The sequence below is a fragment of the Dendropsophus ebraccatus genome, chromosome 10 (genome assembly GCF_027789765.1).
Source record: "Dendropsophus ebraccatus isolate aDenEbr1 chromosome 10, aDenEbr1.pat, whole genome shotgun sequence".
In the NCBI taxonomy this organism is placed as follows: domain Eukaryota; kingdom Metazoa; phylum Chordata; class Amphibia; order Anura; family Hylidae; genus Dendropsophus; species Dendropsophus ebraccatus.
The window spans coordinates 50,254,313-50,398,491 of record NC_091463.1 but is presented as its reverse complement, the minus strand read 5'-3'; the positions used below and the strand labels follow the sequence as shown (position 1 = coordinate 50,398,491).

Here is a 144,179-nt window from a genome sequence, read left to right as displayed (position 1 = left end):
ACAACTTGCTACATACTGGATGACCCCAGGACCTGCCTAAATTAGGAGGCTGATCACCTCCACTAAAACACGGTAAGTCTGCTGATTTTTTTATAAATCTGTGGCTTATGCGTGTATTAGACGGTCCTTGGGAAACTGGGTGTGGCTATATCGATCCTTTAGATCAGGACTGAACGGCCAGTTTTATTGTCCCTGTTGTACTGACCCAAGAACCCTTATTGTGTATATGTATATATATATGTGCATACACAGCCGTACCGACTGACCATACCCTGGGTTGGTGGAAGTGGTTTCCCTTAGGAACTGTGTGACTGAGGACTCATTGTTGGAGGACTCTTTTGAGGTGAAGACTCTTGGTTAGAGGACTCTTGGTTAGAGGAATAGTTACAGTTATCGGTTGTTCATTTTTACTGTGTCAGTGACATTTTATATGTCCAGGAACTGTGAGGGACCTCTGGGGATTATTAAGTCGTGCTCCACACTGCGGGGGACGTGGGACCCTTGTTGTGTATAAATTGGACCCTACATTGTGGAGGACGCGGGATCTCTACAGGTAATCTCTACAGGTAACCGCCTCCTGTTGAGACCGATAGATTAGCTACGGTAACAACACGAGGAGTAGGCTGACGCAGGGAGACTGGGCGCGGTGTGACGCGGAAGTAGGAAATTCACTCAGTTGCTCAGTTTTTGGGGGTTACTGAACTCCAAAGGGAAGATTATGACTGTATTGAATACTCTGTCTGAGGAAGGTTGTGATATTTATTTTTTGCTGTTTTTTGTATTTTTACGGGGGTCAGCGAGCATCCTGGACAGTGTGTGTGACCTTTTGGTCTCACACGCAGGATATTTTTGTACACAGGATAGCATTCGGTGTAATCCGATATTCACCTTGTGAAACAATTTGGGATTAGCCCTGATTGAATCACGGGGGAAGAAACAAGCTGACACCTGGACGGCGATGTAGGGGAACCAGTCATAGTCCCCTGCGGGGAACAGAAACCAACAAACATAATGAAAGGCTTACGATTTTTGTTTAAGCCAAAAGTGTGTCTTGAGGGATACAAGACTCCAGTGGATTTGGTGGTTTGTAGAGATAAAAAGCTGATGGATTTGTGTGGGATATATGTAATTGGAATATTGTAATGGAAAGGGAAAGGTTAGTGGATATTTATATCATGTTGAAAACAATCTGCCCCCACCTTATAATGGTAGCAATCCCCAGTGCTGAGAGTGTCTCCATTGTGGCCAGCAAAACCCACCCACAGCTGAGTATTGTGTTTCTTGTAGGAAGGGACACCCCTTAGGGTACACCCACTAGGCCACAATCTACATGTCCTCTTGTTTTAGGGGAAAGTGGGGAAGTCCCTAGTTAATATCAAGGGAGAAAGTAGAAAGGTGTCTGAACTGTCTCTTTAGGTAGTATAGTGGAAAATGGAAGCTTGTATGGAGTTGTGAATCTGAATGTTAGAAAAGCTTAGCTCCTTAGAAAGCTGGGTTGCTGGATGAGGTAATATCTTTCCTCTGTGTTTTGTGTTCTCAGTGCAGGGTCTGAGGCTGATTTATTGCCTATGTCTGTTACATGGAGTTGGTGGGGGTAGTGCTATTGCATAGCAAATGTGTGTATTTTGTGTTGTGAGTAGTATGTCATTCTACAGAGTCAGACACATCCCCCTGCTCAGTAATATCTTTGAGGTCTGGAGTATATAATGATTTTTTTGGGGGTACTGCAGTTGTGTGTTATTTCTGAGAGTTGCAATCAGATTGTGTAAGATTTTTACAATTCTAGTCTCAGGTTTAGAATGTTTGAAAACTAAACTAAAAAATAGTGACTGCTGCTTTATCTCCGTAATGGAAAAGTTTTGTTTATTTGAGATAAAAATAAAAGTGAGATAAATTAATGGGAAAGACCAGAGTTGTATTGTGGGGACAATTTTGTTGTAGGGCCCTTAGAGCAAGTAAGTTGTTATCTGTGAAGGGATTTTTAGGGTTAAAGAGAGACTGTTTAGAGGATCTGTGTTTTTGGCTCCATTTTTAGATCCTGTGACCTGTGTATTGGCTTCTGGCTAGGGAGTTATTTTTGAAGCTGCCTCTGTAATTCATATGGCTAGGAAACATGAGAAAAAGAATGTCAGAATACACAGAGAATTTCTCCATAACAGACTGACAGGTGATAGAAGACCGAAGCAGCATTACATTTATTAAGGAGAAGATCAGGAAAATGTATAAATTAGGTGAATCTCAATATTTGAGTAGAAATGCATTCAATGATGTAATGAAACAGGGAGTTATCAGGCCTGGTATAGGTATTGGCTAGAAGTAGCCCAGTACAGGAAGGGTCATGATTTATTGGCAAATGACCTGGAGTAAAAAGTAGTTATCCTATTGTTAGCAGTAATATAGAAGAATATGCTAATTAATTGTAATTATAATTTGACCCTGAGAGAAGAGAATTATTAGTTATTAGTTATTAGTATAACAAATGTATGGTTTAGGGTTATATTTTTCTTCCCCTAGAATTTCCTGTGGAAAATTTGAAAGTTATTAATAAGTATTGGAGTCATTCCTCAGATGTCAGGAAGAATTTGTATGTACAATGTTTCTCTATTGTATCTATTACTTTTCCACATAATATAGCATTATTAGATTATTTCCGGAATCACTCCCAATGGCTAAATTTTATAATATGTGATTCTAATGTTATTCTTTCTCGTTACAGAGTCTCTATGTAAAAGAATATGTGCATCCTTGTATATAATGGTGGATTGCAGGGGCGTTGCTAGGGTCCTAAAACATCCGGGGCCCGGGCCCTCTGAGTTTCTCTCCCCCATTTCTCTCCCCCATGCTTTTCTCCCCTGTTTCTCTCCCCCATGCTTTTCTCCCATTTCTCTCCCCCATGCTTTTCTCCCCTCTTTCTCTCCCCCATGCTTTTCTCCCCTGTTTCTCTCCTCCATGCTTTTCTCCCCTGTTTCTCTCCTCCATGCTTTTCTCCCCTGTTTCTCTCCCCCATGCTTTCTCCCCTGTTTCTCTCCCCCATGCTTTTCTCCCCTCTTTCTCTCCCCCATGCTTTTCTCCCCTATTTCTCTCCCCCATGCTTTTCTCCCATTTCTCTCCCCCATGCTTTTCTCCCCTCTTTCTCTCCCCCATGCTTTTCTCCCCTGTTTCTCTCCCCCATGCTTTTCTCCCATTTCTCTCCCCCATGCTTTTCTCCCCTCTTTCTCTCCCCCATGCTTTTCTCCCCTCTTTCTCTCCCCCATGCTTTTCTCCCCTTTCTCTCCCCCATGCTTTTCTCCCCTTTCTCTCCCCCATGCTTTTCTCCCCTGTTTCTCTCCCATGTTTCTCTCCCCATGGTTATCTCTCCTGTTTCTCTCCCCTGTTACTTTCTCCCGTTTCTCTCCCCCATGCTTTTCTCCCCTGTTTCTCTCCCCCATGCTTTCTCCCCTGTTACTCTCCTCTGTTACTTTCTCCCCTCTTTCTCTCCCCCATGCTTTTCTCTCCTGTTTCTCTCCTGTTTCTCTCCCCTGTTACTTTCTCCCGTTTCTCTCCCCCATGCTTTCTCCCCTGTTACTCTCCTCTGTTACTTTCTCCCCTGTTTCTCTCCCCCATGCTTTTCTCCCCTGTTTCTCTCCCCCATGCTTTTCTCCCCTCTTTCTCTCCCTCATGTTTCTCTCCCCATGGTTATCTCTCCTGTTTCTCTCCCCTGTTACTTTCTCCCGTTTCTCTCCCCCATGCTTTTATCCCGTTTCTCTCCCTCATGCTTTCTCCCCTCTTTCTCTCCCCCATGCTTTTCTCCCGTTTCTCTCCCCCCTTGCTTCTTTCCCCCTGTGCTTCTCGCCCGTTTCTCTCCCCCCGTGCCTGCTCACCTCCTTCGAGATCGCGGCTGCTGCTGTCCGCCTCACCTATCGTAGCGGCCGGAGGTGCTCCTACAACTCAATCAGCTCAGAGCGGGAGCGTGGGGCCGCTGCGGTGGGCCGTGGCGCACGCATTGATTGGATACGTGCACCACGGCCCACCACAGCGGCCCCACACTCCCGGTCTCCGCTGATTGGATGGAGGAGCGTGTCCGGGTGCTGCGGGCGGCCAGTAGGTGAGGAGGAGGAGAGCAGCAGCGGCAATCTGCGATCCGGATGCGGCCATCAAAAGAGCCACATCTGGCTCGCAAGAGCGGGGCAGAAGAGATCCGGGGCAGCAGGCATTTTATTCGGGGCATGAGCCCCGAATAAAACTGCCTAGCGACGCCACTGGTGGATTGTAAATAGTGGCTTTGTGTTAGCATGCAATGCTTTATACTATGTTGCTAATATGTTGCTAATATGTTGTACTAATATAACAGAATGCATTTGATTAAACAATGTATTGTATCTACCAAGTCTTGTTGCATGATATTTTAATTCCAATTTAGTGTGAGCATAAAAGCATGGGCTTAGGAGGTGATTGATGGAAACAGGATGGCCTGGAATGTCCTGAGATAGATGCATACATTTGTGTCCATGTTTTCTCTTTTATGTCTATTTTGTCTTTAGAAGAATTTTTTGGGAAAGGCCTATATATATATATTTTTGTTCACCATGGAAGGATCAGAATATTGAGGAACAACCAATACACCGAGACTTGTTGGATCCATTAAACATCTATTTTTTGGGACTTTCCTATGAAAATACTAAAAAGTTGCAATGCGCATTTTTAGATGGTGGAAGTAAATGTAAAAGTTATCGATGATAAATGAGTGACGTGTTGTAGCAGCTGCTCAGTAAGGGGAATGTATGTGTGTATGTGTGTGTGTGATGTGACAAAATAATTGAAACAAACCATATGACTAAGGAAAAAGTGTCTTAGTTGTTTCCAGGAGGAAACATAGGGGAAAAAATATTAAGTGCACAATGTTTTATTCTGTGACATTATAGTAAAAACATTGACATTTATCCGGATATACATAAAGATACATTTCAGAGGTACATGATGCTTTAGATACAAGGGAGTAATTTTAATCATGTGGTTATAATGATGTCATAATCAGAATTTGGAGTTGAATTGTTAACTAAATTTTGTTTTTATTTCTACAGGACTCTTTATGGTGGGATTTCAAAAGAGTTTACATATAATGACACAGATGCAGTGTATATACCTACAGGCGTATAATTATTGGATAGGTGTATGGATAAGTGCATGTATACATATACACACAGCTGTATGGTCATTGGGAATATCTGATTATTGTTAGTGGGTCCTTGTTAGTATACTTCCCATCACTGATGTCTCAGATTACAGTAAGACAGCTGCCAAGTTCAGCGAATGTTTCACATAGATCAATCTGGGTTTAAACACCACTCACTGATACCAATTTGTGGGTAATAATGTTAAAAACAATATAATGTGGGAATATTAATAAAAATGACATTTTATGTTGTGACATTGTTTAGGTAAATAAAAGACTTAGTATATACATTGGAATAACACATGAGCACAAACATTAACAAAACAAGGTCTATAATAAGCATATTGTTCTATTATATAGAGAATAGTGTTTTTAGTCAAAAACATTCAAATGATGTTTTTAAAGTAATTGTGGTAATGCTTCTTCATTGAATGTGTTTACAATAGCTTGGATCTTTCATATTATTTCCGTAACATATTCATTGAATGAAACATTCTATCTTAATAATGTTGAGAACATCTATAGGTATAAGGTTTCCAGTACATATTTAGACTTGTGTAAAGACAATTTAAATTACTTTTGAAAGGCCATATCTTATTGATTATCTTATTGATTAGGTTATTGAACATTTTGGTAAATGAGGTTTTTGATATGGAAGTATTTAAGACAAATAGAATTCTATGTTATGGTACACTGTGATTATCATAGGATAGCAATGATTACCAAGTTTTTGGTATAGGATAGGGAAGAAAAGGAAGAAAAAGAAGATCTTCAATCAAGACATCAAAGCTTACAATTCTTTGCAAAGATTCTTGATATCTGATGTTTCCAAACTCCAGCAGATGACCAGAAGCAGGAGAAAGAGACTGGCCTGTAACTTTATCCAAGCGAAGCACTTGATATGAGAACATGAACCATGGACAGTTTTTTCTATTGTTTTGTTTAGACAACAGACATGCTGAGATCTCTAGTACTACATCTACATCGCTATATTATCATTGAACTTTCTTCAGGCCATCTATCCTGGGACTATGCCATCTTCATGAGCAACATTTTCTGTAACCTTATCAAGCTAACTACAGATGCCATGACCTGAGACCAAGTATGCGGCCTATGAGGGAAGTTGTGTATGGTTTTTTACAGTCTACAACAAGTTTACAATGGACTTTTAAAGATTTTGTTCATTTAATTGAATCTCCTCAAGTGGTCACGATGAGAGAGGAAAGCCTATATCTATATAAGCTGAATAAGAATTAAAGACGACCCTTGCAGAGGTTTCCTATGAGAAGTCAGATGAAATGTGAAAGCTGCTGTTCATCAAGGGGGGTTTCAAGGATTTTTAACCCTTGGTTTGCTCTTCCAGAGGCCTAGCAGATGTTACCTCACAGTTTCAACTCCAGAGAGACAAAGAAACAAAGAATGCTTTCCATGCAAAGAAAGTGAAGTGTATGGCTGCATGAGGAATAATCTATGGACATTAGCTTGTTGTTTACTTTTTTATTATTTGGATGAACTTTAAGAACTTTAGCAATCAAATATTTAATTAATAATGAGGGAGATCTATAAGTTTGTTATACCAAGAAGAATGAAGTCATCTGAACTACTAAATTTATCATGGCTCACAATGAAGACAAGAAGGTGCATTTTTAGATTAGGTTTAGGTAGTATTCTATTGTTTTGTGAAACCAATCACAGTTTATCATAACACAAATATTATAAATCATAGTATGCTTATATTTATGCTCCTTATATAGACAGGTTATTATGGACATTGCCATGTGTATCCATGAGAGGAGATGAAGAAAGAGGATTCAGTAATGGTTTGCTTCTAAGGTTATTGTTCATTGAAAAATCTTAATGCTTTGAAGGATCGATACAATGTATCTCACCCTCATGAGGGGGGAAATGTTAAATATGATGGGTTGATTTTACAATGAACAATTGGATTGTATTGGATTGGAGTGCACGTTTATAAACTACTGATAGCATTTTAGTATAGCACTATTCATAATTTCATATGCACTATTCATGGTTTCATATCATATGGAGGGTAGTGTTGCTAGTTATAAATACGAACATAGTATATAGTACGATATCTATACATATATAACTGTAAACAGGTTATGCAGACATATAGAGGTATATTTGTCATGGTCACATATGTGTAGACGCATACACATAATTATAATAAACACACCCAAACATGACATTCACAGACATTGTATTTTGTGTAATTGAACTCTTTTTAATTTTCCTATAAGTCTTTTGATTTGTTTTTAAGTCCAGTTATGACCGCACCGGTTTCTGTCAATAGCAACAGACAAGATTTAGGAGAGGAAGATGAGGGGTTTTGTTTAATAATGATATAAGATTTTGGGTGAAAGATAATTTTAATGTGATGACTCTAGATATTGGGGAGTTGTAACATTAAAGTAAATGGGAAATGATTATGATTCCGATGATATTCCCTCTCTTAAGACGACCAAATATTATCAAGGTTGTAATAGCATAAAATAGGATTTAGGGATAATTTAGTGGGAGTCCCCTGGTCCTGGGAAGTCCAAGTACAAAGGGGGGTGACCCATTAGGGGTCTCTCGTCTCAAAATTGGTGAAACCTCCTTTACCCTACCCGCCTGGGACCAGACGGACTCAAAGGCCCCAAGGGATATTAGGGAAAGTTTATGAATTGCAATTGTTTTTAGGGGGGACTGTGAAGGTATATAATAATATAAATATATATCAAAAACCATTGCTATTCCTTAACTTCAGTCTTAGCCCAATATATATTTAGCATATGGAATCTGCGTGTGAAGGTTTTTTGTTTCTGCCATGCTGCTGGACAACAGACCCTCTTGTCAATCAAACTATACCATCCTGGATGTATTGAGAGGAGCCCTGGCCCTAAATGGAAGTACCAGACCTTTACTGTGAAGTCATGAATATACAAAGAACTGTGCCCTGTCTCTGGACTGTAGCCAATGAGAACTTAACATGTATATTCTTGTCCATTTTGAGCCCACCCTAAACTGTATAAGACCCCACTGTATTTGCAATAAAGTGGTGCACCCTGCTGAGAGAGGAGCGATACCAACGCACGTGTTTGGTGTTATTTTCTCACTGCCGGCCTCAGCGTTATAATTTGGACAGGGATGGTCATTCGAAGAGGGGTGATACAAATCACCCAAATCACCCTTTCAACGGAGGTTCTGAAAACTCATTCACATTTGCCAGCAAAAATGTTGACATCGTTCTCCCACCAATACACAGGCACACTTGGTTTGGCTGAGCATGCATGCATTCAATATGTTGCTGCCAGACACGTCTGACCCCTTTCGCTTTCTCTAATGGCTGATTTCCAGGGTCGTATGTGTGAGTATGTGTGAGTATGTGTGAGTATGTGTGAGGCTATGTTCACACAGTGTAAAAGTACGTCCGTTGTTGCCATCGGCAACAACGCCCGTACTTTGTACGGTGTGGAACACTGCCTATTCTTCTATGGGATCCCAGCCGGAGCGTATACACTTAGTATACGCTCCGGCCGGGATCCCATGCGGAGCCGCAAACAACTGACATGTCCTGTCAGTTCACACAATGAAGCGCCAGGCCCTGGCCTCTTGCTTCATTGTGTGCTATGAGAGTGGGATGATCTTTTCAGAGACTGGCCGTTTTGTGACCCGCCGGGTCGCGGAACGGTCAGTCTCATACTAACATAGCCTGACTGTGTATTTGTGAATGTGTTTATATGTATGTAGGTTTTTCTATTCTTGGGTGACTTCTACTATACATGCATGGCTAATGTATACTACATAACTATGGAACAGGTTCTGGAGCATGGCTGCTATCTGCAGCTAAAGCTAGGCTTACACTTGTGCACCTTGTCGCAGTGCTCTGCAAAGTACCATTTATTTTTAAGGATCTGGAAGAACAACAAAATCCTGAAAGCAGTAATTTTTTGGCTGCTCAAGTGTAGACCAAATAGAAATCATACAAATCCCATTAAAGTTAACCGTTAACGTTAAGTTAAACGTTACTGCTAGGGGAGTTCAGAGGGGGTCGGCGACCCAACTCTGAACTGCCACGATCCCGGGTGCTATATGCAGCCTGAGACCGCAGCTATTAGCAAGCACAGTCCGATCACCATGCCCGCTAATTAAGTACTTAGATGCAGCCGTCAAAGTTGACAGCTGCATCTAAGTACTTGCTGTAGCCCTTCCCTGGTGGTCTAGTGAGCGGATCACCCCCCCCCCCCCCCCCGCAAAGCGATCGCAGAGGGGCAATCCCTGTATCCTCATCCAGTCGGGGTCTGCGCTGTAATGGCGCTGATCTCGGCTCGGCACTCTATTGCTTTCGGCTGCAGCATTTGTTCAAATGGTTTCTGTCAATAAGCTCTAGATAGAACTTAACAATACTCCTGGTCCACCTGTTAAGGTGTCATATGCATTAAGTATGTGCAAGTCCTTTTTTTTACGCAAATCTCCTTTCAAGGTTTTGTACAATAGGCGCAGATACAATACAATACAATAGGCGCAGAAGGTCAGCCTTAATGACAACAGCTATCTTATTCAGGAAGAAATAACAGAATGCAAATCCTTATGGCAAATAGGAAAAATGAATAAGTTCATAAATTAAATTATCTTAATTTGTAAGATCCAGCAAGATCCAGAATCTTGAAATGCCCTACTGGTATAAATAGCAAATGTCAATTTTTGTTAATATGATAACTTTATATTAATGTCATACATAATTTAAACAGGCGAGATGCTTTATGCTTCATCTATATAACTCATCTGTCCAGATCATTTGAAAGGCTGAGTTACGCAGTGTAAAATGAAAACAAGAAACAACAGTAAAATAGATATATAAAGGCAGACTGTTTTATCTAGTAATGTTCTTAAAACATCTATAGCAGGGGTACTCAACAACTTTTAGTGTAGGTCCACTTACTGGAGGTCTATTATCAGGTGAAGGTCCGAGCTTAACATCAATAGGAAACGTGTTTTGTTACTTTTCACAAACGTTCAACAATTTACATACAGAATTGATGCTTATTAGTGGGAAAACTGGCGTTTTTTCTCTCTCACCAGCACTTTGATATTGGGTACAAAGAGGGTGACTGCCCTAGTAGTATATAGCCCCCCCTGTTGCTCCCCCAGTAGTATATAGCCTCCGTGCACTCTCCCCCAGTAGTATATAGCCCCCTGTGAGCTCTCCCCCAGTAGTATATAGCCCCCCTGTGCACTCTCCCCCAGTAGTATATAGCCCCCGGTGAGCTCTCCCCCAGTAATATATAGCCCCCTGTGCCCTCTATCGCTGTAGTATATAGCCCCCTGTGCGCTCTCCCCCAGTAGTATATAGCCCCCCTGTGAGCTCCCCCCAGTAGAATATAGCCCCCTGTGAGCTCCCCCCAGTAGTATATAGCCCCCCCTGTTGCTCCCCCAGTAGTATATAGCCCCCCCTGTGCGCTCTCCCCAGTAGTATATAGCCCCCTGTGAGCTCTCCCCCAGTAGTATATAGCCCCCTGTGCGCTCTCCTCCAGTAGTATATAGCCCCCTGTGAGCTCCCCCCAGTAGTATATAGCCCCCTGTGAGCTCCCCCAGTAGTAAATAGCCCCCTGTGAGCTCCCCCAGTAGTATATAGCCCCCCTGTGCACTCTCCCTCTGTAGTATATAGCCCCCCTGTGCGCTCTCCCCTTGTAGTATATAGTCCCCTGTGAGCTCCCCCAGTAGAATATAACCCCCCTGTGCTCTCCTCCCAGTAGTATATAGCCCCCCAGTAGCATATAACCCCCCTGTGCGCTCCCCCAGTAGTATATGGCCCCCCAGTAGTATATACCCCCCAGTAGTATATAGCCCTCCAGTAGTATATAGCCCCCTGTGAGCTCCCCCTATAGTATATAGCCCCCCTGTGCGCTCCCCCAGTAGTATATAGCCCCACAGTAGTATATAGCCCCACTGTGCACTCCCCCCAGTAGTATATAGCCCCCCTGGTAGTATATAGCCCCCTGTGCGCTCTCCCCCTGTAGTATATAGCCCCCTGTGAGCGCCCCCAGTAGTATATAGCCCCCATGTGCGATCTACCCTTATAGATGACCCCCAGACAAAAAAATAAACGAACCACAACTCACTTAGCACCTTGTTCCCCGCTGCAGCTGTCTTCTTCTTTTCTCCTGTCGGCCAAGCCCTCGGCTGATACGCACTCCCTGGGGATGTCCCGGGAATTCCCCAGCAGAGCGCACACCAGTGACCTCAGTGTTCGCCGCTGGCCTGCACTTCCGGGAAGTTCAGGACGGCGGCGTACACTGAGGTCACTGATGCGCGCTCTGCTGGGGAATCCCCCGGACATCCCCAGAGAGCACGTATCAGCCGGGGGGTGGGCCGACACTGACCCCAGCCCCACAGGCGTGCTGAAATCTAAGGACAGTACGCCTATGGGGTGGGAGGCATTGGGGTGGGGAGCGGACACATGGGGATCTTCCCAGGACGGGGCGGTTGGGAGGTCTGACCAGGGTTCCCGACAGCTGGCCTCCGCGGTCCGCCAGTTGAGGACCCCTGATCTATAGAAAAGCAGCTGTCAGTGCGCAGATTGGCCCCGATTTACTAAGCAGCTTAAAGCCAGCATTTTTGTAGGATTTTTTTCCCCCTACATATTTATAATTTGTTTAGGTTGGGTTTTTTTAGACCCAGTTCAACAGTTCAGAAATCTGAAAAGGGGTGTCTCATTTGTATTTGTCTGACATATTTCCTAAGGGTTTTCCTACAGTTGCATTTAGCGCATGCAAAGAGTCGCATGCCAAATAAAGCCAAAAACACTAGGGGTAATTATATACCTAATTGGCAACACAACAATCTTAGGGTCCATTTACACAAAAAGATTATCTGACAGATTATCTACCAAAGATTTGAAGCCAAAGCCAGAAACAGACTATAAATAGAGATCAGGTCATAAAGGAAAGCCTGAGATTTCTCCTCTTTCTAAATCCATTCCTAGCTTTGGCTTAAAATCTTTGGCAGATAATCTGTCAGATAATCTTACTGTGTAAATGGACCCTTAGTAAATCTGGGCCAGTGAGCACAATAATGGCACTAACAGCATAATCAGAATTAGCTCTAAAGGAGGGCAAAGAGGCTTTCCTGAGCTTGTGAGGTGCAGCAAGCTGTAACACCTCCTTACTCTCCCCTCCCATACCTGAACCTACTTAGGACTCAGCGTCCAGGTGTCAATAACGCAAGGAAGGGGGAGAGAGGAGGCATTCTAGTTTGCAGTTATTCAATGGCTTGAAAAAGCCTCTTTGACTCCTTGTACCAGAGAATAAAAGCATTGTTCTAAACTCTGGAAGCACAGAAAGATATATGAAAGGCACTACGAGGGAGATTTATCAAACTGGTGTAAAGTAGAATTGTCTTAGTTGCCCCTAGCAACCGATCAGATTCCACTTTTCGTTCCTCACAGGTTATTTGAAAAATGAAAGGTGGAATCTGGTTGCTAGGGGCAACTAAGACAACTCTACTTTGATAAATCTCCAGCAGTTTAGAATGTGAATTACAACTGACAGATTCACTTTAACCCCCAGACGACCCTGGACGTACCGGTATGTCCTGAGCTATGAAGCGCGCTCCGGAGCGGAGCGCGCTTCATAGCAGGTGGGAGCCAGCTGCAATTAGCAGCCGACACCTCACCGTTAATGACACGCTGCAGCGTGACATTAACTCCTTAAACGCCGCGGGGCGTCCCGATCGTTAAAGCGGACCGCCGGAGGTCTCTCACCTGCCTCCGCGCGGTCCGATCGGCGCGATCGGCGCTCTGGTCACTGAGCCTGCACAGGCAGGCTCAATGAGCAGAGCGCCGATAACACTGATCAATGCTATGCCTATGGCATAGCAATAATCAGTGTAAGGGTACGTTCACACTTACCGGATCCGCAGCGTATTTTCTGCTGCGGATCCGCTACGGATTTCATTTAAATAACTGAACACAGCATGAAATCTGCACCATCAAATCCGCTGCAGATCTGCTGCAGATCTGCTGCGGATCCTGTAGGTTTGAACGCACCCTAAAAAAAGGAAAGTTATGTATGTACAAGTCCCCCAAAGGAACTTAAAATGCATAAAAAAAAGTTAAAATCACTAACACACTACCCCAAAACCCCTCCCCCAACAAAAGTTGACATCACCCCCATTTCCCATGATATAAATTAAACATATAAAAGTAAATTAATAAATAAACATATAATATACCGTAGCGTGCGTAATTGTCCGATCTATTAAAATATAACAAGCGTCATTGCGAACGGTGAACGGCGTACACGAAAAGAGGGAAAAAAGTGCGCGGATTACCGATTTTATGTTACATTATATATAAAAAAAAAAATTATAAAAAGTGATCAAAACGTCCGATCTTCACTAGAGATCATGGCGGAAAAATTGACACCCCATACAGCCCCGTAGGTGAAAAAATGAAAACCACTATAAGCATCACAATAGCCCCATTTTATTAATATTTAATTGCCAAAAAAAAGGATTTCATTAAAAAAAATATATATATAACATTAGAGAATCTGTGTAAACCTGCATATGGTTGTGTTCGGACTGACCTATAGAATATGGTATCTTGTCGCTTTTACCATATAGTGCATTATGTAGACACAGGAACCCCCCAAACGTTACCATATTGCATTCTTTTTCACGATTTCACCTATTTATATCTTCATAAATAATATATTTGGGATTCCATCATACATGTTATGGTAAAATGAAAGATGCCATTACAAAGTACAACTATTCCTGTAACAAACAAGCCATTACATGGCTTGTAGATAAAAAACTGAAAGTGCTAGAGCTCTTAGAAGGGGAGGAGGGAAAAACGAAAGATCAAAATTTGCGCGGTCTACTGGGTCATTTTGGGCCTGGTCCTCAAAGGGTTAAATGCATAAGTACATTTAAAAAAAGGGTATGTATCTTTTAAAGTGTACTTGTTCATTAAAAAAATAAAATTGATATGTCCTAGGAACAAGGCATTTAAAAAAAAATACAAATCCAAGGGGTCATCTTTAACCTCTTTAAAGAGATTCATAAATCTTGTTTGATCCAAAGTTTCCACTGATCTATGGACAACAGGAATTTGTTACATGGACAACAGGAATTTGTAATCTACAGTAGACTCTCCATGTCCATCAACTATTGTGAATATAGACACAGGACTGAGGGACACAGGGCACTGGAGGGACACTGAGCATCCCTCTGCCATCATCCTCTCCAGCAGCCACAGCCTGCACAGCTCTGGGAGTCGGGTCTTGACATCACTATTTTATCCAGGAAGTGAAGCCTTCATGCAGTAGTAAGTGCAGAGAAAAAGCACTTTATGTGCATTTCCCTTAATAAGTGTATATTGATGATTTGTATAACTTTTGGGGGACAATAAACAGAATAAACACAATTTATGGCCAAAAGCATACTCTCGGTCGTACCTTACGCCCTGAGGACCAAGCCAATGTCCCAACAGGTGTAGTCATTACAGTATGTAAGCTTAGCCTAAAGGTTACATACCGAGTCAACTAATATGTTTAAAAATATCATCAAAATGCATAGGCTAGAAAAAATATAAAGGAAATCCATAAACTCTGTAAGTGATTTCACCAATTTGGAATACATAATTTTTTTTGAAACATAAATTCCCTTTTAGAAAATCTTTTTGCTAAATTATTGAGCAGCTATAACAAACTAGTCAGATGCATTTGAGACTCATAATGGATACTCTCTATTTAATTACTTGCTATATTGTATTCCAAAATGACACTAATAATAAAATGACAGCGTAAGTCTGAAGGCCTTCCAGTGCCATGGTAAAAATCATATTGTTTATGTCATTGCTTGGAAGCTATGATCCAATCCATTGACCAAATACTAGATAAGGGTTTAAATTATACATGCAGGACCATTCATTATGCACTTGGGTTGCAGCCACCAGCAATTAATTGATTTGTAGGGATATCTACCAAAGCCATTGTTAAGATAAATAAGCAGTCTCTTAATTGCTGTGCTTGTTGAAGAGATAGCAAAAATCACTACATAGCCAGACATCACTGACAAATATCCCGTGCTGAAAAAATTGGCAGCAGCGGTTCCATCTGTCATTTATCTGCATATATTACTAGGAAAAGCAAAGGACCCTGAGGCCGCACATAGTCACTTTTTAGTTGGCTTAAAATACTCCATCTGAAGGTAATATAAACAAGTTTTTAGGCTCCACATAGTCCTGAGGTGGTAGCATGACTTATTATATGCAGAATAATATATGAGTATTAATATTTACTACTTACATTGCCCCTGAAAAATTCTTAAAACTTTATGGGGGAGATTTATGAAACTATTGAAAAGTAAATTGGTCTTTATTGCCCCTAGCAACCAATCACAGCACAGCTTTCAGTTCTCATTCTTAAAAATTGAAAGTGGTGCTGTGATTGGCTGCTATGGACTTTATTTAACTTACTGGGTGCACTCATTGAATACCACCAGCAAGGGACAGTAGAGTGGGAGTGGGAGGCCTAGGTAAGAGGAACAACATTGGAGGAAAAACAGATCTAGCTTACCGTACTCACTGCCACTTCCTAAATGGCAACTCATCAGGTTGCTGTATTTCATGAACATATACAAGTATAATAAAAGGCATGCAGCACAGCTAATATACAATTGGAAGAATTTATTGGTGTGAAAGTTAGTGTTTCACAGTCTTAAAGGGAACCTGTCACCCCCCGTGCCGGGGTGACAGGCTCCTGACCCCCCAGTTAGAGCCCCCTATACTCACCTAATCCCACCGGGTCCCGCTTCTGGAGGTGGTCGGGTGATGAAGATCTCAGCCGCTGCAGCCCGGCGCGCGCTGAGAGATGAGTCCAACACCCATAGAGAATGACAGGAGAGTCCAGCGTTCCCTCATTCTCTACAAGCGTTGGACTCATCTCTCAGCGCGCGCCCCGGGCTGCAGCGGCTGAGATCTCCGTCACCCGACCGGATCCAGAAGCGGGACCCGGCGGGATTAGGTGAGTATAGGTGGCTCTAACGGGGGGTCGGGAGCCTGTCACCCCGGCACGGGGGGTGACAGGTTCCCTTTAAAGGGGTTATCCATTTAGCTAGGGGCGGCAAGAAAATAAAACAAAAAAAGAGATACCTTATTTGGTTCCATGGGGCTCCTGAGACATCATCTAGTCCCCTCTTATGACTCTGCTGAGAAGGTTTTGTTTTGGGTGAAGATTGGTTTTTCACAGTCTTAAAGGGGTTGTCCATTTGGCAAGGGGCAGCATGAAAAGAAAACAAAAAAAAGATACCTAATTTGGTTCCATGGGGCTCCTAATGAGACATCATCTAGTCTCTTCTTATCACTCTGCTGAGAATGCGGATATATAGCAGGGGTACCAGCGAGCTAAGGCTTCAGTAGATACTTCCCAGAGAGAGAGCAAACAAAACCAATGTACTGCAATTATGGTTAAAAATGCATCGAATTGAGAAAAAATTTTGCCCTATTTTATCATAGGAAAAGGATATTGGGCAAATCATTACAACATATCCCTAAAAGGAAAAATCTTCCCCAAGATCAAAGTATATTTTTTGATCAAAACATGAGATTGTGTTGTTCATCATGACAATATATTGTGCACTGAATTTTTTTTTTCACTCTGCATATAATCAGGAATACAACCTTGTACATCACATTAATTGTACCAGTGAGAAGATCATCTATCATGCTACATGAAGTCTCATCTACATCAGAATGACACCCAGACGATTGAGAATAAGGACTCTGAAACACATTAGGGACATGAAAAGGGGCTAATGCCTCAGCAGACAAAGGTGATTGGACCTGTGAAAAATCTATTCCCAGACACTTTATCAAGTAGCATATGGCTGATCCTACCAGCCTGAAGGTCCTGGGTATTGATCACATGAGCCCTGGAGTTCAAGGTGGGGATGTCTTCTACAAAATGAGACCAAACGGATTGATACTCTCAATTTGGTCTGTAGCTGATTCAGAAGTTTATCCTGCAAATTGTACAAAACATTTTCAATAGTAAATCTGGGCCAATGTGTCTGAGTAATAGCTGGAGGTTCTAATTTAAGGACTTCTCCTGGGATGGACACAGGAGCTATCATCCATGAGGGTAGACTATTCCTCTGTGTTCCTGTGTTTTCTTCCATGACAATACCAGGTTAAACAGTGTTTACTAAATCTAGCATAGGGATTGAAAAGATTTGCATTTACACATCCACATCCAGGATGATATTGTACTGCTTTCTTATGCATTCATTTCCTCTGACAGTAAGGTTTTCCGAAAAGATTTGGAAATGTGTTTTCTGTTTGAGGACATTCTACATATTTATGTGAGTTTAAATAAAAATCAACAAATTATATTGCTTCGGGTGCATTTTAGTTAAGCATTAATTTGAAAGCAGTCTGAAATGGGGAAGGAGAGCAAAGTCATCACGTTGAGAGGCAGGAAGTGGTAGATTTGGAATTAAATGCTTTTACACCAGGGACAAAGGTGACCTGAAAAGATAACTGGGAAAGTCAATTAGCATCTGATTTATCATCGCATACAAATCATTATACAGCTTCAGCCTTTCCGAGACTTGAGACTTATAAAGCTATTTTCCTTCTTTCAATATTTGTTCTATTTTAGGCTACCAGATTCTTATTAGGTAAATAGGGAAGTGTAGGCATCAGTATACTGACTACAGGCAAGGGCATAGCCATAGGGTTTAGGGCCCTATTCCACCGGACAATTATCGTTTGCATAATCGTTAACAATTAACAATCTCAAACGACCTCTATTGCGAAAGACCTGAAAACGTTCACTCATTTCCATGGAATGATAATCATTACTTATGATCATAATTGCGATTGTTTTTTCTTCGCTATTTCTTCGCTATTGTGTTCGTATCTATTGCAAACGACCGAACGATGTCTTATTCAATGCGAACGATTTGCGAACGTTTTGCAAACGAGCAACGATAAAAATAGGTCCAGGTCTTATAAAGCGATCAACAATTTCTCATTCGGTCGTTAATCGTTAACTGCATTTCAACCAAACGATTATTGTTTAGATTCGAACGATTTAACAAAAATCTGAGCGATAATTGTCCAGTGGAATAGGGCCCTTACTGAGAGGTTACAGTTGCACACAAGCCCTGTTGTCTCAGGCCCCAAAAAGTCCCTTTGGCACAAACACCAGTATAATAAATGACTCATGGTAGGTGAAGTACTTTAACACATTTGTATTGGTGCCCAGGCGGTAGACGTTCTGGCTAAGACCTTGTATCTTTAACAGGTAAAAGTTATATATATATATATATATATCATAGTTCATCCAAAAATAATCAGGACACCTTGATTGATTTTCCAAAAATATTTCTTTGTTGCTTTTTCAATGTAAATACATAGTAGAATAACAAATATACAAAAGAATATCACCACAGTGCTCGGGAAATGAAGAGTCCGGTCTTAACGCTATGGTGCTGGTAAAGTCCACATGTCCTGTGACACTCTCATTTAGAAGAATTTAGAAGATTACACAGGTAACAGTAACTCTGAGAGTACTCTTTATATATATTCATTCACTTTTGTTATTATTACCGTTACACTATACGTCACTATTAGAGATGAGCGAACCTGGAGCATGCTCGAGTCCATCCGAACCCGATCGTTCAGCATTTGATTAGCGGTGGCTGCTGAAGTTGGATAAAGCTCTAAGGTTGTCTTGAAAACATGGATACAGCCAATGACTATATCCATGTTTTCAACATAGCCTTAGGGCTTTATCCAACTTCAGCAGCCACCGCTAATCAAATGCTGAAAGTTCGGGTTCGGATGGACTCAAGCATGCTCGAGGTTCGCTCATCTCTAGTCACTATACTTAAAGGGGTTGGCCACTTTATAGTAAAATTGCTCAGTGTAGAGTATTAGTAAGTGTAACAGCTCTCTGCGTACCTCATAGAGCTAAAATCAGACTCTCCTCCTCCAGACTGGGCTGCCCTGCTCTGTGGTGTTTTGGTCCATAAGATTGCTTACATGGAGGAGCATGTGACCAGGCCCCGCCCCCCAGTGTCCACCACTGAGCCTGTATATGTCTATGGAGGACACAGGGGACAGGCCTGGTCACATGCTCCTCCATGTCGGCCATTTTATGGACTGAAACAAAACAGAGCAGGGCAGTACAGCCTGGTGAAGGGGAGTCTGATTTTAGCTCTATGAGGTACACAGGAAGCTACTGTCAGAGTATATTTTGAGCATACTTACTAATACTTTGTACTGACCTATTTTACTATAAAGTGGCCAACCCCTTTAATTAGATGTTCTCAAAACTCACAAAAATAGCACAAAGTTACACATCTTATTTAATCCTTTAGAATCTACACACTCCAGTGAATAAATCCAAAATGTTTCTTTCTGCAGCAATTTTCTCTTTATTTCATTTGCATTAGACCCATAGATTTCTTCCAGTGCTAGCCATTTGAGATTACATTGGGGGACGGTAGCAGATCATTGCTAGGCTGATCATTTGTGTCTCAGCCTGTTTCAGCCTGTACGAACCCGAACCTCGGAGGGTTCGAACCATCCCTAAATGTTGACTGATTGCTGTCTTCTATTACACAAAGCGATTATTGGCCGAATTCGGCCGATAATTGCTTCATGTAATAGGACCTTCAACATGTAATCACTTAGTATTTTAGACTTTTGGCTCATCTTACTGAGTAAATTGAAGATAGGAAGAGGATTGTTCCACAACTAGGCAGATGTTCCATTCAGGGGTGGCAGGCCCTGTAGGATCCATAATTATAGACATATTGGCTGTCATTTAGTTCTCCCGGAATATGACAGATGTAGACATTGCAAAGTATTACTTTGAAGGGACTTGCTGTATAAACGCCAAAAAAAAATCCTTATTCCCTGTAGCCTTTTAACAATGCAAATATTCCAGAAGACAAAATACAGAATATTAAGAAATGCAGCACAAAATCCATCATGTTTGTTAAAAATACAAAGAAGTAATTAGCAACAGTCTCGTAGTATAATGGTTCTCACAGCCAAGGTTAGCACAGTAATTACAAGAATAAGGCTAAACCTTTAATTCACACGGCCTTCTAAAATATTCTAGATATTGATTGCTATATCTGCTCTAAACTAAGCGGTTTTTATATGTCATTTACTCACAAATGCGAAAATGGGCTATTTGTGGAAATCTTAATTTGAGTCTGCAAAACACTTATGGCTTTCAGGGGTAGAAATGTTCAGTGAACTTTAAATGAGCCCCCAGATGTAGTATGTGCATTAAGACAATTAGCCATTTCTTCGTCAGTACCATGCAACATATTTGCTGCTAGTCAAAATATTTTGCATTATGAATATGTTATTTGATTTTATTATTTCACCATTCTTGTTTCCTGTGAGCTAAATGTGCAATTAGAAATCTTTTCTGGATATATAAAGCAAAATAGTTCATAATGTGCACACTCAGGCTAGTATAACATAAAAAAAAAAATTCTAAAATGAGAAGGGTGTGCAGAATTTCAGATCTATAGGGGTTAAAGAAACATGGTCTCTTTTTAGTAAAGTATAAAGAAATACTATAGTCTTAGTTTTTTTTTAGTATGTCACGCATCTCCATTGAGTTCATAAACTCTTGTCATGGACACCATAGCTAAAGACCCTGCTGTGATTCTTACATGCGCCATCGGCACGGGGCGCAGATATATTTCACCTATTGACATTCTGCATACAGTTAAACATAGCATTGCCTGTAGCCCTATGCTTTGTTTCCCCATCTGTAAATATTTGGGATGTAAACAAGCACAGCATTGCCTATAGCCTCCCTCCATAAGATCAGGGTTCAGAAAATAAAACACGGTTGAGCACATCCTATCTATATAGTTCTGCCGAATGTTAGTAATGTGGCTTTTTGCTCTTAGGAAATCTTCAGAATTTAATTGCAGTGGCCATTTCTGTAGATCAATGCACATGAAACTCTATTTATTTGAGGTCCACCTAGATACATATGTAGGGAATCAACTATAACTCCTAATATACAGTAAGTATATAGTCATGTGTAATCCTTAGGTTTTTGTTTCAGAAGTAGGGTTATCGCTTGAACTTGATGGACTCTTGTCTTTCATTCTACCCTATTAACTATGTAATTATGTACCTACGTAAGTGCTAAGAAATTGCATACAGAATGCTATAAATCATGTTGTTGTTTTTTTTAATTGTACTGTACATTATGAGTAGCAGCTGGCAAATGTGATTTGAGAACGGTCTTTCCTTTTCATAAACAAATCTCATGAAGCCTGGTAATGCTGATCACTTTGCAGTCCACAGTTAGGCTCTAGGCTATGTTCACACTACGTAAAACTAAGGCCGTAGTTCTCGCCGCAGAACTACGGCCGTAGTTTTGCCGGGTGGGACATAGCCTTGTGTGCAATTGGATCCCGGCCGGAGCGTACACACATTGTATACGCTCCGGCCGGGATCTGTGCGGCGCCGGAAAAAACTGACAGGTCAGTTTTCTGCGGCCGGAATTCAGTGAATTCCGGCCGTAGAAATACCTGTCAGTTCACACAGTGAAGCAAGCGGCTCCGGCCGCTCGCTTCACTGTGGGCTATGGGAAGCTCTGATGCAGGCACGCGCTGATGCGCCCGCATCAGAGCCCTGCGGCCAGAAAGAACATCCGGCCGGTACTTAAGTACCGGCCGAGATGATCCGGCCAGAGGAGGCCGGGTCACGGAACGGCCGGTCTCATACATAGTGTGAACATAGCCCTAATCATATAAAAAAAAGTGAATGTGGGAACACAATTTAAGGACCATATTAGATGATAGGATTCCATCTGTAAACTAGCGCAGGCAAAAACAGCTGTGCTGCCCATTTCTGCAATGAACCATTTGATTATCAGCTAAACAGCAGCTAATGACCTTCCAGCAGATTGGAATGGCCCAATCAGCTAATAAGCTGAAAATTACTCATATTACATAGGTTTAGCTGATAATCGTTTTATGTAATAGAGCTTTTTAGCTTGAATGCTGCATTGTTTTTTTGTTTTGTTTTTAAGATAGATACAGAGACATATATATGTTTTAAGAAAAATGTGTTGACTTTGGTCATGCTGGTATGAAGCTATATAGTTTGCAAGATGCCCATACCAATTACCAACTAGTGACTGGTCACTGGCTTACCACTCATTTCTCCCTGCCCTGGCCAAAAACAAAAATGTCCAAGCAGTACTCTATGTTCTGTGCAATCAGCAATAACATATAATACTGTTAAGGAACAACTCTGGTGAAACCAGTTATATAACTTTATAATGTGTGTTAATCAGCTTTCCAGCCCCTTCCCCATGTAATTTTTTTTTTCTTGAGGGGTAGGGCTATATGTTGAAACATATGTGAAAAACACCTGTCATATGTGAAATCCAACCCCACCCCTGCTATGCCATATAATGAGTTGAGCAGACTAAGGCTAGGTTCATACTATGTAAAAACAATGACCATATTTCATAACAGCGGCTATAATGGTCTTTGTTTGCACAACCACGGCCATTGTTATGAAATACGGCCGTTGTTTTTACATAGTGTGCACCTAGCCTAAAAGTGTATGAGCCTAATAGACAGCACCCATTTTCTGCAGATACCAATATGTGTACAATAGAATTACTGGAAGCTCTCGTTAACAGTTTGCTCATTTTCACATTACACAAGACAGCAACTTAATGGGATGCGATATTCGATCGAATAGTCGAATATCGGGAGCTATTCAAATCGAATCCAATCGAATCAAATATTTCAATATTTGCTCATCTCTAGTTAGATCATATCCAGTGCTAGGCTCACAGCCTAGACTGCTCAGTACTGTTCTATACTATACTTTATACTAATACTGCTGCTTCAAGGGGGTATGCATGAATACAGTGAAGAGCAGGATCACGTATTCTGTGTGTATGCAGTATAAGTATATAGGAGACTTCATAGCAGTTAGTCTGTACCCACTAGCTCGGGATAAACAAAAACTAGAGGAGAAGCCTGTAGAGTTGAAATCTCATAAAAACTCCATATACCGTACATGTTATATAATGGCCAGAAATAGTGCTGCTACTTATGTACATGCCCAGCAGCTTATCCTGAAATGTTACCTGAAACAATAGAAAACACCACATAACAATAGTAAACTCCAATACATATTATCATGTAAACTGATTAATTGAAAAAATGTTCAGTTATTCATAAAACACCTTTAGGCAATGTTGCCACAGCGTCTTTTGGGACGGCCATCATTTTAGCATAAAAAGACGGCTGTCTATTGATAATGACAGCCACAAATAATGATCATGAACAATGACTTTCTCCAAAAACGGCCATCATTTTAACATTGTGGAAACATAGCCCAAATAAGTTTAACAGACTTAGTATTTTTAAAAGTTTTAAAACATACAAAATTGTTTTAAGGAAACTTATAGTTCCTCCTGTTTCCTCCTGTAAAATTAAGTTGTATTGTGGATTGTGCAATGTTACATCAGTCCTCCAATACCTTTTTCACACTGTTTCTCTTTGTGATTAATGCTCTTTGTATGGATCTTTAACGCCTTCCATGTAAGTGAAGTTCCCAAGAGTCTTTGTAAGTTTAGAGTACCTGTCAAAAATGTGATGGAGAAAATATCTTCTGAGCGCATTAAGTACTAGATGTTGGTCAAAAAAATCTATAGTTCTATGTGATGGCAATAGAGTGCACATTAAGATGTCTGAGAGCTTAACTCTTGTCTTTCTTGTTACAAGTCCTCTGCCAAGAATATTGAAATAAGTGTAATGAATGACTTGGACAACCAGCCTTCTACTACAAAATGATATAAAATCAACTAAATGATAGTGGACTAAGAAGAGCTGCATGATAATGCTATACTACACACATGCCAAATGGCTACTTTGGCAATGTACAATATCTGCAAGCCACTAGATCAGCATTTACCAGTCAATTCTCAAGTACAAATCAAAACAGGACAATGAACAAAGGATTTTCTTATTTTACTTAAGTAACCTTTATGGAGGTTAATATCTATATGCCTGCTGGAAGAGGAGTAATTTCAATCTCCTGGGTGTCAATGGAATATTTATAAAAGTCCCACAGCATAATGTAAAGCGGACCTGTTGCTGGTTGCTAATATGAAAATGAAGCACAAATGCCCAGGCGGCATTTCCCAGCATGGCATGAGCCCAGGGTTATGCCTGCCCTTCCTAGGGGAGGAGATGGGCTGCTAACCCAGAACTCCCCCTGTGCACGTGAGCCTTATTTACATATTAACAAGCAAGCTGCCAACACGTCCGCTTTAAAGTACTGGTCCACTCATATGGGCCAGAAGGACCTATGGCTTGGTGCAATTGCAATCTTTGTATGTGTATACATATGTGCCAGCTTCCTAAATTTCAATTACATACAAAAAGTGTACAAAGGTGAATTAAACTAGCAAAAAGCAATAAAAGTTATGGCATGCTACTACTTGTGATCAGTCACAATAAAGTCCGTATGTGTAGCCTAGGTAGTTTATAAAACATATATAGTACATTAAAATACTGTAGCTAGCACTCCATGGAAGGCATCACAAAGTGATTGTATCACAAACCTAGTCATTAGATCTGTCTATTCACTTTTTTTGCCCCATTTTGGAATGCTGATGTTCACTATATACCTATAGTGCAGAATTCTGCCAATGGATGGGGAAGCATGGGCACTGCGGCTACACAGTCCCAAACACTGGAAACTGTGACATTTTTTAAAATAGGAAAGTAGAAGGAAAAAGGTAAAGTTTCCCAACACCATGAAGATTAAACAACACTTTATTTAATCATCCATTAAAAGCAGGGTATGCACATCCATAAAAGAGATTTCATGCTAGCATTAAATGGCCTTAATGTATGCACGTGCCCTGCTTTAATTGGATGACTAAATAAAGTGTTGTTCAATCTTCATGGTGCTGGAAAACTTTACCTTTATTTCGGTTTGCTTGCACACTCACCTGGGAATTGGGCTAGCACTGCATCTCCAGGAATAAAACCTCTGCAATAGCCACGGCATAAGACAGGTCAGTAAGCTGAAAAGTAGATTTGTTTTTATCATAGGCAGTATTAAAAAAAAGTTTTTTTTTTATGTCAACTCATACAGTTAAAGTTATAGGACTCATCAAGTTAAATATTTTTAATACATTATTCTAGTAAACTTGTCTTTCCCTCCCATTGTTGACAGCTTGTTGTCTAGGTTACCAACCAGCACTCTGCTCTCAAAGCAGTGAACTGGTTGGTGTACACAGCTTAGGAGCTGAGCCCGTGCTATACTGTCTGCACCCACCCTATCAGTCCACTTCTAGGAATTTAACCCTGTGCATGCCACAATCAATTTTAAGTGCAGCATGCACAGAGAGTTCTCCAATCGGCAGCCTCGAAGCAAAGAATGGGGGTGCGATCGGTTACTATGGCTGCAGTTCAGTGGAGCACCGATCTTATTAATCAACGCTATGCAATGCTAGCAGAACCCAAAGAGGCCTGTGCTCCCTCTCCTGCCACTTCTGTATCATGACAAGCAGAGCGATTAGCTCTGCACCCATTACACAGCAACCAGACCTGACCAGAGGAGGCCAGAGCAGGAACCAGGAGAGGTGACACCAACCCCTAGAACTACAAACCCCATGTGCTGTTGACAGTTCATAATGGGAGTTGTAGTTTTGTAGCCTGTGGCCATCTAGGCTGCAGAACTACAACCCCATAATATCCTGCTGAGGTCATAATAAGAGTTGTGATTCTGAAACAGATTAGAGGATGATACAATACAGTGGCGCCTTGGATTACAAGCATAATTCGTTCCGGGACTATGTTTGTAATCCAAATCACTCTTAAAGCCAAGCAAATTTTACCATATGAAACAATTGAAATGCTGACATTTGGTTCCACACCCCAAAAATAATGTTTTTTTTTTATTCTAAATTACAGGTAAAACAAATGAAACAGCTGAAAATGTGATATTATAAGTTACTGTACAGTAATGGAGAGAATGGGAAACACATTGACTGACAGAGACTGCAGGGGGCATGAAGGAATGAGCAGGACAGATGTGGGCACATACATGCAGCACTCTCTGTCCGGGGAGAGAGGGGTAACAGAGATTACCTCCACTGTCCCCTGATGTAAGCCTCAGCCTGAAGTGGATCTGCTATGATTTGGAAGGTGAGGGAGACTTCCTGGGTCAGAGTACAGGGCTGTAGACCCCGCTGTGCAGACTATGCCCCTCCCCCACTCCCCCTTCCACCCAGTACAGGGAGCTCTTAAACCAAAGCAATGTTCTTAAATCAAGTTACAATTTTGAAAAACTGTGAGCTCTTAAACCAAAACGCTCTCAATCCAAGTTACTCTTAAACCAAGGTACCACTGTACATGAGGGGGGAGACAGTAGAACTACATCTCCCGGCATGGTGTGTGGTAATTTGTAAAACTACACTCCTGGCATGTCATGTGTTAATCTGTAGAACTACATCTCCCAGCATGTGTGGTAATGTGTGATGGTATGCAGGACTACATCTCTCAGCATGGTGTTTGGTAATGTGCAGGACTACATCTCCCAATATGGTGTCTGTAGTAAGCTGTAGAACTACATCTCACAGCATGGTGTGTGGTAATCTATAGAACCACATCTCCCAGCATGGTGTGTAATAATATACAGGACTACATCTCCCAGCATGGTGTAAGGTAGATGCTTTTCAGATGCTATCTAATTAGGGGGAGGGCTATTTAACAGGGGGTGCCTATAACATTGGGGATACTACACACTGGGAGGGCTGTTACTACCTTGAAGTTACATTCTGGGGCTGTGGATTATAGCTACATGGGGTTACTATCTACTGGATGCCTACCTATATGTGGCCATCTATACAGGGGACTACACAGAAGGGAGCATCCTATAAGGGAACTAAACAGAGGGGGGGGGGCATCTATAAGGAGAGCTGCTGTTTTACTGTCACCACATGATTGACTCTATTAGGGCCCCGCTGAGGCTCTGTCGCCCAAGGCCCCACAAAAACCTGGAGCCGACCCTGCTTGCTACGCACCTCTTCCTCATCCAGCGGTTCAGCCAGATGGATTTTTATATACTTTGCAAGAATACTTAACAACAAATGTCCTTTCAGAAGAGTCATCCACAAGTCTCCAGCTGTTTGGCTGTCTGATGGATAAAGTAATAGTTCATGCGGGAATATTGTGTTATATGTCAAAATGTGTGTCAGCAAGGTCTTTCCCTCAAATCAACTTCTCCATTGACATATATCCAGATAGACATAATTAAAATCTTAAAGAAAAAATGTAAATTACTTGAGTTGCTCCTGAAGTTTACCTTTTAACCCTTTTAATCACCAGAATGAAGACAACATATGTCATTCTGAATTTCCATGGTACATCCACTGTAATGTATATCGGGGCTGCTAACCATCCATCGGTTTTGCATAGCATCAGGGAAAGCAAGTGACATAGAGTTTCTATTATTATACACAGTGACACATGAGTGAAATACAGATCTGGGTACTGATCAATAATTAAAAAAAAAAAAACTTTGGTTCTTTGGATTTTTTACAATGTCCTCCATGCAAGCTGAGCTGTTGGTGTCCCCCATATCACTACTAGAAGTGCCTGGCAATTGTTGTATGTGGTAGCTCCCCAGATCACCACACCAGCAGTTAGGGCAGTGTCTCGTTCACAGGGCCGTTTATGCCATAAGAGGAAATGAGTTTATTGCTCAGGCGGCAGCTTTCTAGAGTCTTTAAAGGGCGGCATGTTTTATGTAGTGGCCATAAATCATACTATCTGCTACACACCACTGACTTCAATAACCCAATGCCTGCAAATGACAGCTGGACACAGAGGTACAATGCAAGGAAGTCAGGACTACAATCACAATTCACAATCACTACACTACAAGTGATCACTGCCTCTTTATATGGAACACAAGATGTAATGGTGATGTAATGACCATGAATAAGATCACATGGGTTGTCACAATGCATTGACTCTTGTATATGTCATTTGCTTTTAATCTTGGAGAAACAATAAAGATTAAAAACTTGGTTACACACTGGTAGAATTGGAAAATTTCTAACTTTTTCTGTCTTGTCCTCACTACATATGAAAGGTAGTGCTTGAACAGGGTGATTTATGGTGGAGCTGGATTGTCTATGCAATTATTATTATAAACTGCAGGTTTTCTGCACAAACGCATTTCTTTAGGATTTTTAAAAGGGGGGTGGGGTGATGGGACATTGTGGGCACTGGGGGGAGGGGGATGGGGTACCATTTCAGGTTTTGCCTTAGGCAGCAGAAAACCTGCCCTGCTTGTTAGCGTAAGTGCACACTACGGAATCCTGACGCAACATCGGTCGCGGATTCCGCAGCTCGCACCCGCGCGCATCTCTGCTGCTCCCATAGGCCTCATTCTATGGTTTGACAGATTCCACCCGAAGAATGAATCTGCAACTGGTGTTCAGTTGGGATTCCGTAGTGTGCACATACCCTTTCATAGCAAAGGTAAAGTGCTCATGACAAGGCCTCCTTCTTACTGGATCCACTTTTGGCTTTGGCTCAATGAACTGAACAGAAAAACGGCCAGAAAAATAGCTGAGTGTGAAACCCCTCTAAGGATCCATGCAGCTATTGCACAACGATACTTGAGGTTTTCCCTCCACATCATGGTGGTACTCGATTAGCTCAAAAACAGGGCAGATCTGTTCTAACCGATGTATAACTTTCTCTTCTGGAAGGAAGACTGGGAGCAAACCAAATATTCAGTATTTTATGATAACAATTATAAAGACAATAAAATGAGGTAAATGGATGGGAAGTGATACAATTATTTTTTTTTTTAAATCTACTTTTTCTATAAGAATCCTTGAATGGAATCATGTCCTTGGCTTCTTGTCGTTGACAAAGAGTAGGTTATTAGAGATGTTCACTCTCACATTACAGAAATAGACATTTCCTTTTTCACAAAGGCATTTACTTCCACTTACGAAAAAACTGCCCATTAGCAATAAATCCAGAAATAGAGAGAAAATAAATACCCACAAACACTCGGTCAATTACAGCAAGGCAGGCATCTCAAGCCGTCAACTCTCAGAGCAGGGCACTTGACTCATGGCATTGCTGAATTTATCATTTAAAGAAGCACAAATGTTATAAACTTAGTGCAGCTGCTAATATGTATAGTGCATTAACAATGATAGTCACATTCATTTTTAATTAAAAGAGTAATGGCAGTAGTGGCGGTAAACTGTAATACCCTTTCTACCTTAGTCACAAGACGCTACTAATATTACTATTATTCTAAAAATGCTAACTAGATCTCTTAATATACACTTATTACACCCATTGCCGCTGCTCTCCACTCAAAGAAGTGACATGTCACTTCTTTGAGCAGAGAGCAATGGCTAAGTAGGAGCGCACGCTCTCTTATAGATGGGCTATGGAACACTAAGACAGGCGGAATTCCGCCTATTTTACTCAGTCTGAACATACCCTAAAACTTTAACATCCATTCAAGGGATGTCCAGGATTAGAAAAAAAATCACAGCCTATTTCATCCAAAAGGGGCACCACAGGTCTTCAGGTTGTGTTTTGTATTTTAGCTCCATCGGTCAATGGAATGGGTCATACTAAGGACAACAGTGGCGCTGTTTGCGCTATGTTTTTTCTAAACATTGATAATCGCTTTAACTACACTATATGTAAAGCATTTAAATGATGTAGTACTGGATCAAGGAGACACATTGTGCAGTGAAAATAGTAAAGATGACACATAGTTTGGCCAGTGCCCCTATAACAGGGATAGGGAACCTTCGGCCCTCCAGCTGTTGTAAAATTGCAATTCCCATCATGCCTGAACAGCTAAAGCTGCGGCTGTCCAGGGATGAAGGAGATAGTAGTTTTGCAACAAAAGGAGGGCCGAAGGTTCCCTATCCCTGCCCTATGAACAGTGATTGTGATGAACTTGCTTGAGGCTGTATTATTTGCAAAGTACATGCTACTTAAGACCAGGGGCGTTGCTAGGGTCTTAAAACATCCGGGGCAAGGGCCCCCTGAGTTGACTTCTGCAGTGACGTTACACACAATATATATATATATATATATATATATATGTATATATATGTATATATATGTGTGTGTTTGTGTGTGTGTGCGTGTGTATAACTTTTTTTTTTAAACAGACAATCACATAGGCTAGTATTTGAAATTGTGACTCACAGTTGACGTCTTCTGTGATCAGATTCGCTCACTTTTCTCTTTCTTTTCCGTTCAGCCAAAGCCATAACCCTTCTCTTCAGAATCTGCCAGGAAAAACATTTTAGACTCCTTGCTCCAGCACACACAGTAATTAGGTCTCCTCTGTGCCCTATATGCCCTATCTGTGCTCACATAGTATAGGCCTTCTCTCTATCCCCACATAGTTGTAGCCCCCCCTTCCCTCTGTGCCTGCATAAATTAAGGCCTCAACTGTGCCTCCAAATAGTATAGCCCCCCTGCTCAGCATCCTCCCTATATAGAATAGCCCCCCTGCTATGCAGCATTCCCATATAGAATAGCCCCCCCGCTGTGCATTATTCCCATATAGAGTAACCCCCCCTGCTGTGCAGTATCCCCATATAGAATACCCCCCGCTGTGCATTATTCCCGTTTAGAATATCCCCTTCTGTGCACCCAAATATAGTAATAATGCTCCCTGCTGTGCAGCATCCCCATATAGAGTACCACTCGCTGTGCATTATTCCCGTATAGAATATCCCCTGCTGTGCACCCAAATATAGTAATAATGCTCCCTGCTGTGCTATCCCACATTGTTAAATGCCCCTACTGTGCCTCCATATAGTAATAATGTCCCCTGCTATGCTCCCATATAGTAATAATGCTCCCTGCTGTGCTATCCCACATTGTTAAATGCCCCTACTGTGCCTCCATATAGTAATAATGTCCCCTGCTATGCTCCCATATAGTAATAATGCTCCCTGCTGTGCTATCCCACATTGTTAAATGCCCTTACTGTGCCTCCATATAGTAATAATGTCCCCTGCTATGCTCCCATATAGTAATAATGCTCCCTGCTGTGCTATCCCACATTGTTAAATGCCCTTACTGTGCCTCCATATAGTAATAATGTCCCCTGCTATGCTCCCATATAGTAATAATGTCTCCTGCTGTGCCCACATATAGTAGTAATGTCTCCTGCTGTGCCTCCATATAGAAATAATGTCCCATGCTGTGCCCCATATAGTAATAATGTCCCTGCTGTGCACCCAAATATAGTAATAATGCCCCTGCTTTGTCCCCATAGTAAAAATGCTCCCACTGCTGTGCCACCTATATAGTAATATAGCACCTACTTTACCCACCATAGTTATAAAGTTCCCCCCTCTGCCTACAGTAAACATGCCCCCTACACACACTACTACCCCCATCTGAGCCCCCCATACACACACACTACTACCCCCATCTGAGCCCCCCCATACACACACACTACTAACCCCATCTGAGCCCCCCATACACACACACTACTACCCCCATCTGAGCCCCCCATACACACACTACTACCCCCATCTGAGATCCCCATACACACACTACTACCCCCATCTGAGCCCCCCATATACACACTACTACTGCCCCCATCTGAGCCCCCCATACACACACACTGCTACCCCATCTGAGCCCCCCATACACACACTACTACCCCCATCTGAGCCCCCCATAAACACACTGCTACCCCCATCTGAGCCCCCTATACACACATTACTACTGCCCCATCTGAGCTTTCCATATACACACTACTACTGCCCCCATCTGAGCCCCCCATACACACACACTACTACCTCCATCTGAGCCCCCCATACAGACACACTACTACCCCCATCTGAGCCCCCCATACACACACTACTACCCCCATCTGAGCCCCCCATACACACACTACTACCCCCATCTGAGCCCCCCATACACACACTGCTACCCCCATCTGAGCCCCCCATACACACATTACTACTGCCCCCATCTAAGCTTCCCATATACACACTACTACTGCCCCATCTGAGCCCCCATACACACACTACTATACCCATCTGAGCCCCCCATACACACACTACTACCCCCATCTGAGCCCCCCATACACACACTACTACCCCCATCTGAGCCCCCCATACACACACACTACTACCCCCATCTGAGCCCCCCATACACACACTACTACCCCCATCTGAGCCCCCCCATACACACACTCCTACTACTGCCCCCGCCTAGCCAAACAAAAACAAAACAAAAAAAACTTTATACTCACTTGTCTTCTCCAGCCAGTCAGCCCGGCAATGAGTTCCGAGGGGGTAGCGGATTTGCGGCGTGGGTCCTGGAGGGGCGCGTCTGTGGCTGCCGGATCTCTCTGTTGGCAAGGATTCAGGAGGGGGAGTCCTTGTAACTGGGGGAGCTGGGATCCACCCGGGATGTGGGGGGGCTGTATCTGCCAGCGCAGGTTCCGGGGGGTGAAGGGGCTGTAGCTGCGGCACCGGGGTCCGCGCGGTTTCTGGGATAGCTGCTGGAGCCCACCGTAGGTGAAGGTTCTGGGGCACAAGGGATCTACAGCTGGCGGCGCCCTGTGCTGACGTCCCTGGAGCGCAGGAGAGAGGCGGGCCGGAGTGTGCAGCGTCCACTGAGGCCATCCGTCCAATGAAGAGCGGGGTGACGTCACGAGGCGTCCGGAAGTGGTGCCGGCTGATCACGCTCCCGCGGCCCGCCAATGCTTAAGTAACAGCAGCCTGGGGCCTCTGATAGTGATCTATCACAGACCCAACTGCTATTATTTCGGCGCTGGCGGGATCAAAAAGACTTTCGGGGCTAGGCTGAAATCATTCGGGGCTTTGAACCCGAATGATTAAGCCTAGCGACGCCACTGCTTAAGACCATATCCACATTCTGTAAAAGCAGTGGCGGTTGTTTGACACCGATGAATCAAACAACAGGTGCTGTCTCACATGTTCACCCGGCTGATACTGCAGTACCGGCCAGATGAACATAATTTTACTTTGATTGGAATGCGGTTACATTCGGATTTGTCCGCAATCCAATAACCATTGACCACAGTGTAAAGTACAGCTGGCAGCTGTACATTACACTGTGAGCACAGCCTATTTTTTACACCTGCTGTTCACCGAACTGTGTCCGTAGAAAATAGATCTTTCAATTATTTTCTGCAGCCGCAGTGAACAACAGTATTAAAAGGTGCAAATCAGAGATGAGCGAACCTCGAGCATGCTCGAGTCGATCCAAACCCGAACTTTCGGCATTTGATTAGCTGGGGCTGCTTAACTTGGATAAAGCCCTAAGGCTATGTGGAAATCATGGATATAGTCATTGGCTGTATCCATGTTTTCCAGACAACCTTAGAGCTTTATCCAAGTTCAGCAGCCCTAGCTAATGAAATACAGAACGTCCGTGTTCGGATCGACTCAAACTCGAACCTGGTTCGCTCATCTCTAGTGCAAATGCCTTTTTTAGGCGTAGATCGGGCCAATTGGTGGAAAAATTTAGCAAAAGGTCTTTTTGCGAATATTTTATTCTGATTGGGCCGATATGCTCCACCTTAGCCAGTGGTGCGGAGAGGGGGCGTTACGGGGGGTGTGGCAGCATGCAGAGGGGGCGCGGCCATTTATCATTTTTCTGGGGGAAAACTGATACTGAAACCTAGGTTCCAGTTTATTCGCACGGACCGCCTCCGTGCATACGGGATTTATGTAGAGGCAATGCGCCTCTACATAAATCCCCTGAGCTCCAGAGCTGCGGGGATATTTGTAAGCCCGGCGTAGAAAATGCGGACTACGTAAATGTCCTCCATAGTGTATACAGTGTGTCTACACTATGGCCATTGTCCCATTCACTGCCTTTCAATTGAGCAGTCTTATTAAACAATGGCTGTTGTTATAACCTTCAACAATGGCCGTTGTATTACTGAAAAATACAGTGTGTGAACTTGAGCTAAAACAAGATGACCAATGGTTTGACTGTGATATAGGCTTTACAGTCCATTTGACTGTATGGAGTACAGATAACTGCATAGGAGTCATTGCTGATGCCAGAAAAAAAATTTATACTTTTAACTCAACTTGTACATAGAGATAACTATATGTGTGAGACATTTAATAATTATTGTGCAAATGAGGAATTTTGTTCCATGTAAACCGGTATGGCAATGTAGCAATGTAGAAAAAGAAAATGTGCAGTCACCAGTCTTGTGCATTACAGGTCCGGTTTATTGCATGTAAAACTTCAAATGTGCAGGGAGGGGGAGTGAAGAGCAGACACGTCCTCACCGATTGGCAACAAATGTTTTGCGCTCAGTAGCGCTTCATCTTGTCAGAGAGCTTCCTCTGAGCAGATGAAGCGTTAGTGAGCGCGAAACATTTGTTGCCAGTCAGTGAGGACGTGTCTGCTCTTTACTCTCCCCTCGCTGCACATGTGAAGTTTTACATGCAATAAACCGGATCTGCAACACACAAGACTAATGAGTGTCTTTTTCTACATTGCTACAAAGTCATAGTTATAATTCAAAGCCTGTTTTGCAGGATCAAGGACTTTTTTAGGGAGACCAACTAGCCTTTACCTCCTTTTGTTATCTTCTAATTTACTTATAGGAGTAACGAAAGTATACAATAAGCAAATTCATTCAATGTTTGTACATAGACCTGATTCACACGTTCCGGATTTATGGGATGATATGCTACAGACTGAACTTCAGAACTCCTGGCATTATTCATTATCATGCCTAAATAGTTAAATCTTCATGCTATTGTGCTGATTCAGTAGTGTCCAGTCAGTAGTACATCATACATAGGTGCCTTCCATGCACCGATTGTGTGAATATAGCCTTAGGGTATGTGCACACTACGGAATCCCAACAGAACACGCGCCGCAGATTGCACACTTGCACCCGCTCATTCTTCGGGTGGATGACGAGATGCGCGCGGCTACCAGTGGCGTGAGGGGGTAGAGGGAGCAGAATCTGCAGCGGGTGTTCCGCCGGGATTCCGTAGTGTGTACATACCCTCAGACTTAGCAGGTTGTATTTAAGGGCTGTTTGTTTTAGCTTTTAGAGACTTAAACATCATAGATGCAATCTAAATGTTGATTTCTTTCCCTGTTCTTGCACATAGCGAGACTACGGGAACTGTTATTTAGTCCCACTAGCCATAAACCTACTATACAAGATACAAAGTACAATGTTAATATAACGAGAAAACATAGTGATGCATTCCTATTTTATCCAGCGCTCATTATAAATTCCAATAAAGTAGGAACAAAACCATAACCAACACAAGGTGGGAGACTGTAGTATACACAGCCTATGGTTAGAAGGAAGAAGTCTGGCGTCTCCAGTTAATTGCCTGCTGCTATAATTAAGCTGTACTTCTTCAATATCATGTGTATGTGTCATTCTGCATCCTAGCAATATGGACAGCGGGTCTTATTTGCTAACAGGTTTGAGATACCTGGACCCTTTAGATGTGTGCTGATTTAATGCCATGGTAGCTGCTACCCATCTTGACTCCAACCTATCAGCACAGATTTGATGCTGATTATAGACAAGTCAGAAAAGCACAGCGAGGCATTCCTATATTATCCAGACTCATTATAAATTCCGCTAAATTACAAGCAAAGCTCTAAGTGATGCAAGGTGGAGGATTGTACACTGCCTGTGGTTAGAAGGAAGAAGTCTGGGGTTTACAGTTAATTGCCTGCTGCTATAATTAAGCTGTACTTCTTTAATATTGTGTGTACGTGTCATTTCGCATCTTAACAATAAGCAAAGCAAGTCTTGTTTGCAAGCAGGCATGAGCTACCTTGAGCCCTTAGATATATGCTTATCATAGAGAGGACTAGAGTAGCTGCTACCCATCTTATCAACAAGCCATTAGCACAGCTTTGATGCTGATTATAGACAAGCCATGCTTTTTAATTACACAGTTATATTTTAGGAAGCAAGGACATTCATGCTGTTATAATCCCTGTGAATCCTATAGAGAATCTTCATGGCAACTTCAAATCAATCTTTTGAAACCACTGAGGAATATTCATATAATGTGTAATTAAATTACCAATTTATTTGACTTGTTAGCTGTTGGCATGATATATTGTAATAGCACAACATTTAGTGCAGCACCAAAGGCCCGTCCTCGGCGAGGTGCGGAAGCTTTCACCTGGATTACTCAATTCCGCAATCGCTAAATGCACAATTCTGGATGTGACGTTGGTTTATGAAATTCAGGTCTATAGCAGCGTACAAGGGGGTAATTGATTTATTCTGAAGGGAAATTATATCTAAGCTAATAGGAATCAGGTCTTGCAAATAATTTCTTTGAACTTGCTTATAACATTTGTAATTACAGTCCCATAATGTTACAGCCTGAAGGAATTGAAAACAGCAGGGTTAGGGTTTGGTGTACGACATGGGTTCTGCTAGATGGAGCAAACTGTAATTGCCCTATCATTTTAATTTTATGTTTGGCAAATCCTTATTATAATGCATTATTGCACATCTTAGCACTTGCTGAACTGACTGTAGTCAGTCATAGGGTGCTGTCGCACACAGCGTTTTGGTAATATGCCATTGCAGTTTTTGGTGCAGTTTCCTGAGCCGAAGCAAGAAACAGATTCAAAAGGCATAGTAAATACACAGTAAAAGACAGGCTTACGCTATGTTCATACATAATATTTCTATCAGTCTTTTAGTCAGTGATTTTTTAACAAAAACCAGGAGTGCAAATCTTTCCATTATAATTTTGTGTCAGATCTATTCCTGGTTTTGGTTGAAAGAAGACTGACCAAAAGAGCCTTCAAAACTTTTTTTTTTTTTTACTGGTCAGGCTTTGACTCAAAAAAACTGCATCAAAAGCTGCAGTGCTATTTTTCAAAAAAGGGATGTATGTGAAACCATCCTTACCATGTACGATACCATTCACACATACTGTATCTGTGCTGATTCCATGCTATGGATCTGCTATCCACCAAAAACAAATCAATGTATTCAAAATCAGTTGCAGATCTTCTGCAAATACGCACATGTGAATGTACTCTAAGGGTAGCCTCACACATAGCGCAATCCTAGCGGATTTCACACCCATCCCCCTTAACCCACGGCAGCCCGGTGAATAATTTAACAGTCTGCGCTCCAGCCTGCTTCCGTGGCTTCCTGCATCCTGACGTCCCGCTCAACCAATCAGCGCGCTGTCCTGTTGCAACCACTGATTGGCTAAGCGGCACATCAGGGAGCCACAGAAGCAGGCCAAAGGACGTACGGGTAAAGTATTCAGAGGGACGGTGTTAACATACTCGCAACGGAATGAAAATTCCACTGCAAGATGTAAACCTATTCAAACTGACAGTACAGGAATTGCAGCGGATTTCACTATTAAGAACTGTCTCTCTCATATCGAGCACCATGTCCCCTCCCTTGCCATATTTACTAAGAGGAGCATGCCTCTTAGTAAATTTGGTGGATCTGAGGTTGTCATACAGACATACCTCCTCCCCACCTTGCTGACCCCTCCTCCCTTGCCCACCCATCAGACAAGCAGGGTGCAAATCGGCAACAAGGTACAGAGATTTTGGTGTAAAAATGAGTGCCTTTTTGCCAACATACAATAGACGCACCTTTGATAAATCCCACTCTAAGTATTAGAGATGAGCGAACCTGCCGGATTTCTGGCTCACATGAACCAGAGATCTCGACGTCTGATTCCCACTGTCTGCTCGTTGTGTGCAGCGGGTGGATACAGCATAAGGAACGCCTAGAAAACTGGGATACAGCCAATGCCAATGGCTGTATCCCAGTTTTCCAGGCGTTCTTTATGCTGTATCCACCCACTGCACGGAGCGAGCAGACAGCGGGAATCAGACGCCGAGATTTCTGGTTCTTACGAACCAGAAATCCGCCAAGTTCGCTCATCTCTACTAAGTATATGTACACACAGGGAATCTCAGTAGATCCTTAGTAGATCTGCAGCATGTGAACGTACCCTAGAGCTAGGTTCACACACAGTAAAATAAAAGAACAGATGAAGAAAAAACTGCCACATTTTGCAACAGCAGGTTGTAAATATTGAGCGTGTTCATTATTTGAATGGTCATAATGAATTACGGCCGTCATTCTATACTGTATTTGCACTGCCAGATATATTGAAATCTAAAATTTTGGCCACCAGGGGGAGCTAACCGCAGCACATTTGTACAGCACAGCAGGGACGGTATACGGCAATGGGACAGTGGCAGACTGTGCAGCTCTACATCTAGCGTTAGGGAACAACGGTGATGGCGGCAGGCAGCAGGGCTCTTGATGCCTTGCCTGCACATCTACAAGTGACGGCTATGGAAGGGAACATCAGGGTTGGTGGCATGTGACAGTCTTCATGTCCTACACGCAGCTGCTCTGCAATGGATGGTGAAGTAAGGGGACAACGGCGGCGGGCTAAAAAAAAAATCACAGCTGCATGCCCTGGTTTTCTGTTTGCCAGGCATGCTTCCAAACCAAATCTTTGCTAGGCCTTACCTTCAGGGGTGGGAGACCTTATATTTTGCAATTCAGCAAAACCTCTAGGTCTTATTTGAAAGGGATGTCTTATTTTTAAGGAAACAGATTTCTGAAGAAAAAGCCAAGAATAGACTATAAGCAGGGAAGAGGTCATAAAGCAAAGACTAATATTTCAACTCTTTGCAAATCCATCCCTGGCTTTGGCTTCAAAAATCAACTGTCAGATATCTGTGTGTGTAAAAGGACCCTTAGGGTAAATATATACTTACTGAATTTAATGCAGAAGTTTCTTCAGCTGTTTCATATATCTGAAGAGGGATTGCAGAAATCCTATTATATGTTGCAGAAACAGCCTCATTCAGATAAATGGAACTAAAGCATCTGCACGTTTATTATATAGAACCAGGGAAAGATCGTCATGGAGTTTGCATATTCTGTCCGCATAGCCACATAGGTTTTTTCAGATACTCTGATTTCCTCCCACACTCCACAAAATGCAGATGTTAACTGCAGAGATACATATTGTATTATTAATGCTTTCCAGGGCTGTAGTATGCCAGCCCTCCTCCCACTCATGTAAGCGTCTGCCTACAAATTCTACCATCTATCCATGTGTTTAACACACTTTTCTTATCTCATTATCAAAAATAACAATTATTTTCTGTCCCACAGATCTCTGCCACAACTGTGGGATGTTAATGTTTGTTCTCTGTTCTTAGTAGGAAAGCGTGACATGTATTGGACAGCTAGACAGAAGAATCAACAGTAGTCATTATTAAGCCTCCAACTACCAAACAGAGAATATACACCCCTAATGGGCATAGGTCCAGTTCTAGCTTCCCCCTTAAATGGAATCTAAGCTTATGCTGCCTATACACAACAGATAGATAGATAGATACTATATACAGTGGTGCCTTGGATTACGAGCATAATTCGTTCTGGGGCCGTGCTTGCAATCCAAATCCACTCTTAAACCAAAGCAAAATTTACCATAAGAAATCATAGAAATGCAGACAATTGGTTCCACACCACAAAAATAATGATTTATTATTCTGAATAACATGTAAAACAGATGAAACAAAGATTTAGAAACAGCTGAATATGTGATATTATAAGTTACTGTACAGTAATGGAGAGGATGGGAAACACAAGGGCGGACAGAGACTGCAGGGAGCATGAAGGAATGAGCAGGGCAGATGTGGGCACAATATAGCAGCACTCACTGTCCGGGGAGAGAGGGGTTACAGCTATGCAGAGATTATCTCCACAGTCCTGTCCCCTGATGCAAGCCCCAGCCTGAAGTGGATCTGCTATGATTTGGAAAGTGAGGGAGACTTCCTGGGTCATAGTACAGGGCTGTAGACCCCGTTATGCAGGCCATGCACCTCCTCCACTCCTGCTCACACCTAGTACAGGGAGCTCTTAAACCAAAGCAATGCTCTTAAACCAAGTCACAATTTTGAAAAACTGTGAGCTCTTAAACCAAAATGCTCTTAAACCAAGTTACTCTTAAACCAAGGTACCACTGTAATAAAAAATTACCAATCAGTGGCTGGTGCGCAGAGGGGGCTGGTGCTCATAAATATCAGGACCTATTAAGCACACAGGCATAATGGAGATGACTAGTATGCGGTACTCAGAGTCTTCGCTATTATGAAGGATATCTTTAAATCAGCTTCTCCTTCAAAGGACACCTAAGGCCTTATGCACACATTCAGTCTTTTTTTCATGTCCGTAGATTCCTCCTTCTATCCACCCATACAATCCGCTAAAAATAACATATCCGCTTTCAGTTTTTCCTGCCCAGTGGTGTTCTACCAGTTGCAACAGGAAGGCCAGCATGGCCCTGCAAACATTGGTGGTCTATACTTTTGTGCCCCACAATTATACTAGTAGACAAGAAGACTATGGGTCTGATTTACTTAGGTGTTGCCGGTGGCAAGTTTTTGTTGTTTTGTCCATTTACTAAAGGTTTGCAACACAATTTGTCAAAAACCCCAACAAACCCGTCTTTTTTGTCCAAAAACCCACCAAGTGGGCATGTCATGGGTGTGTCCTTTAAAACCCACCATAGCCAAAAGCTAAGCAAACCCTCATTTTTTTTATGGGTTTCATATTTAAAAAACCAGCCACTTCTAGTGTAGCGGGGTGGTTGGGTTTTAGTTTTGTCCTGTGAAAAACCTTCCAACTTAAAATTGACACATTGTTAGTAAATGAGGCCCTATGTATCTAAATGCTTAGAAGACCACCTTCCTTCATACCACAGCGCTATAATAAAAAAAAAGTGTTTTTAAATCAACTGGTGTCAGAAATGGATACAGGTTTAGTTAATTCTAATTAAAATTAATTTGAATTAAAAATCTTCCAATCTGTCCAAAGCAGGAGAGGTTTCTATGCTGATTTGCCACTGCTCTGGACAGTTCTTGACATGGGCAGAGGTGGCAGCAGAGAGCACTGTGTCAGACTGTAAAGAATTCCCCACTTCCTGTAGCACATACAGCAGTTGATCAGTACTGGAAGAATTGTGTTTTTTTAAATAGAAATAATTTACAAATCTGTATAACTTTCTAAAACCAGATGATTTAAAAACAATTTACCCCTTTAAGTTGCAGCATTTCAGAATTAAATAGAGCTGATAGTAACAAGTCTGTCAGGATTTTCTGCTTCTTGTGGTCCAGATAGCATACATCTCCTGATAGACATTCTTTAAAGTTAGAGATGACATAGACAAGAACTTGCAGCAAACAGTCCTTACATTGCAAATAAAATAAATGTATAGGTCAATGGAAACATTCAGCACTCTCTCCAGAAAAGCACAAAAAGATTCCCTGCACAAATGTCATATTTGATGGTAAGCAATAGCATTTACATTGTAGGTGGACATTAGGCGTCGATTACTTATCCTGTTAATCTCTCTACAAATGGACGGATGTTAGCTCAGCATCACCTTCCTTACACAGAGGAGAATCTCATTCCAGCTTAGCATTTCTTTAATTATCATTATTTCTGTATTTTATTTTATAGTCTATGACATCCCTAAAATTCAATAACCAAGGCATAAAATGAACGACTTCACATTAGATGACAAATTCTCTAACATCATCTTCTTTGGGTGGGATTTTTAAACTTTTTTTTTTTTTTGGGTGCAGCATATGAGTTTGTTGCAGAGTGTGATGTGGAAATGCGATGGTGAGACAGATCAGAACCAGCTAAATACTGACATCTAGTGCCTGAAGAGGGAATAACGTAAAGTTTAGGACTGGTGCAGCTGGTTGAATAAGCTGATGTGGGTTTCAGGAAGTTCACTAAAAAGGTCTCTATTAAAATTCAGCATCACAATGATACAATGATATTGACCTGTTCCAAACATTAGATAATATTAAAAATAATAGTAGGTTTTTATTTATCCTTTTAAATACCAAGTAGCAGATCCAGTGGCACTCTTTTTGTAAAATTTTCCCCAGTTACCTCCATTGAGACTTGAATGAATCTATACAGTTCTGATAGAGACGGGTCTGGAATCATCTGGAGTCAACTAGAAAAATATTTTGGCCTCCTGAATACTCTGTTCGGGTACGATCACACTTACCGGATCCACAGCCAATTTTCTGCTGCAGATCTGCAGCGGATCCGCAGCAGATGCGCAGCAGATTTCATTTAAATAACTGAACAAAGCATCAAATCTGCACCATCAAATCTGCTGTGAATCTGCTGCAGATCTGCTGCGGATCCTGTAGGTGTGAACGCACCCTTCAAGTGTAACTGTCAGTTAAACAAGCTTCGGACATGTCATAGCGACATGTCAGAAGTTTATATGGTTGGGGGACTGGGTGCTGAGACCACCACGATCACTAGAAAGAAGAGGCAGATGCACTCAGTAGCACATGCTCTGCCCCTTCATCTCTTTTTTTAACTGCTTTCATGAGCAGTCTATGGAATTATAATGGAAGTCTATGGAATGTATGGTAATTCTGTATACTGGAAACCTTATAGGCTTCTATTATAACTATAGGAGGACCTGTTGTCTATTTGTCTGGTCAGTCAGGGTGAGACCTGCAGATTGCAAGTTGAGGATTGATGGTATACTGTCACCCAATTCCTGTTATGCTAAGCTCAACAGTAGCCTTTCTCTGCAATAAAATCCCACTTTGTTCTTCTCACGTTCATGGAGCGAGCATCCTCTTGTTTTGATCACTCTCTTCCCTGCATAATATGTTGTGTTTACATTGGTTTAGATTGTCCATTATGCTGTGTCTCTTTGTGTGATTGGTTGTGATCGTCCTTCTGGCCCTGTCTGTAGACTACAGGATAAAATGCAGTTCCATGTATAATGCAGGATCTAGCGTCAGACTTGCCACAGTGATACTATGCTATTCAAGGCATGTGCAACCGCCACATCATCCAAAAGTGCACATGACCAAGAGGACAATAGGATGTGGGGTCACATGGCAAAGAGCAGAAAGAGAACATGTGTAGCTCACACTTCCCCCAGGCCATTCAAGTGTCTGAACACCCAAACCCCAACCATTTAAACATATGACTGTTTTTGCTTGATTTTTTACATAGTGTTAATTAAAGGGAAACTGGTCCTTTCCTTGCTGGTGTGTAACCCCCTCCCCCAAACCACCTTATAGCTGTTGGACACAGGTCCCTGTTACTTGGCCCAGCAGCCTGTGGCAGGGCAACATTTTCAAGCCCAGCACTGGGGGTACTAATGAAGCATGAGCGGCTTGTAGAAAGTCGGATGCAAAATTGGGAGCGGTAATTAAAGAGTCGAAAAATCATTACCAGGGAAATTACTGGTTCTCTTTAAACTCGAATACTAGTATAGTGCTGAAATTCAGGCTTTTAAGGAAAAATTAATTCAGCTAATATTTCAGGAAAAAAACAACAACGATCACTTTCTCACTAAAATGAAGAGTTAGAAACATAAAATCACCAGACTTAAAGGAAAATGTTCAGACTGTAGGTACGTAGGTTTATGTCAATAAAAATGAAGTGCATTCACTGAATAATTCAGACAGCACAAAGTAAACCAGCTGCCCTTCCTCATTATCCAATGTACTTCCATTCATAAAGGGAGTTATTGGGAAAATTACTGAATATGAAATTCCCCAATATGCAAATGAAAGTCTTTTCACAATACTAAGTAATGGTATAATACTTGTATATGCCATTACTTACTGATCATTGGGGGGGACTGCAGTCTGTTCAGCTGCCAGGACCCTCACTAGTCCTCAGACTAGTCCTTGACTTGAAGGGATATCTCTTTGCTTAAGAGGTGTGAGAGCTACTTTGCATATTCTTTCTTCCCAGAATTCCTAGTGGAGCAGCAATGGTCTGTAAGTCTCCACACGTCCTTGAGACGGGCTCTCCTTAAGGAGAGTCATTACCCCTTTGACCCACGTCAATAGACCTCTCACTAGCCAGCCAACACCCTGCTCTGCACTGATGAGGGTCAAAAACCCGAAATAGCTATCTGCAAATGGGAAATCTTTCCTTTTGGAGAGATAGTTTGGCTTGGCATAAAATCTCCAGTCAATGTTCTAAGGCTCCTTCACTGAGCGAGACTTGACTTGAAGTGATATCTCTTTGCTTAAGAGGTGTGAGAGCTACTTTGCATATTCTTTCTTCCCAGAATTCCTAGTGGAGCAGCAATGGTCTGTAAGTCTCCACACGTCCTTGAGACGGGCTCTCCTTAAGGAGAGTCATTACCCCTTTGACCCTAGTCCTCAGAATGAAAGAGCAGCGGTTCTCCTGTCCCTGTAATACACGAAGATAACTGAAAGGGGAGATTACTCTGATCATTCCCTATCAAAATGTATTTATTCAAGTGTTTAGTCAGAATCACTCAAAATATGCAGCATCACACACTTACCAACTCGACCATTTACAAGGCAGAAAACTGAAGGTAACAGTGTGAGAGTATTGTATTCCTAGTTCGAAAATAGATTTTTTTCTCATTTGTAATTCAAGTTACATCTCAAATCTTGGGCACTCAGACTTAAAGGCATAAAGATGGTTTACATATGTCAGAAGCTTGACGCTAAACGTACCAGTAAATCATCAAGTAGCTGAAAAAAAGAAATTAAGAGTTTTGTCTAAACCCTACTGACAAACTGTAGGCTGCTATTAATATATACTAAATATACTACATGACTAATGGCATTCAAATAAAGGCTACTCCTGTTGGTTTATTCCTATGACAGAGTTTCAATTTTCCAACATTCCAACATTACCAGCCTTCTAGGAGACAACTATTCACTGCAATTTCTAAAGGACCTGTCATTAAATAACTTGGGGTACCCTGATTACAAACTGGGAGCGGGAGGGCGTATCAGGAAACTTAAAAAAAAGGTGTGTAATCAGGGCACCCTCAGCTAGTCTCAAAAAACATGAATAGAAACATTAACCCTTTCCCACAGAATGATGTACCAGCACGTCCTGCTGCTGGTGGGGAGGTTCATAGAGGGGTCGCCCTGTTCTGAACCGCTGCAATCCCGGCTGCTTTCTGCAACCTGGGACCGCAGCTTTAAGCACCCTCTAATTAGATTAAATTAAAATTAAATGCAGCTGCATTTGAATGTCCTTCATAGCCCCATCCCTGGTGTCTAGTGGTCAGATCCCCCCCCCCTACGCACGGGATCCGTTGTACCTGCCAGAATGATGATCCTGGCTCGGCAATCTGTAGATCTGGTCTGCTGTAGCCCAAAGTAATAGAGCACTAATCTAATGGATCTGTCAGGACAGGGAGGTACAGACACGACAAGACAGTGGGCCCAAGGTCTTAACCCACACACTGTCCCTGCCTACTTGCCTCAGTCGGCCCTAGGCGGCCGTGGACAACCACGTGGACGTTCCCTGCGCTAAATACGTGCACACGGAACAAGACGGACAAACAAACACAAAAAAATAGTCAAACAGGCCGGGTCAAAATCCAAACAGGCAGCGCAGTACAGAATCAGCAAGCAAACGGATAGTCAGATAGTCAAGCAGGAGGTCAGGTAACAAGTCGAGCAGAACAGAGGAATTAGGAGCGGGGATCGCAGGAGTAGACAGGGGAAACTGGGACCAGGAAGTTAACCTAATAGCCAGCGCTGGAACTCTGCCTCAGTTTAGTTTTATGCTGACCAAGAGCCCGGTCCGGATCCCCATTGGACCAGCGCTCTGATCTTCCAGGTAGAAGACAGGCAGAGGAATCCATCAATCACACAGACAACACGGGTGCATATCAAGTTCAGCAGCTTCTCAGCTTAACTCCTGCATTGCCGGAAGCTTAGAAGCAGTCGGGTGTGACACACAAAAACAAACACCAGGCCCAGTACACACCAGGTACTACACATTCCTGACAGGATCAGTGCTCTCTTATATACACTACGTTGATCACTATGAGAGATCAGTACTGTGTATATAGAAATCCCCCTGGGTATATAAAAAAGAGGGAAAAAGGTTTTTTATTAACCCTTTCATGACCTGGGGTCATTGATGCATCTATGCCCAGGTTGATTTAGGACATCAGTTTATGGGAATATAATAATCCCATAAACTGATGTTCCTATGTCTGCCCCCTCTGCTCTGTCCCCTGCCACTGTTACAATCTTGTGACATTGGCAGGGGAGAGAGGGGAGGGGGCAGAGCTCCCGACTAGCATTGGGACTCTGCAATCACTTTGCAGAGCCCTGATGGACAGCGGACAGAGAATTCTCCCTCTGTAGAGGGAGAATTCTCTGTCAGAAAGACAACCCAAAAGAAAGTCCTGCCTAAACGACATACAGTGCAACAAAACCATATAGAAAACCAAAGAAAATTGCACAATTATTTAGAAGTATAACAAAGTCCTTTATTTACATATACATAATTTACAAAAATTTATAAAAACTAGGAAATTTCATGGGAAATGAAACAAATAACACAAGGCTAGAGGGGGAGAAAGATCTCAGTGTGGTAAATCAATATAAAATTAGAAATTATAAGTGCTGCAATATTATGTGTACCAATTGCAACACTACCATCTGGTGGTCACTGAAATTATAGCAATGACAAGTGTTTAACCTGCAATGCAGTGACAGCATAGATGTAGTATAATATGATATAGTATAATGGAGGAGAGACTGTTTGTAACCCCTCAGCGGCCAGCCAGGTAATGAATAGAGCACCACAAGTAAGGCCCTACAAATTTCAATTCCTATGCGACCACACAAAAGTAAAAAACAAACCAACACTGAGATCTTACCCCCGTCCGGCCCACCAGCCCAACGCATGTTTCGCTCACTTGATCAGGAGCTAAAGTGCTGACCGCAGTATCTATAGGGTTAACTTTTAGCACCGAAGTGCGGCTCCGTTGCTGAGAGTTTCGCCTTCACTGATAGCCGGGACCCGCCATGGATGACACAGGCGCAGCTCCTGCGCATTTGTCATCCTGTCACGTAAATTAACGTCGCTGCAGCATCAGGCATAGACTGCAGTGATGTTAATTTATTGCCCAACGGCGTGAGGGGGTTAATACAAAATCCCATCCCCTAATAAAAGTTTTAATCATCCCCCTTTCCCAATTTTCCCAATTTTATAAATAAAAATTAACAAACATGTTTGGTATCGTTGCATGCGTAATCGCCTGAACTATTAAAATATCACATCCCTGATCTTGCACAGTAAACCACGTGCGCAAAAAATTCCAAAGTGCAAAACTGCGCATTTTTGGTTGCATCAAATCCAGAAAAATTGTACAAAAAGTTATCAAAAAGTCGCATATATGCAAGTAAGTTACAGATAGAAAGAACAGATCATGACTCCTCACATAGCACCATAGACCAAAAAATAATACAGTTATAATGATGGTTATAGTTTTTAAAAGGTTTTAATTTTTTAAAAAGCCTCAAATAAAACAAAATTTATGCCTATCATTGTAATCATACCAACTTGACAAACATAGATAACAAGTCAGTTTTACCATAGAGGGAATAGCGTAAACACAAAACCACCCCAAATAAAAAATATTGGGGAAGATTTATCACACTGGTGTAAAATAGAATTGTCTTAGTTGCCCCTAGCAACCAATCAGATTCCACTTTTCATTCATCACAGGTCCTTTGGAAAATGAAAGGTGGAATCTGATTGGTTGCTAGGGGCAACTAAGACAATTCTGCTTTTACACCAGTTTGATAAATCTTCCCCATTGTGTTTTATTTTTAATTTCACAGCGCATAAAATTTTTTCTTGTTTCAAAGCATAGTTTATGCAAAAACTAAGTCTATTATTACAAAGTACAATTAGTGGCGCAAAAAAAAAGGACTCATGTGGGACTGTAGGTTAAAAAAATGCAAGTGCTATGGCCTTTTTAACACAAGGAGAAAAAAATTAAAAGGCAAAAATGAAAATTAGTCCGGGAGGGAAGGGGTTAATAAGATAAAGTAGGAGGCACAATCGTATGTATGTTGATTTTCAAGACTCTTGCATACATGAGTAGGTCCTGAGCAGGGTATCCCTCTTTATAATGTTCATGTTGCCTAGTATGGCATATGGGGATATAAGAATACAGTTCTAAATAGAATATTACTGTTAAATAAATAAAAGTAATAATACTAACATGTTAACGCAGTAGGATACAAAATCAATAAGCTACTTGTATACTCTAATACTTGTTTAAACTGGTTAGAAGGTAAAGTCCATCTTGAAATAAATGATGCCCTGAAACCTTAATGCTGACTCTATCAATCTCAGTCAATGGATAAATTACAATGTGCACAAAAACCAAACTAAATTCTTCAGAGCCCATTAAATAATGTAGTTAGTCAACACGGCAAACCAGCCAGGAGGAAAAACACAGTAGGTTAGGATTTCACTCTGGGTCTAGTTATTTATTTAAGTATATATGTTATTTTTTTTTATTTTTTTTACTTCTTTAAACATGTGGTCACATGTGGCATACTGTATATGGTGTGTGGACATTTGGACAGTAAAGGTTATGCCCTGTAGATATTAAAGGGGTAGTGCGGTCTAAAGGATTTTTTCACTAAATAACACACATTACAAAGTTATACAACATTGTAATGTGTGTTATTTAAGTTAAAGGCCTCCTTCCCCATGTTTCTCTACCCCCCTCCCTCCGACAGAGGACCCAGAAGTGTGATGCATTATAATTACAGAATCACTGTCCACTCCGGCCGCCATCTTGGGGCAATCATGTAATCTTCAGGAGGCCGGCCTAACTGCTCCAGCCTTCCCTTATGCCAGCCCCCCTCCAGTGTGTCATCAGCTGCTTAGCCGTGATTGGCTTAGCGCTATTATGCTCAGCCAATCGCGGCTGAGAAGCTGAACCTTATTTAGTCCTTTAACATACTTAAAGGTTTTGATTATGTCCCCCCTTTCTTTTCTCCAGACTATACAGATACTGAAACATGTTAGTTTTCTCTCTTCTGTTTCTGATGGTATTTTTTTCTTTATTTCATTTTTAACTTTCCATCCAGCTTTTACAGATATGCTTTACAGCAAGCCCCATGGACACTGGAAACAACAGACTGGAGCTGGCCCTATTGACTTCTATGGGATAATTTTCTGGGCCATTTTCTGTTACTGATGCACTGACATGTCGATATGTTTTCACTTACAAATTAGAAGCATTGATAAAACTTGATGTTTAATGAAGCTGCGGCATGGTCTCCTGGTCTTCTTTACCAGATTATACACCTATGTCAGTACAGGACTTTTCCCTAAAAGGAAATTATAGATGAAGGTCTCACTTTTTATCTTTACAGCTAAAGAAGGTATGATAGGTTATATAAAATATGGACCACAGTCCAAGTAATTGTCCTATGGCCCTTCTTGAACATGTTATACTAGCACTCATGACTGAATCAGAACTTTATCCTTAATGCCTATTGCGGGTTAAAGTTGGCCCATATGACATAATGAAGTGAGCACTTGTTCATTGTTTACTGACAGCGATATTATACAAGGTGCATTTCCTGTACATAAATCACCTTAGCAGCCAATGTCCCTGGATATTATTTAGGATAGCTGGAAACAATAAATTACAGCTGTGTAAAACACATATAAGGTGCAAAGGTTTTTGATCAGTGTCAAGGCAACAATTTTTTTTTTTACCCAGAGCCTCGTGACTTGATATGTATGTGGAGCCATCCATCCATAACGTTACTGTGCTTGCTGTTTTCTTCTCTGCAAGATTGAAGAGTTAGAAACTGAATGCAGAAGTGTCTTCTCTTCTGGCAGTCAATAAGTAAAGGTGTTAGAAAGCTGCTCCATGATTAATGTCATTTCACTTAAACTTTTATAGCCAAATAAAACAGTGGGCTCTGAAGAAGCTGACAGGAGCTAAGGAATACTACTTTAAACATAATTCATTCCCTAAACCTAGATAACCCAGACAGGGAGTGTATTACTAGTCTTCTTTATAGAGTTCTGCAGCAGACAACAACATCCGCTAATAAAACTAACACACCAGCTGTACAGACAAAAAAAAACATTATTGATGACAAGTCATAAAGGAGGTTTGATGAACATTAAGGGGTTGTCCGGCCACCTAAATCATACTCACCTTACCAATCCCCCTGAAACTCCCATTCCAAAGCTTTCCGGTTTTAAATTACAGGATAACTCTATTAAATTCTATCATGTGTGAAACACATACTTCTCAGTTATGATAAAAGGTAATTAATGAGGTCCTCCACTTTACATAAAACATTATGAGACTGCATAAATAGAAATAACCTTATATATCAAAGTAACTGGGGTATTCCTGAGAAAGTTTTTTTTTTAATTTAACTGTGCTTAGGGAGCTTAAAGCGAATGTACCAGCAGGTACATCGCGTTAAGATTTTTACATCAATAGACTGGGGCCAGTGTGGGGATGCTGGTGCTGCAGTCCTTTTTTTGAAGTGCAGCCCGGTTCCCGCACTTGTTGCCGGTCTGTTCCGGGTCACCAGTCTGACCTTAATCACTATAGGTCGGCCAGCCTTAGGGTAGATGGCGCCCTGTGCAAAACTTTCTTGTGGCGCCCCCATCCCTTTCCTCCCCTGATACCCCCTAATAGTGACATAGACTAAATCCTACAGCCCCCCACCCCTCCAGACAACCCTCACAATCAAACCGCAACCAAGATGGTAAGCTGTAGGATTTAAATCTAATAGACTAAATCCTACTTATAACGAGCACCATCCCTAAACCCCAACCCCCCAAACCACCTGACCCCCGATAGAAGTACTTACCAGAGCAAAGGAGGACAGGTGCCTCCGTGGCCTTCCTTATTGGCTCTCCTGCAGACAGTTGCACACAGGGGCATAGCTAGGGTTCAGTCTTCAGCTAGGGGAGGGGCGAGCAAGTCTGAGTGGGCCCCCAACCGATTATGTTACCCATAGGGAACCTCAGCAGGTGACAATGCCAATCTATCTATCTCCTATCTATCTAACTGGGTGACCTCTGTCATACTGAGTATAAGATGGTGGGAAAGCTAGGTGACCTCCATTATACTGACATACAGGATGCTGGGAAAGCTGGATGACCTCCATCATACTGAGAACTAGGTGCTGGAAAGCTTAGTGATCTCCATCATACTGACTACTAGATGCTGGAAAGCTGGATGAACTCTATCATACTGAGTACAAGATGCTAAGAAAGCTGGGTGACCTCCATCATACTGACAACAAGATGCTGGGAAAGCTGGGTGACCTCCATCATACTGACTACAAGATGCTGGGAAAGCTGGGTGACCTCATTCATACTGACTACAAGATGCTGGGAAAGCTGAGTGACCTCCATCATAATGAGTACAAGATGCTGGGAAAGCTGGGTGACCTCCATCGTACTCAGTATAAGATGCTGGGAAAGATGAGTGACCTCCATCATAATGAGTACAAGATGCTGGGAACGCTGGGTGACCACATCATAATTAGTACAAGATGCTGGGAAAGCTGGGTGACCTCCATCATACTGATTATAAGATGCTGGGAAAGCTGGGTGACAGCCATTATACTGACTACAAGATGTTGGGAAAGCTGGGTGACCGCAATTATACTGACAACAAGATGCTGGGGAAGCTAAGTGACCTCCATCATAATGAGTACAAGATGCTGGAAAAGCAGGGTGACCATCAACCTGTTTCTTTATTTTTAATATTTTTTCACATTATTGTCTCATGAAAGTTTCTCACAAGCCTGCAGATATATTTGGCAATTCCCAGTTATGCGACCAGAAACGACCTGTGGCACTACTCCATCACAAGTGAATGAGGCTGCATTGACCATAACCCTGCATATGCCCCAGTATTATTGACAATCAGGTGACTAAATGTATTCCTGTGGACTGCTGTGAAACAAGAAGTCTGTATTTGCCCAAGCCTTATAAAGACCATGCCCAAACAGTTTCTCCATCTGTAGAAATCATTACTCTGTATGTTGGTCCATTATACTTGGATAGATGATGGATGACCATATGGAATAATATGTATGGAAAAATCTAGTTAGCAAAGAAGCCTTACTGACCAAAAGAAACAACCTATAGGACTTGTGTAGTATACCAGAGCGTAATTCCTGCGGCTGGGCTGAGGATGGCACTTGTCAACAAGTGTTTTACTGTATATTCTAGGAGTTAATATGTCTTATATAAAACTGTTATGTGTATTTCTCTATACCAGTGTAACTGGCAGGCAGAGAATGGGTTACATGTAGAGATAAGCGAACCTCGAGCATGCTCGAGTCAATCCGAACCCGAACTTTCGGCATTTGATTAGTGGTGGCTGCTGAACTTGGATAAAGCCCTAAGGCTATGTGGAAATCATGGATATAGTCATTGGCTGTATCCATGTTTTCGAGACAACCTTAGAGCTTTATCCAAGTTCAGCAGCCCCAGCTAATCAAATACCGAATGTTCGGGTTCGGATCGACTCGAACCCGAACCCGGTTCGCTCATCTCTAGTTACATGCTTTTCACTGCACACCACAAAAAACAGTGTCATCTACTGTCCTTAGTGGGAACTGCTCTAGGTAGTGTTGTAAGCTTAGAAAGTGCTAGCAAGTGGGCGGAGTATGCAAATAGGCCCCCTATATAAGGTTGGCAGTTGCAGTGTTTAGCTGAGACAAGTGACTAACTGCTGAGGGAACAACATCACCTCATGAGAGACCATCACCACAGAGCAAAGCTGCTGAGGGAAACAAGACAGATTACCAACAGAGCAGCCTAAGGAAACAGCTGGAGGTGAGAGGAAAAGAGAGAGACTTTGAGAGACAATTTGTCAGGTGCCCCCTCAGGAAAGGGCTAGCACACTTACAGTCAGTGGGAATCCTAAAGACCGACACCCTAAGTGGACGGACTTGGCTGTAAAAGGGAGCAGAGTTAACGTAGGCCTCTGCACCCATCTTCCTGAATTTGGGGGGTAAGATTTACTAGGATCCCTGGATACCTCTGGGACCCGAAAGTTGTGGCCTAAGGCCCGGCCCAGTAACCTAAGCAGGAAGCTCCCTAGCTGACAGAGAGGGAAAGACAGACTCAAGCACCATTGGGGAAGAGGTCCACAGGATCACAGTGCCCACCAGCATCCCACACGTACTGACAGACCAGGATCTGAGGCAGATCATCTCTCCACACACCACCAGACTCTCCACAAGCGCAGTAACCCAGTCAAAGCCGCCAGTATTCACCGCTGTATGCCAAAAGACTGTAAAAAACACCTGCAAGTCTATCAGTAAAGGAGTTGTTGTTGCACTGCCTCCCTCCTTGTCTCCCCATTGTCCTGGTTATCTGCACCACACCACCATCAAGGGCCATTGTACCGGACAGCAGTATTTGGGGTTGGCCCCAGGGGGGGGAACTACAGGTCCACATCATTGACCACCTCACACACAGGTGCAGCCCCCCTACAGGAATCCCTGCAGTAGCCCACAGAAGAGAGAGAAAACCCAGGGAAGCGCCAGAGAGTCCCCCTGTACCTGCAGAAGCCCTCGTGCCCACCTGTGACCGTGACAAGATCCAGCCATCCTGCAGGTATAGCACACTCTCACTCTGCAGCCCTCAGTGCATCCCCTCACAGAGGAGCTCAGCGCCACACTCAGGAGAGACTACTACCACCATCATCCTCTCATTCCCCTCACTCTCTTCCAAGTACCCCGGCTCGCTGCACTTGGCTGTGCTGGTACAGTAGTCTGCATATTATTCTGTTACCTATCTGTGCCCATCTTGTCCCCTGATACAGATACATATGGCACAGAAGAATGGAGATAAAATAATACTTGTGTAGTTTATCTACCTTTAAATAAATCATTGCTAATCACAAATGCCATATAATGTTACTAGCCCAGGAAAGAATCCTTCCAGCCAGCAGCATAGTGCAGTAGTACATCAGCGTTGAGGACAGGCTGCTGCTGCTAATGGCTCTGGTTTCCTCATAGCATTAACAATAGTCTATTTGCAGCACACTGAGGGATGTGGCTGCTGCTATCTCCCTATGTTATTCTTGCTGCCCACTTCCTCCTGTATACTCCTACCCTTGCTTGCTGCCCCTGCCATTATAGAAATCAGCCGGTGAGTGGGCATTTCTTTTCTGCAGGGAATCACGAGAACTAGTAATGAAGAAGAATGTGGCAAAGGCTGGGTGGCAGGGAATTGGCACAGGTAGGTAAACCACTTGGTTATTTTCAGTGCAGTCTTGGCCACGTTTAAAAAAAAAAAACACACTCCCTGTCCAAACAAACCCTAAAGGGGTTATCCAAAAACAATATTCTAAATGACTCCCCTTCCCAATACCAGCCTATGTCTAATATACTCAGGAATTTCAGCAGCTAGGATGACAGGAGATGGCTCAAAATGCTTAGGGGGGCTTGGTGAGTAAAAGCGGCTAACATTTAATTTTTTCACTCTTGGGTGGATAACCCCTTTAAAATAAGGATCACTGCAACATTCATCATTCAGTTGACCAGAAGTAAATAAAGAAGCATAATAGAGAGTCACATGGAAATGTTTCTTATATAGGCTAGCCTTAGTTGTTAGGAAAAAAAACAATTATGGTTGGGGACTGTTGATTAAAATGGATAAAAGGTTGCCAATTTATACTATATCACATGATTATTATATGGTAACATTATATATGGTTTATTTTACCTACACTTAGCACATATGAAATAGAAGTATATGTAATCGGTGTAGATGCCTATAAAACTATAAAAGCCAGTGGGCAGTATGAATGTTAATGAGATTAATCTACAGTGTACTTTTATAGTTTTACTTTTGTTTATATTTTTTATATTGGTATAATTTATCCAATAATCACAATACTGGAAAAGCACAAACTGTAGTCATTTATTTCAATATTATTTTAAAACTTTACTGTTTGCCAAGCAAATGCAGAGAAAACAGAAATTGTTTATTATGCTGTATGGTCCTTTAGGTGATTTATTCCTATTTTGTACGCCAAGGATAATATAAAAGTCTGAAGAAAACAAGAGTCATAAACATTACTTTGCTGAATACTGCAGTCTATGATATCCGTTACAGCTCCAAATGGTAAAAATGGCAAAATGCGAGTGCAATTTGTTTAATTAGTTTTGATGATATTGTGCAATGAGCCACACAGGGAAAGGACAGAGAGCTGCTTTTTATCATCAGATCCTGTACAGCTCTCTGTTATTTAGAAAAAAAACAGTGAGGTGATAAATAGCAGATGGCCGAGAGTCTTCCAATCACATAATGACTAATCTCTTAATAGAAACCTTTCTCGTAATGGATACCAAGATAAAACTCACATATCCTAAGACCTGGACTACATGGTGACAAATCTGGAAAGCTATTGTGTGATTATCGAGCCAGCTGACTAACATGATGTGTGTCTATAAACACAAGGTTGCTGAAAAACTGCACACAATACAACTGAACCACAGCTTGACTACTACAAGGCAAATCAACACTATTCCATTGCCGTAGCTGGAGGGTCACCTGCACTGGTTTGGTAGTTGTCATCCCTGAAGGATTAAAGAGGCTGTCCCAAATATAAATTTTAGAGATGAGCGAACTTTCAGCATGCTCAAGTCAATCTGAACCCGGACTTTCGGCATTTGATTAGCGGTGGCTGCTGAACTTGGATAAAGCCCTGAGGCTATGTGGAAATCATGGATATAGTCATTGGCTGTATCCATGTTTTCCAGACAACCTTAGTGCTTTATCCAAGTTCAGCGGCCCCAGCTAATCAAATACCGAACTTTTGGGTTCGGATTGACTCGAACCCGAACCCGGTTCGCTCATCTCTAATAAATATTTATTTACTCTTTTAGATCTGGCATAAATAGAATAAGTTTTTATATGGGTGTAGAAAATGTTCCTGTTTTGAGACCAGTGTTTCACTACCTTTTCCACTTTATAGTTATGATGCCCTCTACCCTGCTGTGCCCCCATAGTAAATGCCTTCTGCCCTGCTGTGTCTTCATAATATAATGCTCCCTGTCCTGCTGTTCACCATAGTAATAACTCCCCCACCCTGCTGTGTTCCCATAGTAAATGCCCCCTGACCTGCTGTGCTCTATAGTAAATGCCCATGTCCTGCTGTGCCCCTATAAAAATGTCCCCTGCCCTTCTGTGCCCCCATAATAAATGCCCCCTGTCCTGCTGTGCCCCTATAATAAATGCCCTCTGCCCTTCTGTGTCCCTATTGTAAATGCACCCTGTCCTGCTGTGCTCCCATAGTAAATGCCCCCTGTCCTTCTGTACCCCATAGTAAATGCACCCTGTCCTGCTGTGCTCCCATAGTAATTATGCCCCCTGCCCTTCTGTGCTCCCATAGTAAATACAACCTGTCCTTGTCTTTTCACAGGCTGCCGGCACTTCAGCCAGTGAGAATGAATGGTGGATTGGGATGCTGACAGCTCCCGATCCTCCATTCTCTGTACTTTATTGTTCAGCCTTATCATCCCTCACTGCATCAGCGTTACAATGAGTGGGCTAAACAAATCATGTGCGGGATCCCTAGAAGCTATTTCTTATAGAGGCCCCTGTTCTATACTTGATTCCCTCTCAAAACACCCATCTCGGTCTAGGACTAACTGAGCAGAACAGTGATGGCAATACATTCCTAAATAGTATTATCATATGTACTTAATATGGGAATTTGATGCTGTGGATTTCACATAGCAGATTTAATGCTGCAGATGATATAAATACAAGTAAATAGATAAAAATCTGCAGCATGAAATCCATAGCAGAAAATTTGCTGCATAAATTTCATAGTGGATTAAAGGGGTACTCTGGATAAAAAATAGGTTTTAAATTATCCGATGTCAGAAAGTTATGCAGATTTTAAAATGACTTACTCAGGTCTTACAGTACTTATCATCTGCTGTTTGCCCTGCAGGAAGTGGTGTATTTTTTCCCATCTGTCATGGTGCTCTCTGTGTCAGCAGACTGTCTGAGCAATCTCTGTCTGTCAGCAACTGTTCTGAGCAGGATTTCCTATGGGTCCTATTACACTGAGCCATTTTTAACGATTAACGACTAACGATAAATAATCGCAAACGAGGTTGTTTTCCGTTAACCTGAAATCGTTCACCATATTACACAGAACGATAATCGTCAGTTACGATTGTTACTATGATCATTATTGCGATCGTTAATATGATCGTTTATTCCTTCTGATCCCAGAAAAGCAACGAACAATGTGCAATTACACTGAACGATTAGTGAAAAAACGCAGAACTTGAGCAAACGAACATGGAATTACAGCGGACGATTAGCGAACGATTAACGATAATTTTAGGTTCAGATCTAAATAAACGATCAACGACATAGAAAACGATTTTTCGATCGTTGCCTTCAATTACACACAACGATTATTGTTTAAATTCGAGCGATTTAACGATTTTTCACACGATAATCGTTCTGTGTAATAGGGCCCTATTGCTCTGGACAGTTCCTGTCCCGGACATAGGTGGCAGCAGAGAGCCCCATGTTAGACTGGAAAGAACACACCACTTCCTGTAGAACATACAGCAGCTAATAATTACGGGAAGGCTGAAGTTTTAAAATAGAAGTAATTTACAAACCTGTATAACTTTCTGACACTAGTTGATTTGAAAAAAAAAATGTAACATTTCTGTAGTGTACTCCTTTGAATACATGTGAACGTACACTAAATGGTATTCAAAGGAATACACACACACAAAAAGACCTTCCCCCTCAGTAAATCAGTGACTGCAGCAGTAATTCTTTGTGACACAGACACAAGGACACAAGAGGGACTGACACCAAGATGCAGTAGTGGTGGCAGAGCAAGGAGAGTAAGTTTAGGTTTTTTTGTGTCTATTTGTCTTCTATTTAAAGTGAATTTACCAGCAGGTACATCGCTTTAAGATTTTTACATCAATAGACTGGGGCCGGCACAGGGATGACCCCCCCTAGCTGGCTGCAAGCCTCCTCCTGTGGTGGTTCGTTTGGGGCACTCCTGCAGACAGCACATCTAGCTTAGAGATTCCAAGGCTGGGGACCCGGCAAATTAGTGCTCCAGGTATATCCCGATAAGCTCCGCCCCTGGCGTGGGCGGGATACTGACTCTCTCCTTGCAGAGTACACAGGGCCACTAAGTGGGCATTTTCTATTCTTACAGAACATTCCTAGTACTCGTAAAAAAAGGAACAAGACCACGTATTAAAAAACAACCCCTGTCTCGACAATTCTTTTATGTCTTCTAGGAAATATAAAGAGAAGTAATATTGGCAATGTGTACTCCCTCCGTATAATTTATTATTATACTTATTTTTTTAAAATGCTCCCTTGATTCCACAGCACTTTACAAGCAATAGGGTCTGACAAACAGAACATTACAAAATCAAAAACATGTTAGATCAATAAGATAAATGGCAGACTGATACATGGAGATAGAGGACCCATACAATCTATAAATTTAGGTTAGTAAAGAAGCAAAAGGCACTGCTCACCTTCAATCAACAGTGTTCCTATATGCCTCACACACTTTGTATCTGCACACAGACTGGCTGGTGCCTGGCTTATCCATCTTTATGTACACCATCTTGTTTGCATGCGATGGCTGGACCATTACACAAATAAAGCACTTTCTGCCTTGTCTTAAAGGGGTTATCCAGTGCTACAAAAACATGGCCACCTTCTTTCAGAGACAACACGACTCTTGTCTCCAGTTCAGGTGCGGTTTGCAATTAAGCTCCATTCACTTTAATGGAACTGAGCAGCAAAACCTGCATCCAAGCTGGAGACAAGAGTGGGGCTGTCTCCCCACATTTACTATGTTTCAAGTGGCCCTCGTTCCTCTTATATCAGTAATAAGCGTGTAATTCTGATGTCTATGCCCCCTATGTGAAGTGCTGCAGAATTTGTTGGCGCTATATAAATAAACAGTAGTAGTAGTGTTATTAGTGTATCTGATCTCCAGCTTCCAGCAGCTTTCTGTTAACAAACTCCTGCAGCATTAAACATCTTATGCAAAGATATAATGTTGCAGACACCATGCAAAATGTTATACTGTATCTAATAAACACGACCACCCTTGACTGATAGCCATCATGACAACTCCCATATAAGGAGAGGGATGTGCCCTCGAAATGTTGTGTGCAAACAGGAGTAGTCTCTCATACGGACACAGTTCTATTGGACGACTATTCTCAATTAAAGTACATCTATCTACACGGCCTGTGTGGAGATCTTTTTGGTTATTGGATACCTTTGGTCTGTATTACTAGACCAGTTTTCAAAGGCTGTTCAAAGGAAATCAAACTGCCAAGCTAGTACTGTAAATTCACTCATCTCTACTATACTATCTATCTATCTATACTATCTCTAGTATTACCGATATTTTTTAATGCCATTTTATGACTTTGCAGTGTTTAGCTATCAGTTTTTAACTTTTTTTTGCCTGGGCAATGAGAACTTTCATAGACATCAATTTAAAAAGTTAAAATTCTTGGTAACCTGGTTCCAGTGATTTGTCTGTTTTTTCTCTTTTGGTCATATTAACATGACTCAGATGAATAAGTCACTTCATATTATGATCAACTTAATTCATATAGGTTAACATTAAAAAGTAACTTTCCTGTTAGGACATGTTAAAGTCATAAAGGAAGGTCTACCTGGGATGTCAAAGGGCACAATCGATTCAATTACTATATCTATGTTGCAGGTCAGAGCCATTTCTGTCAGTGTCTGTGGCATGAAAGCTTGCCACCTTGCATTTTGTACCGCATACAGAGTATGAGCTGGTTCCATATCTGGCAGGAGGGTGAGAGCCTCAGTGATCAGAGATATTGGTAATTCATTAATAAAATGCGTATATGAGTGTACTTCTCTATTAATATTTATTACCTTGTCACATAATCTCCCTTTATTTGACTTTTCTAACAGATTCCATTTTATTTTACCAGCTACAATTGATGGATTTGAAAGTCATTATGTTGCCCTTTTCATTTTGTATAATCAGAAAAGCAATTACCTTTTTCAAACTCACTTTTCACTACAAAGTACTTTGCATTTTCCATGATAAAGTAATTCTGTTTCTTTTGTGAACTGATAAGAACTTCTAATTCTGTTAACTTTATCTGCCACTTTTTAACATTCCAGCTCTGTCAAAGCAACTAAACACTTTCAATTGAATAAATTCAGCTCAGTGCATAGTGTCATTTACCTTATTTTCAAAGCTTATGTGTCCATTGTTTCCACCACACAAGATCAAGAAAATGCAGACATTTTGAGTTTTTACTCAAATATTATCAATTATTGAAGATGTATAAAAGAAGAAAGATAGATTTGAAAGAGTCTTGAACATAAAGTCTAGAGTATTAGAGGATCATATAACCTAAAGGGCTTATACCCAACTGGGACACTTAAAGTGACTCTGTAACCATAATCTGCCTCCCACAAACCGCTAGTACCTTCTTATATCTGCTTTTAATCCAAGATCTGCCCTGGGGTCCGTTCGGCAGGTGATGCAGTTATTGTCCTAAAAAACAACTTATAAACTTGATGTCAAATTGACGTGGCCTAGAGTGTCTGTGCATTAGACTTGCAGTGCCTCTCCGTCCCTCCTACCCACCCTCTTCACTATCAGGAATGCCTGGCAGCAGTTTTCTATTAAAAGTACATTAAAAGTTAAATATATGTGTCTATACAATGTATTATCCTATCTGTACAGTTCTGCCACACTGGTAACTGATAGAAATCCAGGAAGTGAAAAAAAAATGGCCCCTGTGTAAATCCACATTGTCTCTTGCTCCTTCTGCTATCCCCCCTTAGGAGACAAATCTTCCATGCCTCTGTCTCACATTGTGCGTGTTTGCTGAGATCAGGCTGATGATGCAGACAGGGGGCAGGGCGTGATGTCCCAGGAGGCTTGGCTGGATCCCCAATCTCCTGAGTGATTTAACATCTCTGACCGGCCTCAAGCAGGTGTTGCACTGATTTCTCTAATTGTGCAGAAGTGTGCAGTGAAATTAGAGCTGTGTTCACACATGTTGGAGTGTCATTGCAATACTGCAGCGTATTCACAAAAATGATGCAGTAACACAAGTAAATAATACTAAACGGCAGAGAGGATCAGAGCCTTATTGTGAGGCTCAACTTCAAAGATATAAGATGCTTGATCATAATATGTGCATGTTAAAGGTAGAGTATACATCATGCTGTGTGGTGTCACAGGTAGAGAATACAGTGTGCTGTGTGGTGTTACAGGTAGAGAGTACAGTGTGCTGTGTGGTGTTACAGGTAGAGAATACAGTGTGCTGTGTGGTGTTACAGGTAAAGAATACAGGGTGCTGTGTGGTGTTACAGGTAGAGAATACAGTGTACTGTGTGGTGTTACAGGAAGAGAATACAGCGTGCTGTGTGGTGTTACAGGTAGACAATACAGCGTGCTGTGTGGTGTTACAGTTAGAGAATACAGTGTGCTGTGTGGTGTTACAGGTAGAGAATAAAGCGTGCTGTGTGGTGTAACAGGCAGAGAATACAGCGTGCTGTGTGGTGTTACAGGTAGAGAATACACTGTGCTGTGTGGTGTTATAGGTAGAGAATACAGTGTGCTGTGTGGTGTTACAGGTAGAGAATACAATGTGGTGTGTGGTGTTACAGGTAGAGAATACAGTGCGCTGTGTGGTTACAGGCAGAGAATATAGCGTGCTGTGTGGTGTTATAGGTAGAGAATACAGCGTGCTGTGCGGGTGGGACCACAATGAAATCATAAATTACTGCAAATAATTCAGTAACACAATGAAACTGCAATGTGTGAACACAGTCTAGATGTTCTGCAACAGCTTTGGGCAGGGAATAGGCAGGGTGGAGGACTGTGATGAACAGCTGAGGGAAAGCATTGCATTCTGGAACCTGTCTCTGTGTCACATTGTGCGTGTTTGCTGAGATCAGGCTGATGATGCAGACAGGGGGCAGGATGTGATCTCTCAAGAGGCTTGGCTGCATCCCCCAATCTCCTGAGTGATTCACCATCTCTGATCGGCCTGAAGCAGGTGTTGCACTGATTTCTCTTATAGTGCAGAAGTGTGCAGTGAAATTAGAGCTGTGTTCACACATGTTGGAGTGTCATTGCAGTACTGCAGCGTATTCACAAAAATGATGCAGTAACACAAGTAAATGATACTAAACGGCAGAGAGGATCAGAGCCTTATTGTGGGGCTCAACTTCAAAGATATAAGATGCTTGATCATAATATGTGCGTGTTAGAGGTAGAGTATACAGCATGCTGGTGTCACAGGTAGAGAATACAGTGTGCTGTGTGGTGTTAAAGGTAGAGAGTACAGCGTGCTGTGTGGTGTTACAGGTAGAGAATGCAGCGTGTTGTGTGGTGTTACAGATAGAGAATACAGTGCTGTGTGGTGTTACAGGGAGAGAATAGAGCGTGCTGTGTGGTGTTACAGATAGAGAATACAGCATGCTGTGTGGTGTTACAGGTAGAGAATACAGTGTGCTGTGTGGTGTTACAGGTAGAGAATACAGCGTGCTGTATGGTGTTACAGGTAGAGAATACAGAGTGCTGTGTGGTGTTACAGGTAGAGAGTACAGCGTGCTGTGTGGTGTTATAGGTAGAGAATACAGCGTGCTGTGTGGTGTTACAGGTAGAGAATACAATGTGGTGTGTGGTGTTACAGGTAGAGAATACAGTGCGCTGTGTGGTTACAGGCAGAGAATACAGCGTGCTGTGTGGTGTTATAGGTAGAGAATACAGTGCGCTGTGTGGTTACAGGTAGAGAATACAGTGTGCTGTATGGTGTTACAGGTAGAGAATACAATGTGGTGTGTGGTGTTACAGGTAGAGAATACAGCGTGCTGTGTGGTGTTACAGGTAGAGAATACAGCGTGCTGTGTGGTGTTACAGGTAGAGAATACAATGTGGTGTGTGGTGTTACAGGTAGAGAATACAGTGCGCTGTGTGGTTACAGGCAGAGAATACAGCGTGCTGTGTGGTGTTATAGGTAGAGAATACAGCGTGCTGTGCGGGTGGGACCACAATGAAATCATAAATTACTGCAAATAATTCAGTAACACAGTGAAACTGCAATGTGTGAACATAGCCTAGATGTTCTGCAACAGCTTTGGGCGGGGAATAGGCAGGGTGGAGGACTGTGATGAACAGCTGAGGGAAAGCATTGCATTCAGGAACCTGTAGTACTGTGTACAACTGATAAACCAGGAAGTGCAGAAACACAAAACAGAACACCCACCTAAACAAATGGATTTTTGGTAGTTTCAAAAATGGAATAGATAGGTAAGTAATGCTTTATGCTTCTGCAGAAGTTTTTTTTTTTTTAACCTCTACCTGGAGTTTTCCTTTAAGGTACCTGTGCAGTGTTCTGACAAAGGATGAATAAAAAAAACTTGCCCAGGGGCATTCCTAATGATGAGCTGGGCGGGGAGGAGGGACAGAGAGGCAGTGCAAGTCTAATCCACAGACACTCTAGGCCATGCCAATTTGACACAGGGCTGCAAGTTTAAAAGTTGTTTTTTTAGGACAATAACAGCATCACCTGCCGAACGGACCCCAGAACAGATCTTGGATTAAAAGCAGCTATAAGAAGGTACAAGCGGTTAGAAGGAGGCAGATGGTGGGTACAGAGTCGCTTTAAGGCATATTGCTATTGCTATGCACATTTCACTACAATAGCCTACTGTCACATTTTCCCAGAAGGTTCTAAGGAATCTGATAAAACTGATAAAACACATCTGGACAGAAAAATGCTGGAATTCTATTCTCTTATTATACTCAACTTTCATCAAGATCGGCACCTCCTATACTTGTCTTAAAAATCCCCCTGCCAGTGCACCGGACACCGAGTTTTTGTAGAGATGCAAGCCTTTACATAAATGTTATGTTTACAGAGCACCCTGCGTGCACGCAGAAAAATCTACGCCAGTAAAATTTAGCCTGACGAGCTGGCATAAATTGTTGTAAATGCCTCTGCATGTGGCAATGCCCACTCCCCGACACTTTGGCGAGAGCCGTGGAGAGGGCAAGTATTTGCATAGTTTTTGCAAAACTCAAGAGATTGCACATAAATTATGCAAATATTTGCCATCTGCACTGCTTATTCTGTCCCCATTGCTATTTAAAAGCTACCTTTTATTGGATCCCGTTTACCTGCAGGATTAGGAATGTGATCATTTAACCCCTTAGGGACCAAGCCTATTTGAGCCTTAATGACCAGGCTCATTTTTCAAAATCTTACCTGTCTCACTTTATGCGCTTATAGCTCAGTGATGCTTTAACATATGCTAGCGATTCTGAGATTGTTTTTTTTTGTAACATATGGTACTTTATATTAGTGGCAAAAATTGGTCACTATCTTTTGTGTTTTTTGTGAAAAACATAAAAATATCATGAAAAATTTGAAAAATTTGCACTTTACAAACTTTGAAATTCTCTGCTTCTAAAAAAAGAAAGTCGTATCACATAAATTAGTTACTAGGTCACATTACCAATATGTCCTCTTTATTCTGACATAATTTCGTAAACATATTTTACTTTTCTTGGGTGTTACGGGGCTTAGAAATGTATCAGCAAATTATCAATTTTTCATGAAATTTCCAAAACTAATTTTTTTAGGGACCAGTTCTTTTTTTAAGTGTGTTTAGGAGGCGTGTATACTTGAAACCCCCATAAATGACCCCATTTTGGAAACTACACACCCTAAGGAATTAATCTAGTGGTATAATGAGCATTTTAACCCTACAGGGGCTGGAGGAAAGTATTCACAATTAGGCAGGAAAAAAATGGAAAATAGAAATTTTCAAATAATATGTTCGTTCAGATTAAAGTATCTTATTTTCACGAGCAACAGAAGAAAAAAAGCACCCCAAAATTTGTAACGCAGGTCCTCCTGAGTACAATGGTACTCAATATGGGGGCGTAAACCACTGTATGGGCACACAGCGGGGCTCAGAAGGGAAGGAGCGCCAATTATCATTTTCAGTGCAGATTTTGCTGTACAAGTTTTCAGGCGCCAGGTGCGTTTGCAGTGCCCCTGTAGTGCCAGCAGAGTGAACCCCCCCCCCATAAGTCAGCCCATTTTGGAACGTTAACCCCTCAAAGAATACATCTTGGGGTGCAGTGAGCATTTTGACCCCACAGGTATTAGAGGAAAGTATTCAAAATTAGACAGTAAAAATGAAAAACTAGAATTTTTCCAATAATATGTTTGTTTAGTTTGAAATTTCCCAACTTCACAATGAAAGGGAGCGAAAACTCACCCCAAAATCTGTGACGCATGTTCTCCTGAGTACAACGGTACCCCATATGTGGGCATAAACCACTGTATGGGCACACAGCCGGGCTCAGAACGGAAGGAGTGCCAATTAGCATTTTGGAAAGGGCACCCCTCAAAGAAGTCATCTTGGGGTGCAGTGAGCATTTTGACCCCACAGGTATTAGAGGAAAGGATTCAAAATTAGAAAGTAAAAATGAAAAAAAATGATTTTTTTCAATAATATGTTTGTTTAGTTTGAAATTTCAATTTTTACGAGAAACAGGAGAGAAAATGCACTGCAAAATTTGTAAAGTAGGTTCTCCTGAGTACAACGGTACCTCATATGTGGGCATAAACCACTGTATAGGCACGCAGCAGGGCTCAGAAGGGAAGAAGCGTCATTTTGCTGGAGCAAAACCGCAGCTAGTATCGGTTATTAGAATAGCGCAGTTGCTAAAAAAAAAATTTAAAATGAGATTACAGGTAATCTGGGGTGGTGACGGGCAACCTGGGAGTGTTTCCTTGCTATCTGGGGTGGTGACGGGCAATTTGGGTTGGTACGAGCAGTCTGTGGCAATCTGGGGTGTTTATGGGCAATCTGGGGGTGTTTACTGGCTATCTGGGTTGGTTACGGGCAATCTGGGGTGGTTACGGGCAATCTGGGGGTGTTTACTGGCTATCTAGGGGTGTTTACTGGCTATCTGGGGGTATTTACTGGCTATCTGGGGGTGTTTACTGGCTATCTGGGGTGGTAACGGACAATCTGGGGCTGTTTACCGACTATCTAGGGGTGTTTACTGGCTATATGGGGTGGTAACGGACAATCTGAGAGTGTTTACTGCCTATTTGGGGTGGTAACGGACAATCTGGGGGTGTTTACTGGCTATCTGAGTTGGTGACGGGCAATCCGGGGGGGGTCACAGGCAAACTGGGGTGGTGATGGTCAATTTGGGGGAGGAGTGACAGGCAATCTGGGGTGGGTACGGGCAATCTGGGGTGGTTACGGGCAATCTGGGGTGGTTACGGGCAATCTGTAGTGGTTATGGGTAGCCTGTGGCAATCTGGGGTGGTTACAGGCAATCTGGGGGTGTTTACTGGCTATCTGGGGTAGTTATGGGTAATCTGAGCGGTTACAAGTAAACTGGAGCGGTTATGAATAATCTGGGGTGGTTACAGGTAATCTGGGGTGGTTACAGGTAATGCGGGGTAGTTACAGGTAATGTGGGGTGGTTACAGGTAATGCAGGGTGGTTACAGGTAATCTGGGGTGGTTACAGGTAATGCGGAGTGGTTACAGGTAATCTGGGGTGGTTACAGGTAATGCGAGGGGGTTACAGGTAATCTGGGGTGGTTACAGGTAATGCGAGGGGGTTACAGGTAATCTGGGGTGGGTACAGGTAATGCGAGGTGGTTACAGGTAATGCGGGGTGTTTACAGATAAACTGGGGTGGTTACAGGTAATGCGGAGTGGTTACAGGTAATGCGGGGTGGTTACAGGTAATGCGAGGTGGTTACAGGTAATGCGAGGTGGTTACAGGTAATCCGGGGCACTTGACTTTTTATCCTGTTACCAATGATTTTTGGTGACAGGGGAAAAAAAGTGCCGGCAGCCTTTTGGAACAAGTGATCAGTGGTATATAGTATATAGCGCTGATCACTTGTACCAGGACCACATCGGCTAGTCCCTGATCATTGCCCCATGCTCTCCGCCACCTCTGGTAGTGGAGAGAATAAGAGTTTGATCTTTTTTTAAGGGTACAAACACACTTGCTGTATCCGCAGCGAGTTTCTGGCTGCGTATTCACAGCGAGACTCGCTGAGGATCCCAGCCATGTGTACTCAATGGCAGACAAAACTGAACATCCCTGCTCCGAGTTTGTCCGCAGCTCGCCCCGTTAACTCCCCGGCCGCCGGAGACTATACACCAGCTAATCCTGGCTACGGGGCTCCCGACGTCTTCACGGCCCATTCAGCCAATCAGTGCTGCGGTGGGGCAGCGCACTGATTGGCTGAGGGGGACGTGTCGGGAATCAGTGAAGGACCAGATGATGTATAGTCGGGACCAGGTGATGGGTTAACCAGTCTCCGGCGGGGGGTTAACGGGTCGGCCTTTGGACAAACTCGCAGCAGGGATGTTTGTCTGCCATTGAGTACACAGGGCCGGGATCCTCAGCGAGTCTCGCTGCGAATACGCAGCGAGAAACTCGCTGCCGATGTGGCAAGTGTGTTTGTACCCTAAGGAATAAATCACTGTGAACACTAAGGTTATTCCGGGGGGGACAGGGGGGGGGGGGGACATGTATTCATTTCCTCTCACTGTGGATTAACGGTGAGAGGACATGAAAGCATGCAGTGCCCGTTACCGGTGGCCGCCGTTATACTGGTAATAACGACGATCGTCGGTGCGGGGACTGGCCAGGACTGAGCCCACACTCTGCCCCAACTTCTCAGCGACCTCCAGTAGCTGAAAGGAAGGGGGCTGCGGGCACTACCGGCGCTGCTGCACTATTCTGCGCCATCGCCATAAAGAGATGATGGCAGCAGAATAGAGCCCATTAGTGATCGCCGTAAAAATCTGTATCGGCGGTCACTAATAACATAATACATGTATTCTCTGAGTCACTACGGTTACGGCGATACCACATTTGTGTAGGTTTTTTTAACTATTACCACTTTGGCGCAATAGAAACTATCTTCCTAGCCAAAACCACAAAAACTGTCGCCACATTGCAAGATCCATAGTGTTCTTATCTTTCAGAGCTGGTTTTGGGCTTATTTTATGCGGGAAGATCTGTAGTTTCTATTGATACCAAGTTTTATATGTATATGACTTTTTGATCTCTTTTATGACGTATTTTCTAAAGCAGATTGATAAAATACAGCTATTCTGGTACTGTTTTTTTATTTATTTCTTTACAGCGTGTCGTGCGATACAATTATTGATATTGTTTTATAGGTTGGGTCGTTATGGACGTAGCGATACCAAATATGTATATGATTTGTGTTTTTGATCACTTTTATGTAATGTTTTATAGTGTATGGGGAATGTAATGCATTTTTATTATGGGGCAGGGGGGGGCTGGGGGGATTGTGTTTTGTGCACTTTTTTAACTTTTTTTACACTAGTACAGTGTATTGTATCATGTGACCATCCTGCTGACAGGCAGTAGCACAGCCACCCCTGTCAGCACGATGGCTTATCCATGGTAAGCCCGGGGGCCCCCGGAGTTACCATGGAGACGTCGGGGGACCGGACGGCACCGTGGGACCTCCGGTCAAGTAAGTGGACCTGCGGTGCCGTCCGGTACAAACCGGAACCCGTTAGATGCCGCTGTCATGCTTCGGGCAGTTACAGGAGGGGGTCAGCGGTCACAAAGCCCATTAGTGGCCGCCATGAAATGGCAGCACGGCGGTCACTAAGGGGTTAATAGTTCAGGTGATTACGCACGCGACGATAATAAATATGTTTATTTATTTTTATAAAATGGGAAAAGGATGGTGATTTAAATTATTAGGGGAGGGGTTTTTTTTACTATTGAAAAAACTTTATTTTTACTTTTTACACTTAAACTTTTAGTGCCCCTGGGGGACTTTTATTATTACTGCAGTGATCTCCCACAGAGTATAGTTAAAGGAGAAGTCCGGCAAAGTATTGTATTGCCCCCCAAAAGTTATACAAATCACCAATATACACTTATTGTGGGGAATGCACATAAAGTGCTTTTTTTCCCTGCACTTACTACTGCATTAAGGCTTCACTCCCTGGATAAAATGGTGATGTCACGACCCAACTCCCAGAGCTGTGCTGGCTGTGGCTGCTAGAGAGGATGATGGCAGAGGGATGCTCAGTGTCCCTCCAGTGCCCTGTGTCCCATCCGGGTCCCCCTGCCATCATCCTCTCCAGCAGACACAGCCCGCACAGCTCTGGGAGTCGGGTCGTGACATCACCATTTTATTCAGGAAGTGAAGCCTTGATGCAGTAGTAAGTGAACTTTATAAGCATTTCCCGTAATAAGTGTATATTGGTAATTTGTATAACTTTTAGGAGGGAATAAAATACTTTAATAAAAATTTTCTCAGGACTTCTCCTTTAAGTATACTTAATACAGCACTGATCAGTAAGATCGGCTCTGTATTACTCTGGTCAGATAAATCAATTGCTGAGCCGGGATCAGCATCAGTGTGACGCTGAGCCCAGCCCGTTAGGCAGAAGTGATCTCCCCTCCACGATCGCATTGCAGAGGAGGGAGATCCCCCTACTAGACAGCAGGGAGACGGGCACAAAATACAGTTTTGACAGCTGCATTTAAATGTATAATTAGTGGGTGCAGCAATCGGACCGCACCTGCTAATAGCCACGGTCCCGGGCTGCAGATAGCGGCTGGGATCGTGGCTGCGCGATCCTCTCTGAACCCCCACCCGCATCAGAACTTACATTTATGTTCTGATGCAGGAAGGGGTTAAAGGAGTACTCCTTCAAAAAAAAAAGTTTTGGAATCATCTGGTGTCAAAAATTATGCAATTTTTTTAAATTACTTCTATTATGAAATCTTAATCCTTCAAGTTGTTATCAGCTGCTGTATGTCCTGCAATAAGTGATCTTTTCTGTTGACCCTGGCATGGTGATCTATGCTGCCACCTCTTTTAGTGACAGGAACTGTCGGAACCAGTAGCAAATCCTTATAAAAAAAACTGTCCTGCTTTGGACAGCTCCTGACATGGACAGCAGAGAGCACTGTATCCAAATGTTTTTTCACATTTCTTACCCTTTCTTTATTTAATTTATATTCGAGTAGGGATTGATCATCCCCACGACCTCAAATAGTACCTATGTTTGGTTATGACAGTTGCAGAAGGACTTCACATCATCTTACATGAGACACTTGGTGTACGTGGTCCTCTAGCATCTTAGTCCACAGTATTGGCATATTCCTATTACTTTTTCCATCTCAAAGATGGCGCCCAGCAACCATGCGCCGGCCACTCTCTATTATGGGTTACGGCCACGTAGTATGATGCACGCAGGGACAACCCACAATGCAGTGTTTGTTCTACACGAACGCCATGACACAGGGACATAATTGGAGGGTATCGTATATTTTATTATATTAGACAATTGATGCACTGTATCTATTTAACTCAATTTGGCACATATTGTTGATTGTATCTGCCCGAAACCATTTTTTCATTTTTTCACCAGCACATATGAGCTGGTATATCACTGTATTATGCCGATCTGATATTTTATAAGATTTTTTTCACTGATATGACGATTGATATTGTACATTCATTGATTGCTGTGTTGATGTGATTTATTGCAGTGTAGTTGTGCACTATGTAGACACACTTGAGAAAGGCTGAGTGTCAGCCGAAATGTTGCGGGAGTAGGATGTGAATAAGCGACACATTTTTTGTCACCTGAGTGCTGTCTCCACGCTTTCAAGCAGAGAGCACTGTGTCAGACTGGAAAGAATATACCACTTCCTGCAGGATAGACAGCAGCTGATAAGTACTGGAAGGATTAAGATTTATTAATAGAAGTAAAGTACATGTTTGTATAGCTTTCTGACACACAGAGGTCATCCAACCTCACAGGGTGCTCCATGCAGGTAGCTGACAGACCAGTCTCTCTCTCTCCGCACTCTGTGATGCGGGACCCCTTGATGAGGCGGGCCACATAGCAGCGGTACTTCGGCGGTAGTTCTGCCTCTGACAGAGACCTAGTTGTTCAACATTTCTTCTATTTAAGAATTATTTGGTAAACAAAGACCCAGGATTGATATGTATACTTGATGATACTACACTCGAGGCTCCCCTTTTTTCTTTTTGTATGTCTTTTGTTTCTAAGAATTATGGTGGCCTCTGGGCTTTTGGGAACTTTAAGTTCAGCAACATTTTTTGCAACCTTCTCCAGACCTGTGCCTCCACACAAACTAATGTCTAGCTTTACGGACAGTGTGCTCGTGCGCAGACTCTGGGTCCACTAAACTCATTTTCATCTGAAAAATGATAAGGAAACCTACGACAGCTCTGAGCTAGCGCAGATTTCCCTCCATGCACACACCGGTGCACACAGGATTTATGTAGAGGCAGTGCACCTCTACATAAATCTATGCACTGTTGGCGCTGTGGGGACATTTTTAATAATTTTAATAAATGTCCCTCCATGTGTGAACATGTCCACATAGCCAAGGGTCTGAATACTTATGTCCATGTGAATACAATATTTTCCCTTTTAAATAAATTAGCTGAATTTTAAACATTCTTTTTTCTGTTTTGTTATTATGGGATATTGGATACACATTGATGGTGGAATTTTTTCTTATATTTTAGCACAAGGTTGCAACATAAGAAATCATTATACATTTTACAATGTTCTACATAATACATACATTATCTGCAGCTCACGGTACTGTACCTAGTGTTCTGCTGAACACTGTAGGTATATTATCATACTTGTAATTTTAAACCCCCTAATATTTTCAGACTGTATATCAGGAATCAATTTTTTTTGTACTTGTATGATTTCTCATAGTCCGAGAGTATTCAAACTCCGTAGCTTCCACTTCTGACAAAAATTGCTGTCTATATAGATGAATCATAAAGTCATAACCAGCCATCTTTTATCAAACTGATAGTATGATTTGGTGCCTTTCATTTTTGTCAATAGTGGAGAGTTTAAACACCCATCTAACTTAGGAAAAATTCCTTTCTGAGAGGTCAACCACTGTACTATGCTTTAAGTTAATATTTAGTAGTTTGCTAATTCATTTAATCATACACATCATCAATTGATAAGAACTGCCCATAGGTAATTGTGATATAACACCTACTGTTTATGTATTGGGGAGCTTTTTTACCTTGATAACTGATACAATCAAAACCAAATGCCACAGCCACCACTAGGGGGAGCTAAGTGCATATCAATCATATAAATTTCTTCAGCTAGTACTGAATGGAGCTGGATATGTAATGCTGTTCAGATGAAAAATAAAATCATTTCCCGATGCAACCTCACACAGTTTTATGATGCCGGCCATTGGTAGTTCCACATCTGATAGCAGACTTGCCATCAATGATGCATCCAAACAGCTGGCATCCCTGGTTCGGATTCAGCATGTGGTCCACCAGTAAGGACTGCTGCTGTATACAGTGCGATATGCCTAGGTGTTGGCTGAACATATCAGCTGTAAGCTAAGGCAAGTAAGAAAGCCAGGGATACCAGACCACTGTCTGCATTCTGTTTAGATCACTTTATACCAAGGGAAAAAAAATAATCTATAGGTGGGGAATACATGGCCATGCTACGGGCCTTTTAGGGCAAAGCTATTGATAAGGCAGTCCTCGGGCTCAATCCACCTTCTTCAGGTGGTGAGATTTAAATGCTGTTCGAGTTCATCGGGTAAATCACGCATCACAGTCTTTGCACTGCATATGTTTACCTGGATATTGGTATGTTGCTCAACTATCAATACTACTTAATATTACTGTATTTTAGGTATTTACCCTTATATCACTTACTGTTGTGTTGAATGACAATCTATGAATTTGGTAAAGTACATGTATTAAGGGGTTGTTCTATCATTTTAAGTTATCCCCTATCCGCAGAATAAGGGATAACTGATTATAGGCCGTCTGATCGCTGAGACCCCCTGGAATCTCAAGAACAGAGACCCGACTATTTTATTCAGGGGCGTAGCTAGGGGTTCAGCCTAGGGGGGCTGATAGGGAACCTCAGTAGATGACACTGCTTTCCAAATAATAAAGTGTATTTTCTACTTCATTATTCATAGTGAACAGGGACTGAGAACAGTGGAAAAGACTTTCTATATTTCACATATATAACCATGTAAAAAATTAAAGGGGTTATCCAGCATTGCTAAAACATAGTTGCCTTTTTCCAGAACAGCGCCACTCTCCTCCAAAGCTTGGATGTGGTAGTGCAGCTCAGTTCCACTAAAAGAGAATGGAACCAAGTTGTAATACCCCAAACAACATAGAGGAAGCAATGAGGGTGATTCTGTTTTCTAATTAACCATCCATTCATCCATCCATTCTTCTATCTCTTTATCTCATGTCTATCTGTCTAATATCTATTGGGCAGCATAAGGACTACACCATAGCTGATGGTCAATGACCAAATTAGCAGCACCCGAAGGGTATACCCGCAGTACCAACAGAGTAAATGTATAGTACAAATGCTGGGTGATAACAATAAATAGTCCCATGCAGTTCAAAAATAAATACTAAAAATACTAAAAGTACTAAATAATACAAAGGACTATGTACTATATACAAAAAGCCAGACTACTGCAACATAACTAAATGGAATAATTACTTTACTAATTCCTAGAAATAATACATGACAATAAATAAAAAATGTTGGAGAAATCAGCCCCGATAATCCTGGTATACAGGGTATATGGGAGCAGCCTGATAATCCTGGTGTACAGGGTATATGAGAGCAGCCAGTTTATACCTCCATGTAGTATTTATACCCAGTGTTAGCCCTCATATAGTTCTCAGGGTCCCTCTATGCTCTCATATAGTAAAAAGGCCACCATCTACACCCTAACATAGTAGATTATCCTCCCTTGTTCCACCACCACTACTGTGAGTAGACTGTACCTCCAGATTAGGTACCCCCTTTTCAGTTAGTCAGCACATCCCATACCCCAACCCCCATAGATAACATCCTTCCTAGGAGTTAGCCCCACCCACCCCCATAGATAATATCCTTCCCAGCAGTTAGCCCCACCCACCCACATAGGTCTACTCCTCTATAACTTAGGGGAAAAAAAGCCATACTTACCTGCTGTGCAGTTGCGGTATTGTAGTCTTGTGATGTCAACTCTCTCCCTGAGCGTACGAGTGACATCACTCATGTCCCACAACTTTAAGAGAGGGAACGGCCACAATAGTAATTGGCAGGGTGGAGGCCCAATGCTCTCCTCGCCTTGTCAATCACCCTGCTGCATTCAACTGTATGTTCTCCTCCAAAATGGTCAGACACAACATTTGGTAGCCGTGTGGCCCCCCAAGAGCCCTGGTTGCTGGCCAGGGGCCACCTACAGCCGTTGGACATTTGTTAAGTCTGTCTGCAAAAGCAATAGCTTTTGTGGACAGCATCAGCTGGCAAAATCTTCAGTGGGCCCCCTGCCTGTGTGGGCCCGGGAGCGGGCGCCACCAAATTACGCTACTGCTTCTATTAGAACAGAGCGATGGTAACGCGTGGACCCACCCAGTTTTATTTGTAGTGAGGTCTCCAGAACTAGACACAGTATTCCAGATGTGGTCTTACTAGAGTTCTATACAGCAGGATCACTTTCTCTCTCTTCCTACTGGTTATACCTCTAATTATGTTTCGCAACTTTTACTTAGATTTCTGGATTCCCTGCCCTCTAATCTGCTCTTCTCCTGGTGACCTCAAACTGTGATCTTTGATCTGTGCAATTTGCGCAGTGTAGGTCCTTGGGTGTATGCTGGAGGAGTTGGTTAACCCCTTAAAGACAGAGCCAACTTCGATTTTTGCGTTTTCGTTTTTTCCTCCTTGTGCTTAAAAGGCCATAGCACTTGCATTTTTCCACCTAAAGACCCACATGAGCCCTTATTTTTTGCGTCACTAATTGTACTTTGCAATGACAGGCTGAATTTTTGAAGTACACTGCGAAACAAGAAAAAAATTCAAAGTGTGGTGAAATTGAAAAAAAAAACGCATTTTGTTTATTTGGAGGAAATGTGTTTTTATGCCATTCGCCCTGGGGTAAAACTGACTTGATATATATATTCCTCAAGTCGTTACGATCAAAACGATATGTAACATGTATAACTTATATTGTATCTGATGGCCTGTAAAAAATTCAAACCATTGTCAACAAATATATGTCACTTAAAATCGCTCCATTCCCAGGCTTATAGCGCTTTTATCCTTTGGTCTATGGGGCTGTGTGAGGTGTCATTTTTTGCGCCATGATGTGTTCTTTCTATCGGTACCTTGATTGCGCATATACGACTTTTTGATCGCTTTTTATTACAATTTTTCTGGATTTGATGCGACCAAAAATGTACAATTATGCACTTTGGGATTATTTCGCGCTGACGCCGTTTACCGTGCGAGATCAGGAATGTGATTAATTAATAGTTCTGGCGATTACGCACGCGGCGATAGCAAACATGTTTATTTATTGATTTATTTATTTACTTTTATTTATAACCTGGGAAAAGGGGGGTGATTCAGACTTTTATTAGGGGAGGGGGCTTTTTATTAATAAAGACACTTTTTTTTTAACTTTTAAACTTATACTAGAAGCCCCCCTGGGGGACTTCTAGTATAAGTGCACTGATCTCTCATAGAGATCTCTGCAGCATAGATATGCTGCAGAGATCCATGAGATAGGCACTCTTTTACTTCCGGCTGCTGCAGCCGGAAGTAAACGAGTGCCGAGCCGGGGACGGCGCCATCTCGGAGCGGTCCCCGGCCGGCTTCAGAAACGGAGATCGCTCCTCCGGGATAACATCCCGGAGGAGCGATCTCCTCCACTAGACACCAGGGATAAGCTGAATCCGGTAATCGGATGTAGCTCTCATGTTTGACAGCTGCATCTGATTACTGTATTAGCGGGCACGGCGATCGGACCGTGCCCGCTAATACCTGCGGTCCCGGGCTACAAGTTGCACCCGGGACTGCCGCGGTTTAGAGCGGGGTCGCCGCGCGGCCCCGCTCTGAACTCCCTTACCGGCAATAAATATACGCCCTTTGTCGTTAAGGGGTTAAAATTGAATGGCTCAATCTGTGCTGGATTTTTGCAGCCCTGGGGAACACCCTTGGGCTTTATCCCCTAATTTACATATTAATTCTAGTGTGCATAGCTCTACACTGGAGTGCCATAGAATTGACATTTATGGATTTAGAGTAAGATGTACACTGTGTTTAGAGTAAACATTAAAAACCTACCAACATGTCTAACTTAAAGTGCTTTCCATATAACAGATACCTAGATACTGTAATGGTGGGAGTTGTGGATCCGCTGTGCCACCACTAGCGATGACGTAAGCCGCATCAGGGAGCAGAGTCTAAGTTGTTGCTGGTCTTCATCAGAGCCCGCTGCAAGGCAGGATGGGTTTGCTGCGGCAGGCGACCCCCAGGTCGCTGCCCCTGGCTTGGCTTGCTAGTGGCGGTGGCGAGGTGCAGCTGAAGACAAGTAGGCAGATAAACTGGAACTTAGCAGAAGGCTTGGCTGGAACTGAGACAGCAGTCAGCTGGCTGGAACCAGAAATGGCTGGAACCGCTGGGCAGGATACATGGGCAGTATACACAAGCAGGAATTTACGGACAGGATACAAAGGCAGGATACACAAAAGCTGGGCCACACACCAATGGGAAGCATGTAGAGGCTCCAACACATGTGGTAGGGCAGGGCTGCAATTTATAGAAGAGCTGCAGAGCAGCAGCCAATTAAAGGCACACTGACCCTTTAAGTAAAGCAGAGACGGCGCATGCGCTCCCTAGGAGATGGGGACACACCTGTCGAGCTGGAGGAGCCCTGGCACAGAGCAGGAGATGGGGCAGCAGCGGCAGAACCTGCGAGGCCAGGGACGAGACTGTGGCCATGATCAGGAGTGACAGCGCGACCACGGCGAGAGGTATGTGCTGTGGCCGCGGATGTGACAGATGCCTGATCTGGACAGTTTACTTGACTTACATATTTAGGTTGAACTTGATCAATATGTGCCTTTTTTCACCATACCAACTATGTAACTATGTAATATAATGCAATGTGTGGTTTGGGAATATTTTGTACTTTAAGCTTCACAAAAGTGTCCGTCCAAACCCAAAACACATTGAGGGAGATTTATCAAACATGGTGTAAAGTGAAACTGGCTCAGTTGTCCCTAGCAACCAATCAGATTCCACCTTTCATTTTCCAATGGAAATGTGAGGAATGAAAGTTGGAATCTGATTTGCTACTAGGGGCAACTGAGCCAGTTTTACTTTACTAGTGAAATGTTGAGGCATAACCTCACACTAGCGCGACACTCAATTATGCTGCTATTCGTCAAAGAGGTGAACACCCGTCAGTTCACAGGGGGTTAAATATGGAAAATAATGGTGTTGACAGTAAGCGCAATAATAAGCAATCCTAGGTATATAATAGTGTGTTGTACCGTGCATTAAATATAGTTGGGAAATGAGATGGATTAGTTACCTGATTATCCCCTCTCACAATGTTCCTCGTGGTCTTTACTGTACACTATAGATCCAGTATCTATGTCGGTTATGCGTCCTTCTGGAGTGCTCAATGTCGTATGCTCTGCAACAGGATGATGAATGTAGCCTGCGCTGGAGGTGCCCCGGCCGGCGGCACTACTCCGCAGTTGGCTACGTAGGTGGTGGCAGTTCAAAAAAATATTTTTCCCGGGAGTCGAGTGACGTCACTGCTAGTACGGGTGCTTGAAGAGGCAAAAAAGGTAATCTACGCGTTTCGGCAACAAATGTCGGTTGCCCTCGTTAGGATTATCCTGACGAGGGCAACCGACATTTGTTGCCGAAACGCGTAGATTACCTTTTTTGCCTCTTCAAGCACCCGTACTAGCAGTGACGTCACTCGACTCCCGGGAAAAATATTTTTTTGAACTGCCACCACCTACGTAGCCAACTGCGGAGTAGTGCCGCCGGCCGGGGCACCTCCAGCGCAGGCTACATTCATCATCCTGTTGCAGAGCATACGACATTGAGCACTCCAGAAGGACGCATAACCGACATAGATACTGGATCTATAGTGTACAGTAAAGACCACGAGGAACATTGTGAGAGGGGATAATCAGGTAACTAATCCATCTCATTTCCCAACTATATTTAATGCACGGTACAACACACTATTATATACCTAGGATTGCTTATTATTGCGCTTACTGTCAACACCATTATTTTCCAGTTTTACTTTACACCATGTTTGATAAATCTCCCCCCTATTAACAAAAAAGATTCTTATAGACTTGTTTTCTCTGCATTACATAGAATTTGTTGGCCTCCATTACCTTTCATTGAAACATAATGTAATTAACTTTTGGTTTAAATCTATACTGTGACAACAAGTAGTTAGTTACAGATTCAGCAGAGTATAAACTATAGAGAGCTTTTCTTCAGTTACAGACCACCACACATCTATCAGTTAAATATGTACTAGCAATTTGGTTTTTACTTTTATAAAGGTTTAGCAATGGATTAGTAGCCTTCAGTATGGATGGAAGCATCCTGAGAATCTCAAATATATATTTAACTTTTACACAACTACATTTCTGATTTGACATTCTGGCTTGTTGTGATGACCTTGAGAATTGCAGAAAACCTTTTGAAAGGACGCTTTACAAAAGCACAGGCCAAATGGCAGGATGACACATTCGGCCCAACCTAGGTCATGTTTTGCTTTTCGCTATTTGTAATGTAATTCCTTGCTTATATTAGTGGAAATTGCCTCTCTGCCACAGAGGCAAAGCAAAAAAAGCACTTTGCTGTCTTAATATTCTCATCTCTGACAAAACCAGTTAAAATGGAAAATTACTGCAGCGTGAAGATCAGACCAAAGGCAGTGACAGGGTGAAGCAGGTTCACATCAGCCTCGATTACTCCACCGTTTTTGAGTTGAAATTGGTGGATGCCAAACTGGTTATGTCTTCCTTCATATTTAACAATCTTATTATATGTATGTACTAAAATAAAACTATTATACATTGATGTTTTAAGTAAAACATCAGTAAAGTATAGCAATTCTGCATTACCACTAGTGTACCAGTCAGGTCTGGGAGATTGCCTTACAGATCTGAAATAATAGAAGCTAAATGTGCCCCCAGAATGCCAATAGTAAAAGAATACGTTTTATCCACTATTTACACAACCTGGTTGGTTGGTAAGAAACTGTCATGATTGTGCCTGCTAAGGCATCAGTGCCGCCCTCAGGGGTGAAGTTTCGACCTCTGCGTTAAAGATTACGCTTTTGACCTTAAATTCCGTTCCTCATTTTTCTGCGTCCTTTGCATTTGGCTTTGCTTCAGTTATCCATTCCAGTTTTTTTTTAGTTCTCCCTGCACTGACCATTGCTCTTGCTTTGTTGCTAATTGTATCTGCTGTGTTTTGATGGACAGGTCTTTATTTCTCTGGCTTTCTTTGTTTCCCTGCCTAAACCTATAAGCTTTTTGTCTGGGACTTGGTTTCCCTTATAGGTATCTCTATCGTCAGTCTGTGCGTTTCCTGACCCCTTTTGGCTATTTTGTTACCATTCTTTGTCTTTTTGATTCTGCCCCTTGATTCATTCTTCGTTTACTTTGTTGCTATCTCTAGCTTTCGTACATTGCTTGTTAACAGTTTTTGGTGCTACTCTCTCTCTGGCCTTCGTTCTCCGTTTACCTTGTCGCAATCTCTGGCTTTGATACGTTGCTCGTCTGGTATTTACCTCGGCCCATATGACCTATGTATTCTGTGTCCTGTCTTGCCTGGTTTGTCTGTTTTGCACTTATTTTAGAGCAGGGACTGTTGTCCAGTTGTGGATGGTCATTTAGGACCTGCTCTGCAAGTAGGTAGGGACGGCGTGGGGGGATGGTAGCCGTAGCGCCCACTTGTCTTGTGCCTTTTTGTCCACGAGGCCCTGACAAAAACATATGGTATATGCACCCCAATATGTGTTATGCATGTTTTACGAAAGACAGCAGGACCTCATATGGCTCAATGTGTCCATTAATTACATGACTGCCTTCTCTCTGTGAGTATAGATGACCTGGAAACACAGGACTTCCTGTGTTTAGACTCTTAAAAAAAAAAGTCAGAACACAGGAAGTGCCATGTTTTCCATGAAAAAAATGAATATACAGTACATGGCAAACTTGCTTTATATTACATCTACTGTTGTATGTTGCACCCATTTGTGCTGGACTTACTCCCCAAAAATGTGAAACTATTTTTAAAATGTATCTGGGGCATTTCTATGGAAAGTCAGTTCTATGTCAGTTCAGTTTTATGCTAGGGCAAACTTGGTACAAAAATTGTTGCTCTTTGGCCAGAATCTGACTTCGATTTTAGCCCTCTGAATGCAGCATTTGTTTTTATTTGTTTTTCATTCCCAACGTCTAAGAACCATAATCATTTAAAGTGCATACAGTGTACTGAACAATTTACAGCCTAATAGCCATAACTTCTGCATATGACTTTTGATCACTTTTTTAAATATTTTTAAAGGAAGCAAGATTTTAAAAAATTATTCTGTTATTATTTTGCTGTTCACCATGCGGTATTGAGGCTGACTGCAGTAGCCTGAGATCAGGAGGAGTGACAACATGTGACTCGTACATTTTAAAGGGAAACATAATGGCTGACAGGATCATTCTTGCTCTACACAATACAAACTTCGCTGTCATATGATTTACATACATTGTATATGCCCCCTGCTGGCCGCTGTGCACATGACAACTCGGTGGCCCTGAGGCAGTGGAGTGAACCAGCTGAAGGAACATGGCAGCCAAGATGTGTACTGCTGCTATTTAGCGGCCTCATGGCCATGACACCGCCTCCCTTTGACTGATAAGGCCATTCGTCCTCCACCACACAATACACTCTTTCCCCCTGTAATGAAAAAAACAAACATATTCACCTGGCTGGCTGCAGCGCTTGCAGTCATGCAATGTGTCTCTTCTCCCAGGTCTACGAGTGACATCACTAGTGAGGGAGGGAGCAACTCCTTGTGGCCAGAAGCAAAATGCAGGGAACTACAAGAGTTATTGGCAGAACGGGGAGCAAATGTTCACACTATGTATAAACAACAACGGACGTTGCTTACCCTGACACAGACGTTGCTTACCTTGTCAAACATCGGCTGCTGTTTGACATGTTCCAGAAAGACCATACATTGAACATTAGCGCCTGCAAATAATTGACATGTCAATTATTTGCGTGGCCTTAGGGGGACAACGGCCATTGGTGGTGTGTGTGCAGTGTGGTGCAGCTTAATTTCAATGCAATGGCGTCCAGGTTGAATAAAACAGCAGCTGTTTTCATTGCAAAGAGGAGCCGTTCTTAAAAAAAAAAATACAGTGTGTGAACATACCCTTAATTTCTATAGAATGCATTCCTTGGATTGGTTTCCATAACGCTATGATTAAAAAAGATATGTGAACAGATGGCTTTGTAAACATGAATCTTTTTGTCTGCTGTATACTGCAGGTGTTATGAAAATATCAGAATTCTGGGTTTCTGGGTTTTCTAAAAGCTGAAAAATAAAGTCATATAATCACTAAATTCTTTTATTGGAGATATAGCAGTATAAAATACTAACTTCCACTCATTTCTAGTTATCCGGACTTGACACAAATTACTTTCTTATGCCATGTAAGTGTTTGAAATAGAGCAATACGTTTTAATGAGTTTCAATATGCATTGACTACAGTAAATTACCAAACCCTTGTGACTCAAGACTGAGATGCTTAATATTAATTTATACTGCAGCATTTCTCACATCCTAGCAAATACTGAGTTCAGCTAAAAATTAAGGAGGCCATTAAAAATAATAATAAAAAATACATCTGAAGTTTCCTCTGCTGCCTGCTGCTAATCTCATTAATTGTAAAATCATATCACTGTGAAACCCTAACAATTGGCTTCTCAGTTTGTGCCGCAGGGCTAGGACACAGCGTCTTCGCTGCAACATTTATTGCTTTTATCAGGTCAAATCTGTTTGGAGAGAAATGCTGATAGCTGCTCAGAATCTGCCATTGTATGCTCTACCATCCAACTGCAGTGGAAAAATGCAGACATTAGTCATTTTTGTAGATTTATTTCATCACTAGTACAAGGGCTCGAAAGTGAAGATAACGTTAAAGTGATTGACATCTCATGTAGCACTAAAAAAGCAATTAAAGAGGAATAACATTACCTTTGTGTTGAACTCTGTTGACCCCTGGTTACTTTATTACTTTCTTGATTGCAGATCCGAATCTTTAATATGGGAAATGTTTCTTGTGCACAAACACTCCAAAAGATGAAATATTCTCTTGTCAGATAGGAAAGTAAGGACCCGTTCACACTGAGCAAAACAGGTGGAAATTCCAAACGGAACCCATGCCGTGGACTCCGCTCGAAATCCTGTCAGCCCCACTGTCTCAATGTGATGTTTTTGGCACCTCTACGCCGCTCTTGGTTCAAAGTATTAACATGTTAATTCTTTGAGTGGAGAGTGAAGGCGAGGAAGACATCACATTCATACAGTGAGGCAGATGGGATTTTGAGTGGAATCCGCGGCACTGGTTCCACTCGGAACACACCCTAAGAGCTACCTGTTTATAGGAGCCAGACAAGAGCAAAGGCTGTAAGATGTACCCAATCCCCACATGACAGTTAACAAATATTCTAATGTGCCTTTCGCTATGTGGCGACACACTAAGCCACCCACTCCCCTTCCAACTCTCCCCAAACACCCAGACAACCCTGTTTAGGGGTTACTTTTGCAGCTTTCTCACGCTAAGAATGAATTCTTCCCAAACAGCCTCTTACGACTCATTGAAGGCTTACTCCCTGGCACCGCAGGTCCTAAAAAAGCCTAAGCAACCTGATACAGAGGGCAACTGATACCAAATGCAGGGCATTTTGCCCCTAGCATAAAGGGTGGACGGTATCTCTTTAAAGGGATTTTTGGACGAAACTGACAAATCTGCGGCATTCCAACACCCGACACCCATGTTGATCGGCTGTTTGTTGCCTTTACTAGTGGGTGAACAGAGTTTGTTCCTGTTCACTGTGTAGCACTGGCGATATGTAACTGCAGCTCAGCTCCTATTCACTTTAACGTAAGATGAGCTGCAGTAACACGCTACTCAGTGAACACAGACAAAGTGCTTCCAGGTCCATTTACTGTGTGGTAAACAACTGAACGACTTTTTTCTTCCTCTAAAACCTAGATGCGCCTTATCATCAGGTAAGTCTATTAAAGCGAAAAAGACTTATTACCAGCTATAATCTGTATGCCATAGCTAATGCTTTCCCTTACAGATCATACAAGTCTATTTATCTGCATTTTATGTTCTGTTTGGAAATGAGCAAAAATCGTGCCCTAGCTGCCGTTGTTTTGATTTGTAACGTCAGACATTCAGTTGTCTGAGAAACAGATATTTACATTTTTGATCCTGAGGTTACACTCTCATAGCTTCTGAGTACTAAACCGGCCTACAGTCGCCATAGAAAACCAATTACGCAACTTATTTTTTATGAAGGGAATAACCTGTGACCTGTTTTCTTTAAAGAGACTCATAATGACTAAGATGGAAAAAACTGCTTGCTTTTCACAAGAATGCGCTCTCTATTCTAAGAAGCAGCATGAGGTCTATGAATTATGGATTTGCATTATAATGCCACCTGTTGAACCTTTGTGGAAAATATTATAATAGGCTTTTCTGCTCATGTCAGTAGTAATATTTCTTTGTATAGGTTTTTGATTCAGTGTCTTGGAAGGCTGAGTAGACAGCATGACTGCGGACTTCTCTGCACATCAATGCTTCACGTGGGGAAAGATTTGTTCATATGGGACTATTAGCCTTTGCTCCGTAGAGATGATTCTTCTCTGTTGTTAGGATGCAGAGAAAACATCGGATTGCAAAGTAAAACTTTTCCAATAAAATATACTATATAAATTATTTAAGGATACACCCTGGTATATTTCACCATTAAAAAGAAAAGTGTCATCAAAAAATTACCTTACGTATCTAACGTTTTTAATTATATTTTTAATAGTTTTTGATGACTTACTGGACTAAGCGGATGTACCACAATTTTTTTTTAATATCACCCGGTCAGCGCTAGAGATGAGCGAACTTTTCTACAGTTCATTCTGACCGAACTTCCGGATTTTTTCGGAAAGTTCGGTTCGACCAAATTTCGGATTTATTCAGATTTCATAGTATACGGGGGTAGTGTATTTGGTTTAATTTAGGGCTCTACATGTCAGTGACATTATCTTTTCGATATCTCAAAGTCAATTTTTTTTTTTAGTTTACTTCAGTATTCACCCTTACAGGGTCTATGCAGTAGTCAACATGGGGGGCAGGCATCAGCAACAGTAGTCAACATGGAGGACAGGCAACAGTAGTCAACAGGTAGGCCAGGCAGGAGCAGCAGTAGCCAACATGAAGGCCAGGCAGGAGCAGCAGTAGCCAACATGGAGGACAGGCAGGAGGAACAGTAGTCAACATGGAGGTCAGGCAGAAGCAGCAGTAGCCAACATGGAGGCCAGGCAGGAGCAGCAATAGTCAACATGGAGGCCAGGCAGGAGCAGCAGGAGCCAACACGGAGGCCAGTACAGGAGCAGCAGTAGTCAACATGGAGGCAAGGGCAGGCACACCAGTAGTCAACCTGGATGCCAGTTAAGGCCCAGCAGTAGCCAACAAGGAGGCAAGGGCAGGCACAGCAGTAGTCAACATGGATGCCAGTTAAGGCCCAGCAGTAGCCAACATAGAGCCAAGGGCAGGAGCAACAGTAGCCAACATGGAGGCCAGGCAGGAGGAACAGTAGCCAACATGGAGGCCAGGCAGGAGCAGCAGTAGCCAACATGGAGGCCAGGCAGGAGCAGCAGTAGCCAACACGGAGGCCAGTACAGGAGCAGCAGTAGCCAACATGGAGGCCAGGCAGGAGCAGCAGTAGCCAACACGGAGGCCAGTACAGGAGCAGCAGTAGTCAACATGGAGGCAAGGGCAGGCACACCAGTAGTCAACCTGGATGTCAGTTAAGGTCAAGCAGTAGCCAACATGGAGGCAAGGGTAGGCACACCAGTAGTCAACATGGATGCCAGTTAGACTTTTATGCTATACACCTGCACCAGGTATTTTTGTCTCTCAGGATAAGACGGATGTGATATACACACTATCAGAAGGGTCCGAGTATAGAAATTGTCTATATGTATAGCACTTTTTTAAAGACTTTTATGCTATACACCTGCACCAGGTATTTTTGTCTCTCAGGATAAGACGGATGTGATATACACACTATCAGAAGGGTCCAAGTATAGAAATTGTCTATACAGTATGTATAGCACTTTTTTAAAGACTTTTATGCTATACACCTGCAACAGGTATTTTTGTCCCTCAGAATAAGACGGATGTGATATACACACTATCAGAAGTATAGGACTTGTATATCTGTAGAGCACGTTTTTGTTCCGTGCACCCTTTGCTGTCCTATGCCTAATCTATCTATCTTTCGCCCTCTCTATATTTCTCTCTCAATCACTAGATGTTTCTCCTCTCCGCTTTCCTAATCTTTCCTACAATATCTTCTCAGTAGTCTTTAGTACACAACAGCAGCAGCAGCAGCAGTGTTTTGATAATCAAGAGCTGTGTGCACTGCAGCTAGTAACAACCTCCTTCCTCTCTCTGTGCAGACTGCGTGGTGCGGTCATGTGACCGCTCCTCTTAAAGCAATACCGATGTCACACAGGGGGTGGGCTAGTGCAAGATCCCTGCTGATTGGATGTGTTCCAGGCATCATGGGAAAGCGTTTTTCCCGCCTGGAACACTTCCTGCTTTCTAGAATGGTGGCTGCCATTTTAGAAAGCAAGAAAAAAAAATCGGAGCGGATTTTCAAAAATCCAAATCCAATCGGACTCGTATTTTTGGAAAAATCCGAACCGGATCCCGTACCGGTTGGCCCATCTCTAGTCAGCGCCGTTGTGGAGATTCCCGTAGCGATGTCCATTTTTCAAATCGCTACCCAGTCCCCACCATCTGCACCGATTTCTTTACAAGCAAAAGGGCCACTCTATGCTGGTGGGCCGATATCCCCTTCCCTCAGTGACGCACCTCCTTCAGAATCAAGACTGGCTGTCTCACCAAAAGGAGGGGATATAGTCATGGCCAAAAGTTTTGAGAATGACACAAATATTATATTTTCACATGATCTGCTGCCGTCTGGTTTTTATGTGTGTTTGTCAGATGTTTTTATCACATACAGAAATATAATTGCAATTATATTATGAGTAAAAAAGCTTATATTGAGAGTTAGAATGAGTTAATGCAGCAAGTCAATATTTGCAGTGTTGACCCTTCTTCTTCAGGACATCTGCAATTCTCCCTAGCATGCTCTCAATCAACTTCTGGACCAAATCCTTACTGCATTTTGACAGAATTTGTTTTTTGTTTGTCCACCCGTCTCTTGACGATTGACCACAAGTCCTCAATAGGATTAAGATCTGGGGAGTTTCCAGGCCATGGATTCAAAATCTCTGTTTTGTTCCCTGAGCCATTTAGTTATTACCTTTGCTTTATGGCAAGGTGTTCCATCATGCTGGAAAAGGCATTGTTGATCGCCAAACGGCTCTTGGACGGTTGGGAGAAGTTGCTCTTGGAGGACATTCTGGCACCATTCTTTATTCATGGCTGTATTTTTAGGCAAGACTGTGAGAGAGCCAATTCCCTTGGCTGAGAAGCAACCCCACGCATGAATGGTTTGAGGATGCTTTACAGTTGGCATGAGACAAGACAGGTGGTAGCGCTCACCTCGTCTTCTCCGAATAAGCTGTTTTCCAGATGTCCCAAACAATTGAAAAGGGGATTCATCAGAGAAAATGACTTTACCCCAGTCCTCAGCGGTCCACTCCCTGTACCTTTTGCAGAATATCAGTCTGTCCCTGATGTTTTTTCTGGAGAGAAGAGGCTTCCTTGCTGCCCTCCTTAAGACCAGGCCTTGCTCCAAGAGTCTCCGCCTCACAGTGCGTGCAGATGCACTCACACCTGCCTGCTGCCATTCCTGAGCAAGCTCTGCACTGCTGGTAGACCGATCCCGCAGCTGAAACACTTTTAAGAAACAGTCCTGGCGCTTGCTGGTCTTTCTTGGGCGCGCTGGAGCATTTTTGGCAACAATGGAACCTCTCTACTTGAAGTTCTTGATGATGCGATAGATTGTTGATTGAGGTGCAATCTTTCTAGCTGCGATACTCTTCCCTGTTAGGTTATTTTTGTGCACTGCCATAGGCATAGCATTCATCAGTGTAGAAATCTAAGTATTGTATGTACAAGTCCCCCAAAGGGACTTCAAAAGTGTAAAAAAAAAAAAAGTTCAAAACACTAACACACTACCCCAATAAAAGTCTAAATCACCCCCCTTTCCCATTATATAAATAAAACATATAAAAATGAATAAATAGATAAACATATAATATACCGTAGCGTGCGGAATTGTCCGATCTATTAAAATATAACAAGCGTCATTGTGAATGGTAAACGGCGTACACGAAAAGAGGGGAAAAAGTGCGCAGATTACCGATTTTATGTTACATTATATATTTAAAAAAATCAATAAAAAGTGATCAAAACGTCCGATCTTCACAAATATGGTATTAATAAAAACTAGAGATCATGGCGGAAAAAATGACACCCCATACAGCCCCGTAGGTGAAAAAATAAAACCGTTATAAGCGTCACAATAGGCCCATTTTATTAATATTTAATTGGCAAAAAAAAGGATTTCATAAAAAAATATATATATAACATTAGAGAATCTGTGTAACCTGCATATGGTTGTGTTCGGACTGACCTATAGAATAATAGTGTCATGTCGCTGTTACCATATAGTGCATTACGTAGACACAGGAACCCCCCAAACGTTACCATATTGCATTCTTTCTTACGATTTCACCTATTTATATCTTCATAAATAATATATTTGGAATTCCATCGTACATGTTATGGTAAAATGAAAGACGCCATTACACAGTACAACTATTCCTGTAAAAAACAAGCACTTACATGGCTTGTAGATAGAAAACTGAGAGTGCTAGAGCTCTTAGAAGGGGAGGAGGGGAAAACGAAAACACTAAGATCAAAATTTGCGCGGTCCACTGGGTCATTTTGGGCCTGGTCCTCAAAGGGTTAAAGGAAAGTCAGACAACTAGTGGCCTGAACTTAAGAGCTATTTTTCAAGGGTAAGGAGTAAGGATGGTCCAAACTTGCCGAGGTTCGGGTTCGTATGAACCCGAACGCTCGGCATCAGATTCCCGCTGTCTGGCCGCTCCGTGCAGCGGGTGGATACAGTGGGAGGACCGCCTGGAAACCTGGGATACAGCCTATGGAATTTCTGAACACTTGCTGCTTTATGAGGTTTAATAAAGGGTTGAAAACTACTATGTGGCTTAACCCAGCCCTCTAAATAGAAAAATAAAAGTTATAAGGGTCAGCATGTTTATTTTTCAAATACATTTTTAATTTTTTAAAAGTAGTAAAACATAAAAACTATTTAAATTGTGTATCATTGTAATTATTGTACTGACGTGCAGCGTCTTTAAACAATGAAACAAGAGTTATGGCTTTTAGAGGACAGAAAAAATATATATATAAAGTATAATGTTAAAAGAGAAGTCCCATGAAACAAAAAAATGACAGAAAGGCAGAAGGGTGTGAGAGCATAATAGACAAAGTATACTTACCTATCCACATGCTCTGTATCACAGCTCCCAGGTCTCGATAACAGCCACCAGCGTCCTTCAGCTCCTCCAGCTGCAACGTCACATACCCAGATGATGGATTGCCCGCTTAGCCAATCAGTGACTGGGGTGGGACACGTTTAGCACCCAGATGCCAGCCAAAGATGAGTAAGTATACTTAGTTTATTATGTATTATGTCTGCACCCCCATGCATTCCTTTTATTTTTCATGGGACTTTTCTTTTAAAAAAAAGCTTTCTGAGCACAAGGTTGCAGTGTGTACACAGTGTGCAAGTACACAGCCATGTAGCCAGTAACATAACAGCAGTGCACAGGTGTCTGGTGTGCACGCAGCACATTTCTAGTATCAAGGTCTGATACGACAGTGGCGCTGTTTACATATCCTGCTATTAGGTAATATATAGCACAGCAAGATATGCTTTTGTAACATACATTATATATGCAAATAACAGTGGGATACATACAGTAGCGTCTGCTGAGATAAATGTGTACATACAAGGTGCATTGTTAATATCATGAGTGTGGTATAGACTGCCATATAAACCAATATCCTGTGCTTTTAAATAATATTTTGCACAGCAGGCCATTAGTTTAAAAATTTAGATACACACGCACACATTTATGTAGTGTGCATATTGTATACATTGAGCTTTATATGCAGCCGATTGGAGACACACCAGCTTGGTATATATACTACAGATAGTGATACATCCACATATAGGGTTAATATACCCTACTAACTGCAGTGTATTTGAAGGGAGAACACTGGCATTTTGACAGATATAATAAAGACCATGATAGTTTCAGCTTGCTTTAAAAACTATTTACTAGTCGTAAAATAAAAGTGGTAATTTTAAGAGAATAACAATAAAGATTAAGAATATTATTTGACTTGGGCAACTTGTAAAAAAATCTCTTTTATAGGCATACAGTTAAAGGGTTTATCCAGGCTCTTAAAAGGATACGCTTTGCAGGCCATGCATCTTTCAAACAGCTGATCAGCCAGGGTGGCAAGAGTCAAATTACTGATGTAATATTGGTGACCTCTCCTGAGTAGAGGCCATTCATTTTTGAATGCCTAGTTAACCCCTTTAAATCATATAGCAGTTCATACAGTGAAACTAATTACTCTATCTCCTTGCAGGAGCTTTGTGTCATTGTGCTGATTGATAACAATAAATAAGTACAGAATGGTGAACCACAATACTACTTATTACTGGGAGGAAAATGAGTTTAAATATAAAATTGTAACATAACTTTTGTGATTAACCATCCTTATAACTATAATAATATTATGAGATATTTACCTTTAGCCCTATGGAAAACCATTGCAAATGAAGATAGTATTTAGAAATTGGTCTATTATATCTGTATAATGACATATGGTCACGGAGAGACCGACAATAAGCGTCTCTAAGCCTATGGAATATGGACAGTAATTGGTTCTTTTATTATGAATTATAGTAGGTTCTATTCTTATATAGCTATAACCAGGAAAGCAATTAATGGATACACTATTATATCTGTTCAAAGGAATAAACTAGGATTAAGTAATTATGAGAAAAAAATATTACTACTTAAATAAATAGCGGGTATTTTCTGTTGACATAGTACTAAAACTGTGAAAACTAATCATTCAAAGTCTGTAGCTTTTCATAAATATAGCTGATATGACCAGTATAATGTTACAAGTATATTTAAATAAGTCGTTCTCCTTTGACAAAATAAGCACCTTTTTTTTAGGGGGGGGCTCTTAATGTCTTAATGCCTTCAATTGTTAGAATTTAGTAACAGGAGACACATGGGAATATAAACTATCCATTACTTTGTGATTTTTCATTATTACTTTTAACGACTTTTTGCATTAATCTAATCCACTTGTTTAATGCTCCAATGACTTCGCTGATATTGACACTTCCATATAAATTGCCAATTAAACAAGCTGGTAACATGATGTCTACCTCAGATGTAGTTGTCACTTTGCAAGATATTACACTTTTATTTACCAGAAATGGCACTAGGGAAGGGAAGACCTCAAAAAGTACTCAGATATATGGCTTGAGAATTACTTTCATACATACATTCAACATAGATTTGGGTATGATACCAACTATGTTACCTACAGGCCATTCTAGTTCTCATAATGTTCTTTCTAACAGGCAGAATGCACCAAATTTTTTTTAAATTACAGTTAGGGTAGGTTCACACGTACCTGATCCGCAGCGGAATTCACACTGCGAGTTTGCAGCGAAATCCGCTGCGGATCCTGGTAGTGTGAAGTTGAATGGGTCACATACCCGCTGCCAGTATGTGACCCGGCCCCTTTAACCCCCCGCTGCCCCCAGCCCGGAGCATACCTTACTTGCTCGGCACCGCGGCTGTGAGTGAGGCTCCCGGCTTCCCTCGCTCCCCATCTGCCAATCATTGCATGGCAGCTTGAAGTACCCTTCAATAAAAAGAATACTCACCTAGCCCTGCTCCTATGACAAGTTAAACAGTTCAAGCTATATTTCTCTTCCAGCCTACAAAACTGGATGGAAGAGCAAAGTGTTGATGGCTATCTTTATCATAGTAATAAATTATATCTGCATCCTAAAGGAAACATATATAGTTTAAAAGGACCCATGAGGTGGTTTCAGTCATGTAACCCCCAATGCCATATGAATGAATCACATTAGGTGGGCCCCACCTTGTAAGTGGACAGTGATCTCCTTGCAGAGTGAGGTTGGATTCACACTTAGTAAGACACTGGACGTTCTGTGACCCAGCCGTGTCACAGAACGGCCGGTGTCAGTGAACTTATTCCCAGCGGGGACTGCATTACCAGCCAGATGAACTCCATTTCTGCTAAATTGGGATGCACGTGCATTCGGGTGCACCGGCTTCCCAATTCACCATAGCACACAATAGAAAGTGCGGCTGCAAAATGGAATAGCAGACGCAAAAAAACAACATGTCAGTTTTTTCTGCAGGCGGTTGGAATCCCAGCTGGAGTGTATACTATGGGCGACATGTATCAACACAAAAAGGCATACTTTTCTGCGGAAAGGGGCAATTTGCGAATATTTTATTCGCAAATGGCCATTTTGCGAATAAAATATTTTATTTTCATTTTTTAAACTAAAAGGTGTGCCGAAAACCTACTCCACCTTTCAGGTGGCGTAGGTTTTCGGCTGTGCGCACCGACACGCACGGGATTTATGTAGAGGCAGTCCGCCTCTACATAAATCTCCGTAGCGCCGGAGATGCGGGGACATTTATAAGTTTGCAACAACAGCCATGATTCATTCAAAATATACATTGTGTGAACATAGCCTAAAACTGTGTAAACATGTTCACAAGCTGATAATGTAATGTGTAAGGGAACGCACCAACAGTCCCCATTCTCCCTGAAAAAAGGCTTTGTTTTTTTTATTTTGTATAGTTGCAGGCAAGGACCTAACTAGAAGTGACTGAGCCGATAGCAAACTTTCGATTGCCCCTGCCCCCCCTTTCCGACTGACCACTAAGCCGTCAGGTGTAGTCATAACTGCAAGCGCTGGTCAGGAGTGCTTTCAGTTAAAGGGACATTTGCAAATCCCGGGAGGCCCGCTCGGCCACCAAGTGCTACAAATAACAGTTCAGGGGGCCTAGTGTATTGCAGGAGTGGGCTACAAGTCCCCCTGATGTGGCGGGTTCCATAGCAGCCGCTATGGCTGCTACAGTGGTAGTTACGCAGCTGGTTGCAGGAGGTAGGACTCTAGGGTACCTACATGGTTAGAAAGGGTCCATAGCCCCTCAAATTTTAGTCCAGTGCTTGCCAAAAATGTAACTGTGTTGAAAGTAGTCTGCAGCAGCCTGAAAAGCTAAGCTGAACGCATATATTGAAGAGAGAGCGGTTGAAGACAGCTGTTGGCTGAATAGCTATCTTATGTGTATGGCCGGCTTGAGTATACTGGATGGTTAATGACACAGCCCTAAGATGCAGAAATGCACAGTAGAAGATCATTCCGCCTGAAGCAGCTGAACCCTTATACATAATAGTGGAATGATAAATGTGCCCAATGTATTATAGTGATGTGCTTTGTAATTGAATAGTTTTGCCTTGATTAGTACAATTAATGCATGCATTATCCTCATTAATAACAATCACATCTACCTCTCAAAGGAAAGGAATGGTCAGAACCTCTATCAGACGGCAACTGCACTATGCAGTACATTACCCCGCAGCCCTACAGCAGCAGCAACATCTCCTCGCTTCTCCGTGCACTGATGGCAATTCACAGAAGGGCTTTAAAATGAAATGAAAGCTTTAGATCTAAAAAGCAGCACAGTAGGGAAATAACCATCCACATAATAGATCATGTTTTATTAACATTACAGTTAACAGAGACTGTGGAATTGCTTTTATTTAGTTTTTTTTTTCCTTTTTTGGGTTAATTTCTTTTACTACTACTGTATTTACCCATAGCGATATTTCAGTAGTTTGTATTGTATAAACCTCTGACTCTCGACACCTATTTTATTTCACATTTTCTCTCTCTACGCTTTTAGGCTAGGTTCACACTATGTAACTGTGCGGCTGTATTTTTTATGCGGCTGTAAATGTGCGGATGAAACTACGGCCGTGGGAAAAAATAGACATGCGGCTCAAAACATACGGTCATTTACTTTGAAATCTGGTTCAACTAAAAATAACAAATAAAATCTTAAGAAAGTGATGCAAACACCTCTGGATGCATCTGGGAAAGCAGGGAACAAAGTTTACATGAATTGCTATTACCGGGGTTTGCGATCCTCTGCAGTATGCCGATGTCTCTCATGGTTAATCTATTAAAATAATAAAACACATTTTCGTTGTAATAAAGTGCCTTTCGTTGTTCAATAATTAAATTTAAACTAATCCATCATTTTGCAATTAAATATACTGTTAAAATAAATAGATATATAAATAAATGTATATTTATATATATATTTATTTTTTGACAGTATATTTAATTGCACAATGATGGATTCGTTAGAAATAAATTATTGACCAACGAAACTGAATTTATTTCAACGAAATTGTGTTTTATTAATTAAATATTAATTAGTACAGGAAGCTCCATAAGCCGTTAATTCATATGCCGGCAATAGAGCTTTCTGTACTAATCATCACTTTACTTTAATGAAAACATCAAATGTTTCTTCTAATTATGTTATCACAATAGCATTATTAGAAGAAACATTTAGAATTATATGTGCGCTCAGCTGATTGGCTGATCGGCTCAGCGCACATATAATGAGCCGGTCCGCAGCACAGTGACTTCATTGTGCTGCGGACCAGCGAAGAGACAACATCGGGGTGAGTATAGAGCTCTCCCCACCCCCTCCCCAGCACTGCACCCCTCCCAGCAAGGAAGGGGGGGTCAGTTAACCCCTTCCTTGCTGGGATGGGTGCAGTCTGACATCAGTCTGGCCCCCAAGGGGTTAAAGGGGACGCAATACATCCTCCCTTAACCCCTTGGGGGCCAGACTGGAAGCAGCGATCTGTAAAGATGCTGCATACTGTAAGGTGCACAACACCGCTCACAATGATGGGTGTTGTGCTCCTGTTTGTGTGTTTTTTGTGTGTTTCTCCCTTTTTGTTTTTCAGATATCGGTATCCTGTGGATTACGTCGGATTCCGTGGACTACGTCGATGACCAGAGTTTTTTTAATGTTTTTTTTTTATAAAATGGTCAATGAGGGGTGTGGGGGTGTTTTTATTTGAATAAAAAAATGTTTTAACTTGTGTCTTGTCTTTATTTCTTTACTTTATAGACTTAGTAGTGGAAGCCGTCTAATAGACGGAATCCATTACTAAGTTGGGGCCTAGTGTTAGCCGGTATAAAATGGCTAACACTAACCCCCTATTATTACCCCAGTACCCAATGCCACCAGGGGTACAGGGAAGAGCCGGGTGCCAGTGGTCCCGGAGCGTCAAAATTGGCGCTCCTGGACCGGGCGGCAGCAGGCTGGTAAGATTTAGGCTGGGGAGGGCCTAAAACAATGGCTCTTCCCACCCTGGTGTTACCAGGCTGCTGTCGTTTGGTTTTTAACCCGGCTGGTTATAAAAATAGGGGGGACCCTATGCGGTTTTTTTTAAAATAAATAAATAATTTAAAAAAAACGCATAGGGTCCCCCCTATTTTTATAACCAGCCGGGTTAAAAACCAAACGACAGCAGCCTGGTAACACCAGGGTGGGAAGAGCCATTGGTTTAGGCCCTCCCCAGCCTAAATCTTACCAGCCTGCTGCCGCCCGGTCCAGGAGTGCCAATTTTGATGCTCCGGGACCACTGGTACCCGGCTCTTCCCAGTACCCCTGGTGGCATTGGGTACTGGGGTAATAATAGGGGGTTAGTGTTAGCCATTTTATACCGGCTAACACTAGGCCCCAACTTAGTAATGGATTCCGTCTATTAGACTGCTTCCACTACTAAGTCTATAAAGTAAAGAAATAAAGACAAGAAACAAGTTAAAAAAATCTTTTATTCAAATAAAAACACCCCCACACCCCTCATTGACCATTTTATTAAAAAAAAACATTAAAAAAAACGCTGGTCATCGACGTAGTCCACGGAATCCAACGTAATCCACAGGATACCGATATCTGAAAAACAAAAAGGGAGAAACACACAAAAAACACACAAACAGGAGCACAACACCCATCATTGTGAGCGGTGTTGTGCACCTTACAGTATGCAGCATCTTTACAGATCGCTGCTTACAGTCTGGCCCCCAAGGGGTTAAGGGAGGATGTATTGCATCCCCCTTAACCCCTTGGGGGCCAGACTGATGTCAGACTGCACCCATCCCAGCAAGGAAGGGGTTAACTGACCCCCCCTTCCTTGCTGGGAGGGGTGCAGTGCTGGGGAGGGGGTGGGGAGAGCTCTATACTCACCCCGATGTTGTCTCTTCGCTGGTCCGCAGCACAATGAAGTCACTGTGCTGCGGACCGGCTCATTATATGTGCGCTGAGCCGATCAGCCAATCAGCTGAGCGCACATATAATTCTAAATGTTTCTTCTAATAATGCTATTGTGATAACATAATTAGAAGAAACATTTGATGTTTTCATTAAAGTAAAGTGATGATTAGTACAGAATGCTCTATTGCCGGCATATGAATTAACGGCTTATGGAGCTTCCTGTACTAATTAATATTTAATTAATAAAACACAATTTCGTTGAAATAAATACAGTTTCTTTGTTCAATAATTTAATTCTAACGAATCCATCATTGTGCAATTAAATATACTGTCAAAAAATAAATATATATATAAATATACATTTATTTATATATATATTTATTTTAACAGTATATTTAATTGCAAAATGATGGATTCGTTAGAATTAAATTATTGACCAACGAAAGGGACTTTATTACAAAGAGAATGTGTTTTATTAATTTAATATATTAACTATTAGAGGCATCGGCATTCGGCATCATTGCCGGCTATTTTTGAAGTACTCCTTACGGACCGCCTGTCAATCCTCGGCCGCATATCCAGCCGCAAACAATGGTCTTGTTAATTTTTTACAGGTCCGTTTACGATCGGGCCGTAGATTCATACATAGTGTGCACTGTGCAGCCATATATCGTATACTTTCCAGCGTACGCATGAACCACCAAAAATACCGCCGCACAATTACAGCCGCAAATACAGCCGCACAGTTACATAGTCTGAACCTGGCCTTATGCTGCACACTACTATTTTCTTCTCAATGATAAATCTCTTCAATAATACTCATTCAGCTTATTTAGGAAATAGTATTTTCAATTTAGTTTGTATAACTGAAAGGGATATTTACATAGGTATTAAGTGGCACTTCTAGGAGAGATTACCAATCCTCTCTGCTTAAAATTGGGTGAGTTTCACTTTTTGGTTTCCTGGTTGCCAGCTTGCGGCAGGAGGTGCTATTATTCAGCACAGACTATGCACAGTGGTTGCAAATGAAGTGGAATTTAAAGCGATTCTGTATCCACAATCTGACACCCCCCCTCCCCCAAACCGCTTGTACTTGTAGCTGTTTGTAGCTGTTTTTAATCTAAGATCTGTCTTGGGGTCCGGTTGGCAGGTGATGCAGTTATTGTCCTAAAAAAAAACCTTTTAAACATGCAGCCCTGTGTTAAATTGGTGTGGCCTTGAGTGTCTATTCCCTAGGCCTGCATCGCCTCTCCATCCCTCTTCCCCGCCCTCTTCACCATTAGGAATGCCCCTGGCCGGATTTTTAATCATCATCTTTCTGAACATTGCACATGTGTTGGATCGTTAAGGCACCTGGGCAGTTTTCAGACAAGTGATGAATAGGAGAAATCCTGCCTGGGGCATTCCTAATGGTAAAGAGAGTGGGGAGGAGGGATGGAGAGGCGGTGCAGGCCTACGGCATAGACACTCTAGACCACACCAATTTGACACCAGGCTTCAAGTTTAAAAGTTGTTTTTTAGGACAATAACTGCATCATCTGCCGAATAGACCCCAGGACAGATCTTGGATTAAAACCAGATATTCAAAGGTGCAGGCAGTTGGGGGGGGGCAGATTATGGGTACAGAGCGGCTTTAATGATGCAGTGCAGTACTGGCAGACCAGCAGATAGTGAGAGACTGGCTGTCCTGAGATTTACCATGAGGCCTCTCTATTCATATTTGCAAGTGTGCATATTTGAGTGTGTGGATAGGTAATTCTGCAGTAAAAAAAATAGAGAGTAGATGAGCGGAGCAGGCAGAAATTCATTTTGCGAGCTTTGCAATTCTTCGGTCAAACAACAGAAAAATGTTGGTGTATCGAATCTTAACAAATTTTATTAAGGGTAGCTTCACACCTACCGGATCCACAGCAGATTGACATCCCGCTGCGAATATGTAAATTAACCCCCTCGGTGTCCGGAGCGTAACTTACACTGACAGAGGCACCCATCCTTGCGCCCGCACAGACCACTGTTAGATCGTGCAGGCTCCCTTCCAGTGTGTTCAGCGCTGTGTTCACAGCTCTCTCCTCAGGGCTCTTGCTCCAGCAGAAGCACAGTGCTGAACACACTGGAGGGGAGCCTGCCAGATCTAACAGCGGTCTGTGCAGGCGGGAAGATGGTTGCCTCTGTCAGTGTAAGTTATGCTTCGGCCGCAGAGCGGGTTAATTTACATACTCTCAGCGGGATTGACATCCCGCTGCGAGTATGTATTGTCATTGGGAATGAATGAATTTGCCACTAGGCACCCGTGGTCCGGTGCCTAGGGCGGCGCCCAGCGGGGGGCGGCACCCGCAGGGAACACCTTTTTTTATTACTTAAAAAAAAAAAAAAAAACTCCGTAGTCACCGGCCCACGGGTGCCTAGTCCGCGCCGGGAGGGGGGGGGAGGGGGGTGACGGAGCGGCCGGGAGAAGGATGGGCAGGCAGGCTGGTTCCCTTCCCCCCATGCAGCGCCGGGGTCCGGGGCAGGTGTTGAGCTTCCGGCACACACAGTGTGACAGAGGCCGGAAGCTCCCAGCTGCAGCCCCGCGGTCCCGGATCTTGTCTCCTGCTCGGCGGCGCTCACGTGATGTGACGTCATCGCCGAGCAGGAGAGAAGATCTGGGAACGCGGGGCTGCAGCTGGGAGCTTCCGGCCTCTGTCACACTGTGTGTGCCGGAAGCTCAACACCTGCCCCGGACCCCGGCGCTGCATGGGGGGAGGGAACCAGCCTGCCTGCCCATCCTTCTCCCGGCCGCCCGCCCGCCCCGTCACCCCCAGCCTCTCCCCTCTGCCCGCCCCCGGCCCCCCTGCATCCTCAGCTGCTCCCCTGCTGGGGAGCAGCCTCTCCCCCTGCCCCCCAGCCTCTCCCCTGCCCCCCCCAGCCTCTCCCCTGCCCCCCAGCCTCTCCCTTGCCCCCCAGCCTCTCCCCTGCCTCTCCCCCCAAACCCCCAGCCTCTCCCCTTCCCCCCAGCGTCTCCCCTGCCCCCTAGCCTCTCCCCTGCCCCCAGCCTCTCCCCTGCCCCCCACCCAGCCTCTCCCCTGCCCCCCACCCAGCCTCTCCCCTGCCCCCCAGCCTCTCCCCTGCCCCCCAGCGTCTCCCCTGACCCCTCAGCCTCTCCCCCTAACCCTCAGCCTCTCCCCCTGCCCCCCAGCCTCTCCCCCGGTCCCCAGCCTCTCCGCCCTGCATTCTCAGCCTCTCCCCCTAACCCCCAGCCTCTCCCCCTAACCCCCAGCCTCTCCCCTGCCCCCCCAGCCTCTCCCCCTAACCCTCAGCCTCTCCCCTGCCCCCCAGCGTCTCCCCTGACCCCAGCGTCTTCCCTGACCCCTCAGCCTCTCCCCCGGTCCCCAGCCTCTCCCCCCTGCATTCTCAGCCTCTCCCCTGACCCCCCAGCCTCTCCCCTGACCCCCCAGCCTCTCCCCTAACCCCCCAGCCTCTCCCCTAACCCTCAGCCTCTCCCCTGCCCCCCCAGCCTCTCCCCTGCCCCCCCAGCCTCTCCCCTGCCCTCCCCAGCCTCTCCCCTGCCCCCCAGCCCCCCCAGCCTCTCCCCTAACCCTAAGCCTCTCCCCCTAACCCTCAGCCTCTCCCCTGCCCCACAGCCTCTCCACCTAACCCTCAGCCTCTCCCCTGCCCCCCAGCATCTCCCCTGACCCCAGACTCTCCCCCTGTCCCCCAGACTCTCCCCCTGCCCCCGACTCTCCCCCTGCCCCCCCAGACTCTCCCCTGCCCCCCAGCGTCTCCCCTGATCCCTCAGCCTCTCCACCTAACCCTCAGCCTCTCCCCCTGCCCCCCAGCCTCTCCTCCCTGCATTCTCAGCCTCTTCCCTGCCCCCCCAGCCTCTCCCCCTAACCCTCAGCCTCTCCCCCCTGCATTCTCAGCCTCTCCCCTGACCCCCCAGCCTCTCCCCTGCCCCCCCCCAGCCTCTCCCTTGCCCCCCCAGCCTCTCCCTTGCCCCCCCAGCCTCTCCCCTGCCCCCCCAGCCTCTCCCCTGCCCCCCAGCCTCTCCCCTGCCCCCCAGCCTCTCTCCCTAACCCTCAGCCTCTCCCCTGCCCCACAGCCTCTCCACCTAACCCTCAGCCTCTCCCCTGCCCCCCAGCATCTCCCCTGACCCCAGACTCTCCCCCTGCCCCCCAGACTCTCCCCCTGCCCCCCCACAACTCCCCTGACCCCAGCGTCTCCCCTGCCCCCCCAACCTCTCCACCTAACCCTCAGCCTCTCCCCTGCCCCCCAGCGTCTCCACTGACCCCAGCCTCTCCCCCTGCATTCTCAGCCTCTCCCCTGACCCCCCAGCCTCTCCCCTGACCCCCAGCCTCTCCCCTGCCCCCCAGCCTCTCCCCTGCCCCCCAGCCTCTTCCCCTTCCCCCCCAGCCTCTTCCCCTTCCCCCCCAGCCTCTCCCCTGCCCCCAGCCTCTTCCCCCTGCATTCTCAGCTGCTCCCCTGCCTCCCAGCCCCTCCCTCTGACCCCCAGCCTCTCCCCCTGCCCCCAGCCTCTCCCCCTGAATCCCAGCTTCTCCACTGCCCCCCTACCGCTCCCCCTGAACCCCAACCTCTCCCCCTGAACCCCAGCTTCTCCCCTGCCACCCTAGCTGCCCCTCCCTTCTGCTCCCCTGCCCCCCAGCTGCTCTCCCTTTCCCCCAACTGCTCCCCCTGTCACCCCCAGCTGCCTCCCTTCCCCAGTCACCCCCAGCTGCCTCCCTTCCTCAGTACCCCCCCCCCCAGCTGCCTCCCTTCCTCAGTCCCCCCCCAGCTGCCTCCCTTCCTCAGTCCCCCCCCCAGCTGCCTCCCTTCCTCAGTCCCCCCCCAGCTGCCTCCCTTCCCCAGTCACCCCCAGCTGCCTCCCTTCCCCAGTCACCCCCAGCTGCCTCCCTTCCCCAGTCACCCCCAGCTGCCTCCCTTCCCCAGTCACCCCCAGCTGCCTCCCTTCCTCAGTCTCCCCCCAGCTGCCTCCCTTCCCCAGCTGCCTCCCTTCCCCAGTCACCCCCAGCTGCCTCCCTTCCCCAGTCACCCCCAGCTGCCCTCCTGCCCCAGTCACCCCCAGCTGCCCGCCTGCAGACGAGTTATGGTCAGAGAAGTCTTCATGATGCTGCGCCAGATGGAGAAGAAAGCAAAAAGTTAGCGACAGCAATTCGAGAAGACGTCACCTGTGAGTCATTAGTAACTGCACTGTAATCACTTCTATAGTGTGCAGAGCCTATGTACCATTGGGGTCTCAATGGGTCAGTGTATTGTTTGCGGTAGTGTACTGACACAGCCCTGCGGTCACTACAGTACACTAACCCAAACTTTTAAACTAGGACCCAACTACAAGAGCTGCAGGCACTACAACTCCCAGCATATCCTGAGGGCTGTAGACTGTCAGTAAATGCTGGGAGTTGTAGTGCCTGCAGCTGTTGTAGTTGGGTCCTAGGTGCATTATACACTGGAGGCTTTGTGGGAGATCAGAATACAGAGATCTGTGGGGGCTCAGTGTGTGGAAGTGACCCCAGAACATCACTAATAGGGGATAGAACAGAAACATCTCCCCCTATCCCTATTAGTGCTGTTCTGGGGTCACGTCCCTGCACTGAGCCCCCACAGATCTATGTATTCTGATTTCCCACAACGCCTCCAGGACCCAACTACAACAGCTGCAGGCACTACAACTCCCAGAACAGTCTGCAGCCCTCAGGATATTCTGGGAGTTGTAGTGCCTGCAGCTGCTGTAGTTGGGTCCTAGGTGCATCATACACTGGATGCTTTGTGGCATATCAGAATACATAGATCTGTGGGGGCTCAGTGCAGGGAAGTGACCCCAGAACATCACTAATAAGATATAGGGGGAGATGTTTTTGTTCTATCCCCTATTAGTGCTGTTCTGGGGTCACTTCCCTGCACTGAGCCCCCACAGATCTATGTATTCTTATGTGCCACAAAGCATCCAGTGTATGATGCACCTAGGATCCAACTACAACAGCTGCAGGCACTACAACTCCCAGCATGTACTGACAGTCTGCAGCCCTCAGGATATGCTGGGAGTTGTAGTAAAGTAGTACAATCCTATGATAACTGCGGCTGTAGACAGATGTTTTGCTGGACCTTCAGGGCTGATGGTTGTCACCCACAGATTGCAGCCACCAGGAGACTCTGCACACAGTGATTTATTAAAGGGTTGCCCTCTCAGAGACTACAACTCCCAGCATACCCTGAGAGCTGTATAAATGGAGGGTGTTCTGAGATTTGTCACAGATACAGATGAATTCAGGAAAGAAGCGGGTCAGCATGTCGTGTCTCACTGGTTGTATATTGGTGAGCCCCAGGTACCCCAGTCCAACACTGGACAGAACCAGTCCCCAAACTAAGACGTCCCCGGCCTCCTTCCTTCCTCCATCACGTCTGTTTGATGAGAACAGCGGGCATCAAGCAGAGCGGCACCCAAGTGCCAGGGTATATACCATGCATGTACAGCAACGTGGGGGGGGGGGGCGCCTCTGCGTGCAAAGTGCCTAGGGCAGCATGAACTCTAAATACAGGCCTGGGTGTGGTGTGTCCCTATATCACTCTGTTAGTCTCTCTCTGCTCTAACTGCTTGCTGTGATCCTGCTCTCTCCTCCACACACATCCAACTGGCCATCTCCATTAACGAACCGTCTTATATAGAGGGGGAGGTGCTGACATCACAAAGGGGCCTGCAGCTGATTGGACGGCCACTATGGATTATGGTTGATTCCTTTCTCCCACCCAGTGATGCTCCAGACAGCATATGTGGCCACCATTTATTTATTTATTTATTTATTTATTTATTTGTAAATTTTCTTAACGAATCGGCAGGAATTTGCTTTGCAGAACAAAACAAATTGAAAGCGCGATTTGCAGCGAATCTTGATTTGCCAGATTTTCTTCGCTTATAGTAAAATCATTTATTTGGAGTTTGATCTCTAAACAGGGGCAAGGATGGGAAGAGGAGCAAGGAAACACTCCAGCTTGCAGAACTTCAGGATCTTGGGAAAGACTCTTTGACACTTTGCACGGGAGAATAAAAGTATATTCCTATGTTATAAAAGTACAGACAGCTATATGAGAGATACCATTGGGGGGATTTATCATTGTGTGCCCCTGGCGTACGCAATGAAATAGATGCAGATCTGCCATTCCCTTGCACTAAGTTGTTTATTCCACGATCTGGTGAGACCATTAGGAGCACTGCCCTGCCCCTGTAGCGTAGATCTGCCCCTGGATGGCCTGCCCTTTCTAATGATAATCAATGAAGCGAGCTGGCTGGATTGTTGATATAGGGGCGGGCAGTGCTTGTAACGGTGCCCCAGTGCTCCCAATGAGTCTCACCAGACCGTGGAGTAAACAAATTAGTGCATAGGAATGGCACCTAGGAGACATACCTTCATCCTTGGCGTCTCCTCAGCAATAGTGGGCTATAAGCAGGTGAGATTTGTTTAACCTGCTGATAGCTCCCCTTTAAAATCAACTGAGACAATCAGTACATGACATAAAGCACTCAGTGGATCAACATGTCCATAATTGATACAATAGCGTCATGTCAACTATATAACTCACAGGGCTATGATGTTTACCTAACTCCTATAAACGTCAATGGGAGTCACACAAATTGCCAAACACTGCCACCTCTGCCTTCCACAAACCAGTCTATGGTGGTGTCATCCCATGGATGTATGCCCATTCACAGTAAGGGACCTCTAAATTGAAAGTATTGTTACATAAATTTGCTGGAAGGGGTTAAAGGCATTGTTTGTAATATAAGAAAAAAATTGTGTTACGGCCATAATATTAGTTTACTATATTAAAAAGAAGGTTACCAGTGCATTTTCAGCATAATAATTCTTGTCCAGTACCAGCAACTGCGGTGTTTGTTCTTAGAATATTTTACTTTAGAATGATCTGAGGACAATGAAGAATGCTCTGACCAGAGTTTACCTAGTATAGGTTTAATTAGCGTGATCTTCTTAACAGAATTTACCAATTATTTGCAAAGTTTAGGTTCCTGCTTTTATTCCGTAATACCTATTTTGCAACTTTTCTCATTATATAATCCAGGTGGACTAATTTAAAGAAAACCCTTGTTTTCCTGCTCACGCAATTTAATATAGTTATGGAGTGTTTGCATAACATAAATCAGAAGACTCCAGGTCATGGTATTAATTACACAGGCTTTATGAGATAGTACAGCCTCATTAGGGGGATTTATACAGCCATGAAGGAAGCTGAAAACTTGTTTTTTTCACTTATAAAACACCTAATTATTAACAACTACATGTGATTCATAATCTGAAGGTCAGCTATCCATCAAGCAGAAAATTATAGTGTATTCATGGTTGCATAAAATATACATTAGGGTATATATTCAAAATGATAAAATAAAGTAAATTCGGGCGGCATGGGGGAGAATAAAGAACATTCATTAAAACTTCTACTGTATTTAATATGGTAAGTAAACTTTGTATAAACTGAAAGAACAGACAGAATTTTTTTTACAAGAAAGATGCAAGAAAGAGGCATAAGTTGTGCTCCCCATGAGAATTGTGTTTTAGTTCATTTCCATTTAGAGGGAAGGCTTTGGACCTGAATGTTGGGTAGACCATTGTCAATAGGTGGTGGTGTAGGGTACAACATATGTCAACATATTTACTTAGCCAGAGTGGCTTCATTAGCCATAAGTATGTTCAGGAGCAGTCAATTACTTGGTTGTACTGCAACTACCTGATAAGTAGAAACTGCTTGTGTGTTAATCCTAAGGTAAATGATGATGTGGGAGCAGTAGGTGCATTAAAATGCTTGGTTAAGGAACGTAATTTCCCTTTCTATTCCTGTGGTTTTCTAAAATCTTCCCCCCCCCCCTTTTTTTTCCCTTCTTTTGCTTTCCTACTTCTTTTTCCTTTCCCCTCCTGATATACTGTCTCTGTCTTTGCCTTTGTTAGCTAGTTTCAAGTTTCAATTCCTTCTGCTCTGGTATTGATATTGCATTTTCCTCTGGTAAGTAAACAGTAAAAGATATGAGATATTTTATTTTAGGAATGCCCTTAACCCTTTAAGGACAGAGCCAGTTTTCATTTTTGCGCTTTCGTTTTTTCCTCCTTATGTTTAAAAGGCCACTGCGCTTGCATATTTCCCCCTACAGACCCACATGAACGCTAATTTTTTGCGACACCAATTATACTTTGCAAATACAGACTTAATTTTTCTATAAAATATGCTGAAAAAACAAAAAAATTATATGTGCATTGAAATTTGAAAAAAAGGTGCAATTTATTTTATTTCGAGGGGTTTCCTATTTACGTTGTTCACCCTATGGTAAAATTGACATGTAATCTATGTTCCTCAAGTCAATACGATTACAACGATATATAACTTGTATTACTTTTATATTATTTAATGGGTTTTAAAAAAAGTTATTCTTAAAAAAAAAACTAAATGTGTTTAAAATTGTTCTATTCCCATCCTTATAGCGCTTTTATTGTTTGGTCTATGGGACTGTGTGAGGTGTCATTTTTTTGCACCACAATCTATTCTTTCTTTTGGTACTTTGTTGCGTATATGCGACTTTTTGATCACTTTTTTTATTACATTTTTTCTGGATTTAATGTAAACAAAAATGTGCAATTTTGCACTTTGGCGAGTTTTTGCGCTTACACCATTTACCGTGCGAGATCAGGAATGTAATCATTTAATAGTTCGGATGATTACACACATGGCGATACCAAATATGTTTCTTTCTTTCTTTATTTTTATTTATAAAATGGCAAAAGGGGGGTGATTCAAACTTTTATTAGGGGAGGGGATAATTTTTTTTCCTAACAGTAAATGGAAGCCCCCTGGGGGACTTCTATATACACAGCACTGATCTCCCATTGAGATCAATGCTGTGTATATAATAGAGCAATGATCCATCAGATTGGTGCTCTATTATAATGGTCTGCTGCAAACCATCTACATGGATTGCCGAGCCGGGATCAGCATCGTTCCGACGCTGAGCCCCGGCCGTCTCAGTACAACGGAAAAAGTAAGAGCCCAATGGAATGTGTGAAAATCTGCTTAAGAGAATGGGTGATCTAGTGTTTGTTTTGCTTTGTTTTTTCTTCCCTACTTTCAGTCCGGGGGTGGGGGGGGGGGGGCTATTGTGTATATATAATATTGTATGTATAATTATATATATGTATAATGGTTACTGCTATGTCCCTTGCAATTGTAAGAGAATGTACATAATTGCTCATATTTTATCGAAGATTGTACTTTTGAAAACGTAATATAAAAAATTTGGGATTTGAAAAAAAACAAAACAGTTAACCATTGTTTTGCTTTTGATCGACACTCTGCCTTTTTGCTTACATTTACTTTGTCAGCCTGTGTTCTAGGTCTCTGGTCCAATCATGTGCTTGAACAAGACCCCTGACCCTTCATACATACAGTTGAAACCAGAAGTTTACATACACTGAATTAAAAAAAACACATATGCATATCTGACATGAAAATAGAATAAGTCTTTCCCATTTTATGTCAATTAGGATTACTTAAATTATTTGAATTTGCCAAATGCCAGAATAATGAGAGTAAGAGAGACAGAATTTTTAAGAAACAATACAGTTCATAGAAATGGGTATCGGCACTATCCACTCACCGCTGTGTAGGAGATCCCAGCTGATAGAGTCTCTCTGGATACTGGCGTGGTAATAGCCGTGCTCTACGCCTCTCAGCAAAAAATGTCCAATACACTTATAGAGGAATAGAGGCAATGTGGCACTTGCTAAACTTTCCACGTTTTCTTTATTACACCATCTTTACAGTCAGTGATACAAAGTACAGATCGGCAACGAACGTTTCACGCTAGAATGCGCTTTTTCAGGCATTTTCGAGTCATTTTATTACTTTCTGCAAAGTCAAAAGTGTACGCTAAGATTACTATGCCTTTAAACAATCTGGGACAGCCCTTATAGTGATGTTATATCTTTGGAAGGTTCTGTACGAACAATTATACTCAAGTACAAACAAGATGGGAATGTCCAGCCATCATATCAATCAGGAAGGAGACGGGTTCTGTGTCCCAGAGACAAAAGTGCTTTGGTACGAAATGTGCATATAAACCCAAGAACAAAACCTTGTGAAGATGCTGGCAGAAGCTGGTAAGAGTGTGTCATTATCTACAGTGAAACAAGTATTGTACCGACATGGGCTGAAAGGCCGCTGTGCCAAGAAGAAGCCATTACTCCAAAGGAAAAACCAGATGAATGTTTGCTTATGCATAGGAACAAGAACCGTAATTTTTGGAGAAATATCCTGTGGTGTGACAAAACTAAAATTTAACTGTTTGGCCATAATGACCATTGTTACATTTGGAGGGAAAAGGGAGACACTTGCAAGCCTAAAAACACCATCCCAAATGTGAAACATGGGGGTGGCAGCATCATGTTGCAGGGTTGTTTTGCTGCAGGAGGGACATGTGCACTTCTCAAGACATCAGACAGGAAGTTAGGGCACAAATGGATCTTCCAAATGGACAATGACCCGAAGCATACTGCCAAACTGGTTATAAAGTGGCTTAAGGATTACAAAGTCAATGTTTTGGAGTGGCCATTATAAAGCCCTGATCTCAACCCTATTGAAAATTTTAGGGGCAAAGCTGAAAAAAAGGCCGGTATGAGTGAGGTGGCCAGTTGGCTGTGTGTGGAGGAGAGAGCAGGATGGCAGCATGCAGAGCAGGGCGAGACTAACAGAGCGATTCTGGGACAGAGAGATAGGATAGGAGGGCTGATTGTGGGTGATTGTTGTAGCTGCCAACCAAGTGTCCAGTTTAGAAAATTACTCACTGGGCACTGTAAACTCCTATTGAGTTATACCAATTTACTGGGATTAGTGAATAGAGCATGCACCTTACATAATCAGTGGTTGCACTTCACTCCTACTGTGTTAAACAAATTTGGTTTTATTACTGAATCGAGTGTGCTCTTTACATAATTAGTGCTCACACTCCACTCCTACTGTGTTATACAAGTTGGGTTTCATTATTAAACTAAGTGTGGGCTTTACATAATTAGTGGTTGCACTCCACTCCTACTAAACATATTTGGTTTCATTACTGAACTGAGTGTGCGCTTTACATAATCAGTGCTCACACTCAGGGCCGCCATCAGGAATTTTTGGGCCCCATACAGCCAAAATGTCTGGGCCCCCCTACCAAAATGGGGGACATATTATTGTTTTTTTACAGCCCAAAATATTTGCTGATTTACAAGCCAAAATATAATGTACGGTACCTTTTCTGCAATCTCTGATATGTCATAGTAACAGTTATCAGTATTGCAGCGTGTAGTTGTACAGGTAGTCAGTACATGCTGGGAGTTGTAGTGTAGTCGCAGGTTAGCTGCCAGTACATGCTGAGAGTTGTAGTGTTGTCACAGGCTGACAGCTAACGTGCGACAACACTACAACTCCCAGCATGCACTGACAGCCTATGACAACATTACAACTCCCAGCATGCACTGACTGCCTATGACTACACTACAACTCCCAGCATGTACTGACAACCTGTGACAACACTACAAATCCTAGCATGTACTGACAACCTGTGACAACACTACAACTCCCAGCATGCACTGACAGCCTATGACAACACTACAAATCCCAGCATGTACTGACTGCCTGTGACGACACTACAACTCCCAGCATGTACTAACTGCCTGTGACAACACTACAACTCCCAGAATGTACTGACTGCCTGTGACAACACTACAAATCCCAGCATGTACTGACAACCTGTGACAACACTACAAATCCTAGCATGTACTGACTGCCTGTGAGGCTGTGACAACACTTCAACTCCCAGCATGCACTGTCAGTACATGCTGGGAGTTGTAGTGTTGTCACAGGCAGTCAGTACATGCTGGGAGTTGTAGTGTTGTCACAGGCTAGCTGTCAGTGCATGCTGGAAGTTGTAGTGTTGCACCAGCTGAATACACACAGAATGGGAGAACCCTCTCTGACACCACATGACAGTCCTCCAGCTCCCAGCATGTCTACTAACTCAGCTCTGCTACACCGGCCCAGCACATGTTCCTCTCAGGTGTCTCTAACTTCTGACCTCTTCAGTGTACGGGAGTCGGGGAGAAGACATCACCATTGGGGGAGCATGATCCCAGCATGAGCGATGGCACGGGACACACTGCCCGCTGGACTCACAGGACACGCTCACCTGGCCGCCATGTTTGAATTAGGCAACACCAACAGCTGCAGCAGCATCCCTGTCAGCGAACAAGCGCCCTGTCATGAACTCTTCATCACATGACACAGAGGATCCTACCCATAAATGACTCTGTGGGATGAGGTGATGGGGGCGCGCAGCGGTTCTGGTCTCCTGGGGGCGGGCAGGCGAGCGGCCCAGCAGTGGGTGCCCTGACCTGCAGGAAGAGCAGTTTGCCCGGAGTGCTACAGCTCCCTCTCCAGGTCAGAGCGCACTTTTCATACACACACACACTGTGTCACTCACACACTCACACACTCACACACTCACACACTGTGTCACTCACACACTCACACACTCACACACACTCACTCCCAAACATACAAACAGGCACTTACATTTCCTTAGGAAGCTCCTTACATCTTCCCAGCACCTGCAGATCCTCTGTCCTCCTCACCGGCACCAGCTCTCCCGCCCCTCCCCCTCCTCATCTGCACGGGGCAGGAAGGAGTCTGTGAAAGCCAGGAGGGTGGGGGCCCCGGTAACATCTCCACACAGGGGAGGGAGCAGGACCCCCAGACTGCAGCTTAGTGAAAAGAACAGGTCTGTAAAGGTCGGTTCTTGTCACTAAGCATTGCAGTGTCCTGACAGCAGCACCGGGCCCCCCTCTGTGAGTCACCTGGCCCGGGCCCCTTACAGCACTACCGGCAATACTGCCCTGATGGCGGCCCTGCTCACACTCCACTCCAACTGTGTTAAGCAAATTTGGTTTTATTAATAAACTAAGTGTGCGCTTTACATAATCAGTGTTCACACTCCACTCCTACTGTGTTATACAAGTTGGGTTTTATTAGATTAGATAACATTTTACTTACATTTTCAAATTTTTGATACTTTTACAAAAACATGCCTTAAATTCGCCCTTCTGTAATAGTCCCAATACTGTAGCTACTATAGTTTGGCTGTTTTATTGAAATTTATTAAGATTCTATTCGCAAATATCAACAAATTCAACCGAACTAATGTCCACCTGCTTTGCTCATCTCTAGTTCCAAATACTAATTAAATGTAAGTAAACTTTTGATTTTGCAGAGTAATAATGAATAACAATGCCTTAAAAATTCTTCTCTCTTTCTCAAATTTGGCAAATATAAATAATTTTGGAATTCTAGTGGACCTTAAACAGGAAAGTGTATGTAAACCTTTGGTTTTAACTCTATTTCCTTAGTTTCTTAACCCTTTGCTAGCTATTGGTCTTGTGTGTTAAGAGTTCCTCTTGCATTTCAATTCTTTGACTGCTATTCCCGGTGTCCTGATTTTGGTTTATTGTACCTTTGTCTATGCTATTTGTATCTTGTTTTTGTACCACGTAGCTCGTTTGGTTTTGAGCTTGGCTTGTTTGACTTTCCATTCCGCTAGGGACAGGAGGTGGGGACTAGTTCAGGGTTTAATGCCTGTCCACCATGTCCCATCCGGGCAAACTCTGCCAGCGGTTGTGACAATACATTTTACTGCACAGTATACTGTGTAAAAGCAAAACCACCTAAAAGTTACAGAAATTCCTTTTTTTTTTCAATTTCATTCCACAAATAGTCAATTTTTTTAATATAAACAGGAGAGAAGATCACCTAAACATCATGTATATATGGGAATATGATATAAATTATACGCCATCTTGTCCATCTTGATGCCGATCCACGTTAGATTATCTCTACTTTTTTGGGAAGCTTCACACCCAACTTCAGTTAATGATAATTTTGTGTTTCAATAGAATTTTGTGTTACTTTTTTGTAGAAAGAAAAAAAAAATTTGAAAAAAAACATCTATCTTGTCAAATGTTAAACAAATCTGTACGGCAACTGTCATCCATTTTGAGCATTAAATTGGATTTTTAACCTCATGATTATTACAATTACACTGGCAGCAATAACAAGTGCTTGAATTTGCATTGACTTCACATTAATTAGCAATTGTGACAAAACGAGCCGAAAGTCCTCCGCTAATCAAAGCTTCTTTTCCTGCTTCATTTATGGGGCTTTTATTCAAAAAGTGACCTACTTAAACAAAACCTTCCCAATTATCCCCCATGTTAGAAGGGTGACATGTTTAATAGCTAGTCATAACATGGAGCAATGGTGTATCTTCCTGAACCTTCCTGCCTAATTATAACTTTCTTTCCACCTGTCATGGCAACAGAAAAATCTATTTCTCTAAGTGTTCTATGTTAAAAGTTCAATGAGGTAATGCATGCAGTAGGCTGAATGGGTTGTAACTCAGATGTTAAAGCTTTAGATATTAATGTGTAAAAACCAGGGGAAAATCCCTCCATAAGGGAGAAAATTTTTATTAAAGTTTTATATTGCCCACCAAAAGTTATATAAATCACCAATATACTTTTGTTACGGGAAATGCTTAAAAAGTGCTTTTTTCCCTATACTTACTACTTCATCAAGGCTTCACTTTCTGGATAAAATGGTGATGTCACGACTAGTGATGAGCGAGTACTAAAATGCTCAGGTGCTCGTTACTCGAAACAAATATCTCCTGATACTCGAGTGCTCGTTTCGAGTAACGAACCCCATTGAAGTCAAAGGGAGACTCGAGCATTTTTGCAGGGGACTCAGGTTCGGTAGAGGGAAGGTCGTGTGAAAACCTGACAACCTCAGAAATTGATGGAAACACAATGGAAATGGACAGGAAACAGCAGGGGCAGCATGTATGCATGCCTCTGAGGCTGCCTAATGGCACCATTATGCCTAATTCTGTGCAACAGCCTGGTTAAAACAGAGGTAGGCATATGGACCACCCAAAAACTGGCTCAGCATGGCAGTGAGAACACAGGGAACCATTAAAACAGAGGTAGCATATCATGAACCACCCAAAAACTTAGCCTGACACAGCATGGCAGTAAGGACAGAGTGAACAAAGTAGAAGCGGTAGCCAGTCAGCCTTCCCAAAATTATACCAGACCTAGCATGGCAGTGAGCACACAGAGAACCATTAAAAGTGAGTGAGGAAGCAAGTGAGCCTTCCAAAAATTAGGCCAGACACAGCATGGCATTCAGCACACTGAGATCCATTACAAGTGATTGAGGAAGCTAGTGAGCCTCCCACAAATTAGGCCAGACACAGCATAGCAGTGAGGACACAGAGAACCATTAAAAATGAGTGAGGAAGCTAGTGAGCCTCCCAAAAATTAGGCCAGACACAGCATGGCATTCAGCACACAGAGAACCATTACAAGTGAGTTAGGAAGCTAGTGAGGCTCCCCAAAACTAGGCCAGAAACTGCAGGGCCTTGAACACACAGAGAACCATTACAAGTGAGTGAGGAAGCTAGTGAGGCTCCCCAAAACTAGGCCAGAAACTGCAGGGCCTTGAACACACAGAGAACCATTACAAGTGAGTAAGGAAGCTAGTGAGGCTTCCCAAAACTAGGCCAGAAACTGCAGGGCCTTGAACACACAGAGAACCATTACAAGTGAGTGAGGAAGCTTGTGAGGCTCCCAAAACTAGGCCAGAAACTGCAGGGCCTTGAACACACAGAGAACCATTACAAGTGAGTGAGGAAGCAAGTGAGCCCACCCAAAAATTGGAGTGAGTCCAGGGGCTGGGATATGTAGTGGACATGAACCCGGGTGCTGACAGCTAACTGGCTAGGCCTGCTGTCAGTCACCACTCACCATCAAGAGTACACTTGATGCCTCTCCACCTGGGGTGGTGAGGCCCCGGCCACGCCTAGACAAAAAAAATGTAAATAAAACAGCTGGCCGGCTGGTGGGGGCACGATCGGCGGGCCCCCGGCAACCAGTGAACTAGACACACTCTGACACCCCCTTCAAAATCAGATCAGCAGTGAAGTAGTTGTATGCAGGATGTACTATAAATCCCAGCAATACCGTGTAGTACCCACAAGTTTAGGTGGGGGCTGGACGGTTAAATCTGTTATTGACGTGAACTATACACACTATGACACCCCCTTCAAAATCAGCAGTAAAGTAGTTGTATGCAGGATGTACTATAAATCCCAGCAATACCGTGTAATATAGCTGCACCACCAGCCCTAAAATCAAAAAGAGTACACTGAGCAGTGCTGCACTTCTTAGGGATCTGTGTGCAAAACCTAATGTCCCCTTTCTGCCAGCAGCCGGTCAACACAGTGTGCTGGTTAAATCGCTGTAGCAGCACTGCAAGTCCCAGCCAGCAGTCTGTAATAATAGTATTAAAAAAAGCTTTTAAGCCCTGAAAAGTTCTGTTTCTTTGTATTGCTAGTATTCCCTGCCTACTGGAACGCTAAATCCTACACTGACACTCTCCCTGAGTAGCAGCAGCTCTGTCCCTGATCTCTCACAGCATGGGTCTGAAGCGAGTACTGCCGGCGCTGAGTTTTATATGGCAGGGTCATCTGATCTGGCCAACCAATCACTGCTATCGACATGTATGGGTCCCACGAAATCGCAGGATGTACCTAAGAGTCTCCTGCATGTTTATTGGCTGGGAAATAGCGCCCAAACTTACAGGAAACGGATGATGAGATTTTCTCGAGTATCGCAAGATGCTCGTTCGAGTAACGAGTACCATCGAGTACCTTAATACTCGATCGAGTACCAAGCTCGGATGAGTACGTTCGCTCATCACTAGTCACGACCTGACTCCCAAGGTTGTGCCGGCTGTGGCTGCTGTAGAGGATGATGGCAGGGGGACACTGAGGGACACAGGGCACTGGAGGGACACTGAGCATCCCCCTGCCATCATCCTCCCCAGCAGCCACAGCCCGCACAGCTCTGGGAGTCGGGTCGTGACATCACCATTTTATCCAAAAGTATAGCCTTGATGCAGTAGTAAGTAAGTAAACCGCTTGTACCTTCAGATAGTTGTTTTTAATCCATCTGTCCTGGGGTCCGTTCGGCAGGAGTGTCTGCGCATTAGGCTGGCACAACCACTCTGTCCCTCCTCTCCGCCCTCAGCATTAGGAATGCCCCAGGCAGCTATTCTCCTATTCATCAGCTGTGTGAACACTGCTGATGACATCCGTTATTTTAGACTCAAAATGACGGACGTCATTTTAAATGGAGCTAAAAAAAATGTTGTGTGAACATAGCCTCTCTCTGCTTTACTGCTCTACTTTAGAACTAGAACACCTTCTATATTACTTCCAGTGATATGCTGACTGTTCACTGTGGCCAGTCAGGTTAGCTGCAGACTATGTTCACACACAGTATTTCACTGTGTGTCAACAAAAACTAGGAGTGGGTTGAAAACAAATTGTGAAAATCTTTTTATTATATTATTTCTCTGTAGCGTCCACTCCTAATTTTGGCTACAAATACTGACCAAAATACTGACAAAAAACTGACAAAAATACTGTGTGTGAGAATAGCCTAGTACTGTTTTTGAAATTGTAGTTGTAATGTGGTTAGCATTACATTAGGGCTCTAAATGTCAGGCGCTTTGGCCAAAGTATACAATGTTGTGTGAACAAAACATTGTAAGGCGTAAGGCAATTGTAACCCTAGAGACTACAACATTTTAAAAACTATAAAACCAGAACTTCCCCAAAGTATGATTTAATCTACAAATCTAATGAAACAAGATCAGTGCTCCTTCAAAATTCAATAAAATTATGACTTCACAACTCAGATAAGGACAGAGGAAAAATTCTCAGCTTGATACCATCAACTGTTTCCCTAACGGCTGTCACAGTAGATGGAGACTGAGCTAAAGCATGACGAAGACCAATCAAGCAGTTAAGGTATAACAGGGCATCTTTCATACAAAAGCAGAGTTTATAATGTATGCACAAAATAATTTTTGCTAAATAATATTGAGAGTGTCCCAGCTCCCAAGGTCAATGCAAATCCTAAGCATCAGGCAGGGCAGAATTCAAGTCGAGTCATTACAAGCTTGGGTGCCAAATCCACAGGAAACATTAAAATTTATTGAAATTTCATCCATTCTATAAATCACAAATATGTCAATGTTTTGGCCTTTTTATATATTTCTTTAGCATACTATATACATATAACTCTTAGGCTATGTTCACATGTAGTATGAGAACGTCAGGATGATCTTTAGTGCCGCTGAGTTCTGATGCGGGCGCATCAATCTGCGCCCGCATCAGAACTCCCCACAGCACACAGCCGCTTGCTCCATTGTGTGAACTGACAGGGGTTTTCTGCGGCACCACTAGGGATCCCGGCTGGAGTGTATACTATGTGTATACACTCCGTCCGGGATTCCCTCAGCCTGCATCACTACGTAAGCCTTAAAGCGACTCTGTACCCACAATCTGACCCCCTCACACCACTTGTACCTTCAGATAGCTTTAAATCCAAGATCTGTCCTGCAGTCCGTTCGGCAGGTGATGCAGTTATTGTCCTAAAAAACAACTTTTAAAGTGGCAGCCCGTGCCCTATGGGAGTGGCCTAGATTGTGTATGCATTAGGATGGTGCAACCTCTCTGTCCCTTCTCCCCGCCCTCCTCATCATCAGGAATGTTCCAGGCAGATTGCCTACTAATCATCACCTTTGTCAGCCCGGCACATGGGCTGGATCATTAAGGCACCTGTGCAAATGTTCAGCATGGAGAAAATGTTCCAGTGGCATTCCTAATGATGAAGAGGGTGGGGAGGAGGGACGGAGGGGTGGTGCAAAGTTAGGGCACAGATATTCTATCCGAAGGTACAAGTGGTTTGGGGGGGACAGATTGTGGGTACCGAGTCGCTTTAAACATAGCCTTAAAGTGAACATCTGTTCTTGAACACTGTTTGTTTAGTGTTCTGCAAAGGTCCAAATGCTGTGACTAGTTCTGTTAAATATCTTTACAGTAGTCAGAGCATTTAATACAGAGGGCCAAATTCTCTCCATAGATGAAGATTAAAGGGATACAATTCTAGGTGCCTGCTGATATGAATAGATAGAATGGTGGTTCAATATAAGACCTGGAGATTAGACCTCAACAGAAAAGTTGTTAATGCTCATCAGGCTGGAAAAGCTTACAAAATTATCTCTAAAGAGTTTAGAATCCTCCAATTGTCAGAGCCATTGTGTACAAATAAAGGAAATTCAAGACCATTAAAGATCATGCCAAAAGAAAGACTTATACTAGTGGAAGATTACTGCCCATTTGCAATTTGCTATAGATCACCTAAACAAGCCAGAAGGTTATTGGAACTATGTTTTGTGGACGGAGGAGAACAAACAAAGCTTTTGGTCAAGATAAGAAAGAAAAAGACTGCATTCCACCCTAAAATCTCTATTGGTGCATCTGAGCAAGGAAAGCCTGAGCAACGAATTCTGAATTGTGCAGTAACATTGTAAAGGAAAATGTTAAGACATCTGTCCATTAGCTGAATCTCGAAGAAAACGTTGGTCATGCCACAAGAAAACGTTGGTCATTCCTTAAGTAGAGAAGTGCTTATACCAAAGAATAGCTAAATATAAAAGTAATGATAAAGTTTTGGTATGGCCAAGTGAAACTCCTGACATTTATTTAATAGAAATGTTGTGGACGGACTTGAAGTGAGCAGCTCAATGGAGGAAGCCCACCAACAGAACAGAAATGAAGCTATTGTGTACGGAGGAATGGACTACAGTTATTGCTGCACAAGAGAGTCATACCAGATACTAATGGCAATGTTCATATTTCTCACTCATACACATGTGATATTGGACACTATTGATTACGCCTCAGACGACGCCATTAATTAATATATATATATATATATATATATATATATTCCCTTATTTTTGCGTTTGATAAGAAGACATTTTTATGTTGCCGAGCTCTGATGTCACTGTTTCTAAAATCCAGTGACATAAGTGATTATAACAAGCAGAAACACTGCTGCAAAGCCTTGAACAAGTGTATTGTGGGCAGTTATTACTAGTGATATTTCCAGATAATGAAGCTAATGACAGGTGGTATGCTCGGATTATGTTGCCAGTTCCTCGTAATTAATCCCTTGAGTTCTCTTGATCCTGCCATGTTAGAGTATAAAAGTTCTTTATCAGATTGTTCACTATAACAGTCAGTTCTAGCAAGAACATTGGTCTTCTAAATATTTTTTACCAGAAAATTTTCTTTAAAGAGAAAGAATATTTAAAGACATTTCCTTTTAAAATGCCAGTTTTATCCTACAGTTCTTACAATCGATGGATTTTCTTGGAAAGATACATAAATTATTAACATACACAGGACAAAACGGTAAAAATAGGAGAAAATGCATCAAAACGACACTAAATATTGCAATGTGCGAATTTATTTCCAGTTTTGCGCCTTTGTCAGGAGTGCTCTGCTAATGCCCGGACTGACCATAAACTTTCTGATTCTCATATCGGTCGTTATGTGTATAAACAACAAGAAGAATTGTATCAAAAATAGCATTGTGGCCTATGTGGTGGGAAGCACAGCTTTCAACATTGTCAATTTACTTTCCTGGCCTCTAATGATTGACTGGAGGATTTACCATAAATGGCGTTTTAGTTCTCCTATTTGCGAACTAATGGTCTACGTTAAGCAAACAGCAAGTACCATTTCTTTTTATTATGTTTCATGTATTTCGTTTTCCATCTACATTGCAATAGTATTTGGATACAAAATAGACGAACGCAGAATTTTCACACTTTTTCAGTTGTTTTTCCCATGTTTTGTGCTCTTGAGTGAAGAACTGATAGAGCATCTCTTTGGCTGGAAGGACTCTCATTATGACCTTGTGTATGAAACATGCTTCACCATCATAAATGACCAAGCCATGAAGATCAGAATGCTTTGTAAGATCTTGCTTGGTCTACCACTGACTGCATACTTTTACCTTCACATATTACTCACAATTTTCAGGAGTGCCCAAATAATGCAAAGAAGTCAGGCAACAAATAAAAAGCTGGCAAAAATGTTCTCATCTATCTGCCTCATCACCTTCATTGCCCATATACCTGGTAAGTTTGGTGTTGTGGTTCTAACAAATTGTGAGGAAATTTCAGAACAATTATAGCACTTTAGAGGCATATTTTTTAGAGGCAGTTTTTACCGCTAAACAATATGTCCAGTCTTGGCACCATCATTCTGTGGGTACCCTTAAAATAAATAGGTTTTCAGGTGTTTTGCCTCAATCAGCTACATGGAATGGGGGTATTGTATGCAGCATTTAGATTTTACTTATAAAGTCAGATTATATATATGCACCCTCATAAAACTTTAACTATTTTTAATTTATTACTTCACACTGCATGAACAAAGGCCATTGTTGTGAGTGTCAAACAACAGCCGTTGTTGCAGTGAAAGTTGCATTGATCTCAATATACAATGGCCAGAAATAATTGACATGTCAATTACAATATTTTCACGGCGATATTGAACAACAGCTGTTGATGGGAGTCATAGTGATAGGTAAAAAATAATAACTTTATCGCAAGGATTACGTGTTTCAAGGCATGGCCTCTTCGTCAGATGCATAAGAAGTCAGATTAGGTACGTTGCACCCTCTCACACAAAAACACAAAAAATGCAACAGATCACTGCTAATGGCAAGACATAAACCCAATAGAGATATGAAAATCACTAAAAACAGCCCTCCTGCATGCAAAAGAAAATCTCCATAAAAAATAATAAGGCTCTTGAAATACCTTTTGCAAATAGTGTGTACCATCCCACCATGGTAAGGTGGCCTCATGCCCAGGATGGAATCTATACTAACTGTGGCCTTTCCTTGGTAAATGATAAGCTTATTCTCTGGTCATACAGGATCCAATACTGGCAAAAATAACCAGCAGGTATGCTGCACCTTTTTACAACTATTATCAAATGTTTTACTGTACCCTAAAGCCGGGGGCGATGGAGAGGAGCAAACAAACACTGTCCCCGTTCCCTGCTCGCTGCTATTACATGCATAGTCAGTGAGCGGGTAAGAGCCGGGGGGGGGGGGGGGCGCAGGGAGCTGCGGGGTGCTGTAGGGTGATTGCTAGCCCATAGAAGATAGCAGCGGTCTGCTGCCACCGCTCCTATTCCACAGAGCGACGACAGTAGATTGTTCCTATCAAAGTCGTTTGTCTTTCAACATCATTGAAAGACAACGACATACAACGATAAGCCAACACCGTTCATGTTGGCTGATTGTTGTCTTCTATTACACAAGATGATTATTGGCTGTTAAAGCAAATATCGTCCGAATACGGCTGATAATCGTTTTGTTTAATAGGGCCTTATGGCTAGGTTCACACATAGTAAAATAGCTAAGCACAACCTATATGAAAAGTTTTTTTTTCTTTACATTTATATAATCAGACAAATCTGAGATACACTTTTGTCTGAGACAGATAGCAACCAATTACAGGTCAGATTTAGTTTTTCTTAAGACAGGCCGTGTTTGGTTGTTATCTGAGACAAAGATGTGCCTGATTTTGTCCCAGACACATGGATAAATCTGGGCCAATGTCGTCTAAGGAAATGATTGTATTTCACAAAGTGAACATAGCCAAACTGTGCTGAAGGCAAAGATGTATTTATCGAATGTGTAGGAAGCTGCCTGAGGACAGCACAATAAAGCAATCTGAAAAAAGAACAACTCTATTAAGCAAAAAGCCTCCAATTCACATGACAAGCTCGCATTATCACAGATAACGTTGGAAAAACACTTTCTTAATGTAAAATTGAAAAGATTTGCAGAATCTCTACCAATGGTTTATTCAGCTTAATGCTTAAAATAACACGTTAGAAAATTGCTCAAACGCTACAGCAAAGTTCTGACTACCTGTTGAGCCCATGAGTACAGATTTTGAGTGTCGTATTCTATTTTAAAACACTGCTTGAAGACTGTGTCTGGGAAGGAAAGTAAACCCACTAAGCAAACAGACTACCCAAAAAGAACAAAAAATGCTCCAAAATAGCAGCTTTTACTTCTGAGAAAATTACCAAAACAAAGATTTTCATCATCAGTAAAAAAGTGGCAAGAAATGTATTTTAGGTATATAATTCGAGATGAGGGAAGTAGATTGGTTCTGCTTCGTATGAAGCAAAACTGATCTACGCTCATATCCCTCAGGATGCAGGTCTGGAAAACATGGCTGTATTTATAAATATGATAAATCAGTCTTAAAAGATTATAAGTAAAATGCAGCCAATATGATAGAACCAACTACATATGTTTTGGGCATACTGAATGCCTATGCAGCAAAACTCATATATTGTAACAGAATATAGATCATTGCAGAATACCTCATTATAAATGCATGTTGCTGGTGGATACATAATGTATCTATGCTATTTTCTTTGCAATACCCATTATTTTAATGAGTTTGCAGCATTGTATATACAGCCAACAGAAGCCAACTAGCTTTCTCCAGTCTTTTGGCTGTAAGCACAGGGTGAGTTTATTTCATCTGCTGCTCTGTGTGATGTGGTTCCATCTGGCGGCCATTATTGCGGTGGTGCGGGGTTGTTAGGGGGTGCAGCCTAGAGCCTTAGGGGCTATGTCTGGCAGCAGTGGGGGTGCTGGACAACTGGGTCCTTCCCCCCTCGGGCACTGTTGTTGTTTTGGTTGTGGTGGCTACATGGGGCAACGAGTTAGGGACTCACACGAATCAGGAACCTTGAAGTGGTGTGTTACTTTTGCCTGGACAACCTCTTTAATGACTCTTTTTCTATATAACACCCATATAACAAAGTTTTCTTGCTACATCTATAATGCAAAAGGCAACCTTAGAGTGACACCGAAGGGGATTATAACAGACGGTTTAACCAATTAAAGAAAGACTCACTATTAAAGCAATCCCCAAATGGGGACTGAAAGGGTAAACTAATAATGTTTGAAATGATTTATTGTCCCAGAGCTGAACCTAAAAGTACTAAGCAAGATGGTAGATAAATACATAATGCAGCACTAGCCTCATATCTCCTTTATCTCTTTAGCTATTCTGTATCTTGCAAATATATTGTTGTATACCAGCGGTACAGAGGATTGTTTGATCTGCCATCAAGCATGAGCGCCTCTATTATTTGCCTGTCTCTGCCAAGACCATTTCCTGACAATTAGCTGGTAGTTTGCAAGGTAATTTGGTGTCACACTGTCAATTATGTGTTCTGCCATCAACAGTCAACCACCATCACCGTTGTTTGCATTGGTGCCAGAAAGAAGAAACCTGGACTTTTATGGACTGGAACCCTATACAGTTCTAGTATGAACCAACCAATAGGTGGTGTAATCTCAGACGAAACTATCTAAAATATATGCAAAATGTATGAGATTTATTATATTGTATTATTAAATCACTCACATTATGTGTTATGTAATGGTTCTGTGGGCAGCATAATAACATTGCTGTGAATCTGGTGGAATGGTGCATGTACGTAGATCTGGTGGCACATGAGTAGTAAGCATCCTAGCAAAATTTACAGCTGAAACAACACGCATGAGAATCAATCACTCCAGTGATGACAGAAGTGGAAAAACAATGTTCTTTCTTTATTACAATGGAATAATTACTGACTGCGCGTAGCATCTTCTGAATGAGAATTATCTCTCCTTCTATCAGTCTGCACCAGGATAGCTGACAGATCATTCAGCTAGACTCTATTACATAAGACAATGGAAAATAGCTCCATCTTTTGGTATTTGCTTATTGTTTGCTTCAAAACTGTTCTTTCATGTCATAAAAATACAGAGAGCAATGCACATCTGGTATTTCCAACTATGCAAATAAACTTATATTAGAAGAATCGTTTATATTGTGGTAAATATTTACTTGCATTCACCAGTTTTTTGCACAGTAAAAAGCAGAACTTACTGACAAGGGGGTTGGTTAAAACACCAACTAGCGTCAGGATGCAGACAAACAGAATGCTATATGGAAGTGTAAGCAAAATGTCCATATACCTAACATTCATATAGGGATGGTGGATGCTTAGATTTATACACAGACAAGGCTCTACAGGGTGCCAGTCACACATCTGCATGTTCAGCAGACGATTTGTGACCCTCGGAATATTACACCAGGTGGGCTGCCAGCACCTTCTACAAAAAGCTGACACTACTGGGGGAGAATGGGGTGTTATTATGTTAGTGCGAGAATCGGCATGACAATGAGGACCCTTGATACAAGTTACAAGCTTGTTGTAGTGTTGCATTGTGAGGTTAGGGGAGTGTGAATTTTCACCACTTTGTGTAGTAAAAGGCTATAAGGCATGTGTTAGGAATGCATGACCAGAGAGATCAGGCAATGAGGACACGACAGTGAGCCATAGAGCTAGGGCCCCCCAAACTGACCCTGCCTACTTACTGGCCTAACCCTAGGTGGTCAGCAAAAACTGGTCAACAGGCAAATCCCCCCCCCCTCCAATCATGCAAAAGTTCACACAGCAAATAAAGATAAACACAATAAGGAATGGTCAGGCACATACAGGGCAAGCCGGAAATAGCAAAGACAAAACCAAGTCAGCAGGAAAAATGGGATGTCAACAAGCACTGAATAATGTGGGCAGAGGAATTCTCGTGTATGTCTGAGTTTGGCTTCAGGGTGTGATTGGACCATCCCTCTGATATCCAGACAACACAGAATATAGGTTAGTAAGGAAGAAGAAGGAGTGGTGAAGGCATCTTTCAATCACAACAGCTTAATCGTCTGCAGCCCAGAATAAGGTCAGCAGGAGAAACAGATGGGTGTGGTAGAATCCAAATAACACTGCAAGGAAGGAATAGAGCAATGTGTTCAGACCAATGCAAAACAATAAAAAAAACTTGAGCAAAGTCACAGTCAACAGCACATCCTCCACTGTACTTTACAGACAGAGGCTGGCACTGCAGCCCACATGGGCACAGATGTTATAGCAGGATATAGAAGATTTATTTATGTGCAACATAATACTAAGCAGTCAAACCCCTTCATAAATGTGAGGGGGTTTTCATGAGTAATTTGTGGAACTCCCCCATATAACATTGTGGCCTGCTTGTGATGGTGGCAAAAGAAATCTATTTCTATCCTTTTGTTTTAAATTAGAAGCTGGATGAGCACTTCTCCACTGTCCCTCACTATTCATATGTTATAGAACTGCTACAATTCAGTACAAACTGAACATATAGTATGACTGCCCCTGGATATACCAAGCGATATGATTAGGTTTAAATTTTACGTTATCTAACAAAATATGATCTACATGCTGACTTCTTTGTGTTTGCTTCTCCAGGAGGAATCCTGCCAGTCATTGCAGACAAAAACATATGCTTGGAAACAGCCACTGAGTTTCTATTTGATCTGCCTATCTTTACAAATCCCATCATCCTCTTCTGCATGAACAAGGAGCTTCGAATTCAGTGCAAAAAGTTGATGGGAGGATTTCGGAGTTCAAGCTCACAAAGCAATGATTTGGTTGCCACAACAGATGACGATCAGAAAATGACTACTACATCTAATGAATCGAAACTGGAATCGATTTCTAGTTCCTACTAAATGTTTGATGATCAGGGGATGTAGAAATTAAATACATACAGTTTTGATATAGAGTAGGATAACTATGTTTTCAATGTGGAAAATGGAGGAGAGGCGCTTATGTGTACGGAGATGGGGGTGAGAGCATGGGCCAAAGATATATAATGATAACCTGCTAACCTGATTGGGTTGTGCACAAGCCACAACAACTACTAGAGTAAAGGGGAAAACATGCAACATGCAGGATGCCGGGAAAAGCTGGATGTACTCCTGGGAAACTTCTCCCAGTTTACCAGGATTAGATCCAGCTTTTCCCCAGCACCCGGGATGGAGCGGCAGGGAGCTGATCAGTGCTGACAGCCCGGCAGCTTGATGAGCAGAGCACAGATCAAACAAAGCGTTTTGTTTTGTTTAAATCTGCAGTTCACTCATCTCTAGTTCTAATATCACAATGAATTTTGTATGTTCATTGTATATGCTGTGAATTTTTACTAATGTATATGTTTAAAATGCCCAGAGGCTATCATTAGACACAAGTATGCCTGAACAGTGTCTATTCGGTATACATATTTCTGGAATATGTTGGAATATCTTTACCATAGCTGTACTGAATAGCAGAGTAGAATGCAATATTAAATACAACTGTACGGAAAATAAAAATGTATTCTACATTTTATTTACTGTTACTGGGCCAGAATGTCAGATGTATACCACTATATAGACATATGTCTAGGGTATAGGTTTATGTATAGACATACATCTAGGGTATAGGTTTGTCCTAAATCTATATCTCCACAATCTCACTTCTTTCCATGGATGGCTGTGACCTAAACTAACCCAATCTCTGGGGGGCTTAATTGATATAAAACTCTAGTTTAGGAAAAACACATTTAGGCTATGTTGCGATTACGGGAACAGGCCATCACTTAACAGCAAAAGCTGTCTGTCTATTAATAATGACCACCACACTTAATGATCAAAAACATTATTTGTGACAATCAAGTACATTATAATATCAGTGAAGAAGGTTTAATCACAGCTTAAAAATTCCATTTCGGATTATAAGCATGCTATGTATTTGCAGTTTGGCCTATCTATTGCAGAAATGCTGCAGATTTTTACAGATTCCATTTACTGCAATGCAGTGATGCATTAAAACAAACAAGGAAATCCACAACGTAAAACATGCAGATTTTATAGTGGATTTCTTACATGTGAAGATCTTACATGATAGTGGATGCCTTACATGTGAAGCCTGCACGTGTCATACTGCAGTGGTCTTTGGGATAGAGCTGCTTTACAAAAACTCATGTCTGTTTAAAATATTAATGATTTCCATAAAGGTAGGTGCATTGGAATCAGCCATATTTATTTCTGCTTGTGGAACAGCGCAGCTTCTGGTTTTTATTTTTATATAAGTTCCTCTGCAGGATGGCAGAGCTGGATGCCATTTTAATACTACTATAAACATAGACATGTGTAATCTATTTAACATAAAGGAATGACTGTCCGTCTACAATATACCTCCTATAACAGCTGTCAGTGTGGGTTACAAACCTCATATGTGTTTAATAGACAAAACTCCATCATAGCAATTCACTGTTCCCTTCAGTATAATACAAAGCCAAATAAATAAATACTGGAAAAAGAGCTCTTACACTTAATTAAATGGTTTCCTCGGTCATAGCTACACAAAAAATGGATAATTCCAGCTAAAGTTTGCTGTCTACTTGGTCTTTGAGTTACAACACAATGAACTCAATGAAGCTAATCTTAAGAAATGAGGAGGAAGGCAAGCTTACAAGAGTTAGGCCCGAGGCTTCATTCACATATCAGCTTATAAGTGTGTTGTGCATGTGTTGACCATGGCTAATCACATGCGTAAGCGCTCTGGAAATAGAACAGGCATCACAATCACTGATCTCCAATATTGCCTGAAGAAAACAAGTACTTTATATCTTAAAACTGCATATATTCTGCGGGATGCATAGTTTATTCATTTAACAACTAATTGGTTTATGCTGCCATCTACTGGACAAATAAAATAAAACACTTAGAATGTGTGATGAGACAATTCAATGATTAATACTTACATTTTTTATTTTATAAATATGATGTTTAAGAAGATTGGTGTTGTAAATAATAATAATAAAAAAAACATAATACTGACATTGTTGAAAGGGACTGTATGCTATAAATTAACCCTCCCTCAGCCTTTCTCTTCCAAATAAAGTTATGAGTTAGGTCCATTAATATTCTCACTTTGGTGGACAAGAAAAGTCAATGGGAAATAATGTGCCACCAAAGTGATTACTAGTGTTTTGTTGTTTAAAAAATGCATTTTACCCTGACTTGACATGAGACCTCCATCAATTAACCAGAGCAGAGAGGAGCTACAAGGAACATCTCTGAGATAGTAAGCATGTCCGCACATTAACAGACTCACACAATGTAGGTATGGTAGCCTGATAAAGAGTGGGGAACGACACAGACAGTGAGCCCTAAGCTGGTCTCACCAACTGACCCTGCCTAATTGCATCAACAAAATATAAGACAGCGCTCCATAGCGTAATTCAGACAGTACTGAAGTGGTGAAAGTAAGCACATAGAACTCTCACCTGAGAAGGTTGTGCTGTGGTAAGGCACAACTCTTACTGATAGCATGTCAATGAACCGCAGCCACTCCTGACTAATCCCCACAGGGATTAAAGATAGTCAGTATCCTCCTCCACTCCAAGACGGGTAAAACAGGCACGGGTCCAAGGGGTAATAGTGATATAAAATATCCTAAATTTATTAAAAGAATTATGCCAGCGACACAACGCATTTTGAGACCAATGCGGTCTCTTTATGAAGTGTCTTGATAAAGAGACCGGACCGGTCTCCAAACACGTTGTGTCACTGACATAAATCTTTTAATAAATTTTATGATATTTTATATCACTATTACCTCTTGGACCTGCACCTGTTTTACCCATCTTGGAGTGGAGGAGGATACTGACTAATTGCATCAACAGTCCTAGGAGACTGCGGTGATAAGACTTGCAATAAGGTGATAACATGGAACAAGGACAAGACAAACTTAGATACAAGGTGTGATCAACAGGCCGGGTCAAACCAAACGGCCAGCAAAGTGTAAAAACAGGATCCAAGAGAATAGTCAGGTAACAGAGGCGAAGTCAAGAGAAGTCAGGAAACAATACGGGAAAGAAATATGGAGATGCTCAGCACTCTAGAAAACTAGTCTAATAGCCAGTGTGAAGTACAGGGCTGTGAGACACTTTATAGAAAGTCATGGACCCGGTCCAGGATGTGACCAAAGCAAAAGAGAGCTTAACTGTTAATTGGCCAGAGGCAATTAGCAGGGAAGAGACGGGTGTGGTAAGAATTAAATCAGCACAGCAGAAAGAGTAGAGGTATGTCCTAACAGTGTTCAGAGAAGTACAACATAGAATGCAAATACAAAAAACATAGAATACAAATAAAAAAAATCATGACTAAGAGCGCAGTCACCATCTTCTAACAAGAGCCGAGGACAGCACCGAGGTCCAGACTAGGGATATCAGTGAGCACAATGTAATAACTATTTCACCTGTAAGAGCTTTGCAGAAGAACTGGGTGCATGTTGCTAAGTTCCCTCACAAATTATAGGGGGTTGTCACTAGCGTCACACAGCCTAAGTGATGGACCTGGGATCACACATCTATTGTGTATACAAATGACAAAAAGAACTTTGAATAGTGAAGTGAGTACTCTGGCGTGAGAAGACTTTTGATATATTTATTTAGTTATATAGAAAATAAGAAGCTATTCTTACGTCACCACACTCCCAGATTGTCCTCCTGTGGTATCTTTGGGTCCCCCGCTGACTGATCCTACCACCATTTTCAAGACAGACTTGTCTCGGCAGTGAAAGCCTGCTCAGTCAATCGCTGATTGAGATGAGACAGCACTATGGTCAGTAATTGGCTGAGTGAGCTGTCACTGCCTAGAAGAGTCTGTCTCAAAAGTAGTTGGATCCTCTTCCAACACAGGAGCCAGAAGCAACAAACTCTGCAAGCTAAGTACTTTTATATTGTATTGTGAGCGAGTTTTTGAGCGTGCGAGTTTTTGATCTAAAGTGTGTTTTTGTCTCAAGTGTGGGACTTTAATATTCTGGGACTTTAGATTCGGGGAGTTTTAGAGGAAAACTAATTTTTTATTTGCTTTTGAACACATTGTTTGCTTTTGTTGCTTGTTTTTTTTTCTTCTTTCTTTATACATAATATCCCAATATAAATGAGCGCCATGTTTGACAATGCGGCCCAATGTACATCTTGTGCGATGTATGCAATCCTTGATCAACCGATCGAGGGTGCATACCATTGTGGGAGATGTGTGCATGTTGCTGGTTTGGAAGCCCAGATCCTGGATCTAAATGAGCAGCTGCAACGATTGAGATGCATTAGCAAACTGGAAAGGGGTCTGGTGCTCACTGAGCAAGCACTCCAAGGGGTAGATGGGGGAGAGAGTGATAGCATGGAGGTACAGGAGGAAGAGGCAACTAGTTGGGTCACAGTTAGAAAACGGGGTAGAGGGAAGAGTGTGAGGGAGGCCAGTCCTGATCTGGCACACCCCAACAAGTTTGCCAAATTGGCGGATGAGGGGGATGTTGATTCAGGGGTGGCATTGCTTCAGCAGGACACTGCCTCTGAAAGCCAGGGGGGTGTCTGCTCCAGTAAGGTGGGAAACAGGAGTTCAGGGCAGGCCAGGCAGGTACTGGTAGTGGGGGACTCAATTATTAGGGGGACAGACAGGGCAATCTGTCACAAAGACCGGGATCGTCGAACGGTGTGTTGCCTTCCTGGCGCTCGAGTTCGTCACATCGCGGATCGGGCTGACAGATTACTGGGAGGGGCTGGCGATGACCCAGCAGTCATGGTGCACATTGGCACCAAAGATAAAGTTAGAGGTAGGTGGCGGGTCCTTAAAAACGATTTCAGGGACTTAGGCAGGAAGCTTAAAACTAGGACCTCCAAGGTGATATTTTCCGAAATATTACCTGTACCACGAGCCACACCTGAGAGACAGCGGGAGATTAGGGAGGTAAATAAGTGGCTCAAGAGCTGGTGTAGGATAGAGGGGTTTGGGTTTATGGAGAACTGGGCCGACTTCTCGGTCGGTTACAGGCTCTACGGTAGGGACAGGCTGCATCTCAATGGGGAGGGTGCAGCCGTGCTGGGGGAGAAGATGGCTAAGAGGTTGGAGGAGTGTTTAAACTAGGGACCGGGGGGGAGGGCAACTACAATATAGTAAGTAAAGACAGAGTAGATGGAGAGCTGGGCCTAGATTATGGAACTGGGGGTGGAGCGGCGGGAGGGGTTAGAATAGTCACTAGTGATAAAAGGAAAGGGAATATGGACAAATATATTAAATGTATGTATACTAATGCTCGAAGCCTCCCTAATAAAGCTGAGGAATTAGAACTCATAATGGTTGAAGAGAAATATGATATAGTGGGGATAAGCGAGACATGGCTGGACGAGACCTATGACTGGGCCGTTAATATCCAGGGTTATAGTCTATTCAGAAATGACCGTAAAAATAAGAAAGGGGGAGGGGTCTGTCTATATGTTAAATCCTGCCTTAAGCCTATTCTGCGGGAGGATATATGTGATGATAATGTGGAGTCTCTTTGGGTAGAAATAAGGGGTGGGACGAAGAATAATAAAATTCTTATAGGAGTGAGTTATAAACCTCCAAGTATAGTGGAAGAATCAGAAAATCTTCTTATAAGACAAACAGATGTAGCAGCGAAGCAGGGGGAAGTCATTATTATGGGGGACTTTAACTACCCAAATATCAACTGGAAAGCAGAAACCTGCAGCTCCAGGAAGGGAAGCGTGTTTTTGGAAATAGTAAAAGATAATTACCTTTCCCAACTAGTAGAGGAACCAACAAGAGGGGGGGCCCTTCTGGACCTGATCTTAACCAATAGGCGCGACAGAATATCAAAAATAGAGGTGGGGGGTCACCTAGGTAATAGTGACCATAACATAGTAAGTTTTCAATTATCCTTCAATAAAATTATTAGTAGAGGGGCTACAAAAACATTAAATTTCAGGAAGGCTAATTTCCAAAAACTAAGAGAGGACCTTGGGAACATAGACTGGGACAATGCCTTCAGAAATAAAAGTACACAAGAGAAATGGGACATATTTAAGAGCATCCTGGGTAAGTCGTGTGAACGACACATACCATATGGGAATAAACGTAGTAGAAATAAGATAAATCCAATGTGGTTAACTACAGCTGTAAGGGGTGCAATAAATGATAAGAAACAAGCATTCAGACAACTAAAACAAGAAGGTAGTGGGGAAGCATTGAGCAACTATAGACAGAAGAATAGAATGTGTAAAACGCAAATAAAAGAAGCAAAAATAGCAACAGAAAGAAGGATAGCCACAGAAAGTAAAACAAATCCCAAAATGTTCTTCACCTATATAAGTAACAAAAGACTTAAAACCGAAAATGTTGGTCCCTTCAAAAATAATCTGGGTGTAATGGTGGAGGGGGAAGAGGAAAAGGCCAATCTACTAAATACATTCTTCTCTACTGTATTCACAGAGGAGAATCCCATAACAGATGACATGACTAGGGATAATGTTAATCCTCCCATAAATCTCACCTGCCTAACACAACAAGAAGTGGGGAAACGCCTTAAAAACATTAAAATCCATAAGTCACCGGGCCCAGAAGGTATCCATCCTAGAGTTTTGCAAGAATTAAATACTGTGTTGGACAGACCGTTATTCCTATTATTTAAAGATTCTATTACGACAGGGATTGTTCCACAGGACTGGCGCATAACTAATGTGGTACCAATATTCAAGAAGGGGTAAAGGAGTGATCCTGGAAACTACAGGCCCGTAAGTCTAACATCTATAGTAGGTAAAGTATTTGAAGGGTTTGTAAGAGATGCTATACTGGTGTATCTTAATGAAAATAATCTTATGACGCAGCACCAGCATGGATTTATGAGGGATCGGTCCTGTCAGACTAATCTGATTGGCTTCTATGAAGAGGTACGTTATAGACTGGACCTGGGGGAGGCTGTGGATGTTGTGTATCTGGACTTTTCAAAGACATTTGATACTGTGCCGCATGAAAGGTTGGTCTACAAAATGAGGATGCTGGGACTTGGGGAAAACGTATGCAAATGGGTAAGTAACTGGTTGTGTGATAGAAAACAGAGGGTGGTCATTGATGGAAAATATTCAGATTGGGTTTTAGTTACTAGTGGGGTACCACAGGGGTCAGTGTTGGGTCCACTTCTTTTTAATATTTTTATTAATGATCTTGTAGAGGGGCTACAGAGTAGAATCTCCATTTTTGCAGATGATACTAAACTGGGTAAAGTAATCAGTACAGAGGAGGATAATATCATATTACAGAGGGATTTGGAGAAGCTAGAGGCTTGGGCGGAGAAATGGCAAATGAAGTTTAATGTGGATAAATGTAAGGTTATGCATTTGGGCCATAGAAATAATAAGTACAGTTATGTGCTAAATAATAAAACACTGGGTAAAACTACTTCCGAAAAGGACCTGGGGGTATTGGTGGACAGTAAACTCAACTTTAGTGATCAGTGCCAGGCAGCAGCTGCCAAGGCTAATAAAATAATGGGGTGCATCAAAAGAGGTATAGATGCTAAAGATGAGAACATAGTCTTGCCTCTTTATAAATCGCTAGTCAGACCACATATGGAATACTGTGTACAGTTTTGGGCACCGGTATATAAGAAGGACACAGCTGAACTAGAGCGGGTGCAGAGGAGGGCAACAAAGGTCATTAAGGGAATGGGTGGGTTACAGTACCAGGACAGGTTATCAAGCTTGGGGTTATTTACGCTAGAAAAAAGACGTCTTAGGGGCGATCTGATCACAACGTACAAATATATGAATGGACAGTACAGAGATCTTTGTAGTGGTCTTTTTACTCCTAGGTCTGTAACAATGACAAGGGGGCATCCTCTACGTCTAGAGGAAAGAAGATTTCATCATCAGCATCGACGCGGGTTCTTTACTGTACGAACGGTAAGACTGTGGAACTCTCTGCCACATGAGGTTGTCATGGCCGATTCATTAAATAAGTTCAAGGGAGGCCTTGATACTTTTCTTGAACAATATAATATTACAAGTTATGGGCATTAGATTTCTGGTGATACGTTGATCCGGGGATTGTTCTGGTTGCCATTGCAGTCGGGGGGGGGGGGGGGGAGTTTCTCCCTGTGGTGGGGGGGTTGTCTTCTGCCCCATAGGGGTTTTTCGCCTTCCTGGATCAACACAGTAGGATTCTCCTAGGTTGAACCTGATGGACTCTTGTCTTCTTTCAACCTTATTTACTATGTTACTATGTTACTATGTAGTGGGGACCCGGAGACACTGCAGGATGACCCCGGGGGAGCTGGGTGACGCAAGAATAGCTTCTTTATTATAAAGTGTATTTTTTATTTTTTTTGCGTAAATCTGATGTTTATTAATGTTTTATAGCATAGTAGGAAACAGGCATACAAGAGAAAAGAACAACATAGTATTCTGGGAACAAAGCGAAATTTGCATATCACCGCAGAGAACGGCAGGTCCGTACAGGGACCACAATAAAAAGTAACAATTGCTTAACATACAGTATAGATAGGCGTTACCTCCGGACAGGAGACAACAATGAAATATCTTGGCCCCAGAAAGGGCAGGGGAGAGTACCCCAGTTCATAGAAGATTGCCAGGGGTAGGAGAAGAGGAAAGAGAGAAAAAGAGCCAAAGGATGCAGAGGGGGGAAGGGGGGGAAGGAAGGAATCAAAGGGCAGGGCAGGGGGACGGGAGAGGGAGAACAGAATCAGGTAAGTAAATAGGACCCTCCCATAGGTCGAGATAATGAGCTAAAATAAAGAAAACAGTAAACTAAAATGAAGAAAACAAAAAGTGAAATAATAATAACAATAATAATAAGTAAAGGAACAGAAGGGAAGGGAGGGATGCGCGCAGGGAGCAAAGCATGTCGTAGTCATAAGACTGTACAGGAGTACGCTATGATGCCAGGGAAGAAGGAGCATAGACAAAGTAACTCAAGAGAGCCAACGTGCGAGGGAGGGGCTGGATTTAAACGCCACCCAGGGGAGCCAGGTGACATCAACCTTCTTGCTACGGCCCTGTTTCGCCGCAGTCAGACATTCCATATGATGAATAAGATCCATTTCGGCCACCCACGCTGCAATGGAGGGGGGAGTCATGGACCTCCAGAGTCTAGGGATTACTATACGTGCTGCAGTCAAAAAGTGCCGGAGCAACCCCTTTCTGGCGGCGGAGATAGGGCCGGGAACCAAGGACAGAAGGGCCAAGCCCGGGGAGGGGGGAACATCTTTCCCTGTCACTTCTCTATAGATAGCGAAGACAGTGTCCCAGAATGGCTTCAGGAGAGGGCAATGCCACCAGATGTGGAGCATGGAACCAGTGGCTGATTCACAGCGCCAGCAGGTGTCCGGCACTTCCGGATAAAATTGATGTAGCATTCGCGGGCAGCGATACCACCTGGTGAGTATCTTAAAAAAAATTTCTTGGGCGTGGCACGCCATAGGCCATTTATGAGTTAGTGTAAAAATTTTCAGCAAGTCTGATTCAGAGAAGGTGACACCCAGCTCAGATTCCCATGAAGAGACGTAGGGCAGTGCCTGGTCCGCATCTTTTTCCAGAAGAAGGCAGTACAGCTGGGAGATGGGGGGCGACGATTGCAGCAATAAGGATTCCAGAACGGTGGGATCCGTAATCCGAATCCCCTCCGGAAAGTGTTGGGACAAATAGTCCCTTAGCTGTGCATACTCCAGCCAGGATAGGCTCCTCTCCGGGCATCGCGCCTGTAATGTGGACAGAGATGGGATGGCTGGATTGTTCCCCAAGACCTGACCCACCCTGACACCCTCAGCGGCTGACCATAAGAGAAAGGAGCTTCTATCACAGGCCTGGGGGAAAGCCGGGTTACCGAACAGTGGGCTCATTAAACCTGGGCGATGGGACAGACTATATAGAGGTACAAGCCTATCTCAGAGCTGCAGAAAGTGCTTGGTGAGTAGGGGGAAGGAGTCCAGGGTCAGACGGTTGATGGGCAAGATCCAGGGCAAGGATCTCAAGGGTAGAGGCGACAGATCCCCTTCAATCCGTACCCATTGTTTGTCTACAGACCTATGGAACCAGTCTATCAGGCGGAGCAGAATAGAAGCCTTATTGTATAAAGCGAAGTCGGGTAGACCCGCACCTCCCGACGTCTTGGAGCGTGTAAGAGTTTTGTATTTAATTCGAGGGCGCACGGTACCCCACACAAACTGACGGAGTGCCGCCTTTAGCTGTTTAAGGTAGGAGCAAGGAAGGCGGAGCGGGAGGGACTGAAAGAGGTATAAGAACCTGGGGAGGACATCCATCTTTATTACGTTAATTCTACCAAACCATGAGAGCTAAGAGCGATCGTAGCTCGAGAGATCTATTTTGGTACGGGTCAGTAATGGGGGGAAGTTTAGGGCAAAGAGCGAGGTGAGGTCCGAGGGGACCCAGATCCCTAGGTATTGGAAAGCGGTGGGTTGCCATTTAAATGAAAAGGTGGTTGTGAGATGACGCACGAGAGAGGCAGAAAGGGAGATGTTCAGCGCCTCCGTTTTGGAAGAATTGACCTTAAAGTTGCTCACTTGGCCGTATGATTCAAATTCTCTGAGGATCGCAGGAATGGACACGCCAGGGTTGGATATATACAGCACTAGGTCGTCCGCATAAAGGGCCAATTTATAGTGGGAATCCTTTAAGCGGATACCAGAAATGTCTGGAGAAGCCCGTAACGCCACTGCCAAGTGCTCCATGGCCAGTACGTACAGCATTGGTGACAATGGGCAGCCCTGGCGCGTACCATTCGCAATCGACAGGGGGGTCGAGAGTAAGCCAGTAACCTTGACTCTGGCTGTGGGGCCGGTATAAAGGGCTCTAATCTTGCCCAACATGCCCTCGCCCATGCCAATCTGGCGCAGGGTGGTCTGCAGAAATGCCCAGTGGATGCGGTCGAAGGCTTTTTCTGCGTCAACCGAAATTAAACATGCCGGAGACCGCGTCCCCTGGGCATGTGCCATCAGTAACAGAGTCTTGTTGAGATTGTCTCTGGCTTCCCGGCCGGGCACAAAACCCACCTGGTCAGTGTGGATAAGTGTGGGGAGGGAGGGTGACAGTCTGTTCGCCAGCAATTTAGAGAAGAATTTTATATCGGCATTGATTAGGGATATGGGCCTATAGTTCGCACAGACCGTCGCATCTTTGCCAGGTTTGGGAATGACTATTATTGTGGCCATAAGGGACTGGGGTGGGAAGGGGCAAGAGGGAGAGATAGAATTAAAGACTCTAGTTAGGAAAGAAGAAAGTAGAGGAGAAAACAGTTTATAGAAGCGCGCAGTGAACCCGTCCGGGCCAGGACTTTTGCCGTTGGGGGCGTCCTTGATTACCGACGTTAGTTCAGCTTCCGAAAAAGGGGCATCCATATCGGCCGTTGTGTCCGTGGGTAAAGTAGGCAAGGCCGTGGAGGTTACATAGGCGTCAATTCTCTCTTGAAATGTCTCGGGGGGCATGTCAGCCATTGGGCCTTTTAAGTTGTATAGGGAGCCATAGTAATCTCTAAAAACGTCTACAATATTGGTTGGGTTGTGGCAGGTACCTCTTTGGGACAATATGCAAGGGACAAAGAAGCTGTTGGATTTGGGGTGGATGAACCGGGACAGTGCCGCACCGCATTTATTAGAGAACTCGTAGTAGAACCGACGCATCCGTTCCCGGAAGCGAGAGAATTTTTGGTCAATGAGTGCTTTTAATTGGGCTCTATGGTCTAGTAAAGACGCAAGGGTGTCAGGATCCTGCGTGCGTTTGTGGGCAATCTCCGCTTCATGTATCTGGGTAAGGAGTTTGTTGTTCTTAGCCCCGTTGTCCCTCTTTAGACGGGCCCCATGTTGGATAACTGTGTCCCTCACTACGCACTTGAGGGCCTCCCATTGAAGGGGCAGCGGGGTAGGGTCAGAGCTTTGTGTGGCTAGGAAGTCAGTGATGGCCTTTGTGACAGCCCCCTCACAGGCCTAATCATTAAGCAGGTTAGGGTTCAAGCGCCATGACCACTCCCGTGGGGTCGAGCCCGGTAGAGCGAGCGAGAGAGTCACTGCCGCGTGATCCGCCCAGATGATTGGATCGATAACCACACAGGGGTGCCAGGAAAGGAGGTGAGGTCTATGAGGAACATGTCAATCCGACTATATGTGTCGTGCACGGAGGAGTAATAAGTATAATCTCTTACCCCAGGGTGGAGAATTCTCCACACGTCCACTAATCTGTTGGTGAATAAGGATTTTTGGAAGGCCCGTAGTGGCGCTGTAGGTATGGAGGAGCGGCCCGAAGAGGAGTCCAACCGGCGGTCCATCACCATGTTAAAGTCGCCCACCGAAATCAAGAGGCCTTCAGCAAATCGTGACAGCTCCGACAGATACCGTCTTCCCATCTGCGCCTGGTTGTGATTGGGGAGATAGAAGTTAGCCCAGTGAACACCCTCTCTGACAGACGTAGTTTTAAGAATAGATACCTCCCTTCAGGATCAATATGAGAGTCTATAACGGATGCTGGCAAGGATTTATGAATAGCCACACTAACCCCCTTCGTCTTGGCCTCAGCGTTGGTACTGTGGAACCACTGGTTATAGTAGCGCATAGGCATAGAGGGCTCGTGTCCAGTTTTAAAATGAGTTTCTTGGAGTAACAGAATATGTGCCCTCTTCTTGTGCATGCATGCATGTGGTAAAGTATTTGGGAGCGGTGTTCTGGCTTGTTAAAGCCACGAACATTAAGCGTGGTCACTTGTAGGGTGGACATCATGGGTAGGGACAGTTATAATAAGGGATAAATAATATAAAAAAATTAATTAAAAAAAAGGAGGGGGGGAGGAAGGAGGAAAAAGGGAAGGGGAGTAATAGGGGAAAAGGGGACAGAAGACAGAGGGGAAGGCGCTAGACAGCAGAGGACAGAAATCTGAGGGTAAATAAGGGCAGTACAAGAGAGTCTGCCCACCTCTTCCCACTAAGGAAGGAGGAAAAAGAAGACAACTGTATAAAGTGGTGTACCAAAGCACCACAAAAACCTAAGCGGGGAAGTGACTGGAAGGACACCAATAGGAGACAAGTGTACCCCCAGCACCTCACTGCAATAAAACAACAAGAAAAAACAGGAAAACAAAATCCTCGGAGGACAGGGGTAACAAGCAAGCCGCACCCAAATGTTGGGTGTGGGTCACATGGAGAGGGGGCGCACCGCAGCCCGGCTCTGTCTCTCATAGCATAGTGATAGACCCCTGGCTCAAGTGGGCATATTGACAACAGATAGTTCCGTCGCTAAGCACCCCTCCTCCCCCCGAACTGCGAGGCCATTTTAAAGAACATATGTGTAACAATATATATAGTAGCCAACAGACACAGAAGAATAACGAGGGGGTAACAGGGGATACAGCAAACTAGACCAAGAGACACAGGGGAGTACTGGGGGGGAACGGACGCAGACTCAGGAAGGGACAACAAGGGGACACGAAGCCCAAGGATGCAGACAGCATAGCGTCCATTGGTAGACCGCAAGTCTATGTGATGACCGATGTGTCACAATAAGGGGTCACCGGGAAGTGACCCCTGGGCTTGCAGCTTCTAGCTATGGCCGTAGAGCTACTACCGGAGCAGAACAGCAAAAGTGGAGGAACAACGTCAGTCCTCATTCTGCAGGGGCTCCGAGGCTCGACGGCGGCGGCCACGATGCGGTCTTGAGGGGCCCGGTCGGTCTGAGAATAATGCACCTTGAGGGAGAGGCGGATGGACCGGCCAGTCCTGGATAGAGATGGAGGGGAGTTGGAGAGTCTCCAGCACTGCAGGTAAATCTGATGGAAAGCGCAGGAACACCGTACCCTCACCATGACGTATCTGCAGTTGGAAGGGGTATCCCCATGAATAAGGCACGTTACGCTCCCTGAGCAAGGATAGTAAAGGGCGGAGAGCCCGTCTTTTGGCGAGCGCGGTTCTGGATAAGTCTGCTAGGAGCTGAATGGGTGCCCCATCAAAGTCTATGATGCCATGATCCCGCGCCCTGCGCATTATTTCCTCCTTGGTCTGAAAATGGTGGACCCGGCACACCACGGCCTAGGGAACGTTGTGCACGGTCCAGCTCTATGGGAGAAGTAGGGGGCTTCTCCAGCAGTATGTTAAAAATGCCAATCACCGTAGCCATGATATCAGGTGGCTTAACCGCCTCCGGTATCCCCCACACCCTTATTATTCCGGCAATTCTGGTTCTCGGCGTCGTCAGCCATGTCAAAGTGCATGAGGATCTGTTGCGAGTGCAATTGTAGCTGGGAGCTGTGGGACTGCTGTGCATCTAGCAAGTCCCCTGTGGACTGTTCGAGATTTTGCACTTTAGACGACAATGATCCCAGATCTTCCTTCAAAGAGCGGATCTCCGCTTTGCACACGGCCTCCATCCAGGCCATGTAGCCCTCCATGTCCGCTTTAGTGGGGATGGTGGCCATCTGAGCTTGCAGCATACGTAGGTCGGGCCCAGGTGCCGTGGAAGGAGAGGCCAGGTGGTCCACGGTAAGGTCCGGGGACGACTGCTCTCTCAGTAGGGCCGGGTTCTCTTGGGAAAGCGGGGAAACAGTGTGCAAGGTACCTGCGGCTTTCGTCGCTGTGCTTGGTGTGTTGCGAGCGGCCATCTTGTGCATGGAAGCGCGGGCACCCGATCCAGACGGCTTAGTGAAAAAGCGCTGTATCCCACTTCTTGTGTGTCCCGGAGTCGCATCCATGGGTGAGGGAGGCTGCGGGCGTGCTTTACCCGACATGAAATCTCCTGTACGGGCTGATGAAAGCTGATGATAAGCAGTGAGGGCTGGGGATGAGACGGAGCTCTCACACCATGCGACTGCTCAGCGCCATGTCCAGGCCACGCCCCCAAGTGTATATCTTTTAATTTATACAGTGGTACCTTGGTTTAAGAGTAAAGCCCTATTACATGTTTGCTCCTCTTTCTTCGCTCGCTGCCGCCGCTATTACGCACGGCAGCAGCGAGCGGGTGAAATCCAGGGGGCTGCAAAGAGATGCAGGGGGGCTGCCTGGGTGATCGCGCGATCGCGTCCGGGCAGCCCATAGCAGATTGTTGCCGTATGAGTTATTTGTCTTTAACAATGTTGAAAGAAAAACGACTGCAACGATCAGCCGACATCGTTCATGTCGCCTGTTCGTTGCCTTCTATTACACGGAACGATTATAGTCCGTAACGGCCGATATCGGCCGGATACAGCTGATAATTGTTCAGTGTAATAGGGCCTTATCTTGGATTAAGAGCGTTTTGCAAGAAGAGCTCACAGTTTTTTGGGAGTTGGGGAGGGGCATGGTCTGCATAGGGTGGTCTACAGCACTGTACTCTGACCCAGGAAGTTTTCTTCACCTTCCGAATCATGGCAAATCCACTTCAGGCTGGGGCTTGCATCAGGGGACAGGATTGTGGAGGTAGTCTCTTCATAGCTGTAACTCCTCTCTCTCTCCCCAGAAAGTGCTGCATTTCTGTGCCCACATATATCCTGCTCATTCCTTCATGCTCCCTTCAGTCTCTGTCAGCGCTTGTGTTTTCCATCGTCTCCATTCCTGCTATAATGTGCCTGCACTTACACTTAGCTATACACACTGTTGCTATAATGTGCCTGCACTTACACTCAGCCAGTTCCTGTCACTGTTCTTCTGTACAGCTCTCTGATTCTCACTTCCTGATTGGTCCATGCTGAACACACAACCCTTCCCCACTGCTGTCATGTGACTACAGGCCTCAGGCAGTAGCCCTGCTACTCTATTCTAGCCTGTTGTACTACGCAACTGCATTATGGGGATTTGCATTTCCATTATTTATCTACAAACTGCTGCTGTTTTTCAGGTTTATGCTCTTACTATACATTATACACCACATGCTGATTGCCATACTATACAATAACTTGTAATATAACATATTCAGCTGTTTTTCATTGTTTGTTTCATTTGTTTTGCATGTTATTCAGAATAAAAAAAAATATTTTTGGGGTGTGGAACCAATTGTCTGCATATCAATGATTTCTTATAGGAAAATTTGCTTTTATAGTGGATTTGGATTACAAGCACATAGAATGAATTATGCTCGCAATCCAAGGCAATACTGTATTTTAAAAATGAGTCATGGTCTAATCTCCATATGAATCCTAGTTAGAAGGGACAGGGCCGGGACAAGAAGTTTTGGTGCCCTAGGCAGAGAAGGCAAATGGCGCCCATGGCGCCCCCCCCCCCCCCCCCCCCCCCGATCCCAGTGTTATAAGAACTGGTGCGCCACAGACAGTATAATGCCCTGAAAGTGCCCCCACACTGTATTATGAGCCCCAATACATACAGTAGTATTTGCAGTGGGTCAGGGCCGCTTTAACCATAGGGCACATGGTGCACGTGCACCGGGCCCACTGGTTAAAGGGGCCCCCCCGAGCAGGCCGGCCGTTGCTATGTGCGACCAATGCGGTCGCACAGAGCTCCGGCCACCAGCCTGTCAGGGGGGAGCGCCATGGATGGGTAATCTACTTACCCCTCCATGGCGCCCCCTGCAGGGCCCCCCCGGCGTTCGCCGCTGCCCCCGCCCGCTGCTGCTGCGGCGCTTCAGCGCTGCAGCAGCAGCGACACTGACAGAGAGAGAGCCATTGGCTCCCTCCCTGTCAGTCACTCTTGTGACCGCACTTCCTGCGGTCACAAGAGGCCGCACTCTCCCTCTAGCGCCCGACGTCACTGGAGCGTCGGCGCGAGGGTGAGGGGAGTGCAGCCTCTTGTGACCGCAGGAAGTGCGGCCACAAGAGGGAAGAGAAGAGGAACGCGTGGACCCAGGTGAGTAACAGTGTTTGTTTTTTTCAATGTTATATGGGAGGGGGAGCTATATACTATGGGGGGGGGGGCACAGGGGAGCTATATACTACTGGGGGGGCACAGGGGGCTATATACTATGGGGGAGGACAGGGGGCTATATACTATAGGGGAGGACAGGGGGCTATATACTATGGGGGAGCACAGGGGGCTATATACTACTGGGGAGCACAGGGGAGCTATATACTATGGGGGAGCCCAGGGGGCTATATACTATGGGGGAGCACAGGGGGCTATATACTACTGGGGAGCACAGGGGGCTATATACTACTGGGGAGCACAGGGAGCTATATACAATGGGGGAGCTTAGGGGGCTATATACTATGGGGGAGCACAGGGGAGCTATATACTATGGGGGAGCACAGGGGGCTATATACTATGGGGGAGCACAGGGGAGCTATATACTATGGGGGAGCACAGGGGAGCTATATACTACTGGGGAGCACAGGGGACTATATAATACTGGGGAGCACAGGGGTCTATATACTATGGGGAGCACAGGGAAGCTATATACTATGGGGGAGCACAGGGGAGCTATATACTACTGGGGAGCACAGGGGAGCTATATACTACTGGGGAGCACAGGGGAGCTATATACTACTGGGGAGCACAGGGGGCTATATACTACTGGGGAGCACAGGGGGCTATATACTATGGGGGAGCACAGGGGGCTATATACTATGGGGGAGCACAGGGGGCTATATACTATGGGGGAGCACTGGGGAGCTATATACTATTGGGGAGCACAGGGGGCTATATACTATTGGGGAGCACAGGGGAGCTGTATACTATTGGGGAGCACAGGGAGCTATATACTATTGAGGAGCACAGGGGTCTATATACTATGGGGGAGAGCACAGGGGGGCTATATATTATGGAGAGCACAGGGGGGCTATATACTATTGGGAAGAGCACAGGGGGCTATATACTATTGGGGGAGAGCACAGGGGGGCTATATACTATTGTGGGAGAGCACAGGGGGGCTATATACTATTGTGGGAGAGCACAGGGGTCTATATACTATGGGGGAGAGCACAGGGGGGCTATATATTATGGAGAGCACAGGGGGGCTATATACTATTGGGAAGAGCACAGGGGGCTATATACTATTGGGGGGGAGCACAGGGGGGCTATGTACTATTGGGGGAGAGCACAGGGGGGCTATATACTATTGTGGGAGAGCATAGGGGTCTATATACTATTGGAGAGCACAGGGGGGCTATATACTATTGGGGGAGAGCACAGGGGGTCTATATACTATTGTGGGAGAGCACAGGAGGGCTATATACTATTGTGGGAGAGCACAGGGGGGCTATATACTACTGGGGAGAGTGCACAGGGGGGCTATATACTAATGGGGGAGCGCACAGGAGGGCTGTATATAACTGGAGGAGCACATGAGGGGCTATATACTACAGGGACACCTTAAAACTATGGAGGCACAGAGGGGTGTAACTATGTAGGGGTACAGAGGGGTGTAACTACTGTATAGGGGTACAAGGGACCTAACTACTGTATGTGTTGGAGTCAAAAATATTTGTCTGGCAGATTCTGGAGAGAAGATTCACAGCCAGGAGAAGACTTCAAGGTGGCCCAGGCTGGATGGAGAGAAAAAGAAAAGGTGACAGACTCTGATCGGAGAAGACGCCCCCGGTGAGTCACTGGATGTAACTGCACTCTGTTATAGGGTTGTAGTGTTAGGGGTCATGATGTGGCGGTATTATGTAATGGTATCATTGGTGATATCTTTCTGTTTTGTTCAGTGCAGTTTTTATGTAATATGTAATCACTGTATGGTGGAAATAGTGTTATAAGGTAACTACTGTATGTATTGGGGCTCTTGATACAGTGTGGGGGCAAATTCAGTACATTATACAATGTGCCGAAAGGGAAGGGGGGGGGCCCACTCTTGAGGGCTGTGCACTGGGCCCACCAATGTATTAAAACGGCTCTGCAGTGGGTATCCAAAACCTGTAACCTTGGTGTCTGAACACCTTAATACAATCTGACAGTTCTCCCCCCTGATTTTCTGAAAGCAATGTTCCAGTACCGAACAAAACTTCAGAGGGAAATGTGTTTCGTATACCAAGGTGTTACTCTATATACAAGAGCATAGTCACATATATTACTGTATATACACTAGCATAGTCACCTATATTACTGTATATACAATAGCATAGTCACCTATATTACTGTATATACAATAGCATAGTCACCTATGTTACTGTATATAAACTAGCATAGTCACCTATATTACTGTATATACACTAGCATAGTCACCTATGTTTTTTTTTTTTTTTAAATATAAATCTTTATTTATTTATCTTCATACATAATAACATAAATATAAATATACCCAATACTTCCCCTACCTCCCCAGATACCCTTCCCTCCCCTCCCCCCAACCAAATGCCATTACAGTACATAAATTAAGTATTACACTCAACATAAACAATTTCATCCAAATCTCTTTTCTATTGCCTAGTTGACTGGGTCTATCCATTTACCTTCTCTTCCTTTTTCATAACTTCCATATAACCTGCATGCTTCTCTCCAGCTTGCCACACTCGGGATACTGGGGGAAATCCAATTTTTAACCACTTGCAATCTTGCTATAAAAAGTAATTTATTTAATCGTATTCTATCTTTCTTCTTTTTTACTTGGGAATCCTCTCCTAACAGCACTAGACCTGGTGTAAAGGGTACCTCAAATTTGACTTCTTTTACTATTTCCTCTATCACTGCACTCCAATACTCTCTTATTTTTGGACAATCCCACATTAAGTGCATCCAGTCTCCCAGGCCTCCCTCACATCTTACACATTTTGGGGAATCTCTCTTTTTTATTTTAGCTAAGAAAGAGGGGGTATAATACAGTCTATTTACAATATTGAACTGTACCATTTGGTGGTTACTATTTACAGAGACAAACTTAATATTTTGCATAATTCTGTGCCATTCTTCCTCCAAGAATTTCCCCAGTTCACTTTCCCATTTATTCCGGCTTTTTATTGGCATATCTTTATATACATAATCTCTCATAGTCACCTATGTTACTGTATATACACTAGCATAGTCACCTATATTACTGTATATACACTAGCATAGTCACCTATGTTACTGTATATACACTAGCATAGTCACCTATATTACTGTATATACACTAGCATAGTCACTTTACTGTATATACAATAGCATAGTCACTTATTACTGTATATACACTAGCATAGTCACCTATATTACTGTATATACACTAGCATAGTCACCTATATTACTGTATATACAATAGCAGTCACCTATATTACTGTATATACAATAGCATAGTCACCTATGTTACTGTATATAAACTAGCATAGTCACCTATATTACTGTATATACACTAGCATAGTCACCTATGTTACTGTATATACACTAGCATAGTCACCTATATTACTGTATATACACTAGCATAGTCACCTATGTTACTGTATATACACTAGCATAGTCACCTATATTACTGTATATACACTAGCATAGTCACTTTACTGTATATACAATAGCATAGTCACTTATTACTGTATATACACTAGCATAGTCACCTATATTACTGTATATACACTAGCATAGTCACCTATATTACTGTATATACAATAGCATAGTCACATATGTTACTGTATATACACTAGCATAGTCACCTATATTACTGTATATACACTAGCATAGTCA

General features: G+C 43.2%; 1 long non-coding RNA gene across 1 annotated transcript; it reads left to right on the top strand.

The window, feature by feature from the left end:
• Positions 1 to 52,920: 52,920 nt before the first annotated feature.
• LOC138765879 (uncharacterized) lies at positions 52,921 to 124,016 on the top strand. Its single transcript, XR_011358640.1, has 3 exons — positions 52,921 to 52,970; positions 88,938 to 89,078; positions 123,238 to 124,016. It is a non-coding gene; the product is annotated as an uncharacterized lncRNA (long non-coding RNA).
• The last annotated feature ends 20,163 nt before the right edge of the window (positions 124,017 to 144,179 follow it).